Source organism: Zeugodacus cucurbitae, chromosome 6 (assembly GCF_028554725.1).
Source record: "Zeugodacus cucurbitae isolate PBARC_wt_2022May chromosome 6, idZeuCucr1.2, whole genome shotgun sequence".
NCBI lineage: Eukaryota > Metazoa > Arthropoda > Insecta > Diptera > Tephritidae > Zeugodacus > Zeugodacus cucurbitae.
This window is the reverse complement of record NC_071671.1, coordinates 28,348,694-28,478,876: the sequence shown is the minus strand read 5'-3', so window position 1 is coordinate 28,478,876 and position 130,183 is coordinate 28,348,694. Positions and strand designations below refer to the sequence as shown.

At 34.6% G+C, this 130,183-nt stretch overlaps 5 protein-coding genes, 2 long non-coding RNA genes and 1 pseudogene across 37 annotated transcripts in view; 4 read left to right on the top strand and 4 right to left on the bottom strand.

Moving 5' to 3' along the window:
• The first annotated feature begins 2,118 nt into the window (after positions 1–2,118).
• Positions 2,119–37,245, top strand: LOC105219359 (nephrin). Of its 11 annotated transcripts, none has more exons than XM_054233236.1 (22): positions 2,119–3,490; positions 6,562–6,918; positions 8,632–8,784; positions 10,785–10,955; positions 14,047–14,200; positions 14,901–15,037; positions 20,095–20,262; positions 20,350–20,481; positions 21,636–21,772; positions 22,109–22,262; positions 22,838–22,975; positions 23,085–23,249; positions 23,309–23,605; positions 24,404–24,685; positions 24,763–25,186; positions 25,263–25,429; positions 25,747–25,935; positions 29,267–29,413; positions 29,820–29,968; positions 31,045–31,156; positions 31,281–31,468; positions 31,967–37,245. In XM_054233236.1, exons 1-22 carry the CDS (start codon positions 3,304–3,306, stop codon positions 32,546–32,548), a joined length of 4,590 nt encoding a protein of 1,529 aa, XP_054089211.1. In that variant the 5' UTR covers positions 2,119–3,303; the 3' UTR covers positions 32,549–37,245. The 11 variants fall into 11 exon arrangements, with proteins under 11 accessions (XP_054089211.1, XP_054089206.1, XP_054089203.1 ...); XM_054233231.1 differs by lacking the exon at positions 29,267–29,413 and having other exon boundaries at positions 2,120–2,359; positions 3,142–3,490; XM_054233228.1 differs by lacking the exon at positions 29,267–29,413 and having other exon boundaries at positions 2,120–2,359; positions 3,008–3,490.
• A 7,103-nt stretch (positions 37,246–44,348) lies between these two features.
• LOC105219357 (ryanodine receptor) lies at positions 44,349–98,781 on the top strand. 19 transcript variants are annotated; one of them, XM_054235248.1, is made up of 32 exons: positions 44,349–44,432; positions 63,481–63,713; positions 63,811–64,014; positions 65,701–65,778; positions 65,865–66,053; positions 66,121–66,320; positions 66,397–66,571; positions 66,642–66,991; positions 67,168–67,292; positions 68,100–68,664; positions 68,753–69,190; positions 69,275–69,694; positions 69,801–70,404; positions 71,318–71,417; positions 75,379–75,583; positions 75,646–76,405; positions 76,525–76,902; positions 76,975–77,756; positions 83,272–83,469; positions 83,540–83,655; positions 83,710–85,982; positions 86,223–86,702; positions 86,841–86,978; positions 87,153–87,427; positions 87,492–89,589; positions 90,283–90,392; positions 90,785–91,127; positions 91,345–91,645; positions 94,775–94,885; positions 94,951–95,370; positions 95,560–95,761; positions 95,835–98,781. In XM_054235248.1, exons 2-32 carry the CDS (start codon positions 63,660–63,662, stop codon positions 98,527–98,529), a joined length of 15,387 nt encoding a protein of 5,128 aa, XP_054091223.1. In that variant the 5' UTR covers positions 44,349–44,432; positions 63,481–63,659; the 3' UTR covers positions 98,530–98,781. The 19 variants fall into 19 exon arrangements, with proteins under 19 accessions (XP_054091223.1, XP_054091213.1, XP_054091222.1 ...); XM_054235238.1 differs by having other exon boundaries at positions 87,141–87,427; positions 94,751–94,885; XM_054235247.1 differs by lacking the exon at positions 71,318–71,417 and adding an exon at positions 70,952–71,051 and having other exon boundaries at positions 83,317–83,469.
• Positions 57,618–60,431, bottom strand: LOC105219362 (probable E3 ubiquitin-protein ligase makorin-1; annotated as a pseudogene).
• A 7,762-nt stretch (positions 98,782–106,543) lies between the features above and the next one.
• LOC105219356 (uncharacterized) lies at positions 106,544–108,842 on the bottom strand. Its single transcript, XR_852158.3, has 4 exons — positions 108,717–108,842; positions 107,367–108,657; positions 107,151–107,295; positions 106,544–107,091 (listed from the first exon to the last, which is right to left on the bottom strand). It is a non-coding gene; the product is annotated as an uncharacterized LOC105219356 (long non-coding RNA).
• Positions 108,843–111,822: 2,980 nt separating this feature from the next.
• On the top strand, positions 111,823–120,386 carry LOC105219354 (protein flightless-1). Its single transcript, XM_011195426.3, has 7 exons — positions 111,823–111,989; positions 112,079–113,768; positions 117,778–118,119; positions 118,177–119,254; positions 119,318–119,468; positions 119,533–119,811; positions 120,003–120,386. The coding sequence occupies exons 1-7, from the start codon at positions 111,930–111,932 to the stop codon at positions 120,135–120,137; spliced, it is 3,735 nt and encodes a 1,244-aa protein (XP_011193728.1). The 5' UTR covers positions 111,823–111,929; the 3' UTR covers positions 120,138–120,386.
• On the bottom strand, positions 120,215–123,381 carry LOC128922795 (tigger transposable element-derived protein 1-like). Its single transcript, XM_054234697.1, has 2 exons — positions 122,964–123,381; positions 120,215–122,900 (listed from the first exon to the last, which is right to left on the bottom strand). The coding sequence occupies exon 2, from the start codon at positions 122,890–122,892 to the stop codon at positions 121,207–121,209; it is 1,686 nt and encodes a 561-aa protein (XP_054090672.1). The 5' UTR covers positions 122,893–122,900; positions 122,964–123,381; the 3' UTR covers positions 120,215–121,206.
• A 3,986-nt stretch (positions 123,382–127,367) lies between these two features.
• LOC128922796 (uncharacterized) lies at positions 127,368–128,726 on the bottom strand. 2 transcript variants are annotated; one of them, XR_008471982.1, is made up of 4 exons: positions 128,378–128,726; positions 127,932–128,314; positions 127,700–127,870; positions 127,368–127,635 (listed from the first exon to the last, which is right to left on the bottom strand). It is a non-coding gene; the product is annotated as an uncharacterized LOC128922796 (long non-coding RNA). The 2 variants fall into 2 exon arrangements; XR_008471981.1 differs by having other exon boundaries at positions 127,700–128,314.
• Positions 128,727–129,806: 1,080 nt separating this feature from the next.
• Positions 129,807–130,183, top strand: part of LOC105219353 (zinc finger protein 300) — a 3,430-nt gene continuing 3,053 nt past the window's right edge. For both annotated transcript variants that reach the window (XM_054234696.1, XM_011195424.3), the window contains exons 1-2: positions 129,807–129,967; positions 130,038–130,183. The exon at positions 130,038–130,183 is cut by the window's right edge and continues 165 nt beyond it. In XM_054234696.1, the coding sequence (XP_054090671.1) occupies positions 130,052–130,183 (132 nt within the window). In that variant the 5' untranslated portion in view covers positions 129,807–129,967; positions 130,038–130,051. The remainder of the gene's footprint in view (positions 129,968–130,037) is intronic.

Below are 130,183 nucleotides of genomic sequence, written 5' to 3'. Positions count from 1 at the left end.
TAATTACGACGCAATGATGAAGACAGTACAACTTAGTTCCATAGTAAACAAACTGCTCTTAATTTTTAATATATATCTTCTTCTTGACTGGCGTAGACATCGCTTACGCGGTTATTGCCGAGTCCACAAAAGCGAAATATTAGTCTCTTCTCTTGGCTGTTTGGCACCAATTGGTTATACCAAGTGAAGCCAGGTCCTTCTCCACCTGGTCCTTCTAACGGAGTGGAGGTCTTCCTCGGATTCCACCAGCGAGTACTGCATTGAACACTTTCAATTTCGTCCATTCGAACAACATGACCTAGCCAATGTCGTCGTATAAATCATACAGCTTCTCGTTCCATCGCCTTCGGTATTCGCCGTTGCCAATGTTTAAGGGACCATAAATCTTCCTCAAAACCTTTCTCTCGAAAACTCCCAGTGTCGCCTCATCGGATGTTGACATCGTCCACGCTTCTGCACCATAAAGTAGGACGGGAAAAATGAGGGACTTTGTAGAATTTGGTGTTTGTTCGTCGAGAGAGGACTTTACTTTTCAATTGCCTACTCAGTCCAAAGTAGCATCTGTTGGCAAGAGTGATTCTGCGTTGGAGTTCCAGGCTGACATTGTTTTTGCTGCTAATGCTGGTTCCCAGATAGACGAAATTATGTACAATTTCAAAGTTATGACTGCCAACAGTGACGTGGGAGCCAAGACGCGAATGCGCTGACTGTTTGTTTGATGACAGGAGATATTTCGTTTTGTCCAAGTTCACCTCCAGACCCATACGCTTCGCTTGGTATCAAACAGCTCCTTCACGATCCTGACGCAGCTCTTGGTGTTGCTCAACGTCAGCTTACATAGCTGTATTAGTTTTGCAGGGATACCAAATTCAGACATCGCGACATAGAGGCAGTTCCTTTTCGTGCTGTCGGAAGCACGACAAAGAGATGGTGTGTGTCGATGCTCTTTTCGCGCATTTCGGCCGCTTTCTTTTTTTGTCTGCAAATGCGTCTCGCTTCCCTCTCCAGCTCTCGGTATCTTTCCCATCCCGCTCGTGTTGCGGTCAATCGCAACATTGCGAGGTAGGCAGTTTGTTTTCTCTCCATTGCGAGACGACAATCCTCATCACACCAGCTGTTTTTTTGACTTTTCCGAAAGCCAATGATTTCGGTTGCAGCTGTACGTAAGGAGCTTGATATGCCGTCCCACAGTTTCCTTATGCCGAGTTGCACCTTCCGAGGATAGAGGCACCTTCCCAGGTGCATGCCCTTAATTCGTAGTCCTTTATATTTTTGCAGTGGTCGTCATCAAAATTGGGGTCTCTCATCCGATGCTGTTGCTTCTTTTTCATTGGGGGGTTTTTATGTGGTGGGTCCCAAACCCAAAGCACAACCGCATAAGCGGGATTCCCCTTCTCACTTTAACTCGCCTACAAACGGTGGTCTGTTGGCTACCCAAAGGATACTTGGTCTAAGACCGGAAGTCATGAGCTGCTTGAGCCACATACAAACGAATCGTTCCTGGCCACTCCAAAGTGAATGACAGTCTGGAACTTGCCTCACTTACGTGAACATCTACACATGATCCAATCCTCCATAATATATCAATTCAACTAATTATTAAATATAATATGTATTATATAAATTTTCTTAAATTGGCAAAACATACCGTATATCCGTTTCCTTTACACTTTTTTGATAATTTATGTAAACATTTTTACACCAATCAAGAATTCAGTTATGAATAAAAGTGTCTTGCATTTTGTGAAAGTTGCATAAAATCTTACACTACAGAAATATTAAGACGTAATAACATAATCAGCTGATACGTTTACGTAAATCGTTACGATTGTACCCAAAACATACCACCAGATTTCATACGCTCTTAAGGAATTGAAAGAGCATTATTTTCTCTTTATTTACTAATAAAGAGTTTAATTACACTTGATTTGGGGTCGTTCGTGTATGCATATACATATGTATGTATGCATGGATGTACGGACTTTTGCCTTGGTATAACGTATAACAAACTCTTCTGAGCCGAATCGAAAATGCGTTGGTTGCAGCAGTGTATACCGAATTTCTCTATTCATGGATTGTTTTCCACCATGCAGAAAATACCATGGCGTTCTCGTATTATCCAAAATGTGTGGTTAGTACGTGTTTAGCCCTTATTCGGTATCGACGTTGTGAATTAGTTCTTGTGTGCGGACTATGTAAATAAATTAAGAAGATACATATATGTGTGCATATTACATATAGTTACATACATATGCTTCTCTTTTGGACAAAACGGATGTGTGTGGGCATTTTAATTGCCTTGCTCGCCATTTCAGCATTTGAACAACAGTTGTTAAATCCATAAAATAGTTGTTCCAATGTGCGTGTATATGTTTCAATAGTCTGAATTATTTTTAAATTTATAAAGGGTTAAATGGTGGCACCAATAAATAAGTGCTTATACAGCGACACTAGTTGCAATTGAAAAGCAAGGATGTTTTTCGTTTCCGTTGTATGTATTCACCAGATCGAATAAACAGGAATACGAGTTATAAGAATACACACTTACATATGTACATATGTACAAAAGTAATAAAAATCTTGTGTATTGGCAAAAATTAAAATGCGTTTAAAAATCATATAGAGCAATCATTCTTAAGTTGGCGTCTTTACATATGCATAGATATGTATGGGCATGAGCATTTTCTTACGCATGTGTAAAATAAGTGGCTTTATGAAATTGTGTAACTCTGTTTAGCCAGAAAAATAAACAAATGTCAATTATTTCAAGATTATTTAAATTCGTATCTTCAACTATGCGCAAATGCACTTGCAAGTGAATGCCCATTCATATATACGTGTGTTATATACATATGTGTACACATAATAAAAAAGGAAACATTTTAATTTCCGAAAAGTAAATCATTATTTCAAATTATTTCTAAATACTCCTGTATACTTGTGTCTGCAAACGCTTGTACATTTATGTGAATATATATAAAGTTAACTAATATACATATGTTAATAGATCTTATTAATCGTAAAAATTCAACGAAACAAATAATAAATACAAAATAACTTAAAAATTGGATACAAATATTTTTTGGAAAAGTACAGGCACATGTACATATGTATATAGACGAATCTATGTTGTGCCAATAGGTGTACATGTTTGTGATCATAAAAGAATTAAAGTAAACAACATAAATACTTTAATAAAAATACAACCATACATATAATTGTGCATATAAAACGGTTAATACTAAAAGTCTGGGAAAATAATGTAACCAATGTAACCAAAATAAACGCAAATAGAAATTCAAAATGTTACCACGACTACTACCGGAAAAACGGGAAGATAACAAGACTGCAAATTCATTCACAAGAGAAAATATTGAAGACGCCAGCAGCAAATGGCGACTTTGGTGTCCATTTCATCCATACAGTAAGCTTAGCTGGCAACGTTATCGAACGTTTCGCCTTCTTGTGAATCGCCGTATTATGTCCAATGGTGAGTTCCTTCTCACGTATTTTTTTATAATTGACGGCGTATAAAAATGCTTCATTCATTTTGCAATCCCGTTCTGCAATGGCATACATATGTATATACATATATGTAACTTGTTCGTATCAACTCCATTTAGATATATGTACATATATATATATGTATGTATATTCGTATTTGTACATACATATTTATGAGCATAAGTTCATCCACACATTAATATGCATACATACATACATACATATAACCGCTGAAGAAAATTTTCTGATGCACCTGTGCTTTGACAAAAATGGCGTGCCAGGTTCTTGTTATTTGTTATCCAACCAAGAGCAGCTGTCACTGAATATACACATATATATACATAATTATCTACGTAAATACGGTCATACTTATATACACATCTGCGTATCGTAATTCGTATCTGCCTAAGTATTTATGTATGTATATACAAGTATACACATCAGTAATACGAGTTACCATCGAACGTAGTAGCGCAAAACTGGTTTAGAACCCGATTGGATGCATCTTTACCATGCTAGCATAAGACTTAAACCTTTCGAGTCTATGATCATAATTCAGTTGTTTAACTGAATAAAAAATGATCGGACAATTTTTTTTGCTGCTCTCATTCATTCATGCTAGGTTTTAGCGACTTCTAACTTCGTTATAAGAATATTGAGTTTGAACAATACACACTCAAGTATCTAATATACGCATGCATTGTGTACGTACATATGTATATAGGTATGTGTACATTATTTTTATTTGTATATTTTTATATTGGGAGTTCAAAAGAAAGTGAACAAACCAAGCACGTTATTAACGAGTTGGTAAGATGTAGGAAGTCGGTAGGAAGTCGTATGTGCATACATATGTACATCGACATGAAGTATTTCTCTTGCATTGATGAAGAACTGACTATTCATTATTCAGAGCCACAAAAATTGGCAGAAATATTATAAATTAACTGAAAATTGAACTATAGATGCATTATATCGATAGGAAGCAAAAAGTAAAAGAGATGAAAGGGGGATGATACATCAATATTTGTCAACAAAAACAATTACATGGTCCAACACATATGTAAATTATATTCTGATATAACTATGCTCATGAGAATCATTATATGGTTAGTATGTATATCAAGATATATGAATCGATAATTTGAAAAACAATTAACTTTTTGACCAATGAATTATTATCGAGAACGTTTTCGACTAAATTAAAGTATATTTTTTTTGCTGAAACCAAACTACAACAAACAAAATTACAGAATACACGTTTTAACGTGTGTACATAAAACTTTATGCGAAGTAAATAAATTAAACTCTGTCTATATTTTACAGCTTTTTGAAAAATTGTATGTTTTAATGAAAATTCTATAACTCGAAGTCTTTCTAATTCGAAGTTTTTTTGTGATTTTTGTGGTGATTCGAGTTAGGGAAGTTTTACTGTAAGCCTCATTTAGAAAGTTGGGCGTTGAAAGGAATCAGAAACGCAAGCACCTTCCTACATATTTGTATGTCAATTGCATATGTATGCGCGCAAGTAAAAAAAATAAATACATAAAAATTATGTGCAACTCATGCTCGAGCAAACGCCTGTTTAAACGAGTATAAGAACTTGCTTTAATTAAGTACATAAATTCGCAACCCATAGCTAGCTGTCCATAGGACATGATCGGCACTAACTTAATACGTACTTTAAATCTTAATTGAAATATACATATGTTCAGCTCATTATATTCAAATGAAAAGTACAGTTTAGTGTTATTAAGAATAATTTTGTTTAACTTTCAACTATATATTTGTTAGTATTTTTTATTGTCAGATTTTAATATATTTTTATTTTAAACTCAAACCCAAACGACGCGTGGGGCGCAATACGCAAACGAGCGGCATTTGCTGAGTCCTTAAAGGCAAGAGAAACAAAAATTTCAGCAGCTAAGATTTAAAAATTACAAAATACAGTTTTAATTTGTAAATGTTACTTATAAAGAGAAGACAGTTTTTGGACAACTATGGAAAAATAATTGATTTAATCGACAACCGATGGTATATTAATATTAAAAATTCACAAAATATGAACTCTGACACCATAAAAGGATAATTGAGAACAATTACTATTTGAATATTTAATATGTACATAATATAACACTCGTTTTAATGAAATTTAGCGTCAATAAAGAGATAATCGCTGACACAGAGGCCTTTGTACTGGTACTGGAAATACGTTAAAGTTAAAACATTGCTATAGTCGGCAACTACTAACCAAACCAAATTGGGGTTTACTAAAAAATTGTTTCTTTTTTAACTATACAACAACATGTTCCCAATATTGTTTTAGTAACTTTTCCAACTGCATATATAAGAATATAAAAGCTGGAATATATGTTTATACATATGTATACATATGTATGTATGTATACAAATGTCATATGCTTGTATTATCTTATACAGGTATATATAATACATATATAAATGCATTTGTATTATGGCGTTTTACCTAAAGAGTGGTTTTGTGGTACGACGGAGTGCTTTCTTATTCACACACCACACAGTGCTATTGCACTTACAGCATATTCCCATCTTCAGCGAAATTCCCACTATTGTTCAAATGCTTATTTTTATTTTTGGTCAGCCGATTTCTTCAAAATCGTTTTATAGTGTATTCTTTTACGGTTGGCTGAACTTTCCTCAAAAAACAATTTAATTGTGTATACTGTTGGCTAAAGTGCTCGTTTTCAATGCAGCCTGTGAACCTTTATACCAATTAACATTAAGTTGTGTATATAGTATGTATATATTATCGGTAAATACACTAGCTGAATGAAGCATTACCCTGGTCTCGATGTTCAGCACATTATATTCAAATGAAAAGTTCAGATGCGGACTATGATATCAAATAAAACTAAATTGTCAAAATATCAGTTGTCTATATATATATCTATATATTACGATAATCATTTACGGATTTGCACGATTTACATTTTTACTGTTAAACTTAATCTAATAGAAAAACAATTAATATTATATATTATAAAAAATACCTATACAATGAATTACATTTTTTTTCAGCCTATTTATTTATTCTGCTATTTGCGGTGTTCTTCCCACCCATATTGGCTCAGCAACAGAAGTTCAGGGTTACCCCATATGATCTTCAAGTATTAGAAGGTGCGGAAGCAATGATGCGCTGTGAAGTGTCTAATAAAGCAGGCGCTGTACAGTGGACAAAGGATGGCTTTGCACTAGGTTTCTCAGCTGTTATTCCTGGGTTTCCTCGTTATTCGGTGTTAGGTGATCGAAATCAAGGTGTATATAACTTACGAATATCAAATGCGTCTATCACTGACGACGCGGAATATCAGTGCCAAGTGGGCCCAGCACGTCTTCACTCAGCCATACGAGCAAATGCAAAGTTAACAGTAATAGGTAAGTTAAATATTAGGGTTTTGTCATATAAGAACCGACTTCGAAAAATTAACTTTGCTCAATTTTGAAAGTTTTTATTATACATATAAAATAAACCAAAAAAAATGTAAAATTTATTGAAAGCATGTCTTATTTATGGAGTCTAAAATCTTGTGTTATCCTCAACATCAAATCTCAATTTTCGATTCTGTAAGTTGCAAAAAATTTGCAAGATAATTTTAAATTTTACATAAGATTTGGTTCACATAACTTTAGTACTTTGCTTGTGTATACTAGAGGAGAATGATGCGCCCATTTTTCAAAGATTTTTAAATCTCACATGCATAAGTTTTTTATACTCTCGCAACTAAGTTGCTAAGAGAATAAATAGGTTTGTTCACATAACGGTTATATGTAACACCCAAAACTAAACGAGTTAGATATAGAGGTATATATACCTAAGTGGTCAGGGTGACGAGTGGAGTTTAAATCCGGATGTCTGTCTGTCCGTCCGTCTGTGCAAGCTGTAACTTGGGTAAAAATTGAGATATCTTGATGAAACTTAATACACGTGTTTCTTGTCACCATAGGAAGTTGCTTTTGAAGATGGGTGAAATCGGATCACTGCCACGACTACAAAATGGCGAAAACCGAAACCACATAAAGTGTCATAACTAAACCATAAATAAAGCTATGAAAGTAAAATTTGGTACAAAGGATCGCTCAATGAAAGGGTATAGTTGGATGTAATTTTTTTGGAGAAGTGGGCTTGGCCCCGCTCTTCTAAGTTTTTTGTACATATGTCGTAAACCACTAAAGCTATATCAACCAAGCTCTCTACAGTAGTCTCTTTTAGGTACTACATTATATAGTCCAAAATGCTTTAATACAGTAAGGAAAAACACCATTATAAAGATGATACAGAAGGGCTGCACTCAAATTGATATACATAATTTTAAATGGGTGTGGCTTCGCCCACTTATGGGTAAAAAACCATATCTCAGAAACTAATTGACCAATTTCAATGAAATTCGATTCGTAATATTTCTATATACTTCCTATATAACAGAACTGCCAAGCCACTCTGAATCGTTTACTTTACAATATACATATAAAGTAAGCACTAGTGAAGATATCGGAACAGAACTTTGCACAAATACTCCATTTATAATGTGACATCGCCCTTCTAAAAATCGTCAATATCGGACCATAAGTTTTCCAAGCCCCATGTATCGAACATGGACCTCAGTGCTTCTAATAAATTTTGTAACGAAAAAATAGGTAAGTCTCTCAGATATTTTAATGTAGTTCAGAGGGATTCTTTTTCTTTTAATAGTGTGCCTTCGTGGCAAAAATTCGTGAAATCGGGTCATAACTTCTTAACTCCCATATATCTAATATTTGGAGTTTAAAACTTTCATTGAACTGTATACCTTATATATCGGTTGCTATATGATATATCTCCAAAATTTAGCGAGCATATAATTTTGGATAAAATATAGCTTTATGGCAAAAATAGCTGAAATAGGTCCAGGAATTACGGAATTACCCATATACTATATACAATCATTTTCTATTATTCTAGTGGACTTTATGCCGAATATATGGGTCAAATTGTGTGTTAAATTAATAAGATTAAATAAATAAATTACGAGGGTATATAATGTTCGGTTACACTGAACTTAGCCCTTCCTTACTTGTTAAATATTACTACACTTGGATTGGTTTTTTTAGCACCACCTGGATATATTGAAATACAAGGATATGCTCAAAATTCGAAGGTAGAGGTTAGAGAGAATCAAGATTTATCATTGCACTGTATTGTGGGGAACGCAAAGCCAGCCGCTCAAATCATCTGGTATCGTGGCAATGTGGAATTTAAAGAAGGTAATTTATAAGCATATGTATATGTATGTATGTATATATTTCTGTACCATAGGCATATACAATATTTATTTTGTTATTTTTCCAAAAATAAAAAGACACCTTTTCTTTAGTATTCCTCCAATAAAAGCAAGATGGATCAAGTCTTATTTCTAGGTGAAGAACCATTTACTAAACAATTTTGTACGAGTTTTGATTTTACTAATTTAACTAAATTTGTATAACTGTTGAACATTAACAATTAATTTAAAATTAAAAATAAAGATTTATTATCAACTGTCATGGTTGGTTGAGTTAGTGTAACAAGTTTTTGAACCCTAACTTGAATGCTGTCAAAGTATTATGATATTGATCTCAAAGTGACTTTTGCGATTTAACCCTTTCATGTCAGAATTAAAATGGGCGGAGCTAACATTTTTTTTAGGACAGATATATATTAGTCTTAACTCAAATATGAAATGATAAAAATTTCAAAGTCCTATGTATCCTGGTTCATTAGTTACAGGATGTTGCTTATAGGCACAAATTAGATTATGATAAAAAAACTAAACACTTTTTTCGTGAAAATTTTTTTTTAAATAACTCTCTTATCTTTACTTATTTATATAGTTCATTTTGTTTTAAAACAAAACATTTTTTTTATGTTTTTAAGCACTTTTTGTATAAACACTTCAGTATAACTATTTCGCGAAACCGATTTTGACAATTCCACTCTGCGGAGAAGGCCTACTGAATGAATACGTGCACAGCTCATTACAAAAAATGTAACTGTAAGCTTGCACAACACATAAGTCTACATAATTGAAAAAACCGCTGGTCAAAAATATTTAAATAACGAGAGTTAGAAGCCGATAAGTACAATGTTGCCTATAGGCAACATTTGGCATGAAAGGGTTAATAATGTTAGTTTAGTGTTAATAGGAAGTAGTGTTAGAAAACATTGCGAATAATCCTTTTAAACAATGTTGTTGGCATGTTTGTCAAAAACGATTTCTTGGTGGAAAACCACAACAAAGTACACAAAAATGTTATAAGTGGTTGCAACTGCCTTAGATGCATGTAATGAAATGATTTTAAGTATGATCTTCACTAGAAGTACCCGGTTGGCCGAAAATCCAATATTTCAGCTGTAAAGCTAACCTAAAACTGCCGTGTTTGTAATGAAGACAGGCAAGAAGCATTACAAGAGCTACCAAGTCATCCATCAAAATACACTATTTCGGCTGGCGGCATCATTGGGCCGTAATTTTTCAAGATAATGCGAAACATTACGTTACTGTGGTTGGTGAGCGCAACTGTGCGATGAAAATAAACATTTTCCAAAATGGAAGAGACCTATTGATTGAGAGGCGAGTGAACAGTTTAATTTCATCTGTTTTGGATCCAGTATTAACATCATCAATAACGTCAGCTTTGTAATCAAACGCAAAATCACGCAGAAACGTGGACGATGTCGACATTTGATGAAAGAAATTTTTTGCAGCGGATTTATAAACCATTGAACATTGGAAAAGGCGAATACCACAGATATCGAACCATAAGCTGTACGAGTTATACAAAGACAATGGTTACGTTGGCTAGGTCATGTTGTTTGAATGGACGAAAGCGGTCCAGATCAGATGGAGAGCGACATAGTCTCACTTGATATTTACAATTGGCGCTAAATCGCGAGAAAAAGAGACGAATGGCGCGCTATTACCGAGTTGACTGAAATCGCTTACGCCAATTACATATATGCATACAATATTCAAGCATTAAAATATATAGACGGTACTATCGATTGATTTTTTTTAGATACCTATTTAAAAATCACCGTTTAATAAATACAATAAGTTGATGTTAACCCGATCAGCTTAGATACATCAAAAAAATTTACCTCACTTGTTAATTATTTTGGAATAATTTGTCTCATATTTATCGGTGCTTTAGTAAATTTTCTAATATCCTTGTCATCAATATATGAATATATATATAAACATATATATACTTCTGATTATTTTTAGGTCGCGTTGACAAAATTGAAGAGACTTCCTCAAAACGCTACACCACAAAATCCACATTAAATATAAAACCAAATGCTGATGATGATTTCATGGAATATACCTGTCAAGCGAAGCACAAAGCGTTGCCTCCGGATATGCCATTGCGCTCTACAGTTCATCTTTCCGTTCTCTGTAAGTAAATAATAGTTAAAGATGAGAATAAACATATTCACAATATGATTTTACAAATAACCAAAGTCAAATAACAAATAAATATGTACATATCGCTGGAATGGCCAATAATTAAGATAATTTTAAGAAATTATTTTTTCTGTTTATTTTAGAGTATGTGCAATGCTTTTCTTTATTAATTAAAATTCCCTATTATTTAATGACTTGAAAAAAAGTTATGAAATAAAGGAAATGGTAACTATTTTATTGAAAAAATTATATTTGTAATATAGGTTTTATCTTAAAAAAGCTTTTCTTTGGTTGTAACAAAATTGAAGATTTATAACTATTCATCAGTTTTACTTACGAACGAACATTGAACATAATATAAAAAAGTAAAATTGAAAAAAATATTAATCAAGAATAATATGAGGCGTATTTCGAGATATAAATATGTATATGTACATATGCAATGAGTTAAGTGTCTCCTACACTATGTAGTATGCAAGTTTCAAATTAGATGTGGTCACAAAAATATTTTTTATCAGAATTTATATATTTGTTTCCATAAAAGCATAATACGTACAGTACAAATAAGTTATCTGTGCTGCTAAATTTACAAATTATGAAATAATAAATTTGCGATCAGTATTATTCAAACTTTATATTTTATATCAAATTCATTTACATGAATATTCGGTTATTTCAAGCATTATATTGGTGCTATTTTAATTTTTTGTCACCCTAATGCACACAAACAGGTTGAGATAAACACGTAATCGTCAAAAACGCCCCCATATTTTTTGCTTTGCTGCCTTATTGAAAATGTCAAATAAACTTCAAAACCAAATTCATATGGTGAATTTAATACATACATACGTATGTTGGCGAATAAAAATCAACCAAATCATGGCAACATTTAAGTGACATTAAACATGTAATTATCTACATAAATATTGTATATTTTGTTAAATGGATAGATCTTAGTCAGTTATTTTCAACACATATGTTGCATATACATATAATTCTTGCGAAAATTTGACATTTCTCATAAATATGTTACCTGCATCACACTTTATTAGTTCCGAAACTAAGATAATAAGAAAATTTTGATAAATATTTTACTTTAGAAACAAAAATACATAATTGGGTACTCACAAGTTGTCATAAAGAGTCGTAAAATCATAAAGTTTTAAACTTTTACACTGGTTTAAAAAAATGTTGGTTTGCTTACAAAATAAATTTACACTATTACGACTCATCACAATGTGTTCTGTTCGTTGTATATTGAAAATTTCTGTTTTTCAGCCAATTACTTTTTTTCAGATTTATCACAACAAAATTATAACGATGTGTTCACAACATTGCGATAGTTAACATTTTCATTTATGACTTATAACTTTATGACAACTTGACCCTAAATATGTTAGATTGAGACTAACAAATGTAGTCTTAATTTCTTTATTTTTTTTCATATTGTACGAAAACATTCGCTGAAATGTAACAGAGTCCAAGTGCAAACGATAAAAAAAGCAGTTTCTGTTCAATACGTGATACCAAAATGTTTAAATTAATATAACTAAATATATATACTAAATCAACCATTTTTGTTAACACACCTCATAAATTTAGTAGCTGATCTCATATTAGAACAAGTAAGGAAAGGCTAAGTTCGGGTGCAACCGAACATTTTATACTCTCGCAATTTATTGATATAATTTTATAAAGATAACACAATTCGATAAAATCGGCATAAAGTTTTATAGAATAACGAAAATCATCATTAATAGTATATGGGGACTGAGGTAATTCCTAAACCGATTTCACTCGTTTTCACCACCGATATACAATATATCGAAGACTATATGCTCACTTAATTTTATATTACTTATAATTAGTTATATGGGATCTGGGGGAAGTTATGACCCGATTTTAACCATTTTTGGTACAGAGACAAACTGTTATAAGAAAAAAATTCAGAGGGAATGAATTACATTAAAATATCTGAGAGATTTACCTATATTTTCGGTGGAAAATTACCCTTAGGCACTGAGTTCTTCATGTTCGATATCAGGGGCCTTGAAAAGTCATGGTCCGATTTTAACAATTTTTCCACAAGTGATGTCACAGCTCAAATACAGTATTTGTGTACAGTTTTATTTCGCTATCTTCATTTGTTCCTAATGTATATATGTATTATAAAGTGAACGAATCAGAAGGATTCAAAATTGAGTTATATGGGAAGTAGGCGTAAATGTGAACCGATTTCTACCCGTGTCATCAGGGTGTAAAGAAAGTGTTATATCCCCAATTTCATTGAAATCGGTCGAGTAGTTCTTGAGATATGGTTTTTGACCCATAAGTGGGCGACCACACGCCCATTTTTTATTATGTACAATTTGGAGTTTCTGACGTTTCTCGTTAGTGGTTATTATCCGATTTCTTTCATTTTTGGACTGTATAAGGAAACGGCTAAAAGAAACAACAGAAAGTTGGGATAATATAACTTTGTTGGTTTGCAAGATATATACAAAAAACTTATTTGGGGGCGGGGTCACACCCACTTTTCCAAAAAAATTACATACAAATGTGCCCCTCCCTAATGCGATCCTATGGTATAAATTTTATTTTCATTATTTTATTTATGGCTTAGTTATGACACTGTATAGGTTTTCGGTTTTCGCCATTTTGTCGGCGTGGCAGTGGACCGATTTTGCCCATTTTCAGGGTGCCAAGGAATATGTGTTCCAAGTTTCATTAAGATATCTTAATTTTTACTTAAGTTATCGCTTGCACGGACATACGGGCAGACGGACGGACAGGCATCCGGATTTCAACTCCACTCGTCATCCTGATCATTTATATATATGTAACCCCATATCTAACTCTTTTATTTCTTGGTGACACAAACAACTGTTATGTGAACAAAACTATGTATAATACTCTGTGCAACATGTTGCGAGAGTATAAAAAGGCCAGTAAACCATCTTAGGACCATTGCATACATATGTACATCCAAAAATGATTTTTGCCATACCTTCTTTACTAAACTAAAAATGATATAAAACTAAAACTAATAATTTACATTCCATCGTGATATCTTTAATTTCAGATCCACCTGGTCCTCCATATATTGAAGGTTATACTCAAGGCGAGATCTTACGAAGGGGTCAAACAGTAGAATTGGTGTGCCGGAGTAGGGGAGGCAATCCACCAGCGCAATTAATTTGGTATAAGAATGGTTCCCAAATTCGAATGGCATACAGGTGAGTTAAATCACATATACGCGAATAAAGTTTATACATCGTGAACCATTGTTATATAGATTGGAACTTCTCTAACTCGAATCACCATAATCCCCAAAAAACTTCGAATTATACTTTATATGAAGTTTTATGTACATACGTTTAAAAGTAAAAAGTATTCCGTAATTTTGTTTGCTGAAGTTTTGCTTGGCTCTAGATGCCTCTATCCTATGCCTTTGTTACATGATTTATGCAATCCATAAGTGTAATATATTTTTTTGTTTGCCTCCATACGATATAGATGGACGCTTTAAAAATTCTGCCTTGATAGTAAAATTTTAAATGTTAGTTATGGAAGTTCCACTGTATTAGGAACGGTGTGCTTCCTCGCCACCTGACGTCTCTTGTGTAGAAAATTAAAGTATGTAATAATCTCTAGTTCAAAAAATAATATTTATTCTAAATAAATAAACGACTGACGGCTTTTTAAACTGTGCGTCAGGAGTATTTACAAAATTTAGTTGAAAATAATCGAAAATTTTATACAATATGAGTCAAGATCGTGAAATTCATATCATCATAGTGATCATTTTCATATATATAACCGGATTATTTTTAGGTTTTAACAACTGTTAGGTGAAAAAAAAACTATTATTTCTGTGTAATACATATTTTGCGAGAGTTAAAAATTTCACAATCAAAAATTTATTTCATTTAATAGGACTGCTGGACGATTGTCGGAAAATATCTACACCTTTACTGCAGAAGCAAGCGATAATAATGCACGTTTTCGATGTGAGGCCAGTAATGTAATGTCGCAAAATCCTTTGAAGGCTGAAATTGACATAACTGTACTTTGTAAGTAAACAAATTATTGTTCATTAACTTTAATACCTATTATAAATTTATGTAATTGTACATACATACGTTTAAATGTACATACTCGTATAAGTGCATATTCGATTTATTTGGTGGGGAAATATATACCTGGAAATTGAACGTCTCGTTGGACTAAAAATTACATTGATTTGTGACATCATGAACAAAACAAGAGACAAATTTAAGCAAATTACTGACGTTGATTTTTATACTCTCGCAATAAAAGTTGCTAAGAGAGTATTATAGTTTTGTTCACATAACGGTTGTTTGTAAGTCATTAAAGTAAATGAGTTAGATATAGGGTTATATATATCAAAATGATGAGGGTGACGAGACGAGACAAAATCCGAATGTCTGTCTGTCCATCCATCCGTCCGTGCAACAGATAACTTGAGTAAAAATTGAGATATCTTGATGAAACTTGGAACAAATGTTCCTTGGGACCGTGAGAAGGTTGCTTTCGAAAATGGACAAAATCGGACCACTGCCCACAAAATGGCGAAAACCGCCATAAGTAAAATTTGGAACAAAGGATCGCACTAGGAAGGGGCATATTTGGATGTAACTTTTTTGGGGAAGTGGGCGTGGCCCCGCCCCCAAATCGGTTATTTGTATATATCTCGCAAACCAATAAAGCTATATAAACGAAACTTTCTGCAGTCGGTTCCCTTACGTACCCCACCACACACCATGGAATTAGTTGAAATTGGATAATAACCACGCCCACCTCCCATACAAAGGTTAGGTTGAAAATTACTAAAAGTGGGTTATCTCACTAACGAAAAACGTCAGAAATACTAAATTTTACAGAAGAAATTGCAGAAGCAAGCTGCACTCAGATTTTTTTACAAAATTGAAAATGGGCGTGGCATCGCCCACTTATGGGTCAAAAACCATATCTCAAGAACTACTTTACCGATTCAAATGAAATTCGGTATATAATATTTTCTTGACACCCTGATGATACGTGTGGAAAATGGATGAAATCGGTTCACAACCACGACAACTTCCCATGTAACTCAATTTTGAACTCCATCTTATTCCTTCACTTTATAATATATACGTAAGGAAACAATGAAGATAGCGAAATAAAACTTTACACAAATATCTGTGGCGTCACTTGTGAAAAAATTTTCGAAATCGGACTATAACTTTTCAAAGCCCCGAATATCGAATATGAAGAATTCAGTGCCCCATGGTAATTTTTCATCGAAAATTTCGGTAAATCTCTCAGGTATCTTAATTCAATTTAGAGGAAATATTTTTCTTCTATTAGTGTAACTTCCCCTAGCTCTCATATGCCTACTTATATGATTTTCAAATAGGGTCAAATTGTATGTTATTGTAATAAAAATATATCAATAAATTGCGAGAGTATAAAATGTTCGGTTGCACCCGAACTTTACCTTTCCTTACTTGTTGAATTTATCTTTACATTTAATATATCATTTTATTTTTATTTATTTGGAAAGGTTTACAATTCAATAACTTTCTCCAATTAGTTGTAAATGTATTATTATTACTATATTATGATAAAAAATAAACGATAACTTTAAAAAAGCATTTAAGAAAGAAGATAATTAATAAATTGATGACCGTTTGATATATTTAATATTTATTGCACCTGAATAAATTACTTAACTTTTCGGAAACAGTAGCAGATAATAATTATTATTTTAGTGAACAAACATAATTGTTTTTCGTTGCTGTCTGTTAATTTTATACATACGCAATCTAGAATAATTATGGGGTGTTTTTAATTAGATTTCACCAATTATATATAAACAATTCTTACATCATTTGTGTTCTCTTCACACTAACCGAGTCGATCTGTTTTATTCTGTACATTTTATGATACTTGGTATTTAATTTAAACATACATATAAAATAGATTTTTAGTAATCTTATGTAGTGTCATGTTTTAAAAGTTAGTAAGCAAGCTACTTGCCGCCCTAATATTTTAAAATTATTTGTAGTGACCATGCTAAATATACAAAAACCTGGATAGAAGAGCTTATACAAATTACCCTGCGACCCTGTTTTTATTAGAATTTTCTGTTGTTTTATAATTTTATTCAACAACAACAAATCCGCCTGCATATATACATACACATACTGGATATGCATGCATACATATGTATGTACATACCCTATATTATATATGTAAATTAACTATGTAGTAATAAATTACATTACAACTAGTGTGAATCACAAATGCAACTAGACAGTCTACTGAGTCTTTTCAATACTAATGGATTTGTTTATATACATGCATATGTATGTATATTGATGTATTGATAGTAACCCTGGAATTAATGAACTATATACTTATGATCGAAAACCTATCACAAAAGAAATTCCTTTGAAATGTAAATAATATTCTTTTGATTTCTTATTAATACATAAACTTTTAATTCAAATATCAAAAATTTAAAGATATATACACACATACATTTCAAATACAAATAAGAAATAAACTAATTAAACAATAAGTAACAAATTAAAAATAACATGATACGTTTATCCTAATACCCCTGACAGACGGCGGCGTTATTTCAGAATAACTGCTTTAATCGGGGTTAATTCGAGAGTTATCTCAGTTAACTCCGTTTGCTAACTCTCATTTAATCCTCAACATTTTAGAGAGTTAGTGGGAGTTCGTGGCATTTTCGTTAAAACATTGTTAAACATGGCCGCTTTTTATCTATTGTGAATGAAAATATGCAATACTGATAGCTGTTTTTCAATTAAATGTAAACAAAAACATATGCATGCTAATTTTTTCTAAAATGGAAGTTCTAATAATAACGTATTTATGTCTATTTTTTAATAATTAGTGATTTTTTACTATTTGTGCGGCTATCTACCGCAGTAATTGCTTTCTATCCAATATTATGTCACCAAAATGGAAATGTTATTGCCAATCAGCTGTTATGGGAGTTTATAAATCGCTTTACTGCCGTCTGTCACCCACAAAATTGGAACTGATTAAAAGCGCAGTTAATCGGGAATAACTCTGCCATCTGTCTAGCGTATTAGCCTGCTTCTTTCCTTCCAATTCACGGACATTTTGAATAAATGCACAAATGCTTAAATAGAAACGTAAATTCATTAAAATATATTTTAATTAGTTATTATTTAAAACTTATTTACCTTACGTATATTTCAAGTCCTATTCTTTAATTTTAGTTATCTTTTTAATATTAACTAAAAACGTGGAACACTTTAGAAAATATAATAATTGTAATTCTGGGTATTGCACGGCTTCTCCTGTGAAAATTTGGTGTTGTCTCTTTCGGACTTGTATAATATTTACTTACAAAAAAATTGATTAATATTTTTTGTTCACTCTCAAAAAAACTGACAATCTTTTTATGGATCGTTTGACCGCCAATGCTGACAGTACTAAAAAGTTTAGTTACTTCATTCTTACATATGTAAAGCACTATACATCGTAGTTGTCTCTTTTGAATAATCTCTTTTGAATAATCATTTGAATAGTAAACTGAACGTCAGGACTGGTCTAACAAATTGATTGTAGTAGTGAACCCATCAGCAGTTTCTTGTAGGGAAGTTAGTTAAAAACTGATCATTTCATACCAGTAACAAAAAATGGGCCAACATATTCGCGCTGAATTATAAAGCGAAGCCACTTATCAAATAAAATAAACAATTACAAAAACGCCCTGTAATTGGTATTAGTCTGATGTTTTTCCGTCCATTTGTATGTTTTTATATGAGACATGAATTTCTAGTTGTAAACTGGTATATTCTCTGACGACTTTGCGAGTTTGATGTTGGACTGCAGGGTATACAATGGCATGTATGTACGAAAACATACATAAATATAGAGGAGAGGTATGTGTGTGGACAAACAAATGCGTCGCCTTAAAGCATTTCAAACTACCCAACGGATGTATTTTACCTCTTTTCTTAAAACATGCATACATTTGCACATCTAGACGTTAATCGTATTTCTCTCTGGTTTACACAATCGTATATTGAGCGCATAAAATCCAAGTTTTAAGCATTGTGCTTTCATCACGACCACGCACCCCTAAGAGTACGAGTTTGCATCTAGTACTTGGCGGGGGAGCTGAGACTCAACAGTTGATGAGGCAGTGGCAGCTGTTGTTTTCCCAAGGCGTTGTTTCTGTTTAATATGCCAAGTGTTGTCAAGCGCACTCATACTACTACTCGTAGCCGTATGCATCTACATACATACATATGTATGTATGTCTTGTATGTATATACAAACCTACATACATTCATACATATGTTTATGAATTCGTACTAGTGAATACAATGAGCATAAATGCATACATATGCAATGCTATTTAATGTGCACGCTACATACTCATACTCACGTATGTTCGTTATGTTAAAATACCAGGAGGGCAAATTAACAATTCTTCATATGTATATATATTTATGAGTATATTTAAATGTGGGAAGCATGTGTTTATTTTTTGGGCCACTGGTAAATCTTAAGATTATCGAGTACATTAGTACTTGAAATCTTTTTTTTCTTTTTTCAATTATTATTTAGTTTTAGGGCTTCTATCTGTCTGTCTCTATTTTTTCTGCGATTGGTCTGAATTTTCCTAAACATTATGTATGTACATAGTCGATTTCGATAGCAATTTGTATGAATTTCATCTATTCCAAAATGGACTAAAAATACAAGATCTACATATGTACATATGTATATATGTTTCATTTTACAAAAATGTGTTTTTATATTAAAAGTTTGTCTAATTAGAAAAAATTGTGCTGCCTAATTCTAGCACATACCGTTTCGTCATAACAACACACTTGACCATACTCGGGGTTCGAGAAATTAATCTAGGGTTTTATATGGTAGATAATTTGTATCCTAAAGATAACTGGACATTGCGGACAAAAAACGCTTACATATGTAATAACAATAAATAATGACATATAATTAATTTTATAATTATTTTCATTATACATATGTTTTCTTTAAATTATTTTCATTAAACAATCCAATGGCTGTTATTGCATTTCACCTAAAGTCGCCCCGACACATGTATCAATTTCGGGACCTTCCGAAGCGCGTGTTGGGGACTTGGTATCACTAACATGTGCTACGGCGCCATCTAATCCACCAGCGGAAATTAAGTGGATGGTCGGAGGGCGTCAAATACGAAATGCCACTTCAAAGACGAACGCCAGTCCTGAAGGTAAGAAAGCTGAAAATGTTTAATTATTAATTATTAATAAAATTCACTTATTCTTGCATTACTTACAAACATATATTACATTTTCAGGTGGATGGGTTACTTTTTCCAACATTACTACGACTGTTGAACCCAATAAAAGATCGCTTGTAGTAATTTGTCATGGACTCAATATGCAGTTAACAGAGAACGTTGTCTCAACACATACAGTAAATATTTTGTGTGAGTATTATTTATTTATCATTTATACATATGTTAACACTGTTGCTGAACCTTCGCAGAGACATTTTCTTGTCTTTACCAACGGCTACTCGAAATCGTCTTAAATTATTTTATAACGGCACGCAGAAATCACAGCGGGAGCTAGCCTATTTCGACATTTTGTATTTATAAATAGACCATCTCTATCCAGTGTAACAAGATACAAATAAAAAAATACTTAGTATGTATATTTACTTTTCAAACTAGAGCGAGTGTCTTTGCATGGTGGCAAATATGTAAATGGATATACGTATACGTATATATGTATGTATATTAAAATGTGCTTATGAACACCATTTCGGTGAATATATCTCGTCATATTATGCCTATATTTGTTATTAGTTACTGCTTTCAAGTGTTATCCATAGCTTGGTATGAAGTTCCATTGTATTCGGGGATAACTTACGATCTCATAATTCTGAAATCCTAGCGAGATTTGGAGATGTGTTCATATGTATGTATGTATGTTGGTACAAGAGTTTTTAAGTGCATAATATGCGCAAATTAAAAGTTCTTCAAATGAACAGAAACTTTCAAAAATGTAACATTTCTATTGCTCGGCAACTTACTTGGGGTCCATATGCATGCTTTGGTATTTTTCAATAGGATAATCGTTATTTTCAATTAGTGTAAGACAAACTCACAATCTAGAAAACTGAAAATTTAATTAATAATGCTTGAGATGCTGTTAATTAATAAGTACAGCTCATAAAAGCCTGCTTTATCCCATTTGTGTGACTGCTAATGTCAATATGTTTGACCCGCTCTATTAATTTAATTTTCGTTAAGTTCACGGCGACCTTCTGGTTCATACATTTAATATACTTATATACGATGAATATTTGAAACTTTCAGCGTTTTGCCGTATTGATAGCACAATTGTCCAGTTTAGACGTATATATACTTATACATACATATGTACATACATATATATCTACTAGCATGTCAATAACATTTGGAATATGTACATACATATTATTAAGAAATGAATAAGATCTGACCAAACGATACAAATTTGAAAAGTGCAAGTGACAAATCAAATCTGTGACATCAATTGGTTAACAGCAAATTTATACTTGTGTATAAATATTTTTCCGTTGGTATCTTTTTCACAGATCCACCTTCTGCCCCAATAATTTCTGGATATATGGAAGGGCAAATTATACCAGCCGGTTCAGTGCAAAAACTGCTATGTGTCTCTTCAGGAGGAAATCCGTTAGCCACTCTGACATGGTATAAGAATGATAAAAGGGTAAGTAATATATATATTTTTAACTTAATTTTTATGGAATTCTTAGACAATTTAGTGCACTAACTTTCCATTAGAGACGTTCTATACTTTTCTTTTACTTTTTTATAAGTTTTTTTAACTATGTCTAACTTAAACGTAAAAACAGTCTCGATCGCTATCTTTTGTTTTTTTTTGGAAGATATGTCGTTTCTCTTGATTAATCCAGATTAACTTTGATAATATATTGTACGAAATTTAGCTTAAACCAAAGTTTTATTCAATATTTTATTGTCACAAAACTTATTATAAATTTAAAATATTTCAATTATTATTATTATTATTTATGCATATATATAGGTTAATTCCGTAATACGTACCGCTGATAAGTCTGTTTCTGCCGAAATAACCATCCTGGCGAATGTAACCGATAACCAAGCACAATACCGTTGCGAGGCATCTAATAGTGCTACTGAAATACCCCTTTTCGAGAGCACTATTCTAAGCGTTCACTGTAAGTATGACAATTGACAGTGGAATACAAAAACTTGAAACATTCGATTTGGTATATATTTATAATATTTCTTCAATAGGTTGAGTTATTATCTAGATTTCTTAAATCAACCTACCAGAAAAATTATCCAATTAGTATGTATATAATAATATTAGATTTATTTTTTTATTTCTGAAGATGACCATTCAAAAATTCACTAAAAAATTATAGGCTATATCAGCTTCAGTGAAAAATAATTACCAAAAGAAATCTGAAGAGATATGAACTATAGGAGAGAAAATAAGGGTTCAGGGAGAGTTTCTTGATAGAAGTCGATTTCCTAAATTTCGTTCAAAAAAACGTCAAGACAGTTATATTCAACTTTAAAAGAGAGTTAAATTGTTGTATTGATTGAGGTTTTGGTTTGCAATCAGATATTGTCATAGAAAAGAGTGGTTGGCATGAGTAATAATTATAATTAATATTATCGAACAACCAGAAGTATTATAAAACAAATCGAGTACACAAATAAATGTTCTTATTTCAAAAATATTTAATACTGTATCTAATAATTAGCTATTTATTGCATTTTACAGTTGCACCCGAAACTGTTAAAATACGTGTTGAACCTGAAGTACTTAAGCCTGGTATGGAGGTAACTATAATTTGCGATTCAAGTTCAAGCAATCCGCCAGCAAAACTTACTTGGTGGAAGGATGGTATTCCAATTGATGGTATGTTTAATATACATATACGTATGATTATTCTGAAAATAATTGTGTTATTATTATTAATCAGTTTTATTATTCTAATGAATGTAAACTTAATTATTTATCATTTAAGGAATAAATAATTCGTCTAAAGCAGGGTTGTGGGGAGGTACGGTCTCCACTTTGGAATTCAAAGTGAATGTGTCTCAGGACATGAATGGTGTGGTTTATACATGTCAGAGTGCAAACGAGGCATTACAGCGTAGTGTTCATGAGGCAGTTAGCTTAAATGTACTATGTAAGTTGTAAGCAATCAGATCAGTGTATCGCAAAGTTTAATTTGCTTTATCTTCATAGATCCACCAGTGTTTCTTCCGCCTCCATCATCTACTGCTGTAGGGGTTGAAGGAGAATCCTTACAAGTCTCACTTAGCGCTACAGCCAACCCAATGACAGTTTCGTATAGTTGGACAAAGGATGGTTTGCCAGTACCTTCAACTTCCACCAGTAATGGGGGTGCAGAACATCGCATATACGCCGATGGAGCTAATCTTAACTTCACAAAACTCAATAGAAATGACGCTGGAATTTATGTATGTGAAGCCAGTAATTCGGAAGGTTCCGCAAAGCTTAATGTTACTATTGTGGTCGAATGTGAGTACAAAAATTAAAATTATTTAATTTAAATCTTTTTAGTAAAGTCAAACGTGCAAGACAGGAAACAAAAATACAGACAAATTTATGTAAATATTATACACACTATAAAACTACACAAATAAAAAGGCCGAAATATATGCAATATTAACATACATATGTACATACGCAATGAACATTTTTGTTGATTATCAAATTGAGATGAGTTAGAGAATCAACCTTAAAGTCAAATCTCAAACGTTTGTTTTCAAATGCATTTTAATTTGAAAAAAAAAAAAAAACATTCTCAAACAAAAAGGCACATTTTTAATATGCAAATTTCCTTTGTTCTCAATTTGAGAATGTAAAAATCTCAAATATGGAACGAGAGGAATGGAAAGATGATTGGCTGATTATTGAAAGGAATGAAACGGAATGCCATATATTTGATAAAATGGTTTATCTCAAATTGTAAAATGATGGAAACAAATTTGAGAAATAACCTTTGAGAAAATGTTGGTTTTCAAATTGTAAAATGATGGAAACAGATTTGAGAAATAGACTTTGAGAAACGTTTGAGAAATATTGCCTTTCAAATTGCATAAATGTTGAACTTCAAATTGAAAATTAATATTTTCTCCAACGTTTGAGAATTTTAATTCCAGTGTTTGTTGGGTACATATATAATTAATATTTTTGTTTGTTCGTTGTGTATCTGACTTCGTGTGATATCAGCTTATTGTCTTTTAAAGCTGAATGGTTCCATTTAATGTTTTTTTTTATTTCCGAAGTACTGATAAAATTTTATTTTGATTTCAGATGGTACCACTATAAAATCTATTTCGGAAAATGTTGTTGTAAATCCCGGCGAAGATGCAATGTTATCTTGTACAGTGGAGGGAAAACCATTAACTGAGGAGCACATTAAATGGGAACGGGTTGCTTATGATATGTCAAAGAAAACTACCACCTCGTTTGTGAATGGCACTTCATATCTTCACATTAAAGATGCACGCCGGGAAGATGTTGGTAACTTTCGGTGCATTGCTGATAACCGTGTTGCCAATCCCACAAATCGCGATATCCTGCTAATTGTCAAATGTAAGTATCCTATGGTTTACATTGTAGATCGCAAGCTTGCTTTTACACCATTCTTATGTCATATTATATGATTCCAGTTGCACCCGAAATCGATAAATCGCCAACATTATTACGTGCAGCGAGTGGAACTGGGGAACGCGGACGGTTGCCATGTCGCGCCCAATCTGCTCCAAAACCCACATTCATCTGGCGTCAGGAAGGAAAGGATTTACAAGTGAATCGTACATATAAATATGAAGTTGAGGAAAAGAAAATCGATTCATTAACATATGAATCTACACTGATAATTGAAAAAGTTGCTCCAGCCGATTATGGCGCTTATGAATGTGTCGCAACAAATGAGCTTGGTCAAACTACGGGATCCATTCGATTGGATATCACCTCCCAGCCAGATACGCCACTTAGTTTGAATATATTAAATGTTACACATGACAGTGTTTCTTTAGCGTGGACTCCAGGATTTGACGGTGGATTGAAAGCTTCCTACAGAGTTCGATACAGGTACAGTGATAAAATACACGACTTTTTTCACGTTGTTCATAAATACTGTCTCTTTTATGAATTTCATTCTATTCAGAGAAGCGAATCGAGAACAATATAAATATATCGACAGCTTGCCAAATAGCCATAAATTGACCATAAGCGGATTAAGAACCAACACACTGTACTTATTCTCGGTGATGGCGTACAATGATTTGGGCAACAGTAAATATTTACCAGATTTACAACGAGCACAAACTAAAGGTAAATCATATACATTCATGCATTAATATTTATATGCCTTACTTACTTATATTGATTCGTAATAATAGCATTTGTACATATACGTTAAATTTTAACCGTGCTATAGTTTTGTTTTTAGTAAACTTTACTAATTATTTTAATTGTTAAGAAGCACTAAAGTAAATTTAATTGATAATCAAGCAATTATTTAAATTATCTTTTAGAATATTCACCCTCATTAATTAACTCAAACTTTTTTATTGCTGCATTTCGGATCTCTGCTGCAATTATAATAAAACATGTAAACATGACTTCTTAAACTAACAATATTAAAACAGAAGCTCCGCCTCCATCGCAACCGGCCTCTTCTTTGGGAGGTCCACCGACAACCACCTCAACACCATTGGGAGGCACTTCAGGTTTACTTCTTTTAGTGGGTGTTGTTTCAGGTGTCACAGTTGTTTTATTAAACGTTTTCATTATCGGATGTTGCCTGCACAAACGAAATCAAAAACGACTTAAGCGAGGTATTTTATAACTTAAGGAAAAACAATTAATTATTTTCAAATTAAAAAGCACATTAAATAGTCCGGGGTTCGTTGAAGTTTCTGTATAGCCGGAGATACATAACGATCGAACAAACAATTGTGAAGAGGCTAAGAGTTTTCGTAGAAGCACATCAGCTTATATTAAGTGGAATTTAAGTTAATGCAATTCAAATGCGGATCAACCTAAATAAAATTTAGTGCTATGCAGTTATAAACTGTAATGTAAATAAATCCTTCAGACCAGAGTCCTGCTTAAATAAATTAACATATATTGTAAATTCCTAAAATATAATTCACACAAAAGAAGCAAGGAAGGGCTAAGTTCGTGTGTAACCGAACATTCATAATTCTTGCAATTTACAAATCTCATAGGAGTGGAAACATTTTCAGATATTTGGTGAAATTTTATTATAATAAGAGTATGGGGACTAGACCAAGGAAACAGATTCTCTTTGAATTTCCATGAAATATCTTAGAGAATTACCTATATTTTCGGTAAATAAATTATCCATAGGCACTAAGGCAATATTAAGATATATATTGGAAAACGAACGAATTAGATTGAATTCAAAATTATGATATATGGGAAGTAGGCGTGGTTCTTTTTTTATTTGCCCATTCTGTAGCAAATAATACTAGGGAAATATTATGCACCGAGTTTTGTTGAAGTTGGTCAAGGATATAGTTGGTTCCTGAGATATGGTTTACTTGTTGCAATATTTGCGGATCACACAGCACTGTTAGCAGCTAGAGAGTCAACCTCAGTATATCTAGCCTACGAGTGTATACAGATATCAATGCAATTCCTAAATGGACGTATAAGTGTCTTAAATTAAACGATTTAAAATCAATGCACATAGATTTTACTATGCTATGGAGTTCCTCAAATCAAAGCTGTCTGCATTCTGCTCTTTCCAAACAAGGTGCTAAGAAGTTTAGTTAATCCTCCTTAGATCTGCTGACCTCCACCTCCACCTCCACCATGCGTGAATTCAGTGCTAAATTAAATATCCAAAATTGCAAAAGACTCACGAACTGGGGATTAGGCGACATGTTAATGAGGGGCTTCCAGACTCATCGAAACTGCTGAGCGAGAAAACCGGTTGAAATGCAATAATCTTTCCGACCCAGCAGCAAATATATTTCTTTAATATTTAGAGATAAACAGTTTCTATTAACTTATCAGTATTTAATTGTCTGTTAGTATTTGTTTTTGTATGTTACAATTGTAAAATAAAAAAAAAATATTTTCTTGACATATGTTCAATGCATTCAAACTCGCAAAATATTGTATACTTGATTTTACCATTTCTGTATACTATACCCTTATGAAAACACAAAAGTTCTAATAGCCTCTCGTAATGTATTTTTATGTATGAATCGTTGCCTGTCGGGAACTATAGTCTACTACTACTATGATGATGATAATGATTAATGATGATCGATTAATGTAGTTTAACATTTTTTATAATAACGGAATTAAGTACTAAGAAATTTATTATTATATTTCAACTAGCAGACCCAGCCACACGTTTTTGTGGCTAAGATATACATTACATTAGTATTTTTTTCAATATAGCTATATATATTTGAAATTAATCATAATAATTTGTTAAAGTTTGAATTTTTTTGTCGTATATTGAAGTATTTAACAAATTTGCAAATTTGCAAGTTGGCGAAGCCAAGATTGCTTCGATGACGACATTGATTACCGTATTCATAGCCAGTTTTGTTCTATTGCAAAGTCGAGGTTGATTTATGTTACGCAGCATGATGACAACTTACACTATTTTTAATTGCAAAGTGAGAGGTGATAGTCAAGTCAATTTTAAATATTTTGTGAGATAATTGACTACATCATCCTGATTTGTAGCTGTGTCAACTGTCCTGGAACATAATCCTAAATTGTCGCATTGAGATCATTGACATCTTGGGTTTTTAATACCACATAGGTCATTCAATCAGCCATTTATGTTTATTATATTGTGGTTTCATGTAAGGAAAAACACGATGAATAAGCTCCTCTTTCGAGGCCATGAAGTGACAGAAACCCGTTAAAAATGTTATTAATCCATCGATGTGTCAACTGCGTCGCTACCATTTCCAACTATTTCTACAATCGCTGTATGATATTGTTGGAAAAACACTCGTATGTTATTTGTTAATTGGCGATTCTTTATGTGTCGCCACAAATTAGATGATTTTAGGAATGTGATTAGTTCGTCAGCAACAGTTGATCCAAGAATAGTCTGGCGAAAATCACCTGCCAACAGAATCATGACTTCACCAAAAATATTTTCGTGGTCGCGTAAATCTTTTAAAGTCCTGTGCAGTACCTCCAGCGATTTGAATATCTGGAAAATCTTCTTTATAGCTCTTTTTTTTTGGCGATTTTTCAGACTGGTGTTTCGTTGATTTGCAATTTAGGAGTAATTTCAATGCCGAATTGCCGTTTGTCTGCCCACTAACAGGTGGCAAGTTGCCCCTATTCCCATTATAACTGGGTGTTGAAAATAAGGGAAATCGGTTCAGGAATTACCTCAACCCTCATGTACTATATATGCTGATTTTCGTTATTCTATTGGACTTTATTTCAAATTGTGTTTAATAAAATTACATCAATAAATTGCGAGAGTATAAAATGTTCGGTTGCCTTTCCCTACTTGTTACAAATTGTTTTGGGCTATCGACACAGCCTTATACAATTGAACAATGATAAAAATATTTTAACAAAGTAACAATGACAACTTTCAAAATATTATTATTTTTTGTTTTCTTTTCTTTTTTTTATAATTTTGTTGTCAATTCAAATAAAATCATCTTTTTGTTATCTTCCTCACAATTTTTCCATATTTACCTGCTTTCTAATCCTTCCCTGGCCTTTCATAAATATTTCAAAACTAAAATTAGCTAGATCGGTTTGGCCCTTCTCGACTTTTTTCGAAACTAACGACACAAATTGTTTGTATGGGTGATTAGAATATTGGGGATTTAAGACTTTTTCAGGCAATTTTTCTAATTTTTCTCCCCGTAAGAACCATCCCGGTACCTCTAGAAACATTCTAATAAAATAATTTGCGAAATCGGTTCAGCGGTTCTCGAGTTATGCGCTTAGCAACACATTTTGCGATTCATTTTTATATTATAGATATAAACGTAAATTTTGGTAATCACTTTTTAAGTTTTTTTTTATTTTATCGTTTTTTATCATTTTTAATTTTTTTAAATTATTTTTCTCTTTCTCGTTCCTAAACTGATGCGTCCATTTTTTGGTTTGTACTCGCTTTTAATTTTTATGCGATTTAAGAAGGATTGGAAATATCAACTGAAGAATTAACTGAAGACTCAAGTACTCCAAGTCTTGTTATATTGGGAATATCAATGGCAGCGTTTGGATTTTTGGTAGTCAATGCTGCTTTAGTGGCTTGGTTCTTTGTTCATAATCGTCGCAAGAAAGGTTCGATTAATTTGTATGCGTTTTATATTTTAACTTTATTTTTATTAAATTTTATTAATAGAATTTACGTATAAACCGTGTTTAGTAAATTCTATATTTTGAAAAACAAATAACATAAAAAATGTAATAAGAAAGCTCTAGAAAAAGTGATAGCCAATAATACCCATCATAAAAAAGCTCATGGATCACTTTGAAAATGTATGCGTGATAGATATTTAAAAAATCTTTTTGAGAATACTGTATAATACACCACGAGATCCATCACCATTTGTATTTTAAATAAGTTAAGTCTTATAAGGAGAAGTCAAATAATCGATAATTTTTGTAACAAAATTAACAATTACAACGATTTTTTAATAGCAAATACATGCAATTCATTCAATTCTTATTTCATTTGCACAAGCAGCTGAGAATGACAACCAACCAGGGAAAACAGCAACTATCGAAATGTACGCACCAAGTTCCTATAACGATACCGTTACCGGAGAAACTTTGTCAAGTGTTTCCGAAAAGAGTGAGTCGTACTCGAACGATGGTAGTCAAGTGGAATATACGGTAAGTGCAAATGATTAAAAATATTAGCTATAGCTATTCTAATTAGGTTCAAATAAATATAGCTCTAACGCCCCCAAATAATTTGTTCTCCACCTTGCCTTATTAAATATATTTTGGTCCATATTTAATATTTTATAAGCATAACTAGATGACCTTCAAAAGCGGATTAAATCTGTTCAAACGTTTTTCTGGCTTTTATAAATCCAAAACATACGTATATTTTCGCCCTCATGGTGCTTTTATATCGCACATTTTTTTCCTTTTTTTCTATGGTGAAACAATTCCTGTTTCTGTGATAATATGTCTCGTAGCATGATGAAAACTTTCTTTAGCATCGAATTTTCGGCTCCGCTCGAACTTATTACTTCGCTTTTAATAAATTAATTACCATAATCAGTTCTCCAAAGTACAATCCTTGGAAAGTTATTTAAGAATACTACAAAGAATGAGTAGAAACAGCAAAGTGTCAACTGACTGAATATACTAATATTTCATATGGTTATATATAAAGTGTTTTTTAAAAGGGACGCTACAAAAGTAGACTGATAGGGACAGCAAACGACGCCATATTTTTCCCGTTCTTTTGACATTTCCTTCAGTAAGGTTTGCCATTTCATCGTGGAACGATATACGATCCAGCAACGAGTTGAAATTATAAAAATTTACTACCGAAATTTGGAGTCAGTGGCGCTATGTCCAATTTATGGTCGTCACAATCGTCCTGTCTGACCGCTCAATGATAACCGAATATTTTTGGCCTGAATTGGAAGATATTGACTTGAACAATATGTGGTTTCAACAGGACGGCGCCACAAGCCACACATCGAATGTTTCAGTCGATTTATTGAAAACCAAGTTTGGTGAATGTGTGCCCATGGTGGCAATGCAAAAGAAACGAGTTCCATATATAATGGCATCGAATATACTTTCACAGGAAAATAATAATTTCCTTGATATCCCATTTATTTAAATTTATTAAAAAAAAAACTTTTATCGCGCTCTTGTTGAAAAACCCTTTATTAATAATTTCATTTTAATACTATTGATTTGACTACAAAAAAAATGTATATTTGTAGGAGGAAGCACGAAAAAAGGCAGCTTCGACATATTTGGTAGAGAGCAACGATATGCCACCCCCTCGTTATCAAAAAGATGGCACCATGCCCATAGTCTACCCAAGTAACATAGGTAAGTACGCTAAAGCATACATCATTTGCATAGTGATTAAAATAGATAATAACGCACTAAATATTGTTACTTTAGTTGGCATTGACATTGTCAAGTAAATATTTTACAATTATTTAATTTACAGTCAATGCTCGAACTTTACCACATCCCCGCCACCACAGCAATGTCACAAATATATTAGATCATCGAGCACATGATGATCAAATCCTTATAAACAAAGGAGTGTACATTCCGTCCCCTTCGCCAGCGCCACCACCTGATGGTTCATATTATAATATGAATAGTGACAGATATCTTTCGTATCCGCCTATGGTATGCTGTTTTCTTAATGCATTAATTTAGTAATAACAAAAAATTTGATTACTTTTGATTATTAATAGCATTAATATATAGAGTAGACTTTTTCCGAAGTTACAGTTTATTTTAATGCCTTATCATATATTTACAAGTTTCGTTCGTATGCTTCGTTTTCAATGTTGGACTGAATATCGTGATTATAATAAAATTGTAAATATATGTATACCGTAAATACTGCTTGAATCAAATTGATCAAAGTTATCGGGTAATATAATCCGTACCATTATCACATCAATTGGAATATGAAATTGTAGTCATTACACTAGTAAACTTTGTTTTAAAAATATAATTAAAGATAGTTAAACGATAATCACTTCATGTACATTATCACCACAGAAATACATCATCAATGGTTATTCCAAAATAAGATTTTATTTTACTTTTCGAAAAATTATTTAGCTAGAAATTATATTATAAAAATGACACTGTTTTTATGTTTTTTCTGCTTAACAGGATTATCCTCCACAATTGGATTTTGCATCGCCTCCACTACCCATGACACATCTTCAACCGATTTCACAGGCATCTATAATTAGTGGTAATGCAATGATGGGCGGTGGTGGGGGTACTCTTCGTCGAGGAATTATGCGTGGAGTTGTAGGCATGCCACCTCCTGATGTCACTCAACTAACAAATACTAGCATGGCTGGTACTAGCAATATTCAACTGCTTCACGAACTGCATCCAATAAATATTTCAAACAATTCATGCTCCACACAAACCACAAGCATAACAGGTAATGGGAGCATGATGTCAACGATTCCGAGCAGCACCTCCAAACAGCCTCAAAGCATACTTAAGGATCCAAATAGATCTAAACCACAGCAACAACTATTGAGTGCGAACCTAGTTGGTGTGGGTGTACCCACTGCTACAGGTAGCCTTCAAATTCTTAATATCCCAACATCTGCTGGTATTAGTGGTAATCTACTGATGACCGCGAGTGGAGCTTATGATCCGACCAACCTTAGTACTTTCAATGCAGCAACTGGTACAACATTGGCTTACACGGATGCCGATGGCCATTTAGTATAGCTGTAGGAGCACACGGGACTACCGTTGTCAACTGCGCTAGCCGTAATTGATGCCTCTACGGCTCCCGCTGTTGTCAGCTCCAATAGTACACGCTACTGACAAAAAAATAATACTCGTACAATTGCACAGGTCAAAGTGAGAAAATATTGCAGAAAATAGAATAATTAGGCAAGAGAAAAAGATACTGAGTTTAACAATAAGATTAGATTTAAGTTTATTTAATACAATTAGATTAAATTAGTACTTATCAACATAAAAGACCTGATGCTGAAATGGTTGCATTAAAACAAGCTCAAGTATGTGACAAGTACCCAACCAAATGTCAACACTTTGTTTGTACTCCTCTTCCACCTACCTACAAAGACGAGTAGACACCAAAGATCGTTTAACTTGCTTAATGAGCCCACATATGAAGGTACATGTATGCAATTTTTGTAAAAGTACTATATAATTATTTACTCAAACTTATAATAGTACATTTTTGGTATCCTCGTTTTGTAAATTAAGTAATCATACATTTTTGAATTTTTGAATATTGAGTGCACAAAATCAATCATAAGTCACATCATTAAAAAGGAGGGTTTAATGATGAAGGATTTCTCAAAGAGCTCTAAATTGTCGCAGACGGCCAACGTTTTATATTAAATAAAATATCATAATATTATGGGTATACGTTGGGTAGGATTGTGAGTTGCAATCCGGTAAATTTCCCCACAAATTGAATGTTGAGCTTAGCTATGGATTCATATTTATTTTCCCACAAGTTTTACGGTTTAAGAAATGAAGACATATAAATAAAAAAAAACAGTACTTCAAAAGCTTTACACGCTGTTTTAGCAGCGCTTCAAATGGAAATCGAGCTTTCCCACATTAGTATCGTCATAGGAGTTAATGTGTTTGGCTGTGTGCTTATTAATACATTTGTACATTTATTATGTTATATAATTCTAATAGTGAAATAACAGTAAAATAAGGCACCCAAATCGTGAGTATTTAAATACAAGTGAAGCTGACGGAGAGCTTGTGGCTCACATACGTGCACACATATATATGTATATATAGAGTTGTAGACATATGCATAACAAGTGCACTTCATGCTTTCGAGTGAGTGCATGCATTTGTGCACATGAATGTTGTGAAAACTTTTCTGATGGTTATAAACAAAAACACAATATTAATAATTTCAGTTAATATTTACTATATTTTAAATTATGAATATACACTTCAGCTTAAAGCTTTTCCTGAAACCTGACTTTAAACGACTTGACCTGACCGAAAATAACAACTTTTGAGTTTCTAATGCAAACATTTATTTAGATACTATTACTGATGTGAGAAAAATGGCCACTGATATTCTAATTAAATCATTAAACTATACATAAAATGTAAAAACAACTAACTTAAATTGTTATAAATTAATTAGTTATTCACGTCTAGCATTAAGATCTTGTGTCGAATAAAATTTTAGAAGTTTCCTCGTGAAAACTTTTGGTACACTTGTGCAGACATGTGTGGGTAAGCATGCGAATATGACAATAATTCAATATTTAATAGATTTCCATAACCTCTTCTACATTTAATATTTTGACACTGCTCTTAAGCTGCAGTTTTCTGTACTTTGTTGAGAAAATATACTATGACTAATTTTGAACTTAATATAAAAACCTGCAAGTGTTAGTAATAACTTTAAGGTTCGGATGCATACAGGATAATAGAAAATATCATAAAAAATTTTATCCTTTTTTGTTTGTGTCGAAAATACAAGAATTTTCCCTCGTTCGACCCTATAATATATATGCATACACTTTTTCAATGACAATATTAATGTGGGCTAATTAAGTGAACACTATTAGAATGCGTATGCAACATTTCTAACAAAACGTATATTGGTTTGGTACTTGTTAAATATTTGCCTACAAACATACAAACCTGTTTACTTGAAGCAATTTAAGGAGAAAACGAAAATTTGCCAAAAGCCGACTGAAATTTAGTCATATTATGACTAATTGATTAAACAAAACAATGTTGATTGAAATTTAAACAATTAGTACATATGTATATGTATATAATATTTAACATGCTGTACAATTTTCGTATGGCTAAAATATAGATATAAACAACTTGAATAATTAACTTATAGAAAAAAGATGATGAATCATGTTAATTAATAATTAGGATATTAATATATTAAGAATCCGTTCAATAGAAATTTCCATTCATATATATTAAGTATACTTGTACTTGTAAGAAACTGCATTTATAATTCGTATCATAAAAATAAGTTACGCTGAAGCTGTAGTGAATATTGTTGTACCAGTTTTATTATAATATTTATGTATGAGAATAATAGTTTGACACCCTGATATCTTATATATTTATTTAATAACTTACCCCATTTACGGCGCCGATCATTGTGGTTTTCATAAAAGGCTAAAACGTACAGAGATTAGCCACACCCGAAGCTATTGAATTTGTTTCTCCTTTTAAATCTATTTGTACATACATACATACATATTTAAGTATAACTATTATGAACTAGCGTCATTTGAGAAATCTATAAATGAAATATGAATATTCTGAGTCGCATTTAATATATAAATTCTCGTTCCATGACCGTGGTAGCTGATTGCAGTTACAATTGGATGGTTGACAATAAATGCAGATTGTGACAAGTGCCCGGTCAATTGCAGCTATGCGGACAAACACCCATGTACATTCTCTAAATATGTTTATAGGGTAGGCGATTAGAATGTCTGATGCCCTTAGAACATATCGCTCATTTACTTGAATAGTGTCACAACTCAAAAAAGTCGATTTTTCAGGAGAGCGGCTTAAAGTTTTCAATTATCTCTTATTTAGCCAATATAGAAAACTGCCAACAGTTTTTTGACAAATCTAGTGGCCTGTAATATATTAAATACAATGTTGAGCAGAAATGGACCAAATAGAGTGTACTAATGCTTTTTCTTGGGCATAAATGTGACCCATTTTGAATTATGTCGTTATTTGTGATATATATAAATCAAGTCAAATGTGTCGTTTTTGCTGAAAAAAAAGCAATATGAAAAATTTAATTAATTTTCACCAGTATCGTTCCAACACAAAATATGTCGTTCTTTCTGAAAAGAAAACTAACTTCACCCTAAGACAATATGTGTAATTCTGGCACAACTGAGAAGTGTCGTTATTGTGGTTAAAAAATATTGCAACATAACAAGTTTAATAACGGCACATTCCTATTTCACCGCTTATTTTTCTGCGCATCGGAATGAAATTTTCATACAATATGGACGATGAAATTGCGCACATTTCTGCTTACTCAACTCAAAAATCGTGTGACACTATTCAAGTAAATGAGCGATATGTAAGAATATTTTACAAAAATTACAAAAAGAAAACATTTTATTTTTAAATTTTCCCCACACATGTATTTTTAAACATTGCCATAGTTGTAAGTTAGAATAATATTGTAAAAGGTATCGGTAATCGTTGCTTATGTCTTCCCGTCTAAATTACCAAACAGCAGACGTAAACTCATTCATTAAGAAATCTTGCAAACATTTTATAGGAATATTAATAATTAAAATACATAATAGTGGAAGTAACAGCAATTAAGTCAATATGAAAAGTTCGATTAAATTTTTGTTAACAAACATGTTCTTATTACATGGATATTTATACAACATAATATAATATACACACAATGAACTGTATATTTACATATGCATATGATATAATGGTTTAGATAGGAAGATCAAATCCACTATGGCCCATAAAACTTTTGTTCAGATGAATCCAATATGACGTAATTTTATGTACATTTCCTTTGACCTTTTTTACTACCGAATTATCTTTTTCGCTCTCCTGTATATAACGAGATAGTCATGCATTTTACTTTTGAAACTAAACAAACTGAAATTGAGAGAAACAGTAAGAAGTTCTTTTAATATAATTTGCCTTGTTTAAGAACATTAAAATCCATTTTATTAAATTTCTCATCAAAGGTCTAAATAAATTAATTGTATACAATTTGTCACCTGATGCATATGTAAATCGGTAGTTTATACTCGTACGTTTTTTTTTATAAATGTATTTTTATGGAATTTCGATAACTGACATAGTGTTAAGCTTAACAGTTTTCTTATATTGATACTCATAATGTAGTAATCGAAGATATTTAAATTTATTGAACCCTAAGGTAGTAAGTTGTGGCCAATTTTGAATCGAGTTCTTACCCACAATAGCGATATTAGCATACATATGTACGTATAGATATGTGTGTGCATACGTGTAAAAGTATACTACATACATACATATGTAATTTGCAACAAGATGTTACGAGCCAAGTACCACTATGTCAGCTACATCAATAATCTCTAAATGTTAAGGTTAAAAAAAAACATTGAAATCGTTTAATTATTTAAAAATGGCAAATTGTCTTACGTATCAAATAACGCATTGCAACGGGGTTTTAGAAACAACGTAGCTAAATTACACTACAAGTGTGTCTCACAGAGAGTGGCTAACGTAGTGGTATTACATAACTGGTTTAACGTAATAATATAGGAATGTCCATTAACAGTTTTAATGACGTACCGGAGATTTACATACATACATAAGAAACCTAATGTTATACTTTTGAGTTTTGTTAAGACATTTACTTATATACATTTACATACACACATACATAAATAATACTTTTATCTCTTTCGATCCTATTATCTACTAGATAAAAATTACTGATTATATTGACCACAATATAAAGTTAAACATAAATCTCAAGAATAATATAAAACAATGAGCTAAAAACGAATTAAGGATAAGTAATATATAAAGATTTTTATTATTAAAATTGCCAAAGAGTTTTTAAAAAAGTTTCTTAGGTAATTGTATATTCGCAATTTAAAATATAAAATTAAAAATTTTACTAAGAAATTAAGTTTCACGAAAGTCATTAAACAAATATAAATAAGAACACATATGTACATTTGTAATTGTATAATTAAATACAAACATTTATGATATGTGTACGGAAAAACATTCTTATCAATATGTATGGAAATGTGCTATAGTTTTTAAATAAAATTATATAAATACAAAATAATTATGTATCTAAATATTTTGATTATGGTTTTAAGCAATGGAAAACTTCTTTCAGTCAGCATTTTGCAGGTAGGAAATTCAAATTCAATTAAATTCCAAAAACACTTATTTCATATTTGGAAGATCATATGCCTTCGATTTTGATAGTAATTACGCTCTTTTATCAAGTCTGACTGATCCGGAAGTGTTGACATTTCGCAACTCAAAATATTGGGCCTAATCATTAAATCCGCAGCGAATTCGGTTTCGATACCATAAAAATTTTCGATCGAAAATGTTCATGCAATCATACAAGCCGAGACCTTGCATTGCACCACTCTTCTGATTTAATTTTCATTATTTAAAAAATGTTCTTTCATATTAGTGGTATTGATCCTTTTAAATAAAAAGACCCAACATTAAATGCGAAGTATATGTATATAAATAAACAATGGCTTGTATTTCAAAGGAAGCGCTGATTTTCGCCTAAAAATTTGGTGCAATAGCTACCATATTGTTCAATTGTTATACCGATTTACTTTATGTTCGAAATCAATCCAATGACGATTCGCTTTAGAGATATATCGTATTTTTAGTTTTACCCAAATTATATTTTCACATTATATTTATTAAGAAGAGTTGAAGAGAAATGTACTCACTAGGTATGATTTATATACATAGCTGTATTATTTTGTGAGATATGTATGTTAAACCTTTTACTCGGATGGGTTTATACCCAGATACCGAACATGATGACTTATGTGTCTGTGCCAAATAAAAAATAATAAAATCAAATTCTCGAAATAATGTTCACCTGTACCAAAAACGAGTAAAACGTATGAAAAATTCCCCTGGTGCTCTTTGAATTTCTTCATTCAGATTCCCTCCTCGGTTCCTGTATGAGAACGCTCTGGTCTTGAAACCTTCTATAAGTCGGCCAGCTTTTGAAGATCTTCATACTCATTCTTTTCCACCTCGTGTTTTTTATGTCTGCAAATGCGTATCGATTCCCTCTTCAACCGTCGGTTTCTATCCCACAGTGAGTTTGAGATGCCGTTCCAAAGTTCCCTAAGAAATTTTAAATTGTGTTATATAGGAAAAAGGCGTGGTTTACGATTTTACGATGATAAAATAATTTTCTTAGTAGCGTAAAGTTTTCAATAACGAATCTATAGCTCTTGAGGAGTTAACGTAAAGAAACTGTATTCAAAAATATATTCTGCAATAAAGGTAATTTATAAAAGAAAAATAAACTTTCAATTTGTTTAGTTGTAAGTATACATATATAATACTATAAAGTGGGCATATTGAATTTGAATACAGCTTAGAAATACGGTGGAACTTCTCTAACTCGAATCACCATAATCCACAAAAAAACTTCTAGTTAGAGAGACTTCGAGATATTGAATTTTCATTAAAACATACAATTTTTCAAAAAGCTTTTTTTTCAATATTTGTTTATTTATTGAATCTGCTCTTTGAAGCCTAACAATAAGTTATAAAATCTTAATTCTAATTAAAACAAGTAAGGAAAGGCTAAGTTCGGGTGCAACCGACCATTTTATACTCTCGCAATTTATTTAGAGATTTACCTATATTTTCGGAGAAAAATTACCCTTAGGCACTGAGTTCTTCATGTTTGATATCAGGGGCCTTGAAAAGTCATGGTCTGATTTTGACAATTTTTCCACAAGTGATGTCACAGCTCAAATACAGTATTTGCGCAAAGTTTAATTTCGATATGTTCATTGGTTCCTTATGTATATATTTTAAAGTGAAGGAATGAAGTGAAATTCAAACTTGAGTTATATGGGAAGTAAGCGTAGTTGTGAACCGAACCATTTTCCACACGTGTCATCAGGGTGCCAAGAAAATATTATACATCGAATTTCATTCGAATCCCATAAGTGGGCGACGCCACGCCCATTTTCCATTTTGTAAAAAAATCTCAGTGCAGCTTCCTTCTGCCATTTCTTATGTAAAATTTGGTGTTTCTGACGTTTCTCGTTAGTGAGTTAACACACTTTTAGTCATTTTCAATCTAACCTTTGTATGGGAGGTGGGCGTGGTTATTATCCGATTTCTTTCATTTTTGGACTGCATTAAGAAGTGGCTAAAAGAAACGACTGCAGAAAGTTTGGTTTATATAGCTTTATTGATTTGTAAGATATATACAAAAAACCTATTTGGGGGCGGGGTCACACCCACTTTTCCAAAAAAATTACATTCAAATGTGCCCCTCTCTAATGCGATCCTATGTTCCAAATTTTGTTTTCATAACTTTATTTATGGCTTAGTTATAGCTCTTTATGTGTTTTTGGTTATCGCCATTTTGTGGGCGTGGCAGTGGTCCGATTCCGCCCATTTTCGAACTTAACCTTCTTATGGTGCCACGGAATACGTGTTCCAAGTTTCATTAAGATATCTCAATTTTTACTCAAGTTACAGCTTGCACGGACGGACAGACAGACATCCGGATTTGAACTTTACTCGTCACCCTGATCACTTTGGTATATATAACCCTATATCTAACTCGTTTAGTTTTAGGACTTACAAACAACCGTTATGTGGACAAAACTATAATACTCTCTTTAGCAACTTTTGTTGCGAGAGTATAACTAGACAAGCTCAACCAAGTGATTGAGTTGTTTTGGTGAAACGTTGCTCTTCAGTGTGCTGGCATATCTCTTCTTTTTAGACGTGATCGATTACAAGAATGTAATAAAGCATTAACCAATGGGTTGGGGTGATCTTGGATAAATATTTTTTCTGCTGTTCTCTACTTCTTTCTTTACCATGAGAATACCAAGATCTTTATGGATATTTTCATTACGCATGTACCATGGTGAGCACGTGATTGTTCTAAGCATTTTTGATTGGAATCTCTGAATTATATCGATATTGGTTGCACAGGTCGTACCCCACAGTTGGATGCCGTACATCCAAATCGGCTTTATGACCGCGTTATATAATAGAACTTTGTTGTCTAGGCTAAGTTTTGAATTTTTATTTAAAAGCCAATTTAAATTTGATGCTCTTATCTTCATGCAGGTTATTTTGCTCGATATGTGTTTTCTCCTCGTGAGCCTTCTATCCAAGTGAATACCAAGATATGTTACTTCAGTCGCTTGGGGTACTAAAATATTGTTCATTTTAACTGCCGGGCACGTTTTTGGTCTTAGGGAAAATGTAACATGCTTGCACTTTTGTTCATTTACATTTATACGCCAGTTGGCTAGCCATTCTTCGACAAAAATCAAATGCTCTTCTAATACTCTTGATGCTATAATTGGGCATTTGTTTCGGCTCACTAAAGCTGTGTCATCCGCAAAAGTTGATGTCAAAATATTACTAGCTGTTGGAAGGTCTGCTGTATATATTATGTATAGAGTTAGCCCTAAAACAATGCCCTGAGGTACACCAGCTCTTATTGGTCGTTCTTCAGATATGAAGTCTCTTACTTTGACAGTAAACTTTTTTATTTTTAAGACTCCAAGGTTTTATGCATTTCGAGAGGTAAGCTTTTTTTAATCTTATATAAAAGCCCATCATGCCACACTTAATCGAACGCCTGAGCCACATCTAAAAATATAGCAGAACAGTACTCTCTATACTCGAACGCCCTTCTGATTTCGTTAGTAATTCTCTTTACTTGTTCTACAGTGCCATGTTTTGCACGTAACCCGAATTGGTGCGTTGGTATTACATTATTTTCATGGAGGAAAGGAGATACCTTTGATACACCTTTTCAAATATTTTAGAAAGACATGGTAGAGGACTGATTGGTCTGTATGAAGACGGCTGTGTCAACTCTTTCCCTGGTTTGTCTATCATGATGATCTGTGACTTTTTCCATGAAATTGGATAGTACCCGAAACTGAAAATAGCGTTACAGAGCAAGGAGAGCACTATTAAAATTTGGTAACTCAATTAGCATTTTTGGAGTAATTTTATCGTGTCCTGCTGGCTTTTTTGGATTGAGCTCTTTTATGATTTTAATAACTTCAGAAGATGACGTTTGAATAGGCTCAAGCGACTCGTTAGCGGTATTGGAGATGATTGGCAACTTAAAGTTGTTCTTTGGGCAATTAGATTGAAATACCTTTTCTAGGTGATTTGCAAAACAATTTGCCTTATCCTCGTCACTTCGTGCCCAGTTTCCACCCAAGCCTCTTATAGGCAAGTTGGAGTCGACTGGAGGCTTCATTGACTTTTGGACTTTCCATGGAGAATTTCGTTTGTTTGAATTTGGACACAGTTTCTTTATATAATTGTGAGTGTGGTATTCTTCCTCACGTTTAAGCGCTGTTTGTAGTTTTCGTACAGCATATTTTAGTTGCAGCTGAGTAGAAGGAGGGCGATTTAACTGCCATTCACGTCTAGCTCGCCTTTTTCATTTACAAGCTTTTCTATTTCATTATTAGTGATTTTTCTTCGGCCAATTGGTTTATTATTTCTGTTTGGTGTTACTACGACGGCTGCATTTGATATTACATCATTAAATTCTCTTATACCTTCATCAATATCTCTTTCTGTATCTATTTTTAAATCAATATTAATGTGGCTACTCACATATTTTTTATATTTGAGAGTGAGATGTTAGACCCACTTTTGGCTCATCGAATATGGGTTGTTCACACAACTTTATTAGTACAGGTGAATGACCAGAAGATAAGTCTGTACATGTATCAACTGTCACAAGCGATCTATCTATATTTTTGGCTACAGCGAAATCAATTAAACCTGGTATTTTGTTGCGATCACTGGGCCGGTAGGTGGGCTTGCCAGGAGATATTATATCAATGTTATTGTGGTTCATAATGGTTTGGTACAGCTGGCGTCCTTTCGGATTAATAAGACGTGAACCCCAGTACATGTGTTTTGCATTATAATCTCCACCTGCTAGAAATCTATGACCTAGCGTTCCAAAAAAGCCTTTAAATTATTTATAATTTTATTGTTTGGCTCTTAACGTCTATATCCCATGCCTTTGTTACATAATTTATGCAATCCAAAAGTGTAATATAATATTTTTTGTTCGCCTCCAGAGGATATAGAGGGACTCTTTTAAAATTCCGCTTCAATAGTACAATTTTAAATTTTGTATTATGCCCTGGACGAAAAGGTCGATTTATGGAAGGAAATTTGTATGGAATTTGCCTTGCAATGCCACTTCAAGAGTTCGAGTTATAGAAGTTCGAGTTATGGAAGGAAATTTGTATGAAATTTGGTTTCTAAACGCTATTGCCAACTCAAAAGTTCAAGTTATGGAGATCTTTGAGTTATAGAAGTTCGAGTTATGGATGTTCCACTGTATATCAAAAATATTACTGAAATCACTACGATATATATAAATCGCTCTACATATATGGGATTTTTTCTATATAACTTTATCCATTCTTCATCGAATACTGAAATATTTTCAATTCTCTCATCCATTTTCAGCATGAAGCAACCAAATTGAATCACTGCGTTGGTAAAAACTCATATTTATTTCGATACTAGAAGTCCCACCCAGATTGTCATTTCAATTTTTTTGTTTTTTGAAATATAATTTTGGGCGAGACTGTCGAAGCATTTGAATATTCGTTTTGTGGGCTAAATAAGTTTTAGTACAGCAGTTTTCCGAAATAACGAATATTAGTTTTAACGAAAACCACTTACATTTGTTACATTGAGTACCTTAAATTACGAACATCGGGGATTTGTAAGTACTCGGTTTAACGAACAACATGAAGAAGACATATGAAGAAAGAGAAAAAATCAAATAACATCGAACCAGAATTTAAAATAAAACTTTAAAAAATTTGAATTAGAATTTTATAAAAAGGCTTAAAATTATTGATCAGCACCAAATAGAAGTATAAGAGTATAAGTGTCAGAATTGGTTCATTTTGAAAAAAAATTATTGGATTTGAATTGTTTTGTTATGAGGTTTCATTTTTTAACAAATAATTAATAAAACAATTTATTAAACTGCAATTGACGGATATTTAACTCATTTTTATTGCAGAACATACCTCTAAGTGAGTACTCGAATTAACGAAAAATTCGATGTAACGAACAGTCCTGACAATTAATATGTTAGTTATTTCGGAAAACTACTGTATATCTTAAATGCAGCACTGAGCATCCTTACTGCATGTGTGAAAAGTCAAATTTTGTTTTCATTGATTCGTCTTTCAACACTCACACATGCTCTAATGTTGTCTATTCGTATCTATGAAGAAGAATGGGTGTACATATGTGTATACGCAAATGCATTCATTGGTACGTGATCATAAATAAATTTTAATTAAACAACAATTTTTTAAAGAATTTCCCAAAAATTTTAAATATTTCAGTAAACAATAATTTAAATAATGATTAAATAAGACACCACGTAAGAAATCATATGTATGTATGTACATTTTATATTGTCATATCACGAAGCTAATTTCTGCAGTAATTTCTCGGTAGTAAAGCAAATCCACACTGACTGGTATTACAAAAGCGGACATTGTCAAAGTTATTCGGAACTATTGTATATCCGGTAGTAAGAGTAGGGAGCCTTTCAAGAGAGTAGGCCTTATTTTATACTTTGTTCAACTTGCTCTCTTATTGCAGTCGACAGAGCATCGTGTATTCTAAATTTTTAAGCCGTCGGGAGAGTTGTTTTACATTATTATATTTTTCGGTTTTTTTGATTCGTGAAAATCTTAATTTCGGTGCTGTGCTGCTACTCCCATTTTCAGTCTGAAGAGAATAATCGACCCGACAAGTGGTGAATTGTGATTGTCCGTTCGACTGTGGTGAAGTGCTGGTAGGCAGGCAATTTTTTTCATTTCTACAATAATTTTTGTATAAATTTGGTTAACTAGAGTTCTTAAAAATATATAAAAAATCGTGTCGTCGTCAAATAACACCCATAAATTAAAAAACGTATACATTTTTGTTCCAAGAATCTTAAATTCGTATTTATTAAAAATATATTGAAATTGTGAAAAGCATATTCAAATTTTAAATTCAGTGAAAAACTTCCCAGGCAGCAACGGCAAGTTATTTTTAGTCTAGATGGAAGTCTGTTTGGCATTGTGAAAGCGTGCTCTTAAAAGTTCGGGCAAGTTCGGTAATCATTATGGACGCTAATTTTAACTGCACGAATTATACACGTTTGTCGGTGAAATAAATGCAAACAAACCCCCTAACATACATATATACGTTCAAATGAATTTCAAAAAACTAATGTGTGTATCATAAAGATAGCATAACTATATACATATGTATAGAAGAAAAGTCAATTAACAAGTTCGCAAAACAAGAAATCATATGTTTTGGCGTGAAGCGAAAATATTCCAACAATTTTGATAAACAAGTAATCCTTTATCAATTAAAACAGCCAGGATCAATTTCAGTACCAAAATCTTAATTAATTGCAATTTGTGATAACAGTGAAGTGTAAATATTGGTACACATGTGTATTTAAATGTCAGAATATATAAATAAAATATGTATTCATGAGTGATTTAGAATTTTAAGTGTGATATGCAATATAACTAAGTGATATTCTATAACAATATCATGTCTTTTAAATTTCGCAGTTTTCGTATGGTATACTTTTAGAAACATAAAATTCAATAAAAAAATCTATAAGTGATATAAATATGTACAGTGGCCGACAAAAGTCTACATACACCCTCTGTTTTCGTTGGTGTAACAATGCAAAAGCTTTTTAGAAAAATGTGTTAATATTCAAAATAATCTAAAAAAATCCATTATTTAAAATTAATAAACAAAGTTATGAAAGAAAATTCGAAAAATATAATACGTTGACAAAAGTATGCATACAGTACAAAAATTATGTATTTTACTCTGACGTTACACGGGAAAGAAATTGCTTTCAAGTTGCAACACACTCACACTTTTTTACTACCACACTCTCACTTTCCGAACTTGAAAGCCATCTTGCTTTCAATTTTTGCGGGCAAGAAGTGTTTCAAGTTGATGATCAAGAAATGATCAGCTAAGTGCAGAGTTCTCCAATTTTCAAATTACAAGATTAAAATTTTAAAATAAATGACGAGTAAAGTTGAAATAAGTGAAATTTTTTTACGAAATTGTACACAAACAGTGCATTTGATGGAACATGAATCTTCCGACGTATCTACAGATTGATTCAAAAATAAAGACTTATTAATCCATTTTAGCGATTTCCTTGACGACGGCACATCTGTAACAATAATTGAATATCAAGTTGCCTGCAGCCTACGTCATGGCTTTCAATTTATGCCAATTTTGACAATTAGTTCGTGTGATCAACTTGAAAGCAAGTTCTTTACCGTGTAACGGCAGCGTTAGTGCGAAAATTGTACTTTATTCTAGGTATTAATTGCTTTAGTATTTAGTTGGGACACCGTTGATATCAAAGCAACTTCTACTACTAAATTCAACAATTCTACAGATGTAGTGTCTACTATCCACTGAAGGTTTCAAACTATGTTCCACCTGAGATTTATATTAGTAGCGACCCATAATACCATCAATAAAGACTAGCCTTCCAACTTCAGAAGCCGCAACAGCTCCCTAAACCATTACACTGCCGCCACAATATTTTACAATTTATACTAAGTATTTCGGATCAAGCACACCGTTTCGTGCAAACTTTTAATCTTCATTGTTATCAAAAATTGAACTTTGACTCATTCATAAATATACCATTTTTGTATAATTTCTTCCCCTTTACTTTATGTTCCTTGCCAATTCTCAACGAAGATTGGGGGGTTTTCCGGAGATAAGTAGCTTCTTATGTGGTGTTCTACTGTGGTATTAAAGTTTGTTGTATTAGTCTGAGATGATAACCCTTTTGTGATATATTTGTTGTGTTGGGCGAATTTAAGGGAAGTTACTTTTGAATTATTGACCACTTCTTTGAGAATCAACCAACCGTCAGTACTGTCTCCTTACTCTATATGACAATAAATAAATAAAGTTATGAAAGCAAAATTTGGTACAGAGAATCACATTTTCCTTTAGCCACTTCATTATGCAGTCTTAAAATGGAGAAATTCAGATTATAGTCTCGCCTACCTCCCATACAAAGGTTATATTGAAAACTACTAAAAAAACTTTAATTAGGTAAGGAAAATCACCAGACTCCTTAAAATTTATGGTACGGAAAGGGTGCAAAAATCTTCGAAATCAGACTATAACTTTTCGAGGCCCCATATATCGAACACGAGGTCCTCAAAGGTTGTGAAATTTGTTTTATTATCAGTAAATCTCTGAGATATTCTAAAAAAATCAAAGCAGATTTGTTTCTGCATCTGTGCCAAAAATGGGCAAAATCAGGACACTACTTCCTTTAGCCCCCATATATCTCATATACGGATTTTCAAACTTCCGGTGGACTTTATACTATATATATATCGGCTAGTTGTGGGATATCTTAAAAAATTAAGTGAAAATAAAATTCTGATATAATGTAGCTTAATTATAAAAAATATAATAGTTTTCGCTATTCTAATGGACTTTATGCCGAATAAGTGGGCCGAATTGTGTGTAATTTTAACAACTTTAAATAAATAAATTGTGAGAGCATATCAGACATACCCGAACTTAGCCTTTTTTACTTGTTCTTTCATAATTTAAAAAATTAAATTTTAAATAATAATTTGTTTATTTTGATTAGAAATGATATTATAATGAAACTGTATCGGCGCATTTGCCCAACAACGAAAACAGTGGTATATAGACAATGTAGTGTAAAATATGTAGCAGGCGAAAATTGTGAGCATTTTTAAGGTCTGCAAACCGGTTTTGAACCGAACTTCTCATTTTACGGGCTTTGTACTGAACCACGAACCGAATCGTTCATATTTTAAAATTATAAAATCGAATCAAAATTACTTAAAACAAATGGTTAGGTTCATCAACTTATTCTTTCACAGGGTTAAGTGAGTGGTATGCTATCATATCAGTATATTATTTGTTACACAGATAAATTGGTGTTTGGATGCTTGCCTATATGTCTGTTCTTCTGTATTCTGCAAGTTGTTTCTTTAGTGAAATGTGAAAGATGTTCTAATGAATACGGATTGTTAATAAAATTTACAATCTAATTCTGACCAGCAAGGAAGAGCGTTAACATTGTAACTATAATTAAACGAATTGAAAGTGGAAATTAACTCCTATTATCATTGTGATGTACACATGTGGCAGAAATAATACGGACGCGTTTTGTTTAAAAATGTAAAATATCGAATAGATACATAAATTATAAATAAGGGTGAACCCACACCGGATTAGTCAAAGGCGTCTTTGACCAAAAATACACAAAAACGTGTTGTGCTATAACCCACACCAAGCGAAACACAATGCGACGTAGAAACCAATTTTGTTTTTTTGTCTCGCTTGGTGTGCATTAAAATAAAACAAAACGTAGATATCTAAAAATTCAAAATGTAAAACATTAAATTTTTAAGCCAAATAGACTACTAAGCATAACTTCTACGGAAAGATTAATTATAGTGTATTTATTTATTTAAATTTATTTAAATAATGATTATTTTTATAACTATAATCTATTGTCCATACTCGACAACTCTCTTATTAGAACTGTGTGTTGCTTCCAGTCCGGCAGCCCTTATATAGTCGATTGTAAGCGATATATCGCCACTCGAACATTCTGGCAACTACAAATATCAATTTCTAGATATGTACATCTGGGAAGTTATCGATTTCGATTGTCTATTCTAGTTTGTTCTGGTACCATTTTCGTTACACTGCCCTATTTGAGGCCACATCCATTGACTCCTCCTCCTGCTTTTCCAACTGTGAAGACACACTATTCGCTTCCGACTGTGTTGACAAAATCTGCCCATGCGCTTCCAAAGGCCTTGACATACGCGCCTCATTCGCTTCGGACTGTGTTGACATCTCCTCATGCTCTTTCAGCTGTGTTGACACATCCGCTATATATGAGTTTTCCTGCCTGGACTGACTTTCCTCCTGCTTTTTCGAGTGTGATATAATTTCCAAAGGCATACTAGACAATGACTCTTTCAGCATGATACATAGACGGCTACAAAATTGCGAATGGTGTTCTTTGAACTCCATTAATTCTAATTTCTGCGCTTTGAACTGTGACGACATCTGGGACATTGCAGACAAAATAATGTTCATGTCCATTACTCCTGACGAACATGGAGTATCTTCCTTTTCTTCTATCTTAGTTGTTGATTCCTCCAACACCGATCCGAAAACATATTCGTCAACGTTGATGTTTTCTTCTTCCGTGGCCTCTCGCAACCGAGCTTGTAACTCAGCTTCCAACCCATTCGTTTCTAAGCCTCGTTGTTCCAAGTCCTTTTTGAGTTGTGGTATCTTTGGCCATTATCTCCTATGGAATTTTATTTGTCAATCCCATTTCTGACACCAATTGTAACGGATTTCCAAAATCTATTATAAACGCTGAAACTCTACCCTGAGTTCGATCACTGGATTGTCAAATAAAAGTCACAATTTAATGGCTATACACTAATCTTTATTTCTAATTCCTTATAACTTAACACTTTATTACTCAATACTCTACTTTACAACTCTTATTAGAACTGTATGTTGCTTCCAGTCCGGCAGCCCTTATATAGTCGATTGTAAGCGATTCATCGACATGGCAACTACGAATATCGATGTCTAGATACATCTGGCAAGTTATCGATTTCGATTGTCAATTCTAGTTTTGATTCTAATTCTTGTTCAGTGGAATATGAAATATCAGCAAAGCTGATTCCCAATAGATCTAATGATACGCGTGGTACGCACGCCTTATTTTTCGCATATTTTATATTTCTGGCACAATTGATGGCAGATATGAAAATGTATTCTTTTGTGAATTTTGTCAAGCTGCTTGCACTGTTGCCACTTTTCACTGTGACTTCAGCATCAACATCGAAATATGATTTTAGCTTTTGCCTTCGTCGCGTGGAAGCAGTTTGTAGAGAGCGACGCTTGTAGCGGGGAAAAGAGCTAGCTGAATGTTGTTGTTGTTCCCTTGTCAGTCACTCGCGCATATTGTGCGTTTGTGATTGCGTATATGAAGGGATTCCCTGGTTATGCTTACATACAAATATACTTACATATGTACATATATAAGAATGTAAGCATATGATACAAGCGATGTGGTAAAAAATAGGAATGCAGACACATATGGCATGAAGTGATGATGTGATCAAATGTGAACTCAGTACAACTTTTTACATTTTTCGGGTTCACGTCCCCACATTTGCATTATTTTATAAATACATTTTTTATATGTTCTAAAAATTCCTTTTAAATCCTATTTATAGTTAAAAAATCCTATTAATCAGTTAAAATTTATAAAAAGTCATAAAAAGTCAAAATAGTGTCTCATATCAAAGCATGATCATATCACATCAAAAGGCCAATCGTCACATATTTTCATTCCCCCCGACAGTCAATTCTGTTAAATAATAAAGAGTAACAGGAAGTGTTTGTCAAAAATCGCCTGATTACAGGAGCATTACGCCACAACCATAACTGATTGCGTTGCAAACAGGGGTTTCATTGATTTGCATGTTTAACGTTCTTCCAACTTATAGTAGCGTTGCAGCAATTCCAGTAGATGCGAGAGCCAACGCAATGCCAACGTATTGTTTCCAAAATCAATGATATGAGTAACGTTTTCCCAATTCCGCCGGGCGCATCAAGAAAAAATAGTCCACTGTTTCCATCATTGACAGCTTTCATCAATTCATCTTAGGCACTCTTTTACTGCTCAATCAATAATGGAAGATTTCTTGATACTTGTTGTTCCAAAGGTATTCTGTCGTATGCACGCTCACATTTCAATGTACGATTCAGTACATTTCTGATTTGATTAATTTTTGTGTCTTTGCAAATAGCAATTATGTTGCCGAGGGTCAAACGTGCAAATAATGCGCAGTATGTAATTACTATAAATTGGCATTTTACAGTGTCAGTAAACATCTTGTAAGAAAATCATGGTTTTCCTTATATGTGCTTTAAATGAAGAAGTTATTTTTTCGTTGCAGTTAATTCGCATCGAATTAAAGTTGTATTTGTAAGTCAAGTTGCTAAAAATATTAGATAAAAATAAAGTAAATGAACACTCTCGACTGTTTGTTGTCAAGAGTTTTCATTTACTTTAATACGACAAGGCCAGTGGATATACAAACATAATAATTATATAAAAATAGTTTAACGACGTTTGAAATAATATTACGAAAGAAGCTTGGTTGCGAAAATATTCATCAACATGTTCTTTTTTAATAATATGTCATGCGCATTATTATGCACCCATGCGCACTATAACCTGCCCTAATAACCTGCTGCACACCATTTTACGTAGTACATGATCAACTTTACCAGCTCCTCATTATCACGTGCATAATTATTTGTCAAGTTGCATAATTAACTCATTCTTTTCAACACTATAATATGATCTTATACCCATTTTTGTTCACAAGACAAAACGTGTCCTATAATAACTGAATTTTCGCGAGGGAACTGCTATATTAAAAATATGTTGAGTAATAAAACTTTTCGTAAAACCCCCCAAAAAAAATTTTTCTGGATCCGCCACTGCAAAGCATCAATGACAACCTTCAAAATATTTTTATTCAGGCAGGTTCTGTAATTCACTTCCGTGTGAAATTCAAACAAATTAACTTTCAACTCAAATAAATTCTCTTATTATTATCTTTCTTTTGCCATATTTGGTTACTTTTAAAACCTCTCCTGTACTTTCGCGGTCATTTCAAGACTAAAATTAGGCAAATCGGTTCTGCTATTCTCGACTTTTAGCTAGATTAACGAACAACAAATCATTTACATATATGTACATAATATTTAGAAAGTGTTTGTATGGGAAAAAGAAAAGGGCAGTTCTTAGGGTTTTCTCGGCAATTATTCTAACTCAGCTTTTAAACCCTCCTTAGATCTCCATGAACATTTGAAGACTAAAATTATCCAAATCGGTTCATATGTACATATATAGATAAATGTAGAACCGCTCCACCGATTTAGTTCAAACTTCACATAAACCATCTACTCAATAGTCCGAACAAAGCCTAAACATTTGGTTTGAATCGGTGAGCCCGTTCTTAAGTTATAAAAAAACAACGAAAAATGTCTTTGCTTTTTATATATTAGATTAAAAGAATAATAATTTTGGATTTGTAATTTGAAAATGAGAGGATGAAATTTAATTATAAGCAGGTGGATACTTACTCAGCCTGCCCACAAGATCTTTAGCTTTAAATAATATTTCGACAGACCTTTGATTTTAATAAGTTAAATTTTAATGGGAGGATGGGATCATGTGTAGAAGTTCACGCAAGTGAGGAAAGTTTTTGATTGTCACTCACTTAGGAGTGGCCAGAAACGATTCTTCTCCACATGGTTCAAGCAGTTCACGACTTCCGGTTTTAGACCAAGTATCCTCTGGGTAGCCAACAGACATCCGTTTGAAGGCGAGCTAAAGTGAGAAGGCGAAGCCCGCTTATGCGGTTGTGCGTAGGGTTTGGGACCCACCACATAAAAACACCCCCCAATGAAAAATCTACGAAAGCCTCGGATGAGACACCCCCCTTTTGATGACGACCCCTGCAAACGTTTTAAGGATAATGATATAAGGGCATGCACCTGGAATGTCCGGACCCTTAATTGGGAAGGTGCCTCTGCCCAGCTGGTTGATGTCCTCATACGACTTAAGGCTGACATCACCGCCATCCAAGAAGTGCGATGGACGGGACAAGGACGGAAGAAGGTGGTTCCTTGTGACATCTACTACAGCGGCCATATAAAGGAGCGCAAATTTGGTGTTGGATTTGTGGTGGGAGAGAGACTCCGGTGCAGAGTCCTGGCATTCACCCCGGTGGATGAACGTTTAGCCACAATCCGCATCAAAGCGAGGTTCTTCAACATATCGCTGATTTGCGCCCACGCCCCAACGGAAGAGAAGGACGATGTGACCAAAGATGCTTTCTATGAGCGCCTAGAACGCACATATGAGCGCTGCCCCCGCCACGATGTAAAAGTCGTGCTTGGTGATTTTAACGCCAGGGTGGGTAAAGAAGGTGTCTTTGGCACAACAGTCGGAAAATTCAGCCTCCATGACGAAACATCGCCAAACGGCCTGAGGCTGATCGACTTCGCTGGGGCCCGAAATATGGTCGTCTGTAGTACCAGATTCCAGCATAAGAAAATACATCAAGCTACTTGGCTGTCTCCTGATCGAAACACGCGGAACCAAATCGATCACGTTGTGATAGACGGAAGACATGTCTCCTGTGTTTTAGACGTGCGTACGCTCCGAGGACCAAATATAGACTCGGACCATTATCTGGTCGCAGCGAAGATACGCACCCGCCTCTGTGCAGCAAAGAATGCCCGTCAACAAACACAAGGAAGGTTCGCCGTCGAAAAGCTGCAATCGCAACAGACAGCCACGAAATACTCTACTCGACTTGCACTCCTGCTCTCTGAGAGCACTCATCAGCATCTCGGTATAAGGGAACTGTGGAACGGCATCTCAAACTCACTGCGTACCGCTGCAGCCGAAACAATTGGTTTTCGGCAACGACAAAAAACAAGCTGGTACGATGAGGAGTTCCGTCTCGCAGCGGAGAGAAAACAGACTGCCTACCTCGCAACATTGCAAACGACCACAACACGTGCGGGAAGGGATAGATACCGAGAGCTGAAGAGGGAAGCGAGACGCATTTGCAGACAAAAAAAGAAAGAGGCCGAAATGCGTGAGTACGAAGAGCTTGAGAAGCTGGCAGACAGAGGGAATGCTCGAAAATTTTATGAAAAAATGAAGCGACTTAACGAAGGTTTCAAGACCGGAGCATCCTCATGTAGAGACCAAGGTGGTAATCTGGTAACCGATGTCCAGGGCATACTGGGATTATGGAGGGAACACTTCTCCGACCTGCTGAATGGCAGTGAGAGTACAACACCAGGAGATGGCGAACCCGATCCCCCAATCGATGACGATGGAACAGATGTTCCATTACCCGACCATGAAGAAATTCGAATAGCAATTACCCGCTTGAAGAACAACAAAGCAGCGGGGGCCGATAGATTACCGGCAGAACTATTCAAATACGGCGGCGAAGAACTGATAAGGTGCATGCATCAGCTTCTTTGCAGAATATGGTCGGAAGAAAGCATGCCTGACGATTGGAATCTCAGTGTGCTCTGCCCAATCCATAAAAAGGGAGATCCCACAATCTGCGCCAATTACCGTGGGATCAGCCTCCTAAATATCGCATACAAGGTTCTATCGAGCGTATTGTGTGAAAGACTAAAGCCCACCGTCAACAAACTGATTGGACTTTATCAGTGTGGCTTTAGACCTGGAAAATCGACAACTGACCAGATATTCACCATGCGCCAAATCTTGGAAAAGACCCGAGAAAAGAGGATCGACACACACCACCTTTTTGTCGATTTTAAAGCTGCTTTCGACAGCACGAAAAGGAGTTGCCTTTACGCCGCGATGTCTGAATTTGGTATCCCCGCAAAACTAATACGGCTGTGTAAATTGACGTTGAGCAACACCAAAAGCTCCGTCATGATTGGGAAGGACCTCTCCGAGCCGTTCGATACCAAACGAGGTTTCAGACAAGGTGACTCACTATCGTGCGACTTCTTTAACCTGATGCTGGAAAAAATTATAAGAGCTGCAGAGCTAAATAGAGAAGGTACAATCTTCTACAAGAGTGTACAGCTCCTGGCGTACGCCGATGATATTGATATCATCGGAAGCAACAACCGCGCCGTTTGTTCTGCTTTTTCCCGCATGGATAAGGAGGCGAAGCGAATGGGTCTGGAGGTGAATGAGGACAAGACGAAATATCTCCTGTCATCAAACAAACAGTCGGCGCATTCGCGTCTTGGCTCCCACGTCACTGTTGACAGTCATAACTTCGAGGTCGTAGATAATTTCGTATACCTGAGAACCAGCATCAACAACACGAACAATGTCAGCCTCGAAATCCAGCGCAGAATAACTCTTGCCAACAGGTGCTACTTTGGACTGAGTAGGCAATTGAACAGTAAAGTCCTCTCTCGACGAACCAAAATCAAGCTCTACAAGTCGCTTATCATTCCCGTCCTGCTTTACGGTGCAGAAGCTTGGACGATGTCAACATCAGATGAGACGACACTAGGAGTTTTCGAGAGGAAAATTTTGCGCAAGATTTATGGTCCTCAGAACATTGGCAACGGCGAATACCGCAGACGATGGAACGATGAGCTGTACGAGTTATACGACGACATTGACATAGTTCAGCGAATAAAAAGACAGCGGCTACGCTGGCTAGGTCATGTTGTCCGAATGGACGAAAACACTCCAGCCATGAAAGTGTTCGATGCAGTACCCGCCGGTGGAAGCCGAGGAAGGGGAAGGCCTCAACTCCGTTGGAGGGACCAGGTGGAGAGCGACCTGGTTACACTTGGGATCTCCAACTGGCGCCGAACTGCAAAGGAGAGAGACAGGTGGCGCACTATCGTCGATTCGGCTATAACCGGCTAAACGGTTGCAACGCCAATCACATACATACATACACAATTTTTAATTCGATTGGTTTCAATTTTATATGTTTTTTCTATACTTAGAATTTTAGTTTACATTTCACTTTACTTTATAGTTTCACTTTAATTCAATTTTGTAAATAGGTACGATTTGAAAATTTTTTAATAAATGGTTGTTCTCGGGGGGAACTCGGCGGGAGATTCACTCACGTTGATCGACGATGCTGCGACGGGACGGAAATCTCGATAAAAAAAGGGGCGTCTTCCTCGCGTGAGGATCCTTTTAAAGTTTATTGCGTGGTGAATATGCGTGGGTGGTGTGATGTGTTTAATGATTGTTTTGTGGATTTAGTTGGTGGATGGTATGGTGAGTATGGTAGTATAGGCTGTAGGGATGCTACATGATCACTTGTTATAACTCATGTGAACATCCCGGCCGCCCTAGGCGGATTAATTGCCTAGAAGACGCTGCAACTGTTGTAATGTGTCGACGACGGCGCTCAATCCCGTTGAGCGTCTATGTTGCCGATGACGAAGAGGCCCATATGACATCGGAAGTGGCAGAGAACGTGATGAATAGATTGACTTACTACGATGAACTGGAACTCTTCGCCGCGGGGCAAAATCGTTCTTTGGTCTGCGCCTAATGCTCGAGTTAATCGAAGGTGTGTTAGCTCGTCTAGGGAAGCGATGGAATAATGTATGATGTGACCTTTGGCAGTACTGACATGAGCCGTCGATGAGACACTCGATAGTGGCGTGAGTAGGGATGGCAACGATTAATCATTTGATTAAATTAATCGATTATTTTCATTCAATTTACGATTTAATTGCATCGAAACACCTTTTCTAATTACTCGACTATTACTCGAGTAATTGCAAAATAATCGCAAACAGCATTTTGAAATTTAATAGCTTTTATGTTCATCTAAGTTAGCTACAAGGGTCGAAATTGCAAACGGTGTAAACATAGTTAAATTCTAATATGTCAACGTAGTTTAATATCAACAAATGAATGTCTGGTAACACTGTATTTACAGTTAAGTCAAACGCATTTCACGTTCAGTTGTTTGAAGAGCAATGGCGTCAGTTAAAAGCGAAGTGTGGAGATTTTTTTAATAAAATAAGCAATAACTACGTTAAATGTCAACTTTGCCGCAAAAATTTAAAATTTTCTAATAACACTTCAAATATGTTGCAGCATTTAAAATTAAAGCATGCAACTGTAGCCTGCAAATTGGTAGTAAGTCGGAGCAATCGGTATTACATTTAAATTTCTTCTACTTATATATAAATATATGTGTACAAATTAGACTCTGCAATCTTGGAGTAAAGACAATGTTTCCCTAAGCGATGATGACACTGACCATTTTGTGCACTCTAGTGCACACAAGAAGGAGGAAGGACAACGATTTTACATCTTCACAAGATGAATTGAGCTTTTATTTGAATTGTCAGGTATTAGAACTAAGTTGAAACACTATTTATGCTTGGGAAGAAATGAAAACCGTTTACCCAAACTGTACGGACTTTCAAAAAAGTATTGTCATCTACTTGGTACCTCAGTACCAGCTGAACGGCTTTTCTCAAACAACAAAAAGTTTATCGAAATTGCTTTTTCTTCAAACTTGGTTGAACAAACTTCTAAATTTTCTGAATATATTCAATGAATATATTTCCCTTTATGCTAAGACAAATTAATTTTTAATACGATATTTTAATTTTATTTCCGTTTTTGTTTTTGTGTATATACGAACACAATTTGAATGTCTGAAATAAGAATATAGTCTCCTATATTTTATTAGTTTTATTTTTACGCAAAGTTACAATCATTGGAATTAATCGATTAATCGATTTTACATTAATTGCAATTTTTTTATATCTGCCCGTGTGCTCTGGCAGTTGCCGTTGCGTGGGCTTCATGCTCTTAGAGATTGAGCATCTCTTCAATGCGTGGGTTCGATGGCGCAAACTGCATCGGGGAGGTCCCAGTTCGATAAATGGCTGCTCTTCATTGGTATCCACTGCTACTGTGGCTGACGACATTACGGATGTGCTGGTGTGAGTGGGTTGGCTGGACGTCCTCGTTCCTCTTTGAGTTCTTGGAGCGGCCACGGGTGGAGCTGATGTCCTTGGTGCGTTAACAGCGGACCTGACTAGTTTTGGAGTAATAGCGATATCTTCTCCGTCCATTTCTATGGGAATAAGGATATATGTTAAAAACGTGGTTTCGTTCTTAATTTTGGTTATGCTATTTGGTTTGGTTATGTTATTGGTATATCATACATGTTCCTATTTACATATTTTCGTTCAGTTTTAATTGCATTTAATTTCGTCGGTTTACTTGCGATTACGATTTTGAGTTAGATGAGTATATTAGCTTTGAGTTTATTTATGCGCATAATTTCGCGGTTTTGGTGTTATCGGTTTATAGAATATTATAGTTTTATTCCGTTTTTTTTTTTCAATTTCTAACTTGTATATAGGTTCTCTTTTTTTTTCGCAAAATAATATTGGTAGCACATTGGATAAAATACACCATAGCTTTTATAACTTTGTGTTATTGAATAGCTGCATGGGTTTACTCCTCCGAAAAATCGCTGTCATCACTATCATCGCTGGTGCCAGACAGAAAGTCAAGCCAATGGTAATCGCGTTGTTCGACAAACTCCCACAAATAAATATCCAGCAAATCGATGAAATCATTTGAGCCACGATGTAGTTTACGTGCACGTTTTGGGCAGCCCACATCGACTAAATCACCATTGGGTAGAGCATGTTTATAAAAACATTTGTTGCCAAATGGACACTTGCCACTCCCCTTTTTAAAGTATTTGCAGTCTTTCACACCAAGCGCTAATCGATAGTCATTCAGCAGCTTATCCTTTTCTTCCTTAGTTTCCACCCAAAAGGCACTGGGGCAAACAAAGTCAGAAGATACACGACACTCTGCACACGAGCGTGTAATTTTATGTTCAAACTGTTTTGCCTGTCGCCACTTCCGTATACATTCCAAGCAGAAAATATGATTACAATTAGGCAAAATTCCAAAACGTTTCTCTCTGTCCGCTTTTTCCATTATTGTGTCGAAGCAAATGCCACAGTTTTATCCTTGGAGCGTGCAATAGCAAATGACAACTCCATGGCTTGTTCATGTTGCTGTAAGCAATCTTGATTATGTTTGCGGCGTGGGTTTTGATCGCTTGGATGTAGACAAACCTGATCACACAGTTCCATGTGTATGCCGTAAGTACAGTACGCACCATACGGACAGGGTCCCTCAAATGGGCACTCCATTTCAAGCATGGCTTTGCCATCAGCGCCTTCAACAATGTTGTACGTTGCGCGACATTACCACTACTAACCACATCTGCCCAAGATTTTTGAATATCATTGTTTATTGGACCTAGATAAAGGCATGTATCTAAATGTACCAAATTGTGATACTGAAGCTTTTACTGGATGTTATGTCCAATGGCCGTCCTTTCGGGACATGTTCACAGTCCTTTACATAAACCATCCTAGACTTGCAGAAGCACAAAAGCTATTCCAAGTAAGGTACAAAACACAAGGGGAAGCAGGCATTATCGTTAAGCAATTCGATTTAAGTGGCGAAAGTTTTAAGCTGGTTTGGGAAGCACTAGTCCAAAGATATGAAAATAAAAGAGTAATGATAGAAAATCCAATAAAAACTATATTACATTGCCCAAAAATTAAACAAGAAACCAGCCAGGAATTTCAAAAATTCTACTCGACAGTGACTAATTGCCTGTCAGTGTTAAAAACACAAAATTCCCCCGTAGAATATTGGGACCATATGATAGTAACTATTTGTGCAGAAAAACTCCCTGAGGCTGCGTTACTACGATGGGAACAATCACTTGACGATAAAAAAGTAATGCCCACATGGGATCAATTGAAAAAATTCCTCGCTGCACAGTACGAGATAGCTGAGCGAATGGGCAGCCAAAATATGAATATATCAAGTCATCAAAATGAGTTGAGTAAAACCTCGTTTAAGCCACAAGCCAGCAATAATATGCAATATAGTAAACACGCCAACAAAAGTCACACATTCGTTTCAAATCTAGATTAGTCTAGTCGCTACAACTTCATGTAGTAATCCCGAAATAAGGGAAAAAAGGGAAGAACAACCATGTTGCTCTAAAGCAACAAAAATTCAAGCGCTTCATTCAGAAAATGAAAGCAAAATTCTTTTACCCACTGCGGTCATCACCATTGAACATAAAGGTGATTTATTCAAACTAAGAACACTAATAGATCAAGGCTCTCAAAGATCCTTTATATCTTCAAAGGCTCAAAATCGGCTCAAACTGCCAATAAAACATTCAAATTGCTAAATTTCGGGAATGGGCGGAAGAATTATTCAAAATTCCAACAAAATATGCCCAATAACCATAGTATCTCCAAGTGAGGATATTAGAATAGATGCACAAGCAATCGTTCTACCGCAACTTACAAATCTGCTTCAAAGCTATGAAGTTAATAAAAAACACTGGGAAAAATGCTCACATCTGAAGTTAGCAGATCCCAACTGTCATACCCCATCGCAAATCGACATATTATTAGGCAGCGACTTAATACCTCAAATAATTCTTGTAGGTATTGAGAAAATCTCCAATAAATTGTTAGCTCAAAATACAATCTTTGGATGGATTATAAGTGGCCAAGTCACTGAAAAAATCAATTCTTTCACCACTCAAGTTGAAAATATCTTAAACGAGTATCTAAATAATCAACTTAAAAAATTCTGGGAAGTAGAAGAATTACCTCAGACTATCCTACCTTCAGAAGAAGGCCAGGCATGCGAAGCCTACTACAAGTCCACAACAACAAGAAACGAACATGGTCGTTATGTTGTGCGACTACCATTCAAACCAACTTTTCCAGAAACCACAGCTCTAGGCCACTCTAGAATATCAGCAGTCCAGCAATTTCTAAGCCTGGAAAAAAGCCTGAAAAAGAAAAGCGAGCTTAAGTCAGCATATGACAATGTGATGGACGAATATCTCGATCTTAGTCATATGGAAGAGACTGTAGCATATGAAAAAGTATCTAAAGGTAGATATCTATCTTTTTATCTGCCACATCACGGGGTAATTAGACCAAATAAAATTACAACAAAAGTACAAGTAGTTTTCAATGCCTCGAAGAGTACTAGCTCTGGCAAATCACTCAATGATGTACCATACACAGTGCCAACGTTACAACCTGATCTCATGTTGCTAATTCTAAATTGGCGCATGTTTAAATACGTTCTCAATGGTGATGTAGAAAAAATGTATAGACAAATTCTAGTACATGAAGATGACCAAGATTTCCAACGCATAGTCTTCCGTAAATCAAACAATAGTCCAATTAGCGACTACAAACTCAAAACAGTTACCTTTGGCATCAATTGCGCACCCTATTTGGCCACATGAAGTTGCAAAAACATGTGAACCACACTTGCCTTTAGCATCTTCTGTGTTGCAAACACAAACATACGTGGACGACATACTATCAGGTAGCCACAGTATCCCATTAGCGTGCAAATCACTATCTCAAGTGATCAATGCACTTAATTCAGCAGGTTTTCCCCTAAAAAAAATTACATCAAATCAACCCGAAATAATAAAAGAAATAAAAAATTAAGACTTATTAGATACAGACTTTCTTAAATTTGAAAAGGCTAGCACAACCAAAACTATAGGAATTCAATGTAATGCGATAACAGATCAATTCTCCTATACAATTGAGTCAATATCTGCAATGTCCGCCATTACAAAACGCCAAATATTTTCCTCGGTGGCAAAACTTTTCGACCCCGCAGGACGGCTTTCGCCAATAATGATTCAAGCAAAAATCCTCATTCAAGAATTGTGGCAAGATGGCACTGAATGGGATGAACAGGTAAAACCTGTACGTTTAACTAAATGGGTTCGGGACGGAAATCTCGATAAAAAAAGGGGCGTCTTCCTCGCGTGAGGATCCTTTTAAAGTTTATTGCGTGGTGAATATGCGTGGGTGGTGTGATGTGTTTGATAATTGCATTGTGGATTTAGTTGGTGGATGGTATGGTGAGTATGGTAGTATAGGCTGTAGGGATGCCACATGATCACTTGTTATAACTCATATACTATATATGACTCTATAACTATATACTATACAAAAACATAATGAACTGCTTTAAACAAAAGGTATTTAAGACCCTTTAACACGTGAAAACCACCAAACTAGAGGAAGGAAGAGTAAAACGCATTAATTGCAAGTAGTAGTTAAAGTTGGGTGAGTTGGAATAAGTGCTAGAATGATAACATTTTTAAATAAACTAATTATACGGAAAATAGTTATAGTCAAAATTGAAGTATCTTTCTTTGGTTGGGTGAAACAAAAATGAAACGAACCCGACCAATCAAACTTATTTAGATCTATTGGATCGGTGATTTTTTCACTATGATTGAAAAATAGCATATAACAACTGCGTCAATTTTTTGTAAATAAAAGTGAATTACGATAGTAGTTCAATAATTTGAGTTCGATCACTGTAGATCACACAATGCTTTTGTTGGATTCACAGCAGTTCAGTGATTCTTGTTGGATCACAATAGCAATATCAGTTCAGTGATTCATATTTGATCACAGTGTTTACGAAAGCAGTTAAATGTGGGTACATTTATTAATGAGTAAATTTTGATTACAAAAAAAGCAAATTTTGGCTATATGAGTATCTTTGGTTCGATTCAAATAGTTCAGGTTAAGGTATAAACTTTTGATATGAAAAAACCTATACATGTGTTACAAAAATAAAAGGCTTTGTAATTTTGATGTTATATTGATATTTATAAGAACTTTACTGCGTTAATTACAAAAAAAAAATAAGAAAAATATTACATGACGGTGGCGTCAGCAAATGTGTATCTGTTTACCTTATTGAAGATTTTCAAAACATTTTTTAATGGTTTTCGGTTCGATTTTCGTATTTTACTAAAATAAAAATGGTTCGGTTCGGGGTTTCGTTCAAAGCGCGTAAAAAGAGGCGTTTCGGTTCAAAAACCGTGATGGTTCCGTTTGCAGCGCAGTTTAATGCTGTTTTTCTTTAAAGGCTTATCACATTTGTCATTTACGCAAAGTGTTAAGGGGTTATATACAGTTAGACGGCCGAAAAAAAGTGAATTTTCCAGAATTTTTTATGAGAAAACTTTTTAATTTATTGACTTTGACTTAGTACTAGTAAAAATATTTATTTGAAAAAGAGCTACAGCTGATCTCCAGGAGCTCCTCTCAAAAAAGACGTTTTGCGGTGACCACTATATCTCGGAACTGGATCATATGAAATTAAGAAACCAAACAGATTTCGTTAAAATAATGTTAAAACTAGTAATTAATAGAAGGAATAAGCAAAATAAAATTTTTTGACTAAATGGCGGTTTCTCAAAAAAAAAAATCGATTCTTCACCGAAATTTCGGCCTTAAATTGTTTATAAAAAAAAAAAATATTTATCGGAGAGAAAAAATCTTCGATTAATCACTAAAAAATATATTTAAGAAGGTCGTGTTAAAATTTGAGACTAATCGGTCTAGCCGTTTTCGAGTAATGTTGGTCACCGACTTTGAAAACACCATTTTGAGAAAAACGCGCTGCCGCTCGGACCTTGTACTTCCAAGCACTCTGAAACGCCTTTTCAAATTTGCTTGTAACTTTGAAAATATTCACCGGAACGATATGAAATTTTCTGTGTGTATTCTTAAATATATGTACATTAAGAAAATGAAATAAAAGAAAAATCGATTGTTTGAAAATTCTAACTGTATTTAACCCCTTAAGGAATGCTAGTAATTCCTTTTAAACTATCCATTGTTTGATATAGCTTGTTCTGTGTTAGACAATTTAATTTTTGTTGCATGATTTGAGACTTAGTAACAGCATTTTATAACACAGTTTTGATTGTGGCATCATGTGAGTAAGCGATTGGTCCGACATGTGGGCGGTGATATTTGCCAATATTTTTGTTTACGTGTCTTTAAAGCAGTGTGAAGTTGCAAATATATTTACTTGAAAGGTTAACGCCTGAGTTTTTTGGCTCAATTCTAATGAGAGTGGATATCAAACCATTATCAATTCAGTCGTATAGCAAATAGTTTCATGATTCTTAAATTAGTAAGTTTTCTATAAATTTTTGGGCGCCATGGTTGCAATTGACAACTTTTAAGACATAAAGAAGTTTACATAACATTAAATATTCTTTAAAATATTTAGTAATGATAATGAATTTATTATCTATTTATAGTTTTCGATTTGGACATTGCAACATACGCTTAACATAAATAGTTATAAAATTGGGCCTATAATTTTCTTCTAAAGATTTCTAGGAAAAAAATTATTTGTATATAGGCAGATATCAATTATCTCATTATTAAAAGGTACGCCACATTTCATGGTGTATAATTATTTTGACTGCGTACCACAATGGCTGAAGCCGAAGGAGGCTCCGAGCAGGATGATGTTTCATTTCTGCGAACGGTAAGTAAACGAAAGTTAAACGCAATATTTCCCTATATCAGAAAATTTATGAATCAGAAAAATAATAACTGAATGTATTACAATGTATCATTTCCAGGAAGATATGGTGTGTCTCTCATGTACGGCTACTGGAGAACGCGTCTGTTTAGCGGCTGAAGGATTTGGTAATCGTCACTGTTTTTTGGAAAATATTGCGGACAAAAATGTTCCACCGGATCTATCCCAATGCGTTTTCGTAATAGAGCAGGCACTGTCAGTGCGAGCATTGCAAGAATTAGTAACTGCGGCTGGATCGGAAACTGTAAGTTTGAACAACTTATTATATTTTACAAATGTATATATGTATTTAGTAAAATGAGATAACTTCATTCAGTAAAACAAGACTTGTGGAACATGTTATAAAATATAAACAATAGGTTTGTGCTCACTTAAACTTAATAATTCACACCACATAAAAGAATTAAATATTATGTTCTTGTTTTATAAAAAATTTTAGAATCCGATTATAATCTATTACTTCTCAAGCGATTGCCGTTAATAACTAAGCAAGTATATTTTGATCAGTGCTGGCAATAATATTCCTTAACATTTATACTTGGATTAAGAAAACTCAAACAAATTAAATGTATAGATTTTCAAAAGTTACTTTGATTGTAATGTGCTAACTTTTATAGAAAAGAATTATATTTATGTACATATATGTATTACAATCAGTAAACACTTTATTTTCCTTTCAAGTTGAATTACTGATTTACATTAGCTATTTTTACATTATTTACATAATTTTCACACATATTTATTTACTTTTAACTTTTCTCTTCCTTTTTATGTTCGATATGCATGTGCACTTTCCTCAATTACTACATCTGGTGATAAAATATTCCAAATCAAAATTTCTGCCCAATACAACTTCCACAATGATGCAGGTCATGGTAAAATTTTATAATTTTAAATGGAACTAATCTGAAATTTGATTTAAAAAAATAGCATTTTAGTTGATTTCATTTTAATTATTTTAATCCTTGCAGTGGTTAAAAGAATAAATGTCGATTCTAATTCTAAATTATGTATATCAAAAGATCACTAATGTTTGTTAACTGAATTGATATACAAGCGCTTTGCTTTCAGATTTTGGATTGATTGACATAGGCCGCGTTAACCGAAGACCGCGAAAAAACATGAAAATAAACTCACTGGTAGAATTTGTTCTATTTTTTATATTGAGTCTTTTGCAATATTTCACAACCCACTGGGTTACTAGTGCATACTTGCAAAAAAAACGTGGTTTAGGTGGTTCTGAATAAGATACATTTTCATTTGTTTATATTGTTCTTTAAATCTTTGCAATGTTTCGTGCTACGCTTTTTTCCAGACTTACTGCTTGTTTCTTGCTAATTATAGATTTCTTTGTACGCAGATAGTAAAATATGGACCGACATAGACTGAGTTGAAATACAGTAGACCCAAACTTGATCTCTTCTATTACTTGCTTATAAGTTAACGAACTGCGATGCTATGATGCATGCTGCTATAAAATAAAAATATATGAATATGGTACGATACATATACATATACATATACCTACATAAATACCTTTAAATTCTTTTTGAAACTGTTCACTCTATCTCTTTGAACTTCGGAATATTCTTTTGATTTTCAACTTCTCAAGTAACAATTGGTACCAAATTATTATATTCATCCCTGCCTAAGTTCCATACGTCTGAAGTTGATTTGAGCTTTGGGTCCTTTTGTTCATATCGTTCCACAAAGCTCCTTTGCTGTTCAATATGAAATCAAAATACAATGTGATCAGATCTCGCATATGCACAGGTTTTTTTTTTCAATATTATTGCACGTTTTATAATTCGATAATTGAATATAATTGGTATCGCAATATATGTTCAAGCCCGTAACGTATCATTTAATTTATTGTTTCTTGACAATGACTACTTTATAAATCGCCCACACATGCCTTGCTTACTTCCAGGGAAAGGGGACTGGATCTGGTCACAGAACATTGCTTTATGGTAATGCAATACTCTTGCGACACCACAATAGTGATATGGTAAGAATACAGATTTTAGTACATGTTAATCTGTATAATATAGTTTAGCTTTTAACTTAAATACTAATTTGCTTTATTTCCGGCAGTACCTGGCGTGCCTTTCTACCTCTTCCTCAAACGATAAGTTATCTTTCGACGTGGGATTGCAAGAGCACAGCCAAGGTGAGGCTTGCTGGTGGACAGTACATCCTGCAAGCAAACAAAGATCTGAAGGCGAGAAAGTACGAGTGGGAGATGATCTGATTTTAGTCTCCGTAGCCACCGAACGATATTTGGTATGCACTTATCTACCTTCACACAAAATGTTTATTATTTAATACTATTTTATTTTCAAACTCACAGCACACCACTAAAGAAAACGAACAATCAATTGTGAACGCTAGTTTCCACGTAACGCACTGGTCCGTACAACCTTATGGCACAGGCATATCACGAGTTAAATATGTTGGATATGTGTTTGGTGGTGATGTTTTACGATTTTTTCACGGCGGTGATGAATGTTTAACCATACCAAGTACCTGGGGTCGCGAAGCAGGACAAAAGTAACTGCTAAATGTCATATTTGTTTAACTCCCTTTTGAATATGGGTAAATTTGACCATCATTATTTCTATTTCAGCATTGTTGTGTATGAGGGCGGGTCAGTAATGTCGCAAGCTCGGTCATTATGGCGACTCGAATTGGCACGCACTAAATGGACCGGCGGCTTCATCAACTGGTATCATCCTATGCGCATACGTCATATTACCACTGGACGATATCTTGGTGTGAACGAGAATAACGAATTAGTTTTGGTACTTAACTAAGCCAATGGTTTATAAACTTGAATGATATATAAACTTTAATTTTTGTTTATTTTAATAGCTCAAAAAAGAGGAAGCATCTATTGCATCAACGACTTTCTGCTTAAGGCAAGAAAAGGACGACGAGAAAAAAGTTCTTGAAGATAAAGATCTCGAAGTAATTGGTGTGCCTATCATCAAATATGGTGATACTACTGTAATTGTACAGCATTGTGAATCGAGTCTATGGCTTAGTTATAAAAGCTATGAAACTAAAAAGAAAGGTGTTGGCAAAGTGGAAGAAAAACAAGCAATTCTTCATGAAGAAGGAAAAATGGACGATTGTTTGGACTTTTCGCGATCTCAGGAAGAGGAATCGAAAACTGCGCGGGTCATTCGTAAATGCAGTAGTCTCTTTACGCAATTCATCAAGTAATTATATTGGTGCATTGTACATTAATTGAGTTTTGCAGAATCATTCTTTAAATTCATAGCACTGTTCTAGTGATAAGTTTATCAATCTCCGAAAACTTTCGGAGTTTAAACCTAGATTCGGTTGGTGTTACATACGTCAAAAATTAAAATAATTTTTATTGTATTATTTCTAGTGCTTTGGAAACACTACAATCCAACCGACGCCACTCGATATTCTTTCAAAAGGTCAATTTAAATGAAATGGTCATGTGCCTTGAGGATTTAATTAACTATTTTTCACAACCAGAGGATGACATGGGTAAGTAATTTATTATATATGTAAAGGATGGTCCATTTCGAGGTTCCCTATATTTTTTAAGAAAAAAACACAGACAATTCAAATTTAATGGGGAATGTTTATTATCATTCGAAAGAACATTCTTCCGAATTTATTTTTTAAGGATTATCTCTTTTAAATGTCGGCCGCGGCTGACAATCGTGATGTTTGGATCCAACATCTGAATCGAAGGGGGATTGTCCGCACAAACCTGGTGGCCAATCGACTGACCCAAAACGTGAAATTATCCGCACACCGAAGTGTTCTCTCAATAAATCCATTGATTGAAGCGTGGCGTGGGAAGTGATTCCATCTTGTTGAAACCAAATATCGCCGAGATCACGAGCTTCAATTTCGGGCATCAAATAGTCAGTTATCATGCGATGGCTGCTGCTGCGTGAAACATATTCTTTACATAACGTGAATTTTCGTAATAAAGTTTTACAATTTATAAACGTTATTCAGGGTTTCCATAATGAAATGCCAAACCATACTTAACAAAAATAACATAACAGCTAGATACGACTCTCGCGTGATCAAAAAAGGCTTTCGAAAAAGTAAAAATGTATCACCCGATATACATATATGTACATAGATTTTAGTTCAGTTATTTAAATATTCATATAAGATATTCCTACGGAAAACTACTGATTCAAAATTTCTTCCCTGACCAGCATGTACATAATTCTGTTAATGTGATTAGTTTATCTATTGTTTGAAAAAATATATGTTTAACTACAATAATTATAAAAATATATGTATCTAAATGTATTTTAATTAAAATTTCAGAGCACGAAGAAAAACAAAATCGTTATAGAGCACTACGAAATCGACAAGATCTATTTCAGGAAGAGGGAGTTCTAAATCTAATATTAGAAGCTATTGATAAAATTAATGTAATCACCTCACAAGGATTTTTGGCTAGCTTTTTGGCCGGTGATGAAACTGGACAAAGTTGGGACTTAATATCGACATACCTTTATCAACTTTTGGCAGCAATAATCAAGGGAAACCATACTAATTGTGCGCAGTTCGCCAACAGTAACCGTTTAAATTGGCTATTTTCACGATTAGGCTCACAAGCGTCAAGTGAGGGATCCGGTATGTTGGATGTATTGCACTGTGTCCTTATTGACTCTCCGGAAGCACTGAATATGATGCGTGATGAACATATTAAAGTAATAATTTCTTTACTTGAAAAACATGGGCGAGACCCCAAAGTTCTAGATGTACTATGTTCACTGTGCGTTGGTAATGGAGTGGCGGTTAGATCATCGCAAAATAATATTTGTGATTTCCTATTGCCTGGAAAGAATTTACTACTGCAAACACAGCTTGTGGATCATGTGGCCAGGTGATTTTTCATTATGCACGAATAAATGTTTAAAATTAACCAATATTTTGGAATATGCATTTAAATTTTTATTTAACACATTATTTAGCATTCGCCCGAATATTTTTGTTGGTCGAGTAGACGGATCTGCCATGTACCAAAAGTGGTACTTCGAAGTCACTATGGATCATATTGAACAAACTACTCATATGATGCCACATTTGAGAATAGGATGGGCCAATACCTCTGGATATGTTCCTTATCCAGGTGGTGGTAAAAAATGGGGAGGAAACGGGGTTGGTGATGATCTTTACTCTTTCGGTTTTGACGGAGCGCATTTATGGACGGGCGGACGTCGGACTTTAGTTGTCAACCACTTACCTCAAGAACCATATATTCGAAAAGGAGATGTTATTGGTGTTACTATCGATCTTTCAATACCTATAATTACATTTTCTTTTAATGGCGGTAAGGTTCGCGGATGCTTCCGGGATTTTAATTTGGATGGGATGTTTTTCCCTGTAATGAGTTGTTCCTCAAAATTAAGGTAAGTCGTAACTAAACAAACAACACGGTGTACTATTTTCCATTAAACAAAATATAACTGCTGCTGTTTTATGTTTAATTTTAGTTGTCGTTTTCTTTTTGGTGGAGACCATGGTCGTCTAAAATTTGCTCCACCTCTGGGTTTCTCTCCACTAGTTCAATGTTTAATGCCACACCAAAATCTCAGTTTAGATCCCTGCTTTTACTTTGGAAACTTAAATAAAAATGTTTTAGCCGGGCCGTGGCTAATAGAAGATGACACTGCATTTGTACCTAACCCTGTTGATACTTCTGGGGTCTCACTTCCTTCCTCTGTGGATCATATAAAGGAAAAGCTGGCAGAAAACATTCATGAAATGTGGGCACTGAACAAAATAGAAGCAGGCTGGTCCTGGGGAGAGCACAGAGATGACTACCAACGAATACATCCGTGTCTCACGCATTTCGAAAAACTACCTTTACCAGAACGTCGCTACGATAGTCAATTGGCTGTGCAAACTTTGAAGTAAGCTTTATATTTAATGTCCTTATTTTATATATGGTTATATCCATTTGTATAGAAGACCAATGCTAATTGAAACACTTTAATTTAATAAAGTATTCTTTCATAGGACCATAATATCCCTCGGATATTACATTACAATGGATAAGCCGCCAGCGCGTATTCGTCCCATTCGATTACCAAATGAGATTTTTATGCAAGCCAATGGTTACAAGCCTGCTCCATTAGATCTCAGTGCAGTTACACTATCCCCCAAATTGGAGGAATTAGTCGATCAGTTGGCTGAAAATACACATAATTTATGGGCTCGCGAGCGAATCCAACAAGGTTGGACTTATGGGCTCAACGAAGACTCCGAAAATCACCGAAGCCCACACTTGGTACCGTATTTAAAAGTTGATGAAGCAATAAAAAAAGCAAATCGTGATACCGCTTCTGAAACGGTGCGTACCCTCCTGGTATATGGATATGTATTAGATCCACCAACAGGTGAAGGCACTGAGGGATTACTAGCCGAAGCGCAACGATTAAAATTCGCTGGTTTTCGCACTTATCGGGTCGAACGAAATTACGCCGTGACATCTGGTAAATGGTACTTTGAGTTTGAGGTTCTCACTGCGGGTCCAATGCGTGTGGGCTGGGCCAGGGCAGACTGTCATCCTGGAACCATGTTGGGCAGCGACGACTCGAGTTGGGCTTTTGACGGGCATAATGTAAGTTTTATTTGATGACAAATTCTCATTCCGGAAATTGCTTAACCACAATTGTAAGACCATATATGTATTTATAACCATGAATGCGCATATATATCAATTGACATTTTCACTGTTGTCTAGACACAAGTGGAAGACTTCGAAAAGAAAATGTTTTTCTTAAGGTCAAAAAAATTTAATCCCAGCTTAAACAAATTCTATAAAAAATCAGAAGTTAATTTCAATTGTTCATATGCTCGTACATTGACAGACTTTTTAACATAATTTGGGTATGTCAGTGTTACATAATGAATTATTTTGATATTCATTAACTGATTGTATTGATTAGTCATGTTCTTGATATAAATTATAACAATCAGTCATATATGAGAATAGAAGAAGAGGACTCATTTGTGTAGGAAATGAGTATCCATAACTATTTGTTAAAAAATCTGTCAATGTGTTATAATCCATGTATATACCACTTTTATATTCATTCTGCTATTGTTAACTATACATATACATACGCATACATATTTGTGTGCATCTGTATATAAAAACATTATAGGTGACAAAGATGCACGGTGGATCCGTGGAACACTTTGGTGTTCGGTATGAAGAAGGTGACGTTATTGGTTGTTTTATCGATGTCTTGGAGCGAACCATCAGTAAGGATTTTAATATAGTTGCCAATAAATACAGTTTAAGCGTTTTTTATTCCGCTGTTTTGTTTGATGATTATAACTACCATACTATATGAACGACATACAATATTTAGAGCTAATTCTTTTACTCGTATAAAGCTGCAAAATGGTGTCGAAATCAGTTTAAACAATTGAAAATATTACATTAGTTTATTAATATACTTTTTCAGCTAACTTGCTTCCATTCTACTAATTTATACAAGTATTTCTATTAACTTTAAATTAATTAGGAAGAAAAAATTTCTGGTGGCACCTGTGAATCTTTTGGTAAACAATGCGGGCCTGGTGATATTGTCGGCGTATTCTTAGATCTCGCCGATCATACAATCAGTAAGAAACTACAATATTTGTGCCCACGCCATTGCTTTTGATATCTACTAAACATCATTGTACCCGATTGATCAAATGAATAAGTCCTTGATAACAGTCCATTCATTCCTTTCCCCATACACAAGCTGTTTTATTAAATGATAACTTGTTTCGGTGAATGCATTCAACTCCTGGTTACTTAGCAATAAGCAGAACCAATTGCTGACACTGATTTATGAATATACACATGTATGTACATACAATGTTGAACAATTAAATATTAAACAAGTAAGGAAAGGCTAAGTTCAGGTGCAACCGAACATTTTATACTCTCGCAATTTATTGCTTTATTTTTATTTAGATCACACACAATTTGACCCATATATTCGGCATTAAGTCCAATATAAAAACGAAAATCATCATATATAGTATATAGGCTGGGCTAATTCCTGAACCGATTTCACTCATTTTGATCGCCAACATTATATCTGAGAGTATATGCTCACTTAATATGACTAAGATATTTCACATATTAATCGATACGATAACCATCGTATTTTTGAAAATCCTATAATTAGCTATATGAGAGCTAGGGGAAGTTTGACCCGATTTTAACTATTTCTGGTACAGAGACACACTATTAGAAGAAAACGATTTCCTCTGAAATAAATTGAGATATCTGAGAGATTTACCGATATTTTCGGTGAAAAATTACCATAAGGCACTGAGTTCTTCATATTCGATATCAGGGGCATTGAAAAGTTATAGTCCGATTTCGACAATTTTTTCACAAGTAATGCCACGGATCTATATGATCCATTTTCCACACTTGTCATCAGGGTGTCAAGAAAATATTATATACCGAATTTCATTGAAATCTGTTGAGTAGTTCCTGAGGTATGGTTTTTGACTCATAAGTGGGTGACGCCACGCCCATTTTCCATTCTGTAAAAAGATCTGAGTGCAGCTTCTTTCTCCTATTTCTTCTGTAAAATTTAATTTTTTCTACGTTTGTGTGGGAGGTGGGCGTGGTTACTATCCGATTTCCACTATTTTCGTGGTGTATGATGGGGTACGTAAGGGAAACGACTGGAGAAAGTTTGGTTTATACAGCTTTATTGGTTTGCGAGATATATACAAATAACCGATTTGGGCGCGGGGCCACGCCCACTTACCCAGGAAAATGGCATCCAAATATGCCCCTTACTATTGCGATCATTTATTCCAAATTTGACTCTTTTGACTCGTCTCGACGACCTGATCATTTTGATATATATAACCCTATATCTAACTCGTTTAGTTTTATGACTTACAAACAACCGTTTTGTGAGCAAAACTATAATACTCTCTTAGCAACTTTTGTTGCGAGAGTATAGAAAGTGCAACTGTTGAATGTTTTGAATATTGCAAAACAATTAAAAATTTCCTTCTTGTGTCATAATTGCAACAACATTTTCCATAAAACCTATAGACAATAGTCAAACAAGAACAGCGTATTTAGTATTTCTATATCTTCATAATTTAATTATAAATACATACATAATTCCCATACTAAAAGATGTGATCATAAGTGATGCTAAACTATGAATCGTAAATCCCCGTGAATGCATCAATATATGGTATGTATTTATATATAAATATGTAATATTAACAAGTAAGGAAGGGCTAAGTTCGGGTGTAACCGAACATTTCATACTCTCGCAATTTATTTACTTAACTTTATTTATATTATATAATACACAATTTGACCCACATATTCGTCATATATATTGTATAAAGTCCATTGAAAGTTGGAAACCCTAATATTAGGTTAGAAGCAACGAGGTCCTCGTGTTCGATATATGGGGCCTTAAAAACCTATGGTCCGATTTCGGCGAATTTCAGAATTGGGCTGCCACACTATTAACATAGTATTTATGCAAAGTTCTGCACCGATATCTTCACTAGTGCTTACTTTATATATTGTAAAGTAAACCATCAGATCGTCTTCAAAGTTCTAGTATACAGGAAGTAGGCGTGGTTGTGAAGCGATTTGGCCTATTTTCACAACATATTATTGGGATGTAAGGAAACTATTATAAACCAAGTTTCATTGAAAGCGGGGGGGGGGGGGGTACGTGGGCTACGCCCATTTTCCATTTTGTAAAAAAAAAACTAATTTCAGCTTACATCTGCCATTTCTTATGTGAAATTTAGTGTTTCTGACGTTTTTGGTTAGTCAGTTAACTCACTTTTAGTAATTTTCAACCTAACCTTTGTATGGCAGGTGGGCGTGGTTATTATCCGATTTCAACTATTTTCATGGTGTGTGGTAAGGTACGTAAGAGAACCGACTGCAGAAAGTTTGGTTTATATAACTTCATTGGTTTGCGAGATATATACAAATAACCATTCTTGTTAAAAATATATGCAGCCATAGACAAAATAGGGTTGGTGTACTCATAAATATTAAAAATTTCAACAACTTGTGTATTTTTATATTATTCAAAAAAATAAAAAGAATTCGCACAGTTTCATCGTGCCAACTTCGTATTCATTGCTTTATATTATGTACATTATCAGCACAGGCAAATGACGACAAGTAGTTTAGTTACACCAGTAAGATTTGTCATAATGTACAATAATAGTCATGATCAGATATCCCAATTAAAATCAGTTGTTTGCAGATTCAAAAAGATAGACAACGAGACTCCTTTGAATCGAATATGAGATATAAAGTATAATGCACAAGACCCTTATTTATCAATGAAACGAAATTACATGTACATATTTGCTTCCAATTCATAACTTTCAATTGTTTAAATACTATAGTATAAAGTTATTTGCTTTATGCAATCAACAAAGGGGATGCAATTTTTCCAAATATTACTGTTGTGCTTTCTAACAGTACATGTGGGTCTCAATATCTAAGTGATGACTAAATTTGGCAAAAATACAAAAATTCCAGAAATTAAAAAATTAAGTTAAAGTTGTCAGTGTCTCAATTTGCTTATTGTCGTTGTCTTAGAAATTTTCAAACTTGTTTTCATAATTCATGAACTGAAGCTGAACTTTTACAATTACACAATACACATCATTTACATATGTACTTACTTTCTTTTTAGGCTACTATATAAACTAATTTCAGTTTTGCCGCATGCTGCTTACAATAAATTGAACGCAATATTTCACAACTTATAGGAATGAGCGATTTGTAGTGATCATAGGAGATTTACATCCAAATTTACACACCCGGTCATTGAACTCTACTTTCTAAGGGAAAACCTTAAAGCCTTTCCGCACAGGAGTTAATTGATCAATTAATTGATCATTGCTCGATTTAAGCGCTGATTTAGAACGGCAAAAACTAACATGTATAACAGCTGATCGTTAATCGAGTAGACGACAGTACGAAGGGCAAAAACTGGTTTCTCAATTATAATCTTAATGTATTAAATTAATTTGACTGCCGGAATAGCCTATTAAAAGTATAAATTGTGGAATAACTATTTATCTATTTGGCATATTAAGTGAAGCAAAAAAAAAATTCCACTCACACTGCACAATTTTTTAAGGAGTGGGAAAAAATCGTTCAATAAAGCGTTTACATTTAGAAAGGGAAAGTCTTTCAATCCGATCTAGTATTCTATTTTATATAACTAAGCCTTGGTAACGTCTTTCTATTTACTTAATTTTGAGGGAAGATAATTGTTAAGAGAGCTATTGGCTACATTGGGAATACGTTTCTCTTACACTGACACAGTTTTCATGCATTTTCAACAAATCGCTCATGCATATGCCAACTAACTTCCTTCAAAATATTAATAGCACAATTGTTTGAGTTTTCGTATTAATTGTATACATTTTTATGGGAATCGCGACTAATTTTTATTATAATTTGCTTGAATGCGCATTGCACTTGTATGCAGTAAAAATAGTTTGCATTGTATTGTAATTCTATAATATAACAATATTAATACTACAAATAATTACCGCTAAACAGGTTTCTCACTTAATGGAGAGCTTCTTATGGACGCTTTAGGTGGTGAAACCACTTTTGCCGAGGTGTCTGCTGAAGGAGTGGGTTTTGTGCCTGCTTGTACTTTGGGCGTGGGACAAAAGGCACGTCTAATATATGGGCAAGATGTGGACTCGTTGAAGTTTTTCACTACGTGTGGTCTTCAGGAGGGCTATGAACCATTCTGCGTGTAAGTCTGAAATTTATTTTCGCTAAGTTCCTAATATTTATTTCAAATTCAATTTAATTTAGCAATATGCGTCGCCCGGTGACTCATTGGTACACGAAAGACCAACCCGTTTTTGAAAACACTGAAGAAATGCCTGACTGTCGCATAGATGTTACCCGTATCCCAGGAGGGGCAGATACGCCACCACACTTAAAAATATCTCACAATACGTTTGAGACTATGGAAAAGGCTAATTGGGAATTTTTACGACTTTCTCTGCCTGTTACTTGCATGAGCCAGTTTATAAGTGAGTTAGAAAAGTCTCGGCGTTGGGAAGAAATTAAAATACGACAGTATAGACTACAACGCGATGCTCAAGACTTGGCAATACAACAACAACAAGCTGCTGCCAATGTAGATCATATGTTGAAAGGTGGTTTCACCATGAGTGACATTAAAGGTCTTCATCAAAACTTTGAGGATACAGTGGAAGCAGATGAACAATTGACACGCAGTCCTGCAAGACCCCCCCGACGAAATTCCTTGACACGCAATATTACCTTCGAGTCAGACATGGCGAGCGACATGCGAGGACCTACTGGCTTCGATATGGTAAACGGTATCAATGGTGTGAATGGAATTGACGAAGGAATTGACGATAAGAAAAAACGTGGTCGAAGCCCCTTTAAATTCTTTTCCAAGAAATCGCGGGATCAAAGTAGAGATAAAATGGGTGGCACCTCCCAAGAGATATCGCTCGAACGTAGAAATACTGTCGCTCATGGTCGTAATGTTGTAAATGCGCAATTGACTACAAAGACGCCAACTATACGCTTGAATAATGTATGTAAAGTCAGTACTTTATATGATAATTGATGCATTGACAATAATTTTTATTTTAGACTGTTTTTTGTACTTAATATTAGAATTTTCAAAACATATCTATGTGTCTGCATTTACAGGCTGATATGCCGTCTTCTCCAGTTCAACAAGGTCCTAAGCAACTTACCTCTACTACTTTGGGGCAGCCAACTGTAGAATCATCTGGCAACGAATTATTTGACGCTGAATGCTTGAAGCTGATAAATGAATATTTCTACGGCGTTCGGATATTTCCTGGACAAGATCCGACTCATGTATATGTTGGTTGGGTTACTACGCAATATCATCTTCACAGTAAGGAGTTCAACAAATCAAAAGTACGATGCGGCTCCATTGTAATAGAAGACGATTACGAAGTTATTATGGATCGTATTGATAGACAGAGTTGTTACGTTGTAAGAGCTGATGAACTTTTCAATGAAGTTACGCAGGATTCTTCGGGAAAAGGCGCATCTCAGGTAGGCATACAACAATCTATATATAATTAATAAGTATGCAAACATGTAGTGAAATAATATATGTAAATGTAGGGCATGTTTATTGGATGTTTCGTGGACACTTCGACTGGTATTATTCGCTTTACATGTGAGGGCAAGGAGACAACTCACCGCTGGATGATGGAACCAGACACAAAGCTCTTTCCAGCAATATTTGTAGAAGCAACGAGCAAAGAAATTTTGCAGATTGAATTAGGGCGAACATCTACAACTTTACCTCTTTCCGCTGCTGTTTTGCCGACAAGTGATAAACATATTAATCCTCAGTCTCCCCCTCGCCTTAAGGTACAATGTCTCAGACCTCATCAATGGGCACGAGTTCCAAACACAGCTCTACAAGTGCATGCTCTAAAACTTTCCGATATACGCGGTTGGTCTATGCTATGCGAAGACCCTGTGTCAATGCTTGCTCTTCACATACCCGAAGAGGATCGCTGTATTGACATTTTGGAATTAATAGAGATGGACAAATTATTATCATTTCATGCTCATACGCTTACATTATATGCCGCCCTTTGTTACCAGTCAAACTATCGCGCTGCTCATGCTCTTTGTCAACACGTTGACCAGAAACAACTTCTTTATGCAATAAGGTCGGAATACATGAGTGGACCTCTTCGACAAGGATTTTACGATCTATTAATTGCACTTCACTTGGAGTCACACGCCACCACTATGGAAGTATGTAAGAATGAATATATAATTCCACTCGGAACTGAGTTGAAAGAACTGTACAGCGAAGATGAAATGTGCCACTCGTTGCGTTCACTTATAACAGAGTCAGTGCGCCCACAAATGCGAATGACGGATATTACGTAAGTATTTACTTTTGACTTGCTGGTCATCAGTAACAAAAGCACATATTTGTTCCAATTAACTTTAAGAATTTAACAAAACAGTCAGAAAAAACACAACTTCAATTTGCCCTTTTATTTAAAATAACTCAAAACATTATTGGAATCTTGCACGTACGAAACAAAGATAGCTATATATAAAAGAAAAGAAACCCAAGTTCGTGTGTAACTGAACATTAATAGGTATATTGAAGCTGTGAGAAGTTATGGTCCGATTTTACTCAATTTTTGGCACATAGGCACACTATTATAAGGTAAACATTCTCTCTGAATTTCTATAAAAAAAAAAGAGTTGTCGATATTTCCAATAATAAATTATCCATTGGCACTGAAATCTTCATGGTCCATATCAGGGCCCTTGATAAGTTATAGTCGATTTTGTCCATTTTTCCATCCATAGCATCAGGATGTAAAAATTGTTTTGAAAGTAATTTGGTCATCTAAAATTTTCATTCCCTGGCAACCCTGGAGCGAAGTGAAGTGAATTAAAGTGTAATAGAAATAAACTTAAATAAATTAGAACAAATTAGAAGTTATAAAAGCTAAAATAAAAAGAGCTTGTTTCTATACGGAAGTGATTATTACGGAGATCACCTGTAAGTTGAAGTGAGGTGAAATAATCGAATAGGAAGGCTGCTGCACCTGCTAAAAGTTTCTACAGTAGATGTAAGACAACCTGTTTTCATTTTTCACTGGACTTTGACCACGAAAAGAGAATCTGGAAAAGCCGCTACCGTAGTATAAGCTTTATTTTTATCTAATACTATTAATATATCTAATACAAAACCCAATTGTAATACTGTACTAAGTAGTAAGCTTTTTGCTTTACTCGTTTAAGATTAGCCTAAAAGTATACACCGAAATCTGTATACAACGTTGCCATATAATTATTTTTACCAACTAGTTAGTGGCTTATTATGGAAAATCTCCAAACACCTCCACCAGTGGGGGTCAACTACCCAAAAACCCGAAAACTACAGTTTACAAAGCAAATCATTATGAAACCATAATAAACCAACAATCCAGGCAGTTGGAATCAATAGAGCAATTGTGTGCTGAATTAAAAAAGGAGATAGCCTTGCTCAAAGCTGAAAACCAGTATCTTAAAACAAAAAATATAAATTCGGCAAATACAGATCCAAATGCTGAAAGTTTTGAAACGGATGAGGAAGAGCTTTCCCGTGAAACAGATTGGATTTTGAAAAAAAGACCCAGTAAAAAAAGAAAAGCTGAACTCTCTCCTCAGCTTATTGAGCCAACTACGTCAAATACCGCAAAAGCAGGCGTAATTGACAGAAAAGAAAAGAAAATCTTTCGGCCTCCACCAATAATGATATCGGGGGAATGTGAATACCAAAAAATTTATAATATTGCTAATAATGAAGCTAAACAAGGATTTTCTATTAAACTTCTAAATAATAATATCTATAAAATCAGTACATCAGACGCTGATGATTATAGAAAGATAACAAAGATGTTATCCAAAGAGAGTCTACCATGGTATTCTTACGAAAACAAGCAATCGCGACCAATTAAAGTAATGGTAAAAAAATTTACATCATTCAAATAAGCCAGAGGCAATATTAATAGATCTTCATGAAAAAGGATTCAAAGCTATAAACGCAGTTAACAAATTGAAATGGAAAACGAAGGAACCTCTAGATATGTTTCTTCTAACCTTCGAAGCAACTGAAAACATAAACAGCATATATGGAATAAAAACAATATTACATTCTGTTGTCGTTATTGAGGCTGTAAAGCAGTCAAAGCTCATACCACAATGTAAGTTGTGCCAATCTTATGGACATACTCACAATTATTGTGGCAAACAACCAAGATGTGTGAAATGTGCAGGAAAACATAAAACCATTGAGTGTCAGAAACCTGCTCAACATCAACCAAAATGTTGCAACTGTGGTGAGGCTCACCCTGCAAATTATAGAGGATGCGTAGTTGCAAAAGAATTGCAAAAGATTCGGGACCAAAGGACTGGTACAAAGAAAAACGACCCTCGCGCTAAAAATCTGGTTGAAAAAGATGCAAAAGATCTCTCAATAAACACAACACGCCAATTAATTGCAGCAAATAAAATTACATCATCAAACGGAATTAGTTACTCGCAAGCTGTGAAAGATAACACTTGCTCAAATGACGCTAGCATTCTTCAACAAATATTAGAAAAGCTTACAAAGCAGAATGAGTTTACCGTTTCAATCGAAAAGAGGCTTTGTAAGCTCGAAAAAGCAGTAGAAAAAAGAAAATAAAGATGACTAAATTCTTAAAAATTATGCTATGGAATGCAAACGGCTTAATGAAACACAAAGATGAGCTAGAACTAATACTCAACACTGAACAAATTGACGTATGTTTAATATCGGAGACCCATTTCAGCAAGGAAACCCATATTAAATTCAGAAAATTTGAAACATATCACGCAATACACCCGGATAATTGTGCGCGAGGAGGAGCTGCAATTATAATAAGAAACAATATTAAACACTACCAAGAAAACTGCATATCTACAAATGAATTCCAAGCAACAACTGTAACGATAGTTAGTGGCAACAACATTTCCCTTACAGCGGTTTACAGTCCTCCAAGACATCAAATAAAATGCGATAAGTATATAGACCTGATCTGCAGCCACAAAAACCGATTTATAATGGGCGGTGACTTTAATGCGAAACATACCCATTGGGGCTCGAGACTTATAACCACAAAAGGCAGAGAGTTATTCAAAGCTATTCAAATGAGTGGGTGTAGTACTATGTCTACGGGGACACCAACTTACTGGCCAACAGATCCATTTAAAACACCAGATCTTATTGATTTCTTTATCATTAAACATATCTCACAAAACTATATGTTCATAGAAAACGGATTGGATATGACTTCTGATCATTCGCCTATATAATTAACACTACATGAAAGTGTTGTTATTAAGGAACCACCATTTACACTAACCAATAGAAACACGGACTGGGAATACTTTAAGGCAATGCTGTCCGATGTTGATAATCAACTCAAAATAAGTTGTAGTTCGGAGTTAGATAACGAAATTTTAAGATTGACAAACACAATACAATATGCAGCCTGGAGTAGTACACCGATTAAAAGAAGCGTCACAGCAGACCACAAGTATACCAAAGAGATTAAAGAAATGGTTGCAGAAAAACGCCGATTACGCCGGAAGTGGCAACAAGCAAGATCTCCATCTGACAAAAGTTGTCTTAACAAAATAACTAAAAAACTTACCAATAAGATAAAGTCATTTAAAAATTTAACTCTTAGCTATTATCTGAAAGGTTTATCAAATGATGAAAGGAATGATTATTCACTCTGGAAGTGTACAAAAAACTTTTCGCGACCAGTGATGCAGAATAATCCAATCAGAAAAACAGATAATACATGGGCAAAAAGCGATATAGAGAAAGCAAACGTTTTTTCAGAATACCTTGAAAGTGTTTTTAAACCAGATAATACAACCAATGCAGATGAAATGGAACCTTATAATTATATCAACCACACAGAAATCCCTCTCGTAACTGACGATGATGTGTCTTCGGAAATAAAAAAATTGAAGCCAAAAAAATCACCTGGGTTTGACCTTATTACCAGTGAAATGTTAAAACAGCTACCACAAAATATTATAAGTAAAATTACTGATATAATGAACGCAACTTTTAATCTACAATACGTTTCTATTTACTGGAAAACCGCAGAGGTGATTATGTTCAACAAACCTGGAAAGCCAACACATGATGTAACTTCGTATCGGCCAATATCTCTACTGCCAATGCTTTCAAAGCTTATGGAAAAATTATTTGCTATTCGTCTTAACAAAATAATCGAAGAGAGGAAGCTGATACCGGCGCACCAGTTTGGATTTCGAAAAAATCACTCCACTATTGACCAAGTGCATAGAATCACACGAGTTATCGAAAATGCTTTTGAAGATAGAAAAGTATGCTCAGCCGCCTTCCTCGACGTTTCCAAAGCGTTTGATAAAGTCTGCCATGGCGGACTCCTAAACACAATTAAGGTGTTTTTTCCAACAGCATATTATAATATTTTAAAATCATATCTTTCGGACCGATTTTTTCGAATTAAACATGGAGATATGTACTCTGACTTAAAGGAAATAAAAGCCGGTGTTCCTCAGGGTAGCGTGTTAGGTCCCATCCTCTACCTACTTTTTACGTGTGATCTACCTAACGAAGGCAATTGCACTACAGCAACATTTGAAGAAGAAGAACGCAAACTGCATCAATTGTCAACTTGCAACAACATTTAAACAAAATATATGAATGGACATCCAAATGGCGAATAAAATTAAATGAAAATAAGTCAGTACATGTGGATTTCACTTACAATAATATTAGATATATGCCACTATACATAAATGGTGTACAAATACCATATCACAATACTGCGAAATATTTGGGTATGACATTAGATACAAAACTTAGATGGAGCGCACATGTTAAAAAGAAAAAAGAAGAATTAGAAATAAAATACAGAAACATGTATTGGCTATTGGGTAGAAACTCTGCTCTATCCATATTTAATAAACTCCTGCTTTACAAGCAAATACTCAAACCAGTTTGGACTTATGGTATTCAACTTTGGGGCTGCTCAAGTCCCAACACAGTTGCACAAATCCAACGATTTCAAAACAAAGTCCTAAGATGCGCCGTCAATGCACCATGGTACATTCGCAGCCATGACCTTGAACGCGATCTCGGAATTGATTCAGTTGCCGTAGCAATCCATAAATATGCCAAATCTCACATGGAAAGACTTTCACATCATGTGAGCACTGAAGCCTCTGCTCTTGTCGCTCAAAGCGAATGGAAAGAAAGACTAAAGCGCAAAAAGCCGCACCACCTCATGCAGTAGCCAGACTCTCCGCTATATACAAGTACAGAATCCTTAACTTTTATTTAATTATATGAAACAATAAGCAAAACAAATTGTTCGATAGTTTGTATTATATTAACTAGTTACAATGGCAAAATAAAAAAAAAAAAAAAAAAAAAAAATCTAAAATTTTCTAATTCTTCAAATTTGCTGCAAAAGCTTGGGTTTCTTCAATAATTTGTCTTTTAATATTTTACCATTTCGAAAATATGTATGTATAAGTATATACTTTAATTATTTAGTGCAAATAAGAGAGTTTTTTTTGTAGACCTACATATGTATCTTATATTTTAATCAACAGCCTATCTATATTTTTAAACTCTTAACACAAAATCCCAAAATTGTTCTATATTGTTTTTTCCCTTCTTTCATGGACCTTTGCACTACGATCTTTTGCACTTGCATATATTAAATATACATATGTATATACGTATGTATTTAAATATACACTTATGTATGTATGTCCATATGAACATCGTTCCTGTGTTTTTCACGCTCTATATGATATATATGCAATAAAAAATCACATCCACATTCGCACAAATTGGTTATGAAGACCCCCTGTATATAGCCATACATCTAGTTTACCAAGTGTTTCCAGTGAACCAATACCCAACATCGACCAACTGTACTCTCCCAAATTTCCCCTTGAAGTAGTAAGGGAGTTTGTAATGGAGGCTTTAAAAGAAGCTGTCGAAGTAAATCAAGTTCACAACCGAGATCCAATTGGTTGGACTAATGAGAATCTATTCCTGTAAGTAGAGAATAATTTGCATTAAAAAGTTGCATTAATATGATATAGCATTTGATTTGATTTTTCTTAGCCCACTTATTAAACTTACTGACCGACTCTTATTAGTTGGTGTGCTTACCGATGAGGATGTACAGAAGCTACTCATAATGGTTGATCCTGAAACATGGGATATCACATTCGTAAAAGGTTTGGGAACCTGCAAACTGTTTATATACATTATATAGCATCCATATTTCACAGACGGCAAAGATGAACATCGCAAAGGGCTGTTGACTATGAAAATGGCCGAAGGAGCTAAACTTCAAATGTGCTACCTACTTCATCACCTTTACGATATTCAACTACGGCATAGGGTTGAAAGTATTATATCGTTTTCTCATGATTTTGTCGGTGATTTGCAAGGCGATCAGCTTCGACGTTACATTGAAATAAAACAGTCAGATCTCCCAAGTGCCGTGGCTGCAAAGAAGACTAAAGAATTTCGTTGTCCACCTCGAGAGCAGATGAATCAAATACTGTGCTTTAAAAATCTTGAGCCAGAAGATCAAGAAAATTGTACATGTGGCTTAGATTTAAGAAGCCGATTGTATGATTTTCATGATAGCCTTATGAAAAAGGTATCTCTTAATGCACTGCAAGAACCTGATGAAGTCGATTGTATTGCAATTGAAGAAGTTAAAACGGGACCAATTACAAAAATTTATAATTTTATAAATGCAGTTAAAGAACTTGAGGAAGGCCCAAAGGAAATTGAGGAACCAGAGAAGAAAACTCCTGAAGAAGTTTTCCGAAAAGTATTAATAAAAACAATTGTGAGTTGGGCTGAAGAATCCCAAATAGAAAATCCGAAGCTTGTACGTGAGATGTTCAGTTTACTAGTCCGCCAGTACGATACCGTAGGCGAACTGGTACGAGCTCTTGGTAAAACTTATGTTATTAATAATAGAGCTAGAGATGACGTAGCTGAGATGTGGGTAGGTTTAAGTCAAATTCGAGCTTTGCTTCCAGTACAAATGAGTCAAGAAGAGGAAGAGCTTATGAGAAAGCGTCTGTGGAAATTGGTAAATAATGCTACATTCTTTCAACATCCCGATCTTATACGAATTTTAAGGATCCATGAGAATGTAATGGCAGTTATGATGAATACATTAGGTAGACGTGCGCAAGCACAAAGTGACGCACCACCGCAGACGGAAGGTGTAGAAGGTGCACCTCCAAAAGAAAAGGACACCTCTCATGAAATGGTGGTTGGTTGCTGTCGCTTCCTTTGTTACTTTTGTCGCACAGGCCGTCAAAATCAGAAGGCCATGTTCGATCATTTTGATTTCTTATTAGACAACGCTAATATCCTTTTGGCAAGACCCAGCTTACGTGGTTCAACTCCATTAGATGTGGCATATTCTAGCTTGATGGAAAATACTGAATTGGCTCTAGCATTAAGAGAACATTACTTGGAAAAAATTGCTGTTTATTTGTCAAGATGTGGATTACAAAGCAATTCAGAGCTAGTTGAAAAAGGCTATCCAGACCTTGGATGGGATCCAGTGGAAGGCGAACGTTATTTGGATTTCCTTAGATATTGTGTATGGGTAAACGGGGAGAGCGTCGAAGAGAACGCGAACCTTGTCATTCGTCTTCTTATCCGCCGTCCAGAATGTTTAGGACCGGCTCTTAGAGGAGAAGGGGAAGGTTTATTCCGCGCAATAGTGGAAGCAAACCGTATGTCAGAACGTATTTCTGATCGATGCAATATGCAAGATGAGGCCGAAGGCACAATTGCTGGTTTAAACTTCACCCATCCATTACCTGAAGGAGAAGAGGATGAAGACTATATAGACACTGGTGCAGCGATCCTAAATTTTTATTGTACTCTTGTTGACCTGCTTGGAAGATGTGCTCCAGATGCTTCTGTCATTGAACAAGGAAAAAATGAATCGCTTAGAGCTAGAGCTATTTTGAGATCATTGGTACCACTGGAGGATCTTCAAGGTGTTCTTAGTTTGAAATTCACTTTGACACAAACAGCACCAGGAGAAGATAGGCCAAAATCAGATATGCCGTCTGGACTTCTACCAAACAATAAACAAAGTATTGTTCTATTTCTGGAACGAGTATATGGTATAGAAACTCAAGATTTATTCTATCGTTTACTGGAAGATGCATTCTTACCTGATTTACGAACAGCCACTATTCTTGATAAGAGTGATGGTTCTGAAAGTGACATGGCCCTTTCGATGAATCGTTATATTGGTAATTCTATATTACCATTACTTATAAAACATTCGAAATTTTACAATGAAGCCGAAAACTATGCCAGCCTTTTGGATGCAACCTTGCACACTGTATATCGGCTGTCAAAGAATCGTATGCTAACAAAGGGCCAGAGAGAGGCTGTATCGGATTTCTTGGTGGCTCTTACATCCCAGATGCAACCTGCGATGTTATTAAAGCTATTGCGCAAGTTGACAGTGGATGTCTCCAAATTGTCTGAATATACTACAGTGGCTTTAAGGGTACGTTGGATAAATATTGAATAGTAAACATGTTTGCAACTAGGTAGACACAGTTAAGGCACTGCATTTAATATATTTGATTGATTTCATATCCATTGATTTAAACTTTAATGTATTCAATAAAAATTTAGTAAATTTAAAAGGTATCATTGAAATCAGTCCAAATGCCCAACTAGTTGCAAACTGCAATAATGACATTAAAAACCATCGTCTTTAATCTATTTCGAATATTACTCTTAGCTGCTCACTCTTCACTTTGATCGTTGTGCAAAATATTATGGTTCATCTCAAGGCCAAGGTTCATATGGCGCATCGTCGGATGAAGAAAAACGCCTAACGATGCTTCTATTCTCAAATATTTTCGATTCCCTCAGTAATATGGACTATGATCCGGAATTATTTGGAAAAGCATTACCTTGTTTGATTGCAATTGGATGCGCATTGCCGCCTGATTACAGTTTATCGAAAAATACTGATGAAGACTACTACGGTCGGCAATCGGGAGCTCCGGATCAACCACAATATGATCCCCAACCTATTGATACAGAGCAAGTACAATTGAACAACGACCTCGAAACACTGGTTCAGAAATTCAGTGAGCATTACCATGATGCCTGGGCTAGTAGACGTTTAGAAAGTGGTTGGACCTACGGTGAAATACGTTCGGATAACGATCGAAAACACCCTCGTCTGAAGCCGTACAACATGTTAAGTGATTACGTATGTAAATAACATTGTTTTCTTATAAAAGTTATATTATATATTATTAACTTTTACATTAGTTTTTTAATTTGTTTCTATTTTTTTAAATTTTAATGGATTTCCCTTTTTTTAATGCTTATGCTTTGGCTTTGGAAGGAACGTGAACGCTATCGAGATCCGGTAAGGGAATGTCTGAAAGCATTGGTTTCTATTGGTTGGCGTATTGAACAATCAGATATCGATGCTCCACTAAATCATCGGGGATCTACCCGTCGTCAATCCAAACCACAAATCGTATGTATATTTCTGTCTACGTAGTCTTAAATTATCCTATTAACTCATTGATTACTTAACAATCACAAATCTCCTTCTATCCAAATTACATACAATTGGCTCGAAACTCCACCCAACTCAAATATCCTCGTTTTTGCATTATGGTAATATTCTTAAAAGCAGAACGATTTTCAGAGTGAAAGCAGTCCGTTCAACTATAATCCACATCCGGTAGATATGACAAATCTAACATTAAGTAGAGAAATGCAGAATATGGCAGAACGTTTAGCCGAGAATTCTCATGACATATGGGCAAAGAAAAAGAAAGAGGAGCTGAACTCTTGCGGTGGTGTAATTCATCCCCAATTGGTTCCTTATGATTTATTAACGGATAAGGAAAAGCGTAAAGACCGTGAGCGATCACAAGAGTTCTTAAAGTACATGCAATATCAAGGCTACAAACTACACAAGTGAGTATTTAATGATATCTTGACTAAAAAAACTAAAACTTGATTCCATTCCATGTGTTTGTAGGCCGTCTAAAGGTGGAGTTACAGAAGGGGAAGGAGGAGCCACACAAGCTGCAGTGGAACTTCGATTTTCATATTCGCTACTAGAAAAATTAATTCAATACTTGGATCGCGCTACAATTAACATGAAGCTACTTAAGCCATCGACCACGTTTAGCCGACGTTCATCATTTAAAACGGCTTCGCGTGACATCAAATTCTTTTCAAAAGTTGTACTTCCATTAATGGAAAAATACTTTTCTACGCATCGCAATTATTTTGTTGCAATGGCAACGGCAACAAACATTACAGGCGCGGCTTCTCTGAAGGAAAAGGAAATGGTGGCATCTATATTTTGCAAATTGGCATCACTTCTTCGTAATCGCCTCAGTGCCTTTGGACCAGATGTGCGAATCACAGTGAGATGTCTTCAAGTATTAGTAAAGGGTATAGATGCAAAGACTTTGGTCAAAAACTGTCCAGAGTTTATAAGGACATCAATGCTAACGTTCTTTAATCAAACGGCTGATGATCTGGGTAATACGATTCTTAATTTACAAGAGGGCAAGTACAGTTATCTTCGAGGCACACATTTAAAGACATCTACTTCGTTGAGCTATGTAAATCAAGTGGTACTGCCAGCATTGACTGCTATGTTCGATCATCTAGCTGCATGCGATTACGGTAGTGATCTCCTGTTGGACGAAATACAAGTAGCTTCGTACAAAATATTAGCGGCATTATATCACCTCGGAACTGATGGAACACTTACACATGACCGAAAGTATTTGAAAACCGAAATTGAGCGGCATCGACCCGCACTCGGATCGTGCTTGGGGGCATTTAGCTCTTGTTTTCCAGTCGCTTTCTTAGAACCACATCTCAATAAGCACAATCAATATTCGCTGCTCAATCGCATTGCAGACCACTCATTGGAAGCTCAAGATATAATGGTGCGAATGGAAAGCTGTATGCCAAATTTGGAAACTATTCTGGGAGAAGTTGATATGTTTGTTGAATCAGAAAAAACATACAACGATGCACCGCACATAATAGACGTTATTTTGCCTTTACTATGCTCTTATCTGCCGTTTTGGTGGGCACAAGGTCCGGATAATGTTAGCCCTACCAGTGGCAATCACGTGACCATGGTAACGGCCGATCATATGAACTCACTTCTCCGCAACGTTTTGAAGATGATTAAAAAGAATATTGGTAATGATAATGCCCCTTGGATGACGAGAATCGCTGCATATACACAACAAATAATTATAAACACTTCTGAAGAGTTGCTAAAGGATCCATTTTTGCCACTCGCCGAACGTGTGAAAAAACGAACAGAAAATATGTTTCATAAGGAAGAGAGCATGCGTGGTTTTATTAAATCGGCCACAGATGACACTTCTCAAGTTGAAACTCAATTGCAAGAAGACTGGCAACTACTTGTTCGCGACATCTATTCATTTTATCCGCTTTTAATCAAATATGTTGATTTGCAACGTAATCACTGGCTTAAAGACAATATCCCTGAAGCAGAAGATTTATACAATCATGTAGCTGAAATATTTAACATATGGTCGAAGAGTCAATACTTCCTTAAGGAAGAGCAAAACTTCATTTCGACTAATGAAATTGACAATATGGCGCTGATTATGCCAACAGCGACAAGACGATCTGCAATTACTGAAGGTGCACCCGTAACAGGTGGTAAAGTTAAAAAGAAGAAGAAGAACAGAGATAAAAAGAGAGACAAAGATAAGGAAGTACAGGCGAGTCTTATGGTAGCTTGTCTGAAACGTTTGCTACCAGTTGGCCTAAATTTGTTTGCTGGAAGAGAGCAGGAACTGGTACAGCATTGCAAAGATCGTTACTTGAAAAAAATGCAAGAATACGATGTTATAGAATTTGCTCGAAATCAGTTAACACTTCCTGACAAATTAGATCCTTCAGATGAAATGTCATGGCAACACTATTTGTACTCAAAGTTGGGAAAGAGGGAAGAGCTCGCAGATGAGCAAGCATTGGAAAAGGCTTCAAATCAAAATGATAAGGGCAAGGACAAGACGCAAGAAACAGTTGACCGTATAGTAGCCATGGCCAAAGTGCTTTTCGGATTACACATGGTAAGGAAGATATATTTTCATCTTTATTTGATAGTTAACCAAACGGATTACTGGATTTAAAATCAATAATAAACTGTTTATTTTCTCTTGAAACATTATTACACTTTTTTAATATCATTATTATAATTTTATTTTATAATTATTTTTATTACTTTTTCACACATTCGCGAAACGACATCAACAACACACGAAAAATTGATTTGCCCTGATTTGGCATTACTCAAATTTATTGAAACACTGATGATGGTGAAACTCGCAACATATACAGATTGACCATCCCCAACAACAAAGCAAGAACGTCTACAGGAGTGTTGTATCCATACAAAGGAAACGTGCCGTTATTGCATGTTTCCGTCAGACATCTCTGCATTCTCTACCCAGGTTTTTACCAAACGAGAACAATATTCGCTTGCTCAATACACTAACAGTCACATTACCCGTAGATGAAAGCCGTAGTGTTGTTGACCTAATGTCTTTAAATGTCATAAATTTCTTGCTTACATTACTTTCAGTTCATTATGTGGTAAATTCATTATGTCCATGTTCTTCTATGTATATTTATTCAATCTTTCTGTTTTTACTAATATTTTTTCCGTACTAATCTCAATCTCAAATGTATGTATGTATGATGCATACTCTTTGCAATGCTTTAACTAGCTGATACCGTGTATTGTGTCCTTAATTCCTTCCTAGGCATCACGTCCTAAGCCAAGAAGTAAACGTTGGAATTCGAAAATTACATTGGCCCGACGCCAGGCAGTCATATCCAGCTTGCGCGCTAAACATCTCTATCGCATGAGCAGGTACACTTCCACCTGTTGTTAATTTCCCAAAAAAGAATCGAAAAAATTATTTGGAACATTTTACTTTTACAGAGAGTATTAAGTTTTCATGCAAATGTACCAAATATTCATAGAAACATGTCTGCTTACATATGTATTGGAAGCTCCCTGAAATTAAATTTTCTTTTGTGTGCCTTCAAAGAACTAACTTTATTAACTGAATGCATGAACTTTTCTTACCTTAAGACCAAACTAGAGAAGTGCCATAAATCTGTTTGCAAAAATGAAATCAATCGCCCGATAATTTCATATATTCAGTAATTACCACAAACGTTATGGCAATTCTTTAGTTTATAAATTATACGCTTTTGTAAGAAAAAATACTCAAATTGTTAAATCTACTCTCATATTAGACATCGTGCCTGTAACATTTTTGCCCGATCGTACTATGAGCAATGGTTGCAAGAAGAGAACGTAGGTCAAGAGATAATGATTGAAGACTTGACGCAAACGTTTGAAGAATCGGAAAAATCCAAAAAAGAAGAGGAAGAGTCTGAAGGTAAGCCAGATCCGCTCACACAGCTTGTAACTACTTTTTGTCGTGGTGCGATGACCGAACGAAGTGGAGCTTTGCAAGAAGATTTACTCTATATGTCTTATGCACAAATCGCTGCCAAGTCTTGTGGAGAGGAAGAAGAAGAGGGCGGTGATGAAGAAGGTGTCGGCGAGGGTGGTGAGGAAGGAGCAAGTATACATGTAAGTCGGCATATTACTAAATTTGGTCATTATTACTAATATTGTATGCGTACACATTATTCACTAAGAACAATTTTAACTTTGGCATGCTGCTAACTAAAGCGCACAATTCCCAAATTAGCGGTAATAAGTCATACTTATGTAAGAACATATGAGATAAATTCTCTATTTTTTTGGTATTTAATTGAGAGTAAAATTGAAATTCAATCAATTACAGGAACAAGAAATGGAAAAACAGAAACTCCTTTTCCATCAAGCGCGACTCTCAAATCGTGGCGTTGCGGAAATGGTACTGCTTCATATATCCGCATCAAAAGGTGTTCCTTCTGAAATGGTGATGACCACATTAAACTTGGGTATAGCAATACTCCGCGGTGGTAATATAGACATTCAAATGGGAATGTTGAATCATCTGAAGGAGAAAAAGGATGTGGGCTTCTTTACATCTATTGCAGGTCTCATGAATTCTTGTAGTGTACTAGATCTGGATGCATTTGAACGCAACACAAAGGCAGAAGGTATGTAAATGAAAACCTTGTATCTATATATGTATATATACATACATATAGTGGTATATTAAATAAAAAGTCATTAGGGTATTCCATATTTTGCATAATAATCTAATAATTTTGTGGCTCAACTATTTCCTTTCCAAAGACTATATATATATAGCGCTGTTTATATTAACTAAAAATCAAACCCCCAATTATTTCTGTATAATATATCAACTTCTTTCCTTATTAAAATAACAGTAACCCTGTTGATTGTGGTTAATATATACAGCGTTGTCATACAGAAATAATAAATGCACAAGTGGCTTTTTTCCAAAGAATGCCTCATATATAGAAAAAATATATATATAGAAAATTTTTGTATTGTATTTATTTCTATTTTCTACCGATTAGACGTTTGAGAAATTCTGTACAAAAAAGTCAAATGGAGTTTTAAAATCTGTTCATTAGTTTTAAAGTTATGGCGGTTCGAAAATTTTTTTTCAAAAAACTTTGGCCCCTTACAGTATGGCAACCCCGCGTTACACAGACCTAACACCATATGTTTTATTTTAGGTTTTACATATACTATAAGATATATCATTGCCAAAGAAAGTAAAGAACTTTTTTCAAGTGGCTTTTTTTCCAGAGAATGCCTCATATACGGAATTTACATAAAGCTTTAAAGTAAATTAAAAAAATAACTTTAGAAAATTACATACATATGCATTTTATCATGACTAATTTCTGGCTCAGCAAGTGCTATACATATATGCAATTTGTTAAAATTAAATTAAATATTTCGTGATTTCTGCAATATTTTATTATAAAAAGTAGTTTGTAAAAAATCAATGTCCATTATCAGGTGAATTCGTGTATCGATGTATGAACTCATCTTAGATATCAGATTAAGATAAACTAATCAACTATAGCTGGCGAGCATACTTAGCCTTATTAAAATAACTTGCTTGCTAAAGAGTATAGGTATAGACAGTCTCGGTTTAGATAATAATATAGAAATATTTAGTCTCGCTTTATGTGGATTATTTTTATTTCAACCAATATAAATTACTTTTTTGCTTATTAAACGGTAAATAAAATATTTCATAACAATTGTAGAACAAATTGAGCCAACAAACAAATTAAATACTTGTCATATACGGGATACCCTATTGTAAAAATACATACATCTACTACTATACTTATCTAATATTGAGTACAGAACCCCTTCCCTGCATAAACCTTTCCAAATTCCTCAATTTTTTAATTTACTTACACAGATGTGCAAACATACATAAGTAAACTTTTTACTGACTTATGATTTTTTTTTATATCTTAATATATAAAAATCACGTGTCACGTTGTTTGTTTTCGATGGACTCCTAAACTACTGAACCGATTTTAATGAAATTTTTAACACTGTGTGCAGTTTGGTCCAACTTGAAAGATAGGATAGTTTATAACTCTCCTTATAGTCGCATTATTTATTTATTGCAAATTATTTGTTTATTATTAGCAAAGAGCTATCCACCAGTTGGTGGCGCTAAGTGCGCTATGTTACAATAGATGGCGCTACATTTATTTCTAAATTTTCATGGATTTAGGCTGTCATAACAAAAGCTGCCTCTTGCTAAAAACATTAAATGAAAATGCGTTGTTTGAAGTTTATATTATTTGGATGCGAGTACATTCATTTGAATATTTGTACGTTAGTTTGTGGTTTGTCTTAGTTTTCTAGCGCTTTTGGATACATATTTATGCATTTGTGTATTCATTTATACGTGTGTGTATATATGTGTGTTTTTTTCATAAAAATATTTCATTTTCAATATATGTTTTGTGTGTAGATAAAATTTGTCAGTACGTGTATACTTTTTCTGTAGTTGGCTTTGTATATTTTTACATTACCGCAAGTGTTTGAATATATTTACGATTGTATGTATATTTTCTCATTTGTTGGTTTGTGGGTGCATATCATAGCTGGCTTTTGAAATTTTTTACATTGCGGCAGGTGTTTGTTTATATACGTGTAGTTGATTGTATTTTTTTAAATTTGAATTTGTTTTTGTGGAAAAAAATTTGTTTGAGCAAGTGTTTTTTGTGTGACGTAATGGTTGGCGATCCTGTTGAAAATCGATCAATAAAAATCACACAGCAGGACAATACTCTCAGCATTATTTCAGATCTACATCGCTCATTTGACACACTTCAATATCCTCTAATATTTTGACAAGGACAGGACGAATATCATATAAATATATGAATTTTAATACAAACTATACATTTTATAACTATATTCCTACGTAATAATTTAAATGTATAAAAAAATAAAAAAAAAATATATATATATATGTATATAAATTATTCACAGCAAAGCGTGCCCGGGTTTACTAGTTTTATATAAGATTAATTTAAAAAAAATAGTTAGATACAATTATTATTACTAATTTTTTCCTAATTTAAAAGTACTTTAAATTTTCAGTAACAGTGACAGTATTTTGCGCACTGTCATTGTTTTAGAGACAGAAAAGTCTACCATTGGTAAAATTGTTGAAGTATCTTTCAGAAGTTGAAAGAGACAATATGTATGACTTTCAATCGACCCTTATACGTCTCATTAAGAGTTACAGAGTGTTTTAACATAATTCGATTGACAGTTTTCACATACAAGTATACACTAGAAAAAATTACAAAGTATGAATTTATAGCATTAAGTTGCGCTCTAAAAATATTCGACATATTTCAATTTATTTAATAAATTGTTTGAACTCCCTACGCTGTGACCTTTTCGGGAGCAATTTATAACTATGTATGTATATTGGGTTTTCTCCTCTCTTCTACGAATTGCTAGTCCTTTTACTTAGACATATTATTATATTATATTAATGCAATGTGAGCAGAAAACTACTTACTTATTTTAACCTTTCGTCACATCGTATTATATGTATAGTACTTACATTATTGTTTGTTGTTATAATATTTTGTAAACGACACGCGCATCTGTTGTATATTTACCCAATTATACCTTCGTCCTGGCCTTGGTTTATGATTTGGCGAATAAACCAAAAACAATACCTCGCATGTCCCTACGTCCCAAACCTAAACACACAATCAAACATTTTTGCAACAAAGAGTACATTCCAAGTGCGGGTGCAGGTCTTGGTGTGGGTTCGGAAGGCGCTGCTGGAGAGAAAAACATGCATGATGCTGAATTCACTTGTGCTCTATTTCGATTCATTCAATTGACCTGCGAAGGTCACAACCTAGGTAAGTATATCATATTCCAAAAAATAATTATCGTTTGTAATGTTGGAAACTGAATATATCCGTAGATTGGCAGAACTATTTGCGGACACAGGCAGGCAACACAACTACAGTCAATGTGGTAATCTGTACAGTGGATTACTTACTACGTTTACAAGAGTCTATAATGGATTTCTATTGGCACTACTCTAGTAAGGAGATCATAGATCCGGCTGGAAAGGCTAATTTCTTCAAAGCGATTGGTGTGGCAAGTCAAGTGTTTAACACATTGACTGAGGTTATTCAAGGTCCATGCACATTGAATCAACAAGCTTTAGCGCATTCACGTTTGTGGGACGCCGTTGGCGGTTTCCTGTTCCTTTTCTCACATATGCAAGAGAAATTGTCAAAGCATTCAAGTCAAGTGGACCTTCTAAAAGAGCTGCTTAATTTGCAGAAAGACATGATTACTATGATGCTTTCTATGCTTGAAGGAAACGTTGTTAATGGTAAGTGAATCCATGCAGGTACGTCTATCCTTTATATATGAAAGTTAAAACAAACATAAAAGTTTTAACGAGTTTTTTTTATCGGAAAATTGGTATTCGGAAATTTCAAGTTTCACTCTCATATATTAATTTCTGCAAAATTTTCGGATTATCTATAAGCATAGAAATAAACTATTCAATTCATTACAGGTACAATTGGAAAACAGATGGTGGATACATTGGTCGAATCGGCAGGGAACGTAGAATTAATTCTAAAATACTTCGACATGTTTTTGAAATTGAAAGATTTGATTGAATCTCCGAGTTTTGCGGAAATCGACATAAAAAATGAGGGCTGGGTGACTCCAAAGGATTTCAGGGACAAAATGGAGCAATCTAAGAATTACACTCCGTTAGTAGAATTTAAATTATTAAAAGGAATTACCTCATTTATTTAAATAATTTTTTCTTTACAACTTAAACAGAGATGAAATGGACTTTCTTTTGGCGTGCTGTGAACGAAACCACGAAGGCAAAATTGACTATGGCGATTTCGTTGATCGCTTCCATGAGCCATCCAAAGAAATTGGCTTTAATTTAGCTGTATTGTTGACAAATCTAAGTGAGCATATGCCAAATGAGCCGCGTTTAGCACGTTTCTTAGAGACAGCTGGATCGGTGCTGAACTATTTTGAACCTTTCCTTGGTCGTATTGAGATTTTAGGCAGTTCCAAACGTATTGAGCGCGTATATTTTGAAATAAAAGACTCAAATATTGAACAATGGGAAAAACCTCAAATTAAAGAATCCAAGAGAGCATTCTTCTACTCAATAGTCACTGAAGGTGGTGACAAAGAGAAATTAGAGGCATTCGTTAATTTCTGTGAAGATGCTATTTTTGAAATGACACATGCTTCTGGGTTAATGGCGACAGACGATGGTGGTGGTAATGTAAAGCGAGATACTGCCTACAGTTCCTATATGAGCGAAGAAGAGGAAGAACGCGCCGCACGTGATCCCATACGCCGGACCATGCAGGCCATCAAAGATGGTCTTAAGTTCATAGTGCATATTCTAAGTCCATCAAATATCAAACATCAAATTGGGGTAATGCAAACTAAGTCGGTTCCAGAGCTAATAATTGGATTCTTCAAAATGATATTTTATATGTTCTATTACACGGGCTATGGGAATTTCTGTGTTGTTCGTTACATTTTCGGAATTCTTATGAACTTGATGCGTGGACCAGCGCCTGAAGAAATCGAGGCTCCACCAGTAGAAGAGGAAACATTTGGTAAGATGTTACCACCATTACCGATTGAAGAACCGCCTGGACCAGTACAAGCTTTTGGACTTGAACTAAACAAGGAAGAAAATGGTCAATATAAAGTAACAGTTCGTGAATCACCCGGTGGTAGTGGTAACTCCTCATTAGAAGAAACGGGTGAATCAAGCCCAGAAGAAGGGGGAACAACTGCTGATCAAGCAATAGAGAGTGAACAGTATCAACTTCAAGAACCAATATCAATAGTTGACTTGCTAGGTGGAGAAGCGGCGAAGAAAGCAGCACAAGAGCGACAAGAAGCACAAAAGGCTCAAGAAGCAGCTATGGCTTCAATTGAAGCTGAAGCTAAGAAAAAATCTTCAGCAACTGCCCAAGAAACACCAGCGGTTAATCAAATTGACTTTGCTCAGTATGCACATCGTGCCGTTAGTTTCCTTGCACGCAACTTTTATAACCTTAAATATGTTGCTTTGGTGTTAGCTTTCAGCATAAATTTTATGTTACTCTTCTATAAAGTGACATCTTTTGGCGATGACGAAGAGGCTTCCGGTGATGACGAACTTATTCTTGGTTCTGGATCTGGTAGCAGTCTATCAGCATCTGGTTTTGGTGGAGGTTCAGGAGATAGTTCCGGTGATGGCGGAGGCGATGAAGAAGATTTACCGGAACTTGTACATGTTGACGAAGATTTCTTCTATATGGCTCACGTTTTACGGATTGCTGCCTTTTTACATAGTTTAGTCTCCCTCGCAATGCTAATTGCTTACTACCATTTGAAAGTACCTTTGGCAATTTTCAAGAGAGAGAAAGAAATAGCTCGTCGATTGGAATTTGATGGTCTTTTCATTGCTGATCAACCGGAAGATGATGACTTTAAATCACACTGGGACAAATTAGTTATTTCTGCTAAATCATTCCCCGTTAACTATTGGGATAAGTTCGTGAAAAAGAAGGTGAGACAGAAGTACAGCGAAACTTATGATTTCGATTCTATTTCGAATCTACTTGGAATGGAAAAAAGTGCTTTCATGGCCCAAGAGAGTGAAGAAGGTGGTTTGATCAAGTACATAATGAATATAGATTGGCGTTATCAAGTATGGAAAGCAGGGGTTACATTTACCGATAACGCTTTCCTTTACTCACTATGGTATTTCTCATTCTCAGTAATGGGCAACTTCAATAATTTTTTCTTCGCAGCCCATTTACTCGATGTAGCCGTTGGATTCAAAACTCTTCGCACCATTTTACAATCGGTCACTCACAATGGCAAACAACTTGTTCTTACTGTAATGCTCCTAACAATTGTAGTATACATTTATACAGTAATTGCTTTCAACTTTTTCCGCAAATTTTACATACAAGAAGAAGATGATGAGGTCGATAAAAAATGTCATGATATGCTGACTTGTTTTGTATTCCATTTATACAAAGGCGTGCGTGCAGGAGGTGGAATCGGTGATGAAATTGGAGATCCCGATGGGGATGACTACGAAGTTTATCGCATTATTTTTGACATCACATTCTTCTTTTTCGTTATTATTATACTTTTAGCCATTATTCAAGGTTTGATTATTGATGCTTTTGGAGAGCTACGTGACCAACTTGAATCGGTTAGAGAAAATATGGAATCAAATTGTTTCATATGTGGAATGGGAAAAGAATTCTTTGATATAGTTCCCCACGGTTTTGATACACACGTGCAAAAGGAGCATAATCTTGCAAATTACATGTTCTTCTTGATGCATCTAATCAACAAACCTGATACAGAATATACCGGTCAGGAAACTTATGTATGGAATATGTATCAACAGAGAAGTTGGGACTTCTTCCCAGTAGGTGATTGCTTCCGTAAGCAGTATGAAGACGAACTGTCAGGCGGCGGCGGAGGTGGTTAGACAAACAATTAATCTAAATGTTACCTGATTGAAAATATCTTATGGATAACATTAGATGTTATTATTAAAATCAAATCACTTTAACTCATCCACGTTTCAAAATAAATTAAATATTATGAATATGTATGTATAACGTAAATATCATTTTACTATATGTAAATAATTAATTTTTGTTTAATGCCAATAATAATTTGGAATTTACTCAAATATCTTCTCTACAGTTTCTAATGAATAAATAATTTTCAATATCTAGCACAATTTTTCATTGATTGCCTAACAGGATTAAGGTAAAAAACTCATTAAAAAAATTATAAATAAGTCGTGCTCTCTTTCCTTTAGAAGTTATGGTCTATTTAACCAGTTCGAAATAGGGCGGTCTGGTTGCTTCGCCAGCCACATTCTACTGTGATGATATCTAACGTGAGTCGTGATATATTCTTTGATGACGGTTTCTAGTCGCCGCGTCCCCAAAACTGCTGCCTGTAGTTCTACTCGAGGACTTGTTATTGGTTTTAATATCCCAATATACTGCTCTCCAATAAGCTAATGCAGCAAATACATACATATTCTCTGGCATCTACGAAGATAAGTATCTAGCTGGGGTCGGCTAGTGGTCCACAGGCAAAATATTGACGAAAGTTCAAAACATTTTTTAACTGACTTCGTCATTTATCCCACTCTTGTTGTATAGGCTTAAACAAAGGTTTATCCCAGCACAGTTCGTAACGCCACGATTCGTGTACCAGTAGCTTTGCGTTACTACTTCATAGTTCTCTCATTGAAGGTCATTTATGTCCAATGATAACGCCTGGTTCCTCAATGAAAAATTTGAGTATTTGGCTGATCATTAACATTTCATATTTATTCCAGTAGGGATTTTGTTACCACCATTCCTCTAAAGAAATTTCTGATCACATCTATCTCCTTGTCTTATCAAAATTTGTTGAAACATATCTTTACGAAAATTATATAGTACCATCGGCATTGGCTGATATTGTTTAGGACCTTTTAGAACGTAACTCTTCATTTTACGACCGTTGAGAATGGTGGCGATATCATAAACTAGACGCTGTTTGCCCGGCTTATTAACGTTCGTCACACCGAAGTGTGGAAAGTATTATGTCTTTGGACTTACTATTGCAACTTTATACGGGCTTAGTTTTCTGACATACTTTTTATCAGGGATAAAGGCATGTCCAACTTTTTCCAGTGTGAGAGCGCCTTAAAATTAACTTTTTTTGGGCATTTAAATTAAAATACATTTTTTACGGTTAAAAACTATTATATACTGAATGTTTAATATAAAAAGTATCTATTTAAATTTAATTTAATTTATCTGTTGTAATATTTTTGTAGCATCATTTCAATCTGACCGTTCCTGTCTTTCCAATCGCTAAACATCAAAACATCCTAACATATTCAACTGTCAAAGTTGAGGAGGTTTTGAAATTTAATATTGCGCTCTCACTTCCAATGAGATGAGAGTTGTAGATCTCTTTATCTCTGCTTTTTATTAACATAAACTCGAATGACTGCATGATACTCTTAAATGTTTAATTTCGTTTCATCTATCGCTCAATTTCAACAAATTTTGTCTCGTCATGGGAATAACTGTGTGAAATGAACTTATAAAAATAAAGCCTTGTGGTTTAATATGTTCTTAAAAATACATACGCGGGAATTTTAACTACATACATATATGTATATATCAATGAGTTCTCATCTGATAAAACAATTAAAATTGCCATTTTTATAGTATTCTTCCCATTAATATGATCTGGGGTATAATTTTCAATCAGTTCTGTAATTTTACTATGTGCTACTCAAGCTAATCAAGTTTCCGTGTAAAGTACATGAATATAAATATGAATAAAAGAAGTTAATGATACATTAATGAAGTTAATTGATGAAGGATTATATGGTTTATATTTCCTGGATGCCCAGGGAGAACTAGAAAGACATTCCTCATGTCATTAGTTTAAGCCAATGTTCATGCGAGATCCAACATTGCAGCTGATGTCTTCTGGAATAAAAACCACATTGTTAGAAGAATCAACCCTCCGCAATGGGACGTATGCAGAATTTCGCAGAATCGTGCATTGGAACAACAAAACCGAACACTGAAAAATATACGCAATAACTCGATATGTTTTGAAGGCTGCCAGTAATTCTAAGATCAACTGCTGCCGACGAAATAAACGCTTGCCTCAAATCTATGGTGTTATGTGTGGAATCAGTTAACAACAAAAATGAGAGTTTCTTTGAGGAACGATACATATGTTGAAGATTTCTCTGATTTTTATCCGTACCTCACGTATTTTTTAAACAATACAATCAATAAATTTAATAATAGCTGTTTAAGTTAAAATCATTTAAAAAAATATTTGTTTTATCCTTTTTGTTAAAAGTAGTACTTTGAGACATTTTTACATTGTGAATGTGTCTAAATGTGTTAAATTCTCAGAGATGAAGAGCAATAGAATACGGCTAAATCTAATAACTTATGTAAGTTATGTATTTAGTATATGTTAGATATTTGCTTATTGTAATTTCTGTAATTTGTAACTTTAAATGGCAACGTTCCACTTACTTTGGCGGTCGCGGTTAGACAATTCCGATCGGTATAATCGGGGTATCAGGTGAAAGAGGTGTAGCCAAGTGCTTACCGCTTCAAACTCACATTTTCCAAGTTTAATCCTTGTTAGTGTTTGGGCGTATTTTGCTATGGACATAAGCATATATTTTGTTTTCTTTTCACTGATTTTCAATCCAATTTTTGATGCTGCCGCTTCAATTTCAGAAAAAGTGGTTAGAAGCGCATTTTTATTATGGCTTGCAATAGCAATGTCGTCAGCGTATGCATATATTTGAGTGGTTCTGTTCAAAATATGGCTAGTATGCTTGGCGTCGCACAATTCATCTATTGTGCAGCATAATAACAAATTGAAAATTGTTGAAGAGAGTGTATCCTGGCGTACACCGGATTGAATGGTAAAAGCTTTCGATGTACGATCTTGTATCATTACTTTAGATTCAGTATTATGCAGCGTCATTGCTAGTATTCTGACTAATTTTTCTTAAAATTCACATTTTTTAAATACTGCAGGAATAGTCAATCTATCTATTGTATCGAATGCTTGTTTGAAATCAATGAACAGCAAGTATAAATCGATGTTATGAGCTTAACATTTCCACTGCTTGCTTGATGGAGAAGATTTGGTCTGATGTTGATCTACCTGGTCGAAAGCCGCTTTGGTATTCGGGTAATATTTTTTCAGCATAGTTTATGAGTCTGTTGTTAAGTACTCATGAGAATATTTTGTACGTTGTGTTGAGAAGCGATATACCACGATAGTTGCTACAGAAGGTTTTTTCTTGGTTTTATAAGGGATGCATTCCAATCTTTAGGCAAAATCTTGCTCCCATATTAGGGTAAGTAGGTGGTGAATTCTATTAAAATATAGTTCACTGGCATTTTTTAATAGTTCAGCTGTTATGTTCAGCTGTTAGTTCAGGTGACTTGTGGCAGTATTCCGGGGATTCTTCTTCTTCTTGACTGGCGTAGACACCGCTTACGCGGTTATAGCCGAGTCCACAACAGCGCGCCACGTATCCCTCCTTCTGGCAGTTTGGCGCCAATTGGTTATACCAAGCGAAGCCAGGTCCCTCTCCACCTGGTCCTTCCATCGGAGTGGAGGTCTCCCTCTTCCTCGGCTTCCACCAGCGGGTACTGCATCGAATACTTTCAGAGCTGGAAAACTTTCATCCATTCGAACAACAACATGACCTAGCCAGCGTAGCCGCTGTCTTTTTATTCGCTGGACTATGTCTATGTCGTCGAATAACACATACAGCTCATCGTTCCATCGTCTGCGGAATTCACCGTTGCCAAGTTTTAAGGGACCATAAATCTTCCGCAAAACCTTTCTCTCGAAAACTCATCGGATGTTGACATCGTCCACGCTTCTGCACCGTAAAGTAGGACGGGAATGATGAGAGACTTGTAGAGTTTGGTTTTTGTTCGTCGAGAGAGGACTTTACTTTGCCTACTAATTGCCTACTTAGTCCATAGTAGCACATGTTGGCAAGAGTGATTTCCAGGCTGACATTGTTATAGCTGTTAATGCTGGTTCCCAGGTAGACGAAATTATCTACAACTTCAAAGTTATGACTGTCAACAGTGACGTGGGAGCCAAGACGCGAATGCGCTGACTGTTTGTTTGACGACAGGAGATATTTCGTCTTGTCCTCGTTCACCACCAGACCCATACGCTTCGCTTCCTTATCCAGTCTGGAAAAAGCAGAACTAACGGCGCGTGTGTTGTTTCCAATGATATCGACATCATCGGCGAACGCCAGTAGCTGTACACTCTTATAGAAGATTGTACCTTCTCTATTTAGCTCTGCAGCTCGTATTATTTTCTCCAGCATAAGGTTAAAGAAATCACACGAGAGTGAGTGTGTGATTTTTAAAATAAGTAATTTTGGAGGATGGAGTCATATGTAGAAGTTCACGTAAGTGAGGAAAGTTTCTGACTGCCATTCACTTGGGAGTGGTCAGGAACGATTCTTTTACATGTGGCTCAAGCAGCTCACAACTTCCGGTCTTAGACCAAGTATCCTCTGGGTAGCCAACAGACATCCGTCTGGAAGCGAGCTAAAGTGAGAAGGCGAATCCCGCTTATGCGGTTGTGCGTAGGGCTTGGGACCCACCACATAAAAACGAATAACCAGTGAATAAGAAACACAGGCCTCGGATGAGAAACCCCCCTTTTGATGACGACCACGGCAAACGTATAAAGGACTATGATTTAAGGGATGCACCTGGAATGTCCGGACCCTTAATTGGGAAGGTGCCTCTGCCCAGCTGGTTGATGTCCTCGTAAGAGTAAAGGCTGACATCACCGCAATCCAAGAAATGCGATGGACGGGACAAGGACGGAAGAAGGTGGGTCCTTGTGACATCTACTACAGCGGCCATATAAAGGAGCGCAAATTCGGTGTGGGATTCGTGGTGGGAGAGAGACTCCGTCGTCGAGTCCTGGCATTCACTCCGGTGGATGAACGTCTAGCCACAATCCGCACCAAAGCGAGGTTCTTTAACATATCGCTTATTTGCGCCCACGCCCCGACGGAAGAGAAAGACGAAGTGATCAAAGATACCTTCTATGAGCGCCTAGAACGTACCTATGAGCGCTGCCCCCGCCACGATGTCAAAATCGTGCTTGGCGATTTCAACGCTAGGGTGGGTAAAGAAGGTGTCTTTGGCACAACAGTCGGAAAATTCAGCCTCCATGACGAAACATCACCAAACGGTCTGAGGCTGATCGACTTCGCCGGGGCCCGAAATATGGTCATCTGTAGTACTAGATACCAGCATAAGAAAATCAATCAAGCTACTTGGCTGTCCCCGGATCGAATCACTCGCAACCAGATCGATCATGTTGTGATAGATGGACGACATGTCTCCAGTGTTTTTGATGTGCGTACGCTTCGTGGTCCCAACATCGACTCGGACAACTATCTTGTAGCAGCTAAGATACGCACCCGCCTCTGTGTAGAAAAGCGCACACGTCAACAAACACAAGGAAGGTTCGACATCGAGAAGCTGCAATCACAACCGACAGCCGAACGATTTTCTACTCGACTTGCACTCCTGCTCTCTGAGAGCACTCATCAGCATCTCGGTATAAGCGAGCTGTGGGACGGCATATCAAACTCCTTACGTACAGCTGCAACCGAAACCATTGGCTTTCGGAAAAGCCAAAAAAGCAGCTGGTATGATGAGGATTGTCGTCTCGCAGTGGAGAGAAAACAGACTGCCTACCTCGCAATGTTGCGATCGACCGCAACACGAGCGGGATGGGAAAGATACCGAGAGCTGAAGAGGGAAGCGAGACGCATTTGCAGAAAAAGAAAGAAAGAGGCAGAAATGCGTGAGTATGAAGAGCTTGACAAGCTGGCCGACAGGGGTAAAGATGGCGAACCCGATTCCCCAATCGACGACGATGGAACAGATGTTCCAATGCCCGACCGTGAAGAAATTAGAATAACAATTACCCGCTTGAAGAACAACAAGGCGGCGGGGGCCGATGGATTGCCGGCCGAGCTATTCAAATACGGCGGCGAAGAGCTGATAAGGTGCATGCATCAGCTTCTTTGCGAAATATGGTCGGAAGAAAGCATGCCCGACGATTGGAATCTCAGTGTACTCTGCCCAATCCACAAAAAGGGAGACCCCACAATATGCGCCAACTAACGTGGGATAAGCGTCCTTAACATCACTTATAAGGTTCTATCGAGCGTACTGTGTAAAAGACTAAAGCCCACCGTCAACAAACTGATTGGACCTTATCAGTGTGGCTTTAGACCTGGAAAATCAACAACTGACCAGATATTCACCATGCGCCAAATCTTGGAGAAGACCCGTGAAAAAAGGATCGACACACACCATCTATTTGTCGACTTTAAAGCTGCTTTCGACAGCACGAAAAGCAGCTGCCTTTATGCCGCGATGTCTGAATTTGGTATCCCCGCAAAACTAATACGGTTGTGTAAGTTGACGTTGAGCAACACCAAAAGCTCCGTCAGGATCGGGAAGGACCTCTCCGAGCCGTTCGATACCAAACGAGGTTTCAGACAAGGTGACTCGCTATCGTGCGACTTCTTTAACTTGATGCTGGAGAAAATTATAAGAGCTGCAGAGCTAAATAGAGAAGGTACAATCTTCTACAAGAGTGTACAGCTACTGGCGTACGCCGATGATATCGATATCATTGGAAACAACACCCGCGCCGTTAGTTCTGCTTTTTCCCGCCTGGATAAGGAAGCGAAGCGAATGGGTCTGGTGGTGAACGAGGACAAGACGAAATATCTCCTGTCATCAAACAAACAGTCAGCGCATTCGCGTCTTGGCTCCCACGTCACTGTTGACAGTCATAACTTTGAAGTTGTAGATAATTTCGTATACCTAGGAACCAACATTAACACCGATAATAATGTCAGCCTTGAAATCCAACGCAGAATCACTCTTGCCAACAGGTGCTACTATGGACTGAGTAGGCAATTGAAAAGTAAAGTCCTCTCTCGACGAACAAAAACTAAACTCTACAAGTCCCTCATCATTCCCGTCCTACTTTATGGTGCAGAAGCGTGGACGGTGTCAACATCCGATGAGACGGCACTAGGAGTTTTCGAGAGAAAGGTTTTGCGGAAGATTTACGGTCCCTTAAACATTGGCAACGGCGAATACCGCAGACGATGGAACGATGAGCTGTATGTGTTGTTCGACGACATAGACATAGTCCAGCGAATAAAACGACAGCGGCTACGCTGGCTGGGTCATGTTGTGCGAATGGATGAAAGTGCCCCAGCTCTGAAAGTTTTCGATGCAGTACCCGCTGGTGGAAGCCGAGGAAGAGGGAGACCTCCACTCCGGTGGAAGGACCAGGTGGAGAAGGACCTGTCTTCATTTGGTATTACCAATTGGCGCCGAACCGCCAAAAGGAGAGATGCGTGGCGCACTGTTGTGGACTCGGCTATAACCGCGTAAGCGGTTTCTACGCCAGTTAAGAAGAAGAAGAATTTTTGCTTCAAAAAAATGTAAATAATTGTAAAATTTTAATTTTATTGAATGTTAGTAATATAATTTTAAATATTTGAAGTGAAAAAAGAACGTAAAATGTATTAAAGTGCGTGAAATTGTTTGTTGAAATTTTTGATTTTTTGATCTTTAAAGCCGACTATCTCGAAAACTAGGTGCAAATCCTGCATAAGTCTTTCTGCTCTAATTTTTAATAGTTTTTTATTTAATCAGCCATATATCAGTGGAGACTGTTCGATTTATCATTTTCAGGGTAACCCTTTAATCATAGGTATTTGTCATTTGTTGGGTCACCGTTTTTCGTTTAAAAATTGAAATTATTTTTATTTTTTTTTTATTATTATTGTATGAGGTATTTAAATTTATAAATTAGTATGGTATTTTACACTTTTAATAAATATTATAGAATAATTTTTAAATATTAGCATTTCAGTAGAAAGTAATCTTTTATTTTTACAAACGTTTTTACGGCTATCATTTATACATTGACAAAATTTATTTCACATATAAAGTTAGTATTAATTATTAAATTTTTATAATTTACAACTTCTCAAAAGTTTTAAGTATGGTTTTTTTTGTGTTGTTATACAATACAAATTAAATTTCACTACTATTACGATTGTTACAAATATTCGTACATTCATTTGTATATACATAGATGCTAATTTAACAATATATCACATTTAGATTAATAAATTTAGTGCTATTGCTTACGTTCAAAATTTATAAATTAACCATCATAATATTGAAAATGATAAATAGTAAGTTCAGCATAGTCAAATCAGAAGCAGGATAAGCAACATCTGCGTTTTTTGTTTTTTCTAGCTCTGTTATTATGTTAACTATCCATTGTGTAGATCTAGGGCAATATAGGAGACTCTGTATTTAGCACGTCGAAAATAAGTAGTGAAACTGCTACTCCAAAAGTCAGATGTAATTTGTTGAACATCATCCGATGCCTGAAAAATATGTATAATTGGTAAGTAATAATTAAAATATCTATATTCGTAGAACAAACCTTGTTATTTGCAGGTTGCGTTGTGCGATTTTGACTTTTGTACATATTCAAATTCACATGTATTATTTGTTGTTGCTGAAATACCTGTTACACCATGTGGCGATTATCCACCAATATTATAAGCATGGGAATATTAATACCAACTCTATTAAATAATAAGAATATCAAAATTATTGTTTTGTTTTTGTTTTGCAATTAAATTCGTTTCAATAATACCTGTTGTTGTAGCATATTTTGTGTTGTATTTCTAGGTGCATGATTTTTGTTACTTCCCAACGCAAAGGACAACGAGTGCTGCTTCCATCATGTGTCGAATTCTAATTCGAATTTGTATTGTACGATTGATGAGCGATTGCCGTTGTATGCCTTAAAGAACTGCTGGTAGGATTCCCCGTACCCATACCAAGTATAGCTACCTTCCTATATGGGTATCCACCAGAGAACTGCATGAGTGCCTAATTTCCGTACTTAGAGTAAACTTGCTTCAAAAGCGATGTCGGTGTCCACTCACACTCATAGACATGCATTGCGAGCTAACATCTACTCAAAGAACTATGAGTGGAGAAGCTAATGAGCCAGTCGTATACTTGCTATTGCATATTAATTGTATTTGTTTTACACATTCTTCTTTTTGATTTTCACTGACAAGTGGTGATCATACTCAAGACCAACTGAGGAAAAAGCAAGACACACTCATCACCAGTAGCGCGTGTACTTGAGTGTTTACTATTGTATTGTTGTTCGTGTATTCTTGTTTTGTCGTGCTTCAGTTTTTTGTGCGTTGCTTATTAAGAACTGCAAACTTTTTTGTTGTTTTATGTATGCTGACGCAAGTGTGGAACATTCCCTGCAAGAACAATGTCAACCTTTTGACTGTTCGTACGATAATTAGAATAAAAACAATTTTTAGTATGTAAAATTGAAATATTCATATCCCTTTTTAATATAGTCAAAGTTTGCTTTTGGAAAAAAGCGATTATTGTTTCTTGTCCATGCATATACACACTAATTATTGTTTTGTTGATCATTTGACCTTCAGCTGTTTCTTACAGGGGTTTAGCACATGGATGACAGCGTCTTCGGCTGCTCGATCTGCCACTCGTGTAAATCACATACAAAACACACAAAAAGAGCGTGCAAAGAACAAAAAAGTATTAAATGAACTCAATACTCAGAGAGTTGCTAAAATTTGAGAATGTCATTTACTCAAACCGCTTTTTTTGTGTTGTCGCTCAGCTTAAGTAATAACATGAATAAGCAGAAGAGAGTTAAGTATTTTTTTAACCGCTTTGAGCTAAGTGGAAAAATTCTGTGAGTGTTAAAACCACCGCGACATATTTGGCTAAGTGTTTTTGATACACAAGTATGAGAAATATGCGAGTAAGCACGCGGTGTATTTTGAGTGGCGGTGCACTTCTGCAGGTCTCTGGTATCCACCTTAATCTTTAGAAGTTCCACCGAAGTTTTTAAATGTCTGAAAAGGATAATAAAAAGAAAAAAGGATATTCTAACAAAAGATTTTATGTTTAGTATATACATATATAAGGTTTGATATTATCAACTCACCCATCTGCCTAAAGTGGCATAATCCTTGTTCTGCTTCTCCTTTTAGTTTTGCATTTACGCACCAGATGTGCGTTCCAGGTCGATTTGCCTTCCGAGCCCATTTTCTGCAGTTATATTCATTTAACCCTAGAATGGTAAACACCGCCTGTGAGGCGAAGAAGTTTTTTTTTTGCAATATTTCCTGATCGTTCACTCGTATTAAGGCGTGCGCTCGTGCCAACTCAGTTGAGTGTTGTACGAGCTTGGGCACAGACGTATTTTGTTTTGCTACGTTGCGTTGGTTATATATAGATACGTGTGTCGCCTCTGAGGCGAAGTTTACCAATAAAGGTACTTTTTTTGTACATATTCGTTTGCGCATTTGTTTTGTTTTTTTGCTAAAATTTTGAGTTTTTGCATAATTTTTATAGTTTTTAGAGATGGCTCCTCCTGATGTGCAGTTACTCAAATGGCTGGAGGAGATATCGCTTGATGGAAGTGAACTTGATGACGATTTGGGTGTAGATATCGATTCAGATGATAGTGTGGCTGATCTCACTTACGTCGATGATTTCGACGATGACATGCAGTATATTGATTTAGCTAAAGAAAATGATGCGAATATTTCTGCGCAAAATGCAAGAAAACTTATTGCTTAGAGCACAGATCACCAAATTGTTGGCAATGTGATGTGAAAAAGTAGGTGGAAAACCCACAAACTTTATTTTGTCTTGCAGAATTTATTTTAAGTTTTAAGATTTATATTATTTTTTAATATGTTAATTAGATATAAGGTCTACAAGACACTGAAGTTTATTTTTTTATCTCAAACTGTTTTTTAATTTTTTATATATTTTTTGTAAAAGATCTATTCATACTACTGATAAAATATGTGATCTATAAATGTTGCCAATAATATATTTAAGATATTTAAAAAATGAATTTTTATTACCAAGCAATTAATATATACGTTTTTGTTTTTGTTTTAATAAATTTTTGTTTTTTTAAGGGTAAAATGTGGGTTTTTTATAAAAGTCGCCTCATAGGCGAAGATTACCATTAAAGAGCAAAAAAATATGTTTACCATTCTAGGGTTAAAATAAGCTGCAGCATCCAGTCAACCATAGTACATCTCTGTAAAAAGAAAATTTACTATAAATATAAAATAATATCAGTAACAAATTATTAATACGCACTCACTCACTTCAAATTTTCTTTTCATATGAATTGCCACTCTAACTGCCGAGATTGCCATTTAACTACAAAAAGTTACTATTGCGTATGTGTTGGTAAAAGCTGAAAAACTTTGCATGTGCAGTGGTGTATGAGTTAGCTCCGTATTGTAGGGCAAGTTTGTAAATAACAAATCTAATACTATGTTTACATATAACGAGATTATCTCCATTTACGAGCTTACTCGATAATGTGTAATTAAAAAACGAGATTTCCCATATCCTCTCTGGATAATCCAAGATTATAAAATTATCTCGTTTTATACAACTATTCTCTGCTCGCTATCTTTGGGCACTGCTTGTCTGTCAACAATTTTACATGTGAAAGCAACAACAACCTCATTAAAAATTCTATCGCCGCTTGCTGAGTGCTACCAAGTTTTGTTTTACACATTTTAGAACCATTTTACTTTAGTGAACAATTACTGTCAAAATAATAAAAAATGTTATACACAAATTTGAAATTGAAAATGGCAGGTGAAGATAAATCGTAGTATTTTTGTATTGAATTTATTGAATACAAAACTTTAATATAAATTAAATTTGTTGCAGAAAAGGTAAGACATGGACGGTGGTAGAAGAGTTCAGTGCGACCAAGTATAGACAATTCGATTTCAGTACTGCCAGTTGGAGAGTTTGTTCGATTGGCTTGTCTATAGCAGTTAGCCAATCGATGACAGCTGCTATCACATTTTTACTACCACACTCTCACTTTCTGAACTTGAAAGACATCTTGCTTTCAATTTTTGCGGACAAGAAGCATTTCAAGTTGATGATCAAGAAATGATCAGCTGAGTGCAGAGTTCTCCAATTTCAAATTACAAGTATTAAAATTATTATTATAATTTATTATTCCGTTTTTACAAAACTGTACACAAACAATGTATTTTATGGAACATGAATTTTCCGACGTGTCTACAGAATGATTTAAAAATAAAGACTTATGAATCCATTTTGGCGATAAATGGAAGCAGTTTCCTTGACGACGGCATCGCTGTTACAATAATTGAATATCAAGTTGCCTGCAGCCTATTCACGACGGCTTTCGATTTATGCCAATTTTGACAATTAATTCGTGTGATCAACTGGAACGCAAGTTCTTTCGCGTGTAACGGCAGCGTTAGCTATATGTAAAGGGTTAGATTATTGAATGAGATTAAAACGAGATTATTTTCATAGTAAACATACTATCTATAATACATGATGTGCTGGGTTAACATATAAAGTCGTCTTTTTAAACTTAAGTGAGTTCATGTTGTAAGGCGCCTGCTACACGTTCAGTATTTATCGTGATATTTCCTGTATCGCGGTATTTATTGAACCTTTAGCATGCAATATTGATGGATCACGATCCATATCACAAAATATTTAAATATTTTGAAATCCAGATCGCGGATCGTGGATCGCGAGATAAATATTGAATGTGTAGCATTTTTGTGATTTACAAGTCCGAATTGGTGAAATACAACAGTGACAAAATTTTAAAATTAACTTTATTCTAATAATTGTACATGAATTATACTGTTTACAATAGAATCTTTGCCAGAGCTATGCAACTCATCTGCCAAAGGTTTTTTGATAACGTCCAAATATTGGATACATATAATGAATTGATAGCCAAACATGATTTTCCTAGGTTTTCTTCCGAAATTTTATGAAAAAATGTACGAAAAAATAAACAAATAAATTTTTTAAATATTTTTTCATATGAAAACACTAACAACATCGTATAAATATTGACGTAATATATACTGAACGTCTAGCAGTCGCGAAGTAATCCATCAATATTCAATATAGATCGCGATCCAAATATCACGATGCATATTGAAGGTGTAGCAGGACCCTAAGACCATACCGATATTCGATATACCGATATACACGTTTTATCGATAGAAATGAATCATAATAACAATAGATTGGGGTGTAGGTATTTATTTAGATTTTGTCTGAAGGACTGTTTATATTTTATCTGAGCTGAAATTTAGTAATAAAATTTACAAGTATGGCTACAGGAGTTTTGCCATTTGTTCGTGGAGTTGATTTTTCTAAAAATGATTTTAGTGTAAGTTGTACATATAATTCCTTTATTTATACAGCATATGGCATATGAAATATTCCCCCTCTTTTCTACTACTTTATATATTTATATAGGACTCAAAATTTCCGGCAGCTATTAAAGAGATGAATAGGGTTCAATGGCTAACATTAGACGACACACATCTTCACGAAATTCCGGAAGAACTTGGAAACTTATTTAAACTAGAACACCTCTCACTGAAAAGTAATGAATTAGAGAAACTATTTGGAGAATTGACAGGACTCCCTTGCTTACGTTCACTAAACCTTCGAAAGAATCAAATTAAAAATAGCGGAATTCCTCCAGAACTTTTTCGGTTAGAAGAGCTAACAACTTTGGATCTATCCCATAACAAGCTTAAGGAAGTTCCTGAAGGATTGGAACGAGCTAAAAGCCTTTTAGTTTTGAATCTAAGCAATAATCAAATTGAATCAATTCCTACGGCGCTATTTATTCATTTAACTGATTTACTTTTTCTTGATCTTTCAAACAATCGTTTGGAAACATTACCTCCACAAACACGTCGTCTCGCGAATTTACAAACTTTAAATTTAGCGGATAACCCATTGGAATTATTTCAGCTTCGACAATTGCCATCTCTTCAAAACCTTGAAAGTCTTAATATGCGGAACACACAACGTACTTTATTAAATTTCCCTACTACGTTGGACAGTTTATCAAATTTAGCTGAATTAGACATCTCAAAAAATATGTTGCCAAAAATACCAGATTGCGTATATAATTTACCAAATTTAAAACGTATCAACCTTAGTGACAATCTCATTACTGAGCTAAGCTCTAGTGTTGAATTTTGGCAAAAACTTGAAATACTAAATTTATCACGCAATCAATTAACTGCTTTACCAGCGTCTATATGTAAATTAACGTACCTTCGACGACTGTTTCTAAACGACAATCGCCTAGATTTTGATGGAATCCCTTCGGGAATAGGAAAAATGTGTTCTCTGGAAGTATTTTCTGCGTCTAACAATGTCTTGGAGATGATTCCTGAAGGTTTATGCCGTTGTGGAGCTTTAAAAAAGCTAAATTTGAGCTCAAATAGGCTTATAACTTTACCAGAGGCCGTTCATTTGCTTGAAGGCTTAGACCAGCTAGATTTACGAAATAATCCTGATTTAATTATGCCACCAAAACCATGTGAGGTTGTTAAAGGTGCTGGTATAGAATTCTACAACATTGATTTCTCACTACAAACTCAATTGTTGCTAGCTGGAGCTGCACCTCCAGCTTCAATACCGGCAGTATCTAGCACTAAGGATTCTACTGCGCGCAAAATTCGTCTTCGTCGTGGTCCCCGGTCCGATTCTGAACAAGATTCTGCAAAAATTTTAAAAGGCATGAAGGACATAGCTAAAGATAAAGATGAATCCCAGGATTCATTTGAGGACTTACAACCTGAATCGCTAAAACCAAAGCGTTGGGATGAATCATTGGAAAAACCGCATTTGGATTATTCCAAATTTTTTGAAAAAGAAGACGGCCAGTTTTCCGGCCTAACTATATGGGAAATAGAAAATTTTTTACCAAACAAAATCGAAGAAGTAGCTCACGGAAAGTTTTACGAAGGAGATTGCTACATAATTCTTAAAACTTATTTGGATGAGTTAGGACAACTAGCATGGCAAATATATTTTTGGATTGGTAATGAAGCAACGCTAGACAAGCGCGCATGCGCTGCAATACATGCAGTTAATTTACGTAATTACTTAGGTGCTCGTTGCCGTACAATACGTGAGGAACAAAGTGAGTACATTATTTTTTACATCTTGTTAATTTTAAATAAGTATTTTATCTCTATCTATACTAATAATTTATACTACTATTATAAAGAGGAAAGATTTGTATGTATGTTTGTAAGAAATAAACTCAAAAACAACTGTGGCGATTTCAAAAATTCTTTCACCATTGTAAATTCACCCCGAGTAACATAGGCTATCAGCCCTATTCTCATGCCCTCACAAAAATCACCACACTCACTATTGTGAGGTTTTTGGATTTTGTGATGATTACCTTATGCTGGAGAAAATTCAAAAGCTCAAATGCTCACAATTTTCTCAAATATCTGTGACGTGTGAAAGCAGCCATCACAATACAAAAATATTTGTGTTTGTTTTGGTTTTTAGCAATATTTGTAAACAAATGTGTAAATATTTGCATGCTATAACGAGCATGGAGGAATTGTTCTTTGAAAAAATGGCCTCTATAAAAGTTCAGTTATCGAATAATTGTGTTTAACCGAATCTGGAGCAATTTGGACGTACCTTGCATTTTCATTTTTTGAGCGATTTGCTGCCTAAGTCCTAAAACTCTACGATCCGATAAGGACGCATTTTTGTAAAGCAAAGGACACTGACGCACAGCCTCTATAGACGAAGATTTACACCCAGGTTATTTTTATACTCTCGCGACAAAATTGCTACGAGAGTATTATATGGTTGCAAGTCCAAAACTGAATGAGTTAGATATAGGGTTATATATATCAAAATGATCAGTGTGACGAAAAAAGTTCAAATCCGGGACGTCTGTCCGTCCGTCTGTCCGTCCGTCCGTGCAAGCTGTAACTTGAGTAAAAATTGAGATATCTTAATGAAAATGAAATTGGAAGACGTATTTCTTGGCACCATAAGAAGGTTAAGTTCGAAAATGTGAGTAATCGGACCATTGCCACTTCCACAAAATGGCGATAACCGAAAATTTGGTACAAAGGCTTGTTCTAGGAAGGGGCATATTTGGATGTAATTTTTTTGGGGAATTGGGCGTGGCTCCGCCCACTACTAAGTTTTTTGTACATATCTCGCAAACTAATTAAGCTATATCAAGGAAACTTTCTAGAGTCGTTTCTTTTAGGTACTACCTTATACCGTCCAAAAATGAAGGAAATCGGGTCATACGGCCCACCTCCCATACAAAGGTTATATTGAAAATTACTAAAAATTCAGTAAGTTCAGTAAGGAAAACAACCAGAAACCTTAAATTTCATTGTAAAGATGGTACAGAAGAGCTGCTCTCAAAATGGTATACAAAATTTTAAATGGGCGTAATTCCGCCCACTTATGGGTCAAAAACCATATCTTCCTTACTTGTTTTATAATTCTTTTGTTTTTTAACTTTCGACTGTAAATACGCAATTTCATTTGTTTCATTTGTTTACAAATTTTACATCAATTTGTATTTATTTTGAATTTATTTCTTTTGAAACAACTGTTTGACAGCAAAATGCTTTTCACCTCAATTGGTGACTTTTTTAAGCTTTTTTCTTATGAGGTTCGAGCCAGAATAGACTCACAAAATATACGTCACATGAAACCTCACAAATTTTTCCTCACAACTCAGTTATGAGGTTTTTTCAGAATAGGGCTGTATATTTATTGCTAGAATCTCAACTTTGTGGAAATAGTTCCCAGGTGAAGGTATCAAAAAGACTACGTGATAGAGAGTCTTAATCTGAAACTGAAGATTGCCTTGCAAGTCATTCTCGAGAGAGAGTCGAGTAACTAGCTCTCGCAGTTGCTTGCTGAACAAAATTTGAAAACCTTCCAAGTACGCCCTTCCAATCGACCCTCAAGATTATGGAACGTTTGTAGCGGCTTGAAGAACAAAATATTAGAAATATACAAGCTCGCACTTTATAACTTTTGAAATGTTTATTTAAACCCGTGCGAAACTAGAGCGGTCTGCTAGTAATATTATAAAGATAAATGATTTGACTGTTTGTTTCCTTTGAATAGGCTCCAAAACTACTTGACCAATTTGAAAAATTTTTCGCTGTTGTGAAGCTACACTATCTGTGGTGAACATAGGCTATATTAGGGATCCATACTAAAACTCCAATAATGTAACCCAAGGTGTGAAAAAATTACCAAAAAAACTTCTGAAATCGCGAACACTGCGAAAACTATTGAATATAGAACAAAATAATGTACTACAAATTGCAGATAATATAATTATGTCGCGACAGCATATGTCTAACTATTATAGTTTTGTCACAATAAGTGTATTTATCATATTAAAAATATATATATAATTGTCACAGCTATAAAAACTTTTTTATTTATACTTTAGAAATAATGCTTATCACAGCTAATAATATGTTTAAGTGTGCTTCAATACCATTATATAACTTTTTAAATTATTAAATTTGGGCATTCCATTCGAAAGATATTGATAAGTATATTGATATAAAATTGTAAGATATTTGAAAAATGTCGCCACTCAAGCTACTAGGTTAGGCAATACCATAACGGGGCAACTCGACAGGCAAAAGAATATAGCATATTAACTGTCAAATCGATAGCTTATTATTATTTATTCGAACTACTGCATTTTAAATACAAAAATAATGTATCATTTTATATGATTACAGATTTCAATAATTTTTCCAGAATATTCCTTGATCTATTTGAGGGTACTAATTTCAGTAAAAAATATCTACACGACTATTAATGTACATATGCCAGCAATTGTCTTTAAAATATTAACTGTAAACATACATACTGTAAGCACACATACGCGTTTACCTAATGTTTACCAGCCTAACTACATATCACTAGAGTTTTTGTTTTGAATCTCACAACGCTAAATTACAATTACCTAAAAAAACATGAACACATCAGACGCTGTCACTCTGAATATTTTGGGAAAATTAAAAATGATCAAAACGAAACATCAGTTCTTTTCAGAACTAAATTCATCTTATTTTAATTTTTTTGATAAATAATATATTGTACCGTTTAACTATTCAAAAAGCTTAGTGACTCGAGTAGTTCTTAGAATTTTTCAATTACAATTTTATAGATATTAAGCAAATAATTTAGTACTTTGTACCAAGACAGTTAAATTTGTTTTCATTTTAAAAAGCTCAAATGATCTTCATAGATCTCAACTTTTTGGAAATACCCAGGGGAGAGTATCCAAAAGACGCCGTCATTGAGAATCTTCATCAGAAACTGAAAATCGTCTTGAAGGTTGAAGAGAATACGATAATCGATTATCAAGCAATTGCAGCATCTTGCTGAACAAAATTTCAGATCCTCCAAATACGTGCTCGAAAATCGAGTACGAAACTTGTGCAGCGGCTTGAAGAGCAAAATATTAGCTCGCCTTATGGAGTCGAATTCAACGGATATCAAAGACTAGAAGTGGTAATCATGTTTTAGCTCATTACAAAAAAAAATATAATTTTATGCTCGAAATTTCTTAATTTGACTCTTTTTTAATGACCCCTCGCAAAAAGGAGGAAGTACATACATATGCATGGGAGAGTGTGTAAAAATTTAGATATTTCTGGGGGCTGCTAGGTAATTTATACAAGACATTGTAGTCCCAATATCTGATTGTTCTTCTTAAATGGTGGGAATAGATTAATAGATAGATAAATATGTATATTAGTATTACTTTATATTCTCACTTGCAGTTAAGGAGAAAAAAGACTTCAAAAGTTAATTTGAAGAATTCTTAAGGTTTCCTACTCCTTCGTACTTACGGATCCGTTGCGATTACGTAGACCTGACTGTCCTGGCAATATAAATTCATTCGTTTTAGCCTCTATTTCTAATCCCCAAAAACTAAAACGATATATCTACAAGTATTTTTATGTAATCTTACTTTCTCTATTTGAATTTGCCTATTCATATACATATGTACATACATAAGCAACTATTTACTTGTTGTTATTGTAACGATTATCCATAGTCTTTGAATTCACTTTCAATAAATTTGATCTATGCAATCTCAATTTATGCTTTCTTTATAGATGATGAATCCGAAGAATTTTTGGAACTATTTGATACTGAAGTAACATATATTGAAGGCGGTCGTACGGCCACAGGTTTTTACACAGTTGAAGATATGTTATATACCAAACGTTTATATCGTGTGCATTCCGCTGGTTCATCGATTCATTTGGAACCCGTTGCATTACATTTTGATTCCCTTGATCCCCGATTTGCTTTTATGTTAGACTGTGGTATCAAATTATATATCTGGCTTGGGTGTGCATCAAAAAGTACATTGAACTCCAAAACACGACTGATGGCAGAAAAAATTAACAAAACCGAGCGGAAAAATAAATGCGAAATAATTGTAGAAATACAGGGTAAGTAAAAAATACGCATTTATATTATTTAGTCTATTTTTAATATATTATTTGCAGGAGAAGAAAGTGATGACTTTTGGAAGAACTTTGGAATTGATTCAGACGACGTGTCAAAGAAAAAAATATCTCAGCATGTTCCAGAGTGTTTTGAGCCTGTTATTCCCCGTCTTTATCAGGTTCAACTCGGTATGGGCTATTTGGAGCTGCCTCAAGTAGAATTGACAGACCAAAAATTGGTTCATACTCTATTGAATAGTAAAAATGTTTACATATTGGACTGTTATACAGATTTGTTTGTATGGTTTGGTAAAAAATCGACCCGACTGGTGCGAGCAGCTGCAATAAAGTTGTCGCGAGAACTGTTTCAGATGATAAATCGCCCAGCTTTTGCATTGGTCACTCGATTGCAGGAAGAAACGGAATCTCAAATATTCAAATCTAAATTTGTTGGTTGGGACGAAGTTATGGCTGTAGATTTTACAAGAACAGCTAAATCTGTTGCTAAAACCGGCGCAGACTTGACTAAATGGGCTCGTAAGCAGGAAACTCGTGCTGATTTAGCAGCTCTTTTTATGCCACGCCAAAATGCAATGCCCCTTAATGAAGCTGAACAACTAGAAGAGGATTGGAACTACGATCTTGAAGCAATGGAAGCTTTCGTATTGGAAGGAAAAAAATTTGTACGTTTGCCAGAAGAAGAGTTGGGCAATTTCTATACTGGAGAGTGTTATGTGTTTTTGTGCCGCTATTGCATACCCGTCGACGAAGAAGACGAAGTGGATGACATCAAACAGTCCGATGATGAGATTCAATGCGTAGTATATTTTTGGCAGGGACGAAATGCGAGCAATATGGGCTGGTTGACATTTACATTTACTTTACAAAAGAAATTCAAGGCCATGTTTGGAGAAGAATTGGAAGTAGTGCGCATTCATCAACAACAAGAAAATTTGAAATTCATGGCCCATTTTAAACGCAAGTTTATAATTCATACCGGGAAACGAAAGGATAAAGCGAAAGATTCTAATATAAAACCTGTCGTCGAGTTCTTTCATTTACGTTCAAATGGTGGGGCATTGTGTACTCGCCTTATTCAAATCCAGCCAGATGCCACAAATTTGAATTCAGCATTTTGGTAAATTTATATTAATTTCGATTTTTTCTAATAATACCTTACTAATGTTATACATCTTTGTAGTTATATTTTATATGTACCTTTTGACACTGAAGATGAAGCGCAATCGGGAATAGTTTACGTTTGGTTGGGTTCAAAGTCTGCACCAGAGGAAGCAAAGCTTGTCCAAGAAATCGCTGAGAAAATGTTTAATAATCCTTGGGTTAGTTTACAGGTAATATCGACAACTGTTCCAAAATGTAATATCCCTTAAAGATTTGTTGTTTTACTTCATCTAGATTTTAAACGAAGGAGAAGAACCAGAAAACTTTTTCTGGGTTGCCTTGGGTGGACGCAAAACTTATGAGAGAGATGCTGACTTTATGAATTATACCCGACTTTTCCGATGTTCTAATGAGAAAGGTTATTTCACTGTTGCAGAAAAATGTACTGATTTTTGTCAAGACGATTTGGCAGATGATGACATAATGATATTGGACAATGGTGAACAAGTATTTTTATGGCTTGGTTCCAGATGTAGTGAAGTGGAAATAAAATTGGCGTATAAGTCAGCGCAGGTAAGATTTTAAACACTATGCAAAGATGTGTTTATATATTGATTGTTTGTGATAATGCCAATTATACATTTATTATACATTAGTTCATCTAAAAATTTTTTAGAACAGTTATATTCAATTCCTAAATTGCAATATTATTTGATTCCTGAATCCTGAATGATTTTTCTATTAATATGATATTTTCGTTTTAGGTTTATATACAACACTTACGCATCAAACAACCAGATAAGCCTCGAAAGCTTTTCCTCACTCTGAAAAATAAGGAGTCTAAACGTTTTACGAAATGTTTTCATGGATGGAGTACTCATAAATCTCCTCCAGAGTAGTCGATTCAGTACTTTTCAAGCACAAGCGCGATTAAAAATTAACAATCTTATAATAATATAATGTTCATAATTATATATTTTCATTTGTAAGTATAAAAGCAACTGCGAATTAAGTTGTGGATAAGTATTCGACATATATACATATGTATGTGTGTGTCTCATTTTAATCAGTTTGAATTAATCATTAATGTTGTTCATTTCAAAGTTTTCATAAAAACGGGGCAACAATATGTACTAATAAGAATCTAATTCAGCATGCACTTAACCCTTGCTTTCAAGTTGCCACACACTCACACTTAGTACCACACTTTTACTTTTCGAACTTGAATCTTACTTTTGAGGCAAGAAGCGTTTCAATTGAAACTTAAGTTGATGATCAAACAATGATCAGCTGAGTGCAGAGTTCTAAAATTTTCAAATTACTAGTATTAAAATTTTAAAATTTATGACGAATAAAGTTGAGATTGTACACAAACAGTGCATTTTATGGAACATGAATCTTCCGACATATCTACAGAATGATTTAAAAATAAAGTCTTATGAATCCATTTTTGTGATAAATGGAAGCAGTTTTCTTGACGACGGCATATCTGTAACCATAATTGAATATCAAGTTGCCTGCAGCCTACATCATGGCTTTTCAATTCAATTTATGCCAATTTTGACCATTAGTTCGTGTGATCGACTTGAAAGCAAGTTTTTCCCGTGTAATGGCAGCGTAAGAGAAAATATGTATATACACCTAATTCTGTTTTTACACGATAGAATGGTTCCCGAGAAATTCGTGTAAAAAAAAATCGTGTAAAAAAAGATACTGGCCAAGTACAAAAATAATAGATTGGTTCTAGACCTCAAAAAATAAGTTAAAATTAGACTAAATAATATAAAAAAAATATTGTTGTAGTTATTTTAAGAATTTATTTTCGTTTTAATTTATTAAATAAACTAAATGATAATAAAATAAATTAAAATTTAGATTTCATAAAAAAAATAATATCAGAAATTCATTGCCAAAAAACTTAAATAACATAAAGTACAACCATAAGAAAAATTTAAACATTAAACAATTTTATTTATTGTCACTGTCTGATAATAAACGTAAACGTTTGCGAAAGACTACAATATCACTGCCATCACTGGAATGATTTTGTTGATCATTATGATTTCTAGCCGACTGTGTTGGGACATCAGTAGATTTTTGAACGAAATCAGTTATCTTAGATTGAGTTTTATTTCGCGTTAACCCATTATAAACTTCCCTGTAAGATGCCATTAATGATTTCAGTTCACGTTGAAATTTGGCAGCTCGTTCCTCGTCATGATCATGTTGTTCAAAATGACTACCTAATTTTGTAGCGAGATCAAGACCTTCTTTAATTAGAGATGCTTTCAAAATTGGACGATCTCTTTCGTCACTGTCACTATGTTCTTTATCATAACGAGTCTCAAGGGTGAATTCGATAATTTCATTTTCGCTCAAGCTTTCATCTACCAACAATTCTTCTACATCTGCTAACGATAGGTCATCGAATCCATCCCCACCGATTGCATTGGCCATTGTTATTATATCAGCAAGTTCAGCGTTATTATCGATAACAGGATCTTTGCATTTTACGCATTCTGGCCAAATATTTTTCCAACACGAGTTCAAAGTTGATGGCTTTAATAAATCTAACGCGATCTTGACTTGATTAATGCAGTCCATTATAGAAAATTGTTTCCATTCATCTATGACTGATGATTCCTCATAATTATCAAGTTTTTCTACAACATAATGAAATGAACTTCTTATGTAATACGTTTTAAACGTAGCAATTATCCCCTGGTCTAGTGGCTGTATAAGGGAAGTGGTATTAGGCGGCAAAAAACAAAATTTTTCTTTCATGTAGCGCCTAACTTCTGGGATGAAGTGCTTCTGAAACCACTCTGTGAAAATTGCACTGGTTACCCAAGCCTTTTTGTTCGCCATCCAGTGTACAGGCAATTTATTGAAATCTTCACTTTTCATGGAACGTGGTCTTAAGGCACGATGTACTAGGAGTGGCTTAAGAATACGTTCTCGTGAAGCATTGGAACAAAACAACAACGTAATACGGTCCTTTGCTACTTTAAAACCACCGGCTGTTTTCTGCGATTTTGCTACATAAGTTCTTCTAGGCATTCTCTTCCAAAAAAGGCCACTTTCATCTAAATTCCAAACTTGGTCTGGAGTATATTCTCCATCTTCAATAATTTTTTTTAGTTTTTCGGGAAATTCTTTAGCAGCCAATTCATCAGCGGATGCAGTTTCTCCCTTAATTTTTATATTGTGGAGAGCGTGTCTTTTTAAAAAACCAGTCATCCAACCAGTACTTGCGGAAAATGCATGTTGTTTTGACTGAGATGATGTATCTGGATCAATTTCCTGGATACGTTTATAGATTCTTAATGCTGTCTGCTTGATAGCAAGTCCGTCTACTGGTATTCTCTTTTGGGATTTGTCTTCTATCCAGATTACCAAAGCTTTTTCCATTTTCTCTTTAACAACATCCCTTACATACGATGATGACTTTGCACTTAATTTTGTTCCAGAACATACTGATGCTCTAATTGCCGTTTCATTTTTTTTAATTGTTCTTACAGTAGCTTCATGGATTCCGAAATTATTTCCCACAACCGTTGCGCCTTGTCCCGTTGCAAGTTGATCTAAAATTTTGATTTTGGTATCTAAGCTGATCGCTTTCCTCATTTTTAATGCAGGAGAATTATGTAACATGGGTATGGCTACCAAAATATATTTTATTAATCAAAAATGCAAAAATCTAAAATTAAATATTTGAAACTAACCTATTATTGGTCTACCAAAATTATATGAGCTTCTACTTTATTTTACTTAGCACTTGTTAAAAATCAGCAAAAACGAACGATCTTTCAATTATAATTGTCAAATAGGAACTAAATTGTGTGTACAATACATTATGTACGTTTTTACTTTTTCAATAATTCGGGGAATCCCGCATTTCCAGAAATTACACAGAAATTAAACAGAAATTACCCATACATAGACATAACTCAGAATACACACCAGAATTATTTTAAGTAGAAAAAAATTCATTGAAAAAAAACGTGTTAAATCCAAATAATTCATGTAAAAAAAGTAATTTTGTTTTTTTTTTGTATTCGTGTTATTTCAAATTATGTCGTGTAAAAATAGAAATATTTTTTCGTATTTACTCGTGTTATTTCAAATTCGTGTAAAAATAATTCGTGTAAAAACAGAATTAGGTGTAATATAGAGTGAAATGTGAGTATATTGAAAATACTCAACAGGAAAATTGAAAATATATGCTATAATATTCCATTATATATGATTTATTATTTTAATCTTTATTAAAAAGACTAATGATAAAATTAAAATATTTAATTATATATGGTATCTGGCCAGTTATCAAGAACGATATACATGAATGTTAACTATAAGTTGCATAACTTAGATATTAGTTCTCCAATATTTATAACATCCAATTTGGAAATACATACATATATTTATTAAATATTTTTAACTAACAAATCGGTTGGTAATTTTTGTTAATAACTAATTTATGTTAAACAGCATAATATATTCACAAATTTACACCCCATAATTGTGAGACTACTGAAGTATAGTCGCCAGTTTAATACACCTGGCTACTGGAACAGGATTTCACATCATGATAGACTATTTACCTCAATCTACTGAAGGACGCAGATCACAACAATTTTTTGAATGAATTCGATCAAGCTATTTCAAGGAGAAAGTCATAAGTAAAAAACTTGTATTTTCCCATTTTCGAAGTTAGCCTCCAAAATCGAAATATTTTAATTCGATGTTCTTTTATTTCGATGATAACTTTTTAAAAAATTATAAAACTTTTCGGTCAAGCTTATATAACAAATATCATAAAATTTGTACATCAATAAAGATTGTAAATTCTTACAAAGTATTTTGCATCAAAAACCTTGAAACGAAGTAAATATTGTTTGAAAAATTACGATGTTTTCTAAATTGATCTTATTGAGAAATTCTAATCCCATTTTTCGTTTTGAATGAACAATTGGAAGTATGTTTCGCGTTCAAAATTTATAAAATTCTGACATTTTTATGATTCATGATTTATTTATTAAAAATATTTTTCAGTAAGACTACCAGTATTCAACATTCTTCCCATTAATATGATCTAGTGAAGAATCAGTTCTGTAGTTTCCCGACGTGCTACCATTGTAGCTAATCAAGTTTCCGTGGAATGTACATATATTATATAGGATATATAGCGCATCATTCATCTCATCTTTCCATCGAAGCTGTAGTACTTTCATCCATTCGGACAATTTGATCTAGCCAGCCCAGCCGATGTTTTTTTTTTATTTTCTGGGCTATGTCAATGTCGTCGTATAACTCGCACAGCTCATCGTTTCATCGCCTGCGGTATTCGCTAACGTCAGTAGCTATACACGTACCCGTACAGAAGATTGTACTTTTCTATTCAGCTCGTTTGGCGTCGAACGGCTCGGAGACGTCCTTCTCGATTCTTCCGATGCTTTTAGTGTTGCGTAACGTCAGTTTACATAGCCGTATTAATTTTGCAGGGATACCAAGTAAGGACATAGCAGCATAAAGGTCCTTTCGGCTGTCAAAAGCATCTTTAAAATCGAGCCTCTTTTCTCGAGTCTTCTTCAAGATTTGCCGTGGTTGGTTTGTGGGTTGGGCAGAACACACTTGGGTTTCAATCGTCGGACATCCTTTAGTCGACCAAGCTGATGCATGCAATCCGACAATTCATAGGCGCCGCCGCTTTGTTTGTCTTCAGTGTCCAATTACTCCGTATTCTTCTTCATAATCGGGCAATGGAATATTTCTTTCATCGTCATCGATTGCAGTATCGGGTTCGCCACCAATTCAGTATACCGTGGGCATCAACCACTTGATTATCCCTGGAAGTCCTAAAAAATGTATGCTCCGGTCCTTAAATTTTCTCTTAGTCGTCGCATATTTTCATAGAAATTTCTAGTTCTTTATTTTGTCAGCACATGCGTCTAGCTTCGCTCTTCAGCTATCGGTATCTATCCCATTCCGCTCGTGTTGTGGTCGATCGCGAGGTAGGCAGTCTGTTTTCTTTCTACTTCGACACGATAATCCTGAGCTTATCTTTTGACTTTTTCGAATTCCTTTATACCGAGTTGCTGATGAGTGCTCTCAGAGAGCAGGGGTGAAGGTTATGATTGCTGCTTCTCGATGTCAAACTTTATTTTTAATTGTTGACCGCGGCGCATTGCTGCTCAGACGTTCTCAGTCTTTAAACCGTCCATCGGATTTATTGGACGGCGGGTTGGTTACCAACGTGGACGTAATTGAATATAGCCCTGCAACTGTAACTGCATACCCAAAAGCCTGTCTACACCCCCATCACACTTCTTATAAAAGCTTACATCGATAACAAAAGCTTGCTTAAATCTCAGATACGCCCCAATGCCATAGTGATGGTATCCGAAATCATTATGGTACAAAAACCTGGTAAAAGGGCACAAATAGCGTACAATCTCATTGTTTACTATTTTATAGCTAAGTCAAACTACAAAGTGGCTCACAGCCAAAGTGATCCAACCGTACAAGAAATACTGAAGCAAGTATTACTTGAAAAATAAATACATTTTCTAAAAAAGCGGCAGATATAAACATTAAATTTATGCTTAAAAAAATCAGATTTTATAGTTATTTTATTTATCTACAACAAAAACAAATTACAGTATAATTCTGCACCTCACAGCGAAAATTATGTAGTAACAAAAAAAACCAAATATATTAAAATTTTTTATACAATTAAAGATACAACTTTAGGTCGATTAGTAATTTGTGGGATGCCTCTTACTATCATCAACTGCTTTCGTACGTTTCAGCATGGATTCTACCAATTTCTTTGTATAGTTCGGAGTAATTTTATTCTGTTCTGTTTGCAGGGCGTTTTTCAAGTCGCCCGAATAAATTTCGTTTCAAAATGCCCAGATATACACTCTTGTACATAGTACAATCGATGAATTCCAAATTCCCGACACCAGAAGACTACATGCATCCTCACATCATTACATGTTCTCCACCATGTTCTACGGTACTACGTAGATTTCGCGGTTGTAGCTCAGCAATTGGTTTTTTTAATACATATCTATTTTTATCCGATCTAAAGGGGTTGAAATTACTCTCATCTGCAAAAATTACGGTATTCCAGAAGCTTTCAGGCTTATATAACTGTTCGTTTGCAACCCGCCTGCCCTTTTCAATTTCAAATTTGTGTATAACAACTTTTATTATTTTGACAGTAATTTGTCCTTTCACCGTTCACAATAGTAAAATGGTTCTAAAATGAGTAAAACAAAACTAGGTAGCACTCAGCAAGCGACCACAGTACATACAGTAGAAAACCTTATTCGTGGGAAATTCTCGGTGGTAAGATAGCCGCCATCTTGGAAAAACGCAGTGCTGTATATATTGAGTACTTCATTTTAGTAAAACTTTAGCCATAAAATAGCAAATATTATGTATATAGCTGTCTTATATAAAGCGAAATTATTTATTTACACTTGTACATAAAATATAACTATCTTATCAATAAATAACACTTAATACCACCAAAAAAATTAATAAATATCCGAAATAATTTAAAATAATTCCAATAATAATGAAAACATTTATTTTATTTAATAATTATTTAAGTACTGTTCATCGGACTTTAAAAGTTTTGTGAAGATTAAATGCTATCACAACACCCTAATTACCACATTGTAGCAAAAAAAGCGTAGCACACAACCCAAGTACGCCTCGGTGCCCTGCAAGACAGGTACCGGCGAATTCTCCGGTGAAATGCCAGGGAGCGGTACCCGCAGTTTCAATGAAAGTTTCTATGCCATTCTTAAGGGCGAATTGACAAAAGTACCCGAAACTCTTGTGTACGTGTGATCGTTTATCCCTTTCTTGCACATTACATTCATCATTTAGCAATGTATATATACCTCTTGCACAATTTAGGGAATGGTATTGGTACAATCACGGATGAAAGACCCAATAGTGCGAACCAAAACTTCACGTGCACTTTCAATACTGCGACCCACAAAAGCCCAGAAACTATACCCTCTGTTTTCGGTTAGTTCTACCAAAATCCCATATGAGAATTTAATAACAAAATCATTAATTATATTACATATTTATTGAAAATATCATGCCATTTAGTTGTTTATTATTATATTTACTTTATACATATATTATCGTACTACACTACTATGTATAAAGTAGGTGAAAATGAATATTTGAACAATTTTTGCTATCGGACAAAGGCTGGAGGAAGAGTGGAAAATGTCAAATACCCCGTGCGGTCTGGAAGTGTAAGCTGCGCACATTATGTGAGGACTCTTTTGGTTTCTTTCGGAGTTTTTATAAGATCTGTTCTTTCATTAATTTCACTAGTACTAGATTCATCACGGATGAGGGTTTCTATAAAATATAAAGTAAAATATGAATTTTTATAAAGTTTGTAATAAAAGTTGGTAATAATTACCTTATGTTTCAGGAATTCTAAATCTAGCACGGCACCGTTCAAGTCTTAACATCCATGCTCTTGCTGTAGTATTTCCATTGAACTAATATCGGTGAATTTATGTCCTTGTAAAGCGATACAACAACGTTATGGTTCCTCAATACAAGGTGAAAATGAATCAAAAAAGTCCTCCTAATTAAACATACAAAAAGTTTTTAAATTTCTATGAGCACAAACATTCACTTAAATTGACCCTTTAATTTCTGTGTTTTAGCTGCTAATGGCACGGCCAAGTGCCGGTAAGCTCAAAGATACTGAAACTGCTTTGCCCTCTAGCTCATTGGCAAAACCCAGTTGACACACGTCGTGATAATAAACGGTTTCAAAAGCACCTAAACCATGTCGTTCCAATTCTCGTGCTTGTGTTGACCAAAAATTTAATTGCACGCAAAAAAGTGACATTAAACGTAATATCTGGTGTGTGAATGATTTGTGTTCCATGTAGCAGCGATTGCGTCCATAATTTTGGATTTGCTTGCAGCACATATTCCATCGCTTCGAAAGTTCTACGCTGCTACAATAAGTGACACCAATAAGTTTGCGTACCTTTAACGCGCCATATGAGGTTTGAAATATCTGTGTGGAAAATTAATTAGAATTTAAGGCAAGATAATATTATTATATTCAACAATTATTTACGTATTAAATGGTTTCGCCATTGATGTTGGCGTAGCTTCTATTGCGTGCTTCGAATTGACAGTGCAATGAAGTATTTCTGTATCACCCTCTTCAATTCCATATTTTGGCTTTAGAAAACTTTTATTTTACGTTTTACTTATTTAAAAATGCGTGCTTCAAAAATTTAAACTTTAATTAGGCTGCAGATCACTGAATTAAATAAAACACGCAAAATAATACTTCACAAGCCGCCTTGATATAGCTCAAAACAAAACTTGTTCAAACACGAGAACTTTGGTTGTTTCTTTCTATCATTCAGGGTGCTGTATGAGAGAAGAGTTGAGTTAAATGTTTATGCACATTTTACCCTTTGTTGTGTATGTGTGTATGTAGTGGTGTTATGAAAATTTCTTTGAATGTGTTGGAGTTTCAGCACCCATGACTTGCTGGGTGGTGTGTTAAAAGATGAAAATTAATGTAAACAAAAAAGGTTTTCTACTGTATATACTGAGCAAGCGACGATTGGAATTTTTATGAGGTATTCGCATACTCTCCAGCACGAATTCAACTAGATATCTTTGTTGTTGCTTTCAGATGTAAAATTTTTGACAGGCGAGCAGCGCCCAAAAATAGCGAACAGAGAAGTAACCAATCGATGACAACTAATATTAATAAAATATTCAATAAATATCGTGAAAATTCAAGATAAAAGTTGTACATTTTTCAACTTCAAGAGCGAATATTTCGAAAACTATAAGTCAGCTGTTGTTATATGTACAGGAGTTTTCCGAAATAACGAACACATTAATTGTCAGACCTGTTCGTGAAATAGAATTTTTCGTTAATTCGTGTACTCACTTGTATGTACGTTTTTCAATAAAAATGATTTAAATTGCAGTTGAATAAATTGTTTTATTAATTATTTGTTAAAAAATTAAAAATCTTAACAAAACAATTCAAATCTAATACTATGTTTACATATAACGAGATTATCTCCATTTACGAGCTTAACTCGATAATCTGTAATTAAGAAACGAGATTTCCCATACAAAATTGCTCTCTGGATAATCCGAGATTATAAAATTATCTCGTTTTATACAACTATATTTTCGGTGTTATTCCTAGGTTTATAGATAATTTTGCGAAGAAAAGGAGAAATGTCAAATGAAAATGTAAACAACAATGGCCGACAGCGAGAGAAATATGTGTAATACAACAACAAATGCAACACATTTGACAATTGATAATCTCATTTGGCTATATGTAAACGATTAGATTATTGAACGAGCTTAGAACGAGATTATTTTCATATGTAAACATACTATAATAAATTATTGCAAAATGGAACAATTCTGACACTTACACTGCTATTTGGTGCTGATCAATATTTTTAAGCTTTTTTTATAAAATTCAACATTTAAAATTCGGATGTTAACCGGATTAAATTAATATTCGACTTTTTTCTATATATCGATTTTCGATAGATTTCTGATTGCCATTGTTTGATATATTTTGGTTATTTAGCAAAATAAATAGAAAAACTATTAATTGTGATGTTATTTAAATTCTGCATTTATTAATTGATAATTTTTATTTTAAAAAACGTGAAAGGTGTCGTATCTTATTTATTTTATACTTTTTAATTATATTTAGAATATATTTTTATTAATATTATTTGCAGTTGGCACAGAACTTATGACAAATTTATTAACCTGCATGGATACAAATCATTCAAATATGGTGTTGACATCGGAAAGAAAATACTTTAATGATGAATCACATATAGAGGAAGGAAACGCTATAGTCCACGATGCTTTTATCGTAGAA

Excerpts from the sequence above, each read along its gene's own strand:
- LOC105219359 (XM_054233236.1), top strand. The coding sequence starts at position 3,304 with ATGTTACCACGACTACTACCGGAAAAACGGGAAGATAACAAGACTGCA. Across the intron at positions 10,956-14,046 it reads AGTTCATCTTTCCGTTCTCT|ATCCACCTGGTCCTCCATAT; the intron begins GTAAGTAAATAA and ends CTTTAATTTCAG. Across the intron at positions 24,686-24,762 it reads TATCCTGCTAATTGTCAAAT|TTGCACCCGAAATCGATAAA; the intron begins GTAAGTATCCTA and ends ATATGATTCCAG.
- LOC105219357 (XM_054235236.1), top strand. The coding sequence starts at position 63,660 with ATGGCTGAAGCCGAAGGAGGCTCCGAGCAGGATGATGTTTCATTTCTG. Across the intron at positions 71,418-75,378 it reads TCTCGCCGATCATACAATCA|GTTTCTCACTTAATGGAGAG; the intron begins GTAAGAAACTAC and ends ACCGCTAAACAG. Across the intron at positions 89,590-89,857 it reads TGCTTTTCGGATTACACATG|ATTGACCATCCCCAACAACA; the intron begins GTAAGGAAGATA and ends CAACATATACAG.
- LOC105219354 (XM_011195426.3), top strand. The coding sequence starts at position 111,930 with ATGGCTACAGGAGTTTTGCCATTTGTTCGTGGAGTTGATTTTTCTAAA. Across the intron at positions 111,990-112,078 it reads TTTCTAAAAATGATTTTAGT|GACTCAAAATTTCCGGCAGC; the intron begins GTAAGTTGTACA and ends ATATTTATATAG. Across the intron at positions 119,255-119,317 it reads AATTTGAATTCAGCATTTTG|TTATATTTTATATGTACCTT; the intron begins GTAAATTTATAT and ends ACATCTTTGTAG.
- LOC128922795 (XM_054234697.1), bottom strand. The coding sequence starts at position 122,892 with ATGTTACATAATTCTCCTGCATTAAAAATGAGGAAAGCGATCAGCTTA.